Here is a 121896-nt window from a genome sequence, read left to right on the forward strand (position 1 = left end):
TTATAGACACCTTTTTCTTCTTTTTTTTTCAAGAGGTATGTATTATTAAAGATATACAAGATCATAATGTTAATGATACCTATAATATGGTAATGTATAGTATATACTTTGCACTGGTTAATTTTATTTATTAAAAGTACTAAGTACTTTACTATTATAATACAATATGTATTTGATCCAATAGTCCATCTAAACAGGTTATTTCTATACTGCCTCATGCCTGTGTGACAATATAATGTTGCTTTCTGATGTATGTTATTGGATAATTAATATGTATTGGAATAAGAATGATCAACATAATGTGCAGTTGACACTAGAGTGTTGTGTGCTGAGTGGTGCAGTGCTGTTCATATTTTGCGGTGTGTCAGCTCGCGGCTGCTTGCTGCTGGTGCCGGCGGTGGTCGCCGTGGTCTCTGCTGCTGTTCTGCTTCAACAGTACACTCTGGCACACAAACATGCTCAGGTAGTTTGAAAATTTTTCTTTCACATAAAAAACAAGGAATGCTTTTAGGCTACAATTTATAATATTTTAAAGCAGTAAGTATAGCGCTGAGCATTTTAATAATTTCAATAGTTTTTGAACAAAATAATTAATAACAGAATAATATGCTGTTCTTCTCATGTTATAGAATACACATAAATCATGGTACTGCATCACCTAAGTATGTTGTCTTGGTGGCAACGTATTGAAATAAGAATCTATAATTATTGGCTGGTTACAAAGATTATGTTTTTTGTGTCACTGTTATTTGCAGCTAGAACTTATTATTATTAAAATTATTATGTATCAAAAATAACTATATGGGTGCACCTCACTGAATCGTGCAAGTGAAAGTGTTTTAGCTACACATCATATAAAAACTTTCCGACATCATTCATCAGGGCCTCAATGGCCAGCCAGTCAAGTAGACTGGTTGATGATTCTCCCTTTTCGATGGAGGAATTCCACCTTCCTCCATAATCAAATATCAAAGAATTCATCTTTGCATTCATCAAAAAATGGAGTGTCCAGTATCTTGACCATGCAGTTGGTACAGCTGAACCTGGATGAAGGCACATTACAGTACTCCAAACCACCACCAATATTAATTAAAGACAACTGACGGATTTTTGAGTTTTTTGACTGACAAGCTACCGTCACCTACCGCCCGATTTGTTTTTGATTGTGTATGACTGTGAATTGACTTCTATTTCTTTTGAACAAGGTGTAAAATGCAAGTTCGTTGTTTAGGGCTCTTACGATTCAATGATTCGAGGGTCTTCGGAAAAACAACAAGCGAAGATTTGCATGTGCATTATTAATTTTGGATTACTGTACATCTACCTGTAATTATTAATATTCATGGGCTCTTGATATCTTTGGGTTTGTGTCTCTAAAACTCAATTGTTACTTTCACTATTAAAACATCAAAAATTTGTTAGACACAAAGACTCACAAGTCAAGTAACTTCATTATGCTGGTTATAAATTTTTTTGTATTATATTGAATAAATGAAACACAGAGTATACATGGAGAAATGTTCGGCGTGGTGGTGGAAGCCCGCGGCGCGCTGCTGCCGCCGGCCGGCGCCGTGCCCATCCGCCTGCGCCTGAACGACGGCCGCCACGACGAGAGCCGAGGCTACATGTACACACATGTGCGTCTCAACTTTATTTATATTCTGCATTGTACATTGTTAGGTTAGGTTACATTCAAAAAAATACATAAAATAATTTAATATAGAACTTAGCATGTTGATTGTAGGTAGATACATATTATTATTGATTCCGTTCCAATAAATTGTTCCACAGATAGTGGGGACTGCGAGTGTGTCGGAATTTTGGGGGTCGATGCGGAGCGGATGGCTGCACTCGCTGGCCGTCGACGTTCAGTAAGAAAGTTCTCGCTGAAATATTTTATCGCTCGTTCGAGGCGACGCGACGCAAAGTCGTTCTGAAACGAAATCTGCGCGGTTGCAGGTGGCAGAGGCGCGGCGCGGGCGCGGCGCTCGTGAGCAGCGCGCGGCAGCTGGGCGCCGGCGCGGGCCTGCAGTCGCTCGAGTGCGTCGTGAGCCCGCTGCAGAGCGCCGCCAAGCGCCTGCTGCAGGCGGCCGGGTGGGTATTACGTAGTTCACTATAGAAACGAATCTTCAATGGCGGCCAAAGCGGACTTTGACAGATGGTAGGATCACCAAAAAAGAAAATAAAAATAACGTAAATTGATAATTATTTTATTTATTATTTTGTTAATTATTTTAATTTGTTTGTTGACAAACTGTTTTGTTATGATATTTGTGTATTTATATGAACTATCAAATGACATATACAGAACGCAACAAAATCCCCATTAATACTCGTAGTCTCGTAATTAGCCCATAAACTGAACAACATTCCCCAAAGAATATATATATTAAAGAAAATATTATTTACTATAGCAAATACATAATTGTCATTCTAAATCTATGATCGGGTTGCGCATAGGGGTCGACAGGTAGTCAAATTTGAAAATTATAATTTTGAGCAATACATTTCTTTAAATATTTCTTTATTTCTTTGTTTGAGATTCATCGTCATCATCAGCCCATATAAGTACCCACTGCTGGGACTATACAAGTGGGAATGGACACATGTCGTCAAATTTTTGATTCTTCGACATGTCGGTTTCCTCACGATGTTTTACTATTTTTTACGGGTTACCAATTACCATCTGAAAAATGGCGAAAATGTTACAAACTAAAAAAAAAATTAGGCTCGCCGGTACAATAATAATTACCCACGATTTGAAACTTGGTGGTATTTCTGTGAAAAGTTCATATTATTTCTTGTCCATATTTTTTTTTGCAATTTCAAGGCAATTCTCAAAACTTTAAACTCCAATATCTCAGAAACTGACTCCTCACCCCCCCACTTTGGAGGAGGGATTCGCACCACTCCCCCCACCCCTCCCCCCCACAAAAACCTTAAATTCGAGGGTTATATTTGTACACTTCCAAAAATTTTAACAGGGAAAATTAAATACATTTTACTTTACCCTATTTTTTTTGCATACCGTACGGCCGTGTGTGAGCGAGAGGGAATGATAAGCGCCGCCATTGAAGATTCGTTTCTTTAAAGAACTGACTAATACGCGCGCGTGTGTGTGTGTGTGTGTGTGCGCAGAGCGGCGCTGACGTGCGTGTGTGTGCAGGTGGGAGTGTCGCGGCTCGTACGAGCGCGCGGTGGTGGGCGCAGCGCTGACGCTGCCGCTGCTGCGGCTGGGCACCGACCTGCCGCTCGCCTGACCGACGCGCCCCGCGATCCACATTCGAAAACTTGACCGGAGTAAAATGTTCGAATATTTAAATTTTGGAAATTAATGACTAAAGCGGATTTGAAGCGGGCTGTGTTTAGCTATATTTGAAACTTGAAATCGAATACAATTGATCGCTTAATTATATCAAAGTAAAATATTAAACTAATTTGAAATTTTTTAGGAATATAAATAAATCGATTACGAGGATAATAATATGAACTTTCGCCTTGCCGGGTCGACGCCTGACCAAATTTCCAAGACGAGTACGAGTTGGTACATTCTATTCAAACAAAAACATAGCATGTCCGCGACTCGCGAGTTTTGCACGCGGTACAGTACATTACAGTACGGTACAGTACATTTAGAAACTACGTTTAGATACCCATATCACTATTCACTAACACATTCATCACATCACACATCTACTTAGTACATTTCATAAATTATTGCTTTTGTAAACATTATAACTAACATGTTGTCAAGCGTAATCATCATCCTTGCGGTAAGCGCCAGCCATATTACTCGTGATCGTGCGGGGTGACGTAAGTGTTTACATTTGGCGGGAGGCGGAGAGTGTCAGTTCTGTAGCGTTAGCTACTATTATTGGCCGATTAAGAAGAGCTGGAACGTAAACACATTCCACGTATTGTGTAGTGTCTATGAAGTCGCGCGCGGCGTGACGTCATACTGCATACGCATCATGAAGTCTGCCAGTTTCTCTCGCGCGCAGACTAGCTTATATGAGAGTTAAGGGGACAATTATTGTTTTTATTTTGCAATTGCTTATAAATACAGGGTGATGTAATTTAAACAAAGACGTTAGGTACACTACTAACTATATTCGACGAGATAACTACTTCGCGGCACGCGGATTAGAATATTTTTTTACTTTACCTAGGTTAAATTATGGAATAATTTTGATATGTGTTAAGTTGCGTGAATAAAGGAGACAAGTGAAACGCTCGGACGCTAGATATCAACTGGTTTATTGTATGAAATAAAATTGTAACACAACGCACGCTCGCAAGTCGCATCTTGCGCTGTCATCATTTTCACATATTTAGGTATAACTATAAGTACGTGTCGCCACAACATTCCCCCCCTTTTTTAAAAAAAATGTGTAACAATAGTTAAAATTATACAATACAATATATAAAAACCTAAAACAAAAACATTACCATTTAGTTTATCTAGTTACAAACATTTTAAATAAGCTAGGAACATAATATAACATATTTTATGTTTATAAATTACATACCTATTTAAACTTGCTGCATTCGTTTCTGAATAACATTATCCATCTCCTTTCTAAAACATTTCTTTACTCTCCCAGTACATTTACCGCAACACAAATAACATAAAATAATTATAATTAACAATAGAACTGTAACAGATAAGTAATAATGATTCTTCATGTGTCTTTCGATATTATTAAAGTCCAATTGATTAGCTCCATTTTGAGCTATAATTATTTCTTCGTTCTTACTGTAACTTTTACCCATTTTGAAAATAATTTTACTTTATATTAATAAAATAAGATAAGCTCTATTTATGTCTATCCGCGAAAATATCTTTTTATTTGCTAACAGGTAAGTAAAATCCCTTAGTCTCGGAATAGGGTATCTATCAGGAATAGTAACAGCGTTTAGCCTCCTATAATCACCTACTGGTCTTATCTCGCCTCCTTTTTTAGGTACTATGTGCAACGGACTAGCCCAAGGACTTTTCGATGGCCTGCATATGCCCATCTCTTGCATTACCTGGAACTCCTCTTTAACCCTTCTATACCTATCTGGCGGCAATGGCCGCGCCCGCGCGTAAACTGGTGGACCAGTGGTTTCAATATGATGATAAATGGCATGAGTAGGTGTTTCCTTAAACGAAACTGGTTTTGTTATATTAGGAAATTCTTTCAACAAATTATAAAGCGGGTGTGTATCCATAATCGTACATATTGGTGCCTGCGACGAATTAGTTATAGAACAAACAACATTCAAGTTAGTTACCCTGTCAACAAGTTTCTTATTTCTTAAATCTACTAATAAATTATGAAACTCTAAAAAATCCGCTCCTAATATAGGTTGGCTTACGTCTGCAATTACAAATGTCCATCGATAAGACCTTCTTAAATTTAAATTTAAATGTATTGTTTTTACACCATAAGTTTTAATTTCGCTATTATTCGCGGCAAAAAGTTTATAATTAGAACACTCACCGGACAGCTTCTGCTTACGTGTTACTGGTACCACCGAAATATTTGCACCTGTGTCCACTAAAAATGTCATTCCGGTCTCCTTATCGAATACACTAAGACGGTGATTCTTGTTAGGTACGTGATCCACCGCCGATATCCGTACCGCACTTAGTTTTCCGGTGAAGATGACCGAGATGGCGCTTTCCAGGCACACGGCTTTTCACAGGCTCGAGCTCGCTCACGAAAACGAAAGTGGTATCTGCACAACCAGTTTGGATGTTCTGGAGTCATGCGTGGTCTTGACGATGATCTGGAACGCGCTCTTCCTCGAAATCCTCCTCGTCCACGGCCATACCCTCGAAAACGGCTGCGGTGGTATTGTTGTCGCCTGTCCTTCACCTCCTCGCGCAGTGATGCAATTTCCAAATTCATTTTGTGCATCTGAGTAACCAAATCGCTGACTGGAAACTGGTGTTGACTACTGGAACTATGGACTTCAGCAATCTGTTCTCCCTTCATATTTTCCAATATTTTATCCGCCATGTTCGCGAGATTGTCTAGCGTCTGATCTTGACTCACGGTTAAGACAGCTCGTACTGAAGATGGTAACCTTGAGAGCCATAAACTATGGATGGTTTTATCAGAAACTTGGGTATTTCGGCCAAGTTCCTTCATGCGCCGTAGTAAATGTGACGGTTTTTGTGAGCCCAAATCCATTTCACTTACTAGTTTCTGGAACTGTCTGTCTGCACTTTCTTCATACACTTGCAAGAGCCGCTCCTTTATAGCATCGTACTTGTTGTTTTCAGGTGGTGAAAAACAGATATCACTGATTTGCTGCAGTGTTTCGCATCCTAATTTGGTGATAACAAGGTCGTATTTCGCTGCGTCTCCTAACTTTTGCGGGCGTACTATGGTTTCTAGTTGGAAAAACCACAGTCTCGGCATTGCAGTCCAAAACTCTGGTATGCGAGAACCGACGCTGATTGCGGCTAATTCTCCTTGTCCTTCCTCCATCTTATATGTAGCGTCTCTATCTGAATCTCGTTTTTCTGGTGTTGGCGTCGGTTCCGTAGCTGGTGCTGCGACTTGTTTTCCTGACATGGGAAACATAGCGAGTTGATATCACTTCTCACGCCACGTCACTTCACGTATCGTATCGGGCTGAGATCACGTCGGGGTCACCAATGTTAAGTTGCGTGAATAAAGGAGACAAGTGAAACGCTCGGACGCTAGATATCAACTGGTTTATTGTATGAAATAAAATTGTAACACAACGCACGCTCGCAAGTCGCATCTTGCGCTGTCATCATTTTCACATATTTAGGTATAACTATAAGCCACATATGTTTTGTAAACAAAATTTAAACGCCGGTAGTTAAAATTTTCACACATAGCTGAACAATACAGCTTTTATTGTAATGTAACCTTATCTCTTACGTGCTAGGGTTTCGATTGTATTGTATTGGGAGTGAGCGCATGTGTTATTTGTATTGTTTATATCGTTATTTTGAATATGATATTAAATTTAATTACACTGGTCTGCAAAGAAATCCTCCTTTGAATAAAAATATGATAAACATGGAGATCTTAACATGCTGAATCTAGATCTGCTTTCAGTTTTTTTGTATCACGTCTAAATTTTTTTTTATTGTCGTTTTTAAATACCTCAAAATTCTGTATTGTTTAGTAGTCTCTCTTGCAATAATGCTATTTTATTCGGTCTTTATGATATTTTTCATCACAAAAATGACTTGAATTTATAAAACTAGAACTATATCTACTGAAGACATTATTTTTACACTAATTTGAAGGGAATTTATGGGCTTCCGTAGTTCTCATCATGACTCCGCTGCGCTCAGTTCAAAGTAAAGTTTTAAGGTGACGGTTGATGATTTTATCCTAATAATTTGGTAAAATTTTTATATTGTACTGATATATTGATGAAAATTTGTAAATAATTTCAACCATAAAGCAAAATTGTATCACGTGTTATGAATTTTTAAACGACGCAACATCGAAAGCGCGAGTCTTTAGTGTGGTCTCTAGGGAATGCAAATGCGGGAGCCTAGATAAGAATTAAATTATGAAATTAAGCAGACTAAAGCTGTAAAAAGAGTATCCGGTGACCACTATGAAACATTTCACCAGAAGTTTGAGAGGAGATACGGAAAAGCTAACTGAAAATATAGTAAAATATAGATAATAAGTTGGCAGCAAAGATTGATGATTTTACTTGATCGATTCGTCGCGAAACTCCTTATAAAATATTAAAAGAAAAGAAAACTACTAATTGAAACAATGTATATAATGTGTAATTATATTATCTTATAGTCTATACATATAATAAATCTGTAGAAGGGTCAATTCTGTACATTGAAAATATTGAAAAAATAAATACCAGGGGGTGTTACTGGATCGATACCAAACCCAAATATGTGATTAAAAAAATTTTTGTCTGTCTGTCTGTCTGTCTGTCTGTCTGTCTGTATGTGAAGGCATCACGTGAAAACTAACGGTTCGATTTCGATGAAACTTGGTATAATTATACCTTATTATCCTGGGCGTAAAATAGGATACTTTTTATCCTGGAAAAATACGTAGAAAAAATTTATCTTAATTTTTCAGTTTTATCCATAGACGTTGTTCTGTAGAACCGCGAACACATGTTGCGTATTATTATAAGCCTAGCCGTATTTGGGTCCAATAGATATTTATAAGATGTCATTGTCAGAGTTAGGTACTCAAAATGGAGAAATTAACCATCCACGCGAAGACCGACATCCGCGCGGACGGAGTCGCGGGCGGAAGCTAGTTTTTAATAGTTTTCTTGACATTATTTGTAATATTCAAACCTAATTATTAAAATAACGATGTATTCTTAGAACAAAAAATGGGTTTCTTTCTAATTAAACTACAAAAAATCTAGACGTGATACAAATTTTTTAAAACTTAATTTCTGTTCAGAAGTATCACTTCTATAATAATCTTGTGCAAAAATAAGAAGGAGCGCGAAAAAAAATTTTTTTGCAGACCAGTGTTATTATTTGATAATTGAATGATTATCAATACTATTTTACAATTGATTATGAGAATAAATAATTAAGTTCATCGATTGAGCTACTTTTAAATTGTAATTTTACATATAAATTATGAGAGCTTTGATATTATTATCTACAACGCACCCATTTTACAATTCAAGTCTACTCTTAAACTAGAATCGTATTTATTTTTGAATATACTGTATAGTAAAATTGCATAAGTGTGAGTACTGTGAAGATGCCAGCTTTCCTTAATCGGCCAGTATGCATTCTGTGCTTTCGGTTATAATTGCAGATTGATATAGTACGATTCAAACTTAATGGCGGCTCGGAACATCGTACGATCCGATGCGCAGAAAACAATTTTAGATATAAGTTAAGTTAAGTTAAGGGACCCGTGCGCACCCGCACTCTCACCTACACCTAACTTCCAAACCGCCCGCGCCATTAATTTTGAATCAAACTGTACCCAAAGATCGATTTTTTTTTATTCTTTAAAAAATTTCCTTGAATAACGCATTTGAATGCTATATTTATAAAAATATTCAAATTGGTTATTCATTGATAGAATCTTAATCCAGCCATAATGACAATTTGTACACATAATTTTTTCTTGAGGGGATTTTAAAATGTGATCTTTATCATGTAATTTTTATTTTTTTAATAATATATTACATAATACTATTTATATAATATAGTATTATACATCAAGTATTCTGGAACTAACTTTAGATGTGTTAAATTGACAAGCATTAAAGAATCTCCCATTTTTTATAATGTTTGAGCGACAATAATTATAATTTTAGTCTGTTACGTAATGATATTGCCAATTAACTTACGCCTTACGATTACATTATTTGTATATAAGTAAAACAAATGGTAAGTTTTGATATTCCATGTATATTTATAAATAAATATTCTTTTTTTACATTTATGGAGCTCTTTTCATTCATCATTCCTTTTCCACATTTGGTTCTCTTTGTGTCATGAGTTGGTCCGGAACAGAATTTGCAGCTTCGATGCTCCCACAACTACCTATAAACAATAAACAATTATCAATTTATTTATTTAACACTTTATCGTGCAATAAATCAGGTACATGAAATAACAATTTCCAATAAACAAAAGCACAAAGGGCGGCCTTATCACCATGCAGTGATTTCTGCCAGGCAACCACGGGGAGAAGGCAAAGAAGCGAGATAATAAATTGAGAAACAGAAGAAAAAAAAACAATTATTAGATTAAGTAGAAGTAATTATATAATACAATAAAATGCATATACAAGATACACACAACATACTATACATTATAATAAACTAATCATATTAATACAACTAAAGACATACACACTAGGATCCCCTGTGTTGTGGGAGACTAGTCTCTTCCTATGTAACAGAAGTATTTTTTTTAATTTCTAAAAATTAAGTATTATTAATTGCAGTGTAAGAAATATAATAATAAAAAACGAAAAATAAAATATTGACAAAATATTAACAAACTCCAGTGTATGTGTGAGTGAGTGTGCGTGAGTGAGTGTGTGTATGTGTGTGTGTGTGTGCGTGCGTGTGTGTATATATGTATGTGTGTTTTATTTTTCACTGACAAGCAATGCTTCAGTTTCACTATAATTTAAGTTAAGTAAAAGTTGTTCTAATCTCTTTTTAAAAATATATATTGATGCATTTACTATATTTACATTTAATCTTTTAATAAACTTATTGTAGAGGAATGGGCCCCTATAGCTATAAAAGCGTTTGACAAAATAGGTATTACATTTGAAGCGTGAAATTAAATCGTCTTGGGGCTCCTGATGTTGGTGCAAAGGTTTGCTTAGACATTTTGTGGAACTTTTGTGCGGTAGTCAGAATGTAAAGTTGACGGACTGACAGAACTTTTGCGTCGGCGTAGAGTGTAGAAGTAGCGTACCGAAAAGGTTTCTTGTAAGCAACTTTGAGTATTGCCCGTTGAGCACGCTCAATTTTAAGCATAAGGGTGGAACCACCGCCTCCCCAGACTGAAATGCAATAAGAAATAATGGATTCGCAGAGTGCTTTGTAAACTAATTTTATTGTATGAGCATCGGCAACTGAACGTAATTTTTTAAATATGTGTATAAGCTTTCTAATCCTGGTGCACAGTGTATTTATCTGAGGTTCCCAGGAAAGTTTGGAATCAATGATGACTCCCAAATATTTTATTTCGTTAACTTCTACAATTGATGGACATAAACAAGAAGAAGAGGTTGTACACGAATGGAGTTGAAGATTTAGCGACGTGGGTGGGGCAGAGCGACTCGTTATACTGAAACTAATGAATTTAGTTTTGTCAATGTTCAAGGTTAAAAGGTTGTCCTGTAACCAAGAAGCGACAGTAAGAAGACCATTTTGAGCTACAGCTTTTACTTCATTCCAAGAGTTAGAATAAAATACGAGAGCTGTGTCATCTGCAAAAGAGAACAAATTGGTGTATAGAAGAGAAAGGGAGCAGAGATCGTTCATGTACAGTAAAAACAATGTAGGAGCGAGCACACTGCCTTGAGGCAAGCCATATGGGATGTTCATTAGAGTGCTATGTTGATTATTAATGCATAGTAACTATATAACTTAAAAATATATATAAATATACTTATACTACATATATATATATACTAATCCGAATTAAAGGCAGTTGAGAGATAATGGTTACGAACTTGGTATTTAAAAGAAGATAGGGAAGGAGCAAATCTAATTTTTAATGGTAAAGAGTTCCATAACTTGACTGCAGAGACAGCGAACGAACCCGCGTAGAAATGAGTGCGTTGAGAGGGGATACACAGAATACGTCTATCCACTGATCGAAGAGAGTAGTTTTCGCAGTGTTGAAAAATGAAGTAGTTTTTAAGGTAGGAAGGAGAGTGTGCCGTCAGCACATTACAGCTTACTTATTAGGTCATGCATCATATAACATTAATATGTATTGTGTCACTAATTGTACTTCAGTCTTAAATTGGCTCAAATATAAAGAGGTTGTCAATCCGGTGTTTAATTTCCGCTATCCTAAATATATAAAGCCGCTACAATTTGGTGACCCCGACAACAACACCCGACAACAACACCCGACAACAACACCTGACAAACAACAACGCCTGACAACACGACAACCTGACAACGTATTTCGTGACCCCGGACTTTACACGAAGCCATAAGAAAAAATAAAAATGACAACTGAAAATAGAGCTCCGTCAGCAAGCACAGCATCCGAGAGAACAGCTACATCATCAGAATTTTGGTGCGAACAAGCCCATATTCGCAAACTACAAGAGCAAGTAGCTCAGTTATCAAGACAAATAATTGAATTGCAGAATATGGAAACAACTCGTCACAGAAAACGAAATAATAATATTCATAATCGCTATCGTCCTATATCCCGTGGACGTAACATGATACGGCGTGAGCCGCGGAGCGCCGACAGTCTTTGTTATTACCACGCGCGATTTTATCATAAAGCTAACAAATGTATAGAGCCGTGTGCTTGGAATAAAAAAACTAAACAGCAGGAAAACTAGAAAGAGTGCAATCGCAGGCGGAGATTTGCACTATTAAGCCATCGCACCGCCTTAACATTACCGATAGAACATCGGGACTAAATTTTTTAATTGACACGGGAGCAAATATATCAGTGATACCTGTGACTAAAACTCTGCATAAGCGACCGAAGTGCGATAATTACGAGTTATACGCTGCTAACGGAAGCGTTATAAAGACTTATGGTGTAAAGACACTTACATTAGATTTAAAATTACGTAGACCTTACCGGTGGACTTTTATTATAGCCGAAGTGAAACAAGCAATATTAGGTGCTGATTTTTTAGGACATTACAAACTTTTAGTGGACATTCATCGTCAAAAATTAATTGATACAGTTACAAACTTATGTGTAATCGGTTTAGTAACTTTGAGTAAACATATACCAGTGAACACAATCGACTTTAATCATAAATATAGTGATCTGTTATCGCAATTTCCGAACATAACTAAGCCAATGCGTTTCATAGAGACTCCACGACATTCTATAGTCCATCACATCGAAACAAGTCCGCCAAGTGCCGTCAGCACATTACAGCTTACTTATTAGGTCATGCATCATATAACATTAATATGTATTGTGTCACTAATTGTACTTCAGTCTTAAATTGGCTCAAATATAAAGAGGTTGTCAATCCGGTGTTTAATTTCCGCTATCCTAAATATATAAAGCCGCTACAGAGAGGAAGGATCAAAGAGGATACGGTAGAGTAATTGAAGGCAGTGGAGGTTACGTCGGAGGCGAATAGGGAGCCACTTGAGCCGTTTGCGGTAGTCAGAGACGTGGTCGAATTTTCGAAGGCCATATACAAAACGAATTAAAAGATTTTGTAGACGCTCAAGTTTCTCCATATTCTCAACCGTAAGGTCAGGAGAACACACATCCGCATAGTCGAGGATAGGGAAAAGAAGGGATTTAGCTAACATAATTTTTGTTGGGACAGGCAAAAAGTTACGTAGTCGCCGGAGAGTGCCAGAAGCCGCATACACCTTTCGACTGATATCTTGCAGGTGATGAGACCATGATAGCGATTGGCCGAGAGAAATACCTAAATTTTTAATTATAACAATATTTATCAGCCCAAAGTTTCAATTGGTAATATCTTATATATTTCTCTATAATGAAAAGCAAATAGCATACTTTGCACGTTGCATAATTTCAGACATAACACTCAAATAAACAGATATCCCTATTTATTAGCACACATTTAATGGAGGACTGTGGAGTTCACCTTGAGATATTCGGGTGAGTGTCGGTGTTGAGCTGGCGGCGGCTGCGCCACGAGCGCGAGCAGGTCGCGCACGGCGGCGCGCGAGGCGCTGTCCCCCCCGGGCCCGGCCCCGTCCGCGCCGTGCGCGCCGCCCGGCCACCGCGCGCGCCCCGCCAGCTGCAGCGCGGCCAGGCGCTCGCCCGCCGCCAGCCCGCGCCACGCGCCGCCCAGCCGCGCGCACACGTGCTGCACCGCCTCGTCCGCGTCGGCGGCGGGCGGCGCGCACGGGGCCAGCAGGCGCAGCGCGGCGGCGCGCGCGCGGGCGGCGAGCGCGTGCGGCGCGGCCGCGTCCGCCGCCCGCACCAGAGCGCCCGCGCACCGCAGCGCCGCGCCCGCCGCGCACACCGCGCCCGACACCTGCTCCACCTGATGAATATGATTTCATTTCAGCATAATTAAATATAGTAGTAGACCTGGAGGGAAAGTACCTATAATACTGGACTTAAAGAGAGAGCATATTTTGCTGAAAGGAAGCTGCATTACAAATTCACTTGCCTTGATTTGATTTATGAATTAAATATAGAATGAACCTGATGTGGTGTGGCAAGAGCGAGCATTGCCTGCAGCAACCTCCTCAAGCCCGGCACCCGGGGAGCTCTCCACATGCTGGCCGCCCAAAGCCAGCTCGTCACTACCACAATCTCACCATCGCTCCGTTGTTTACTACACTCGAGTGTGTCCATCAGTATACACTCTATGCTTTCTGCTATCTGTAATGCCCATGAATTCATTAATTTGATAAATATTATGTGTATCCCAAGTACCAATATATCCATATTAATAATATAAACAACTTATAACCTTTTATATTTATTGAAAAGTTTTATTAAAAGACTAAATATGCTCACTTCATCTGTAGCCATTTTGATCAAGTCTTCGTTGTTAGTCTGTAAAATCTCAAGATAGGACGGCAGAAATTCTGTATTATATTTGGCGAGGTTGGTAGCCAGTAAACAGACTAAATCGGCAGCGGTGGGTGGCAGGTCGGCGGGCGGGCAGACGACACTGAGAGCGCCCACCGCCGCCGCTAGCGAGCCCTCGCTCTCCGAGCTGCTCGAGTCGGTGCTGGTGAGTCGGACCACTTGCTTTTCATACTGCGTACGCAGCTGGCGGAGCTCCTCCTCGCATTCTTCTTCACGGGCGCGCTGCGATGCCAACACGTCTGCTGTTGGCATGCTGAAATCGTCCTGCAATTTGTTTGGATATTATTATGGGTGTATCAAACTTAACAAACAAAAATTTATAAGTGCATACCGAATCACGGCACGAACTATTGACTAAGATTTGGGGTAGTTCATCGTCATAATTATCATCAGACATTACTGTAGAGTCGATAAATATCATTAATCGCAACTTGAGTTAAATAACATTATGTATTAAATACAATAATAATTCAAAACACTAGTTTCGCGCAAAAACGTTAGTATCACTCAAAAGTCAACTGTCGCAGAAAGTCAAATGTCAATTGTCAATATTGGCCTATAGACTATACATAATTTTTAAACAATATTTTATTGATTTCTTTGTAGTAAATAATTAGATAACCTCAGTAGATTAGATAACAGTTACAGACTGCAGTGCAGCATATCTTCTTCTTCTTTAATATATATAAATCTCGTGTCACAATGTTTGTCCTCAATGGACTCCTAAACCACTTAACCGATTATAATAAAATTCGCACACCATGTGCAGTTCGATCCAACTTGAGAGATAGGATAGTTTTTATGAAAAAAAAAACGTAAACATATAGGTACCACGGGTGAAGCCGGGGCGAACCGCTAGTTATATTATATTATCCAATCCAGGACGTAGTATGTGCAAAATTAAGAGTGCACCCATTATACCCATTCTTTTCATAGACTCGTATCGTAATATGTATTCTGAAAAAGATAGTTTAGAACCATTTAGAAGGTTTGATGTCGGTGCACGGGCTTAATACTAAGTGCTTAGTGCTTGGCACCGACTTCAAACCCATTTTTAAATAGCACATCTAAATAATATTATGTAGTAATTAATAATATCAAATATTTTTTATTTTTTACTTTTCCGTTTTTGAAGTCGGTTGTTTTTAACGTACCTATAATTTAAATTTTATTTTGTATAATTTTGTATAAAAAATAGCTAAATTACCTAACTTTAACTTTAAGTTAATATTATGCTATAGTTTTGTTATTATTGTGTCATTAGGGAAGGTGGACCCCAAAATACAGGCTGTCCTAGTTTGGGGTCCAAATGTTACATGTTTGTACCTAACCCACAAATTGATCAATAAATGATTTTTATTTTATTTATTATTATTACTGTGATAAAGTGGTATATTGGTTGAAAACTATTTACGGTAATTTTAAGTAATTTGGATTTTGATTATTTCATTAACATTTTTTCAATGTTTGTACCATTTGTATACGTAGTATATTATTATTAGTCTGTGGTACCATATATTACTTTACTCTTTGGTTTGTACCTTCATCCATACTTATATTTATTTTTTTAACACAATTTGAATTAACTTTGATTATTTCGAGTAAAATTACAATGAAACGAAAGCTTTAAAATTTTTTCCAACAAATAATAATTACTACTGACGATAAATCGATTGCACGCATCAATTCGGGCGCAACTTTTATTTAATAGTGCTCGATTGTGCGAAGCAGCTGGGCATGTCAAAAGTCAAAACTCCTCTATGGTCAAAACTCAAAATAATTCAAAAATGTCAATGTCGTTGTCGGATTGATGCGAGTACCAGTAGTGAGTAGGTACTATAATTTTGCAGAATAAGATCAAATCAAAGATGAATAAGATGAATAACCGCCTAAAATCGAAAACGCAACGCAATTAAAAACTAATGCGCATTTAAAATATCGTAAATAGATTAGTTGATGCTTTTTGTACGATGCTGTATTTGTGCATATTTAAATATTGATGTGTTGTGTAGGTAGCGCATGAGCGCAAACATTCGTAACCGATCTCGTAGATTGAAATCCTGTTTTCTTTGTTTTTTAGTTACGGTTTTGTTAAATAAGGTGTGTACGAAAAACAGTGTGTAAAAGCGAATGTGCGGCGACAAGATGTGGGAAGACGAAAACGGTGAGAAGAGCGGGCTCGACTCGCCTCAGTACGACCTGGTGTTCAACGAGCTCATGCAGGAGTGCAAGCACAGCGCGCCGGGAGCGCGCCTCTCTGCCAAAGTGCGGACCACGCTCGAGAGGTGGGCACTTTTACCTTCTATAGAGATCTATGTACAGTGACTAGGTACGGCTGCATTAATGAATGGGTAACTATTCATTACCTACATATGTTTTGTTTTTGAAGTGAAACTTCTTTAGGCACGTTGAGGGTTAAAAAAATTCAAGATCGCGTCATGTCAATACCGTCACGACATGAAGCAAGTAGGGCAATGATTCTGATTTTTGATATCTTTGAATCTTACCAAAGAAATTTCACTTCTAATATGTGTCCTTGGCACACACACTTTTTTTATTTTTGAGGATGCGGTAACGGTTGAGGAACCCAAAATATTGCGGAACTTCCGCATTATGAGGAAGCGGAAGAGGAATCCTCAACAACCCTAATATGGAGACAACACCGCCTACATCACTTATGTTCCGCTCACCATAAGCCATATGGCTTAACTGCACTCAGTCGCTTGCTTTTTTTGTTTTAAAGTGAAACGCATTATATGCGTTTATTTGTTTTAAAGTGAAACGCATTATATGCGTTTATTTGTTTTAAAGTGAAACGCATCAACTATGCCTTCGTGTGTGTTACGATAATGCACAAATAATACGGCAAAGTGCATAGGAATAACTTTTCATCGGTAAGTACCTAACTAGATAATAATTTTTAAAACTTAGAGTAGTAGTAATATTATCTCAATGATAATCATTACATAGTATAAAACAAAGTCGCTTTCTCTGTCCTTATTTCCCTTTGTATGCTTAAATCTTTAAAACTACGCAACAGATTTTTATGCGCTTTTTTTAATAGATAGAGTGATTCAAGAGAAAGGTTTTAGTAGTTATATTAGGTTTTAGACAAAGCGGGCGAAGCCGCGGGCGGTAAGCTAATTATATATAATTTATATTCTTGCTTTATTTTTAAATAGATTTTATTGCTAGTTATAGTTTCTGTACATTTCAAGCATTTAATAAAAAGGGTATTCTCCTTTAGCACCCCAAGGGATAATTTTAGTAAACTGATTATAAAAAAAATATGCTGATTTTTTTTATGTTTAAATATATAATTAATATATTAACTTTATTGTAATAAAAAATGTCTGTTGGTATTGTAGAAAAGCAATATAAACATTATAATATTATTATTATGCTGTTTTCGGAGTCTTTTTGTTGAATTTTGTAGGTATTTAGTTTTATTAAGCATTCAAATCAAATGATTTATAAATTAAATACATACAGGGTGTCCCGTAAGTAGTGGACCAACGGGTTATGGGGAGTAGAGGGACTTATTATCTAACAAAAATACTAAAATTTATTGTCCTAAACCATAAAGTTTTTGATTTATGCTTTATTTTCAAAATTTGATAAAAATATCATCCACGTACTTACGTGGATGATATTTTTATCAAATTTTGCGGGGTTTTTGCTTTAGTTAACTGCCGCACGTATTATAGGTTTTTTGTGGGAGGGGAGGGGGGAGGAGGGGGGGGACCCTCCCCCCAAAAGGGGAAAGTTAGGAAACCAATAGTTTTGGAGAAAAATCAATTTTCCTATTCTAACCTCAAAATGTATGGAATTGGTGTTAAATCATTTTAACTAAGCATTAGACGATAATAACAAAAAATTTACGATACATAAATAAAATACAAACAAGTTGTGTAAGCCTACGTAGTTTTTTTATTTGAGTGGGAATCGCCCTAAAGTCGCTTCTGGCGGCAGTTCAAGAGTTAACCACAGAGTACTTTTATAGGTATGGAGTTAACCTAACACGCTCGTCGCTTCGCTCCTCGCTACCTATTTGGATATTAAAAATAAAAGTTTAATAGTTTTTTAACCTACGTAGATTTATTTTTTGTTTGAGTGGGAATCGCCCTAAAGTCGCTTTTGGCACTCGCCGGCCGCTGAGTAAAGTCACAGTACAGTGAAATAGAACGTCTTGGTCCGCTTTTTTTTTGCACAACAAAACGGATAAATGCGCTTTTTTCGCACAAAAAATTATTAACTTTAAAAATTAATAACTAAAAAACTACAAGTTTCCTAACGATAATATTTTGGAATTACAATCTTACATTACCTAGCTAACTAACAATATAAATATTTCCAACAAATTCGTGCGGCAGTTAACTAAAGCCAACCCAATTTTGCCTTCCTTCCTCCACACCTTCAATAAACCAAAGTCGAACAACATCCAAATCACAAGCATTATTAACTTTAATATGAACTTTTACCATTTCTGTTTTTATTTTATTCTTATTTTTTTGTTTAAGGTTGTTAAGGACGCGTTTACGAATCTGACAAAAATAAGCAGTTTTTCGGTGCATGTTGCGGCGAAATAGTACAAAACCAAATTTAACTAATAATGAGTAATTACCATAAATAGATTTTTTTTAACTCAATATTTTTTTTTTACATTTCTGCATATTCACGTGGAGTGTATGTATTAGGCATTTTCCTTCTGTAGCGACACCTCGCTCTGAATCGCGCAAGCGAAATGTTTTCGCTACAGAGCTATATATACAACTTTCCGACATCATCCATCGAGGCCTTCACGGCCGGCCAGTCGAGTTGACTGGTCGAGGATCCTCCCTTTTTCGATGGAGGAATTCCACCTTCCTTCCTCCACACCTTCAATAAACCAAAGTCGAACAACATCCAAATCACAAGCAAAATCAGTGTCCAATTCAAGCGCACTTCAACAAAGAATAATATCGTAATGACGGATTCAAGCTAAACACGCGTGTAGTTCCGAGCTATAAGCAAGTCACTGAAATAGTTGAAAGTCAAAGAAAATAATAGTGGGTTCAATTATCGTCTATGATTGGCCAGAAACAATACAAAAGAATTCCAGCGCGCGCCCATAAAGGCAATAATTCTCGGAATATAACCTTAACACAGAGGCTATGCCTAGCAAGAGAGCCAGAGCCTCATAATCAATATTGTATATCCTAAAGGTGAAATAAAGATTTATTTTATTTTATAACTTAATGAGTTGACTACCTGATAATTTCTAATTTGAATGTTGTACGCCAATTTAACATTTTTATAAATACTTTATACCACACAATTATACCTTTTTGTAATTTGTATGAGATGTAGAAGTTTTTAAAAGAAAGTTTAACAGGGTCACCATATATTTTTTTGCTTGCTATTTGCCAGCTTTGTTCAAACTTCAGTCCGTAAATTTTTAAAACGTAAAATTTTACCTATTTTTTGGTCTAATTTTGTTGTTGTCGTTAATTATGCTTGAGTATCAGTTTAATTAGGAAGACTTATGTATTCTTAACAACCTTAAACAAAAAAATAAGAATTAAATAAAAACAGAAATGGTAAAAGTTCATATTAAGCTTACGTGGATGATATTTTTATCAAATTTTGAAAATAAAGCATAAATCAAAAACTTTATGGTTTAGGACAATAAATTTTAGTATTTTTGTTAGATAATAAGTCCCTCTACTCCCTATAACCCGTTGGTCCACTACTTACGGGACACCCTGTATACTTAATCTAAACTTTTTAAAGAATTTCGCCAAAATCTGGCGAAAGATGGGGGTTCGAATCCCGCCTCGCGATCGAATTTTTACTATTTGTTGGTATTAGTTTCTATATTAGTGAATTACAATATAAGGTTTTTTTCAAACTCAAAAATTCATTTATTCAATTAGACTAATATTTAGTAGCACTTTCGAATCGTTATTACCTACATAAGTATTTTTAACATTGACCACCGATTCGGAAAGCAGTATCTATGGAGAAGAATCGGCAAGAAACTCCATAGTTGCTCTTTTAGAATAACACTCTAGTCTCTAATAAGTGGTCTTAAATCTTAAGAAAAAAAAAATGTGTGTGTGTACTAGTGTATACACGTAAGAAGTGAAACTTCTTTATGACCTAATTTTTCAAAAAAATAATTTACTATATGCAACTTTACAGAAATACGTCGAATCACGCGTGGTAGGGATAAGAAAAAGATGGCGCGCGTATCGAAAAAATGTTACACTAAATTTTTTTCTAACCCCGATAAAGAAGTTTCACTTCAAAAATCTTGTGTGTGTGTGTGTGTGTGTGTGTGTGTGTACTTTTTGTATGTATACATATTTGCAATTCATAAACAAGAATTTATTCGCGAACAATAACACGCACATAAACTATCAGAAAATAATAACAGAACATTACAAAGAAAGCAACAAGATAACAATAGAGACAGATACGATAATGATGGTAACAAATAAATGAGCGTGACTCGTGATGTGTACGTTGTCGGTGGGCGCGCAGGCTGCGGCCGGAGGAGCGGCGCGCGCTGGTGAGCCGCACGCGCGACGGCTGCGCGCCGCTGTTCGTGGCGTGCCGGCGCGGCAACGCCGAGCTGGTGGAGTACCTGGTGCACGTGTGCGCCGCCGACCTGGAGCAGCGCGGCGTGTACGAGGTGCCCGACGACCGCTCCACGCACTCCGTCACGCCGCTGTGGTGCGCCGCCGTCGCCGGCCGCCTCGAGGTGCGCGACACTTCCTTCTCGTAATTATTTATAAGTCGACACAATCAAAAGATACAGCCGTAAATGCTTAACATTTTCGCAAATTGAACTGTACTTTATGGGGCGTCGAGTTGAGAGTCGTAATTTTTTTTAACCGACTTCAAAAAAAAGGAGGAGGTTATCAATTCGGCCGGTATATTTTTTTTATGTATGTACACCGATTACTCCGAGGTTTCTGAACCGATTTACGTGATTCTTTTTTTGTTCGATGCGGGATGGTGTCGAATTGGTCCCATAAAAATTTTATTCGGATAGGCCCAGTAGTTTTTATTTTATGAGCATTTTTGTCTGTAGGTATTTGTAAATTTTGCAAGTGCAAGTTTGAAGTCGGTTGTTTTTAACGCAGTTACCACTTGTTGTGGTTAACTATTGTCTTAAGGAACCTAAATCTGAAATTTAATTGTACGGAAACTTATATTTTTAGAGTTACGAATTTTTGAAAATCGGAAAATTAATATAGAAAGTTACGCCATTTTTATTTTTAACCGACTTCAAAAAAAAGGGAGGAGGCTATCAATTCGGCCGGTATGTTTTTTTTTATGTATGTACACCGATTACTCCGAGGATTCTGAACCGATTTACGTGATTCTTTTTTTGTTCGATGCGGGATGGTGTCGAATTGGTCCCATAACAATTTTATTCGGATAGGCCCAGTAGTTTTTATTTTATGAGCATTTTTGTCTGTATTTGTAAATGTTGCAAACGTGCAAGTTTGAAGTCGGTTGTTTTTAACGCAGTTAAAAGTTAACTCCACTTGTGTTACGCATAGTTATTGTTTTATTGTTTTATTGTTTTTTCAAAGGCGATTTATTTTCGTAAAACAATTCGAGACGCTCCGCTCGATTGTTAAAAAATCTCTAACATAACCTAACCTATTGTGTTTCGAGTTTGGAGCGTTTTCTTTTTCATAAAAAGTTAAACAAAATACTCTACTTAAGAGTGTTACTCACGCTCAACGCGTACCGGCCACAGACATGCCCACAGAGCAAGAAATATAGGTAGTACCGGTTACTGAGCGTGGGCACAATATTACTATCACTATAATGTATATTGTACTACTGTGGCGCGAGTTCATTTCAAGCCGTATTTCGAGCAATTTTAAATAATTCTTTGTAAAAAAAATACACATTTGTTCCCTAAAATTTTATTATTATATTATTAAATATTAAACACTTATTAATGTAGACACAAACAAAATAAAAAATACAACGCATTTTAAAACAAAAATCACGCGCAACTATTTAGAAAATCTACAAAAATATGCGTGTTTGAGTGGATTGTTTTTTAATGAAAATTAAACAGGTATATTGGAGTATTTTTTTCAGCCAGGCCAGATGCCCATGCAGAGGCCAATGTAGAATGTTTTGCAGCCTAGAAACAAATTATAAAGTGGCAAATAATAATATATAAATATAATTACTAAAAACTATATTATGTTATATTTTTTCGTACTTCTGAAATCAGCATTTCCGGCTATAATCAGATCTAGGGCATGCACGCTGAACGCTCGTAATGGTTAGAAATGTTGTACGTGAATCACGCTGAGCAGGTACTGTGTGTCAATTTGACATTGTCAATGTCAAAATAATAAAATACAGTGGTGGTCATATAATTAAGAATGCTGATACAAAGGGAAGATTTTTTCAGACTAAAATGCATAACTAATTTCATGTAATTATTTTTATTTTTCTCGATATAGAAATACTATTCCAACAAATCACTGTATTCATTAATGCATGTGTATGCCTAAAAATTAATAGACAAACTTTTTACACTACTTCTAAACATAGTATTCCTATTTACTGGCTGGTCACGTAATTAAGAACGCTAAATAGTTTATACTTTTATTCACATTTGAATAGAGTAATTGTAGGTTACTGTTTGTATAATTTTGGCGCCATTGTGTGCCAAAGGTTAAAAGTGATTGCTTCTTATTAAAAAAAATGGAAAAAAATAAAAGTTGTCATAAATCTACTAGGGAAGTTATTAAAAAACTTCGCGGGAAGAATTGGTCTTATAAAAAGATAGCCGACCATCTGCAATGTTCAAAAACTATGGTTTTCCAAGCCATAAGGCATTTTGATACGTATCAAACAACTTCGGATGTCCCACGTATGCCAAGACAGAGAAAAATAACTCATCGGGATGACCGAAACATCGTCCGTATGGCGAAACAAAATACTTTTAAAGGATCCAATGAGCTGAGAAAAGAATATTTCGGGGAAAATAACCCTTCAGCAATCTCAGCACGCACTATTCGAAGACGTTTGGTAGAAGAAATATTGTATGGTCGGATAGCAAGAAAAGTACCCATGTTGAAACTTTGCCACAGGCAAGCCCGGCCTAGGTTTGCAAGAAAATATGAAAACTGGACTGTGTGACAGTGGAAAAATGTACTTTTCTCTGACGAAACGAAAATAAACAGAGTATTTTCCGATGGAAACCGTTATGTTCGACGTCCTCCGAATACAGATTTCGACCATAAGTACACGAAAGTTACATTAAAGCATGGTGGTGGAAATGTGAAAATTTAGGGGTGCTTTCCTGGACATGGTGTTGGACCTGTAAAATTGATAAAAGGTAACATGGATCAATTTCAATACAAAAATATACTGGTAGAAACAATGTTACCTTATGCTGAAGAAGTTCTAACGGTTATTTGAACATTCCAGCATGACAATGATCCAAAGCACACTGCACACACTGTAAAGGAAATTCTAACAGCGCAGTAATTTTCTGTTTTGGACTGGTCAGCTAACAGCCCTGACCTAAGCCCAGTAGACAATTTGTGGTTTGAAGTAAAGAAAAAGGTTTCAAATACACAGTGTCGAAATTTAAGGGAACTGTACGACGTTTTCTTAGAAGAATGGCACTCTATTTCTCTAGCAAAATGTCAAAAATTAATAGAGTCAATGCCTTGCCGGTTTTAAGTAGAAATTAAAAGACGTGGACATTCTATTAAATATTAATTTTAGTTAAAAATGTATTTACTTGCTTTATAAATTTTTCGCCCAACGTATTATTGTAATTTTTTAAATTAAACTGTCATACAAAACAATTCCCGAGCAGATAAATAAATCGTTCTTAATTATTTGTCCAGCTTCACTGTTATTTGAATTTGCTGCTTTAGTAAAATAAATTAGTTTTGAAAAAAAAAAGAAATTGTTGGCGATTTTATTATTTATTCATTAACTTACTTAGTTGCTCTATTAAAGTGGCTATTATTTTATGACATAACTAGTTGCTTCTCAGAAGGTGCACATCTCTGTGTATGACATTATTTAAATAAAAATTTCTAGTACTTCAAATCGTTCTTAATTATATGACCACAACTATATATACGTAAAAAAAAAACAAGATGGAGTAACTTTCTATAGTAATTTCTGATTTTCAAAAAAATCGTAACACAAAAACTAAAAGTTTCCGTCAAATGATATTTCAGATTAGGTTAGGATCAGGACAATAGCTAACCACAAAAAAAAATTACGACTCTCAACTCGACGCCCTATAAAGTACAGTTTAGCCGAATCAAAAATTAAAACCTAGTGAATAAAACTCCCTCTTTCTACATCGCTGATGGCTTTCATCTACGTTTTCTTTGTTAACACCAATTTCAATGATACAACTGCGTATACATAATACATATGAACTTTCTGTTTATTTCCTTAAACTTGAATATTAACAATGAGCAATCTTATATCTATCAATATTGAATTCCAAAGTAGAAGTAGTTCCGCAATATGAGCGTCTCGCGGTGTGAGGGCAGGTGCTGCGCGTGCTGGCGGACGCGGGCGCCGACCTGAACGCCGGCTCGGACTCGGGCTCGACGCCCGTGCGCTCGGCCTGCTTCATGACGCACATCGACGTGGTGGAGTTCCTCGTGGCGCGCGGCGCCGACATCCACCGGCCCAACCACAACGGCGGCACGTGCCTCATCAACTCGGTGCAGTCGGCGCGGCTGTGCGCGCTGCTGCTGGCGCGCGGCGCCGCCGTGGACGCGCGCGACATGCAGCACAAGACGGCGCTGCACTACGCCATCCAGGAGCACCGGCTGGAGACGGCGGCGCTGCTGCTGCGGCACGGCGCGTCGCCGCACGTGGCGTCGCGCGCGGGCGACGACGCGCTGCGCACGGCCTGCCTCAAGGGCGCCGAGCCCATCGTGGCGCTGCTGCTGGGCGCCGCCGGCTACAGCGCCTCGCGCCGCGCCGACGCCCTAGAGCTGCTCGGCGCCACGCAGCTCGACGAGTTCAACGACGTGGCCGCCGCGCTGCACTCCTGGCGCAAGGCCACCGGTAACCACCGCAACCTTGTCACGTTAAGGATTTCATTGACAATTTATTTATTTATTTATTGGTTTACCAACGTTTGTTTACATTTTTACAAGAAAAGTTTACATACACAAAATAAACAAACATGGTTAATGTAACAAACACTTACTGGCAAACACAGCATGCAAAACGTTAAACGAGTTAATTTTTAAGTACATATAAAAAGAAAATTAACAAGAACAGGAAAAAAAAATACAGTTAATATTATCCATTAAAAGAAAAATCTTGAAAAATTTTGCGGAGTTTGCTGGGGGAGTCCGAAAAAATGTCGAAAAGCTCACAGTGTTTATTAATAGTATTGCAAAATCAAAATCAAATAAAAATACCCAACTCTTTTAAAGGTCTGCCTATCTATATCTTAGAGCATTAAACCGATCGGAGACGACCCGAAAAATTCATCGACTATGAAGTATGGCTGTACTTAATGGCCATAGAATAGTTAATAGTACAGGTACAGAATAATTCCTCGGCAAAAAGGTAAAAATAAATGCGAGCGCTACTACGCGTTACAGTGGTATTGAGCTTGCACAAAATTATGTGCCTATAATTACCCGACTACGGCAAAGCAAAAGGAGGTTATGATTTTTGACAGGCTATGTATGTACTATGTATGTATGTTCATCTGTTCCCTCGTAACTTCTAAACTACTTATCAGAATTCAACAAATGACATATCATTAGAAGCGTCTTATTTGTCCGCTGGTAATAGGCTATATGGGGTTTCACAATATCTAATGTGGCGCCCTCTGGCGGACAAAACATACAGAGTAAAAAATAAAGTTAAGATAAATATGCCGTGTTTGGTAAATATTTGAGAACCATCAAATCAAAACATTTTATCCTTGTTATCTCTGTTAGCTACCACAATCGAGAGTTTCGTACAGGAAATTATTGGGCGTCTCATCAAAATAAAGCTACTCACGGAAAATTAGCTTGATAGTAATCAAGTGCAAAAATGGGAGATGGATCCTGAACTAATTTTACTTATTACATTTTTTCATCCATATCGTCCAAAAATATTTGCACGCGAGCGTCTCGACAAGCGCGCGCGTGACAACCGACTGATTCGAGTACCGCAGGCCGGACCCTGCGTCGTAGGTAAATAACGGACGTACCTCGCGGAGTGAGACAGGCCTTATATGGCTCGGCACCCGACTTAAAAAAAAAATCACATTTTTGTGTTTATTTTAAAGATTTCGATATATCGTTTTATTCGATTATCCGCATTCAATCAATTTCTGGCTGACTATATACGAATATTTTTCCACTACAAACCTCTAGGACCATTTATAACATTTGAAGAAATCGTAAAATCTTTAAATCGGATTAAGTACCTACCTAATTGAGATAAAATATGTCTAAAATAGTTTTTTTAGTTTATCCGTATTATTATTTTTCTGGCCTTTGCTCAGCATTGGGAGTTGGTACACAACAGGCTAATACAATACAATACAATTCGTATTAAATCAAATTCTGTGTAACCACAAATTACATAATATTTTTCCACTGCTAACCTCTAGGGTTATATTTATCAGTCAGATCGTTTGTAGTAATCGTATCTTCTTCGGAATTAATTTTATGTAGAAAATGAAATTGCTTAAAATTGAATATAAAATTTATTCATATTTTTTCTACTTAACTCCAAACGAAAAAAATTGCTGTACGATCAACTAAAAACGTTTAGAACAGAAAGAAATAACCGGAAAAATATTTTTTGCAATTTTAAAGGAGGACTTTTTCTATTTTGCAAATTAGTTGCATTATTTCTCAATATTTTTGTGTACTTACAGTGAAACTAGGATGAAAAGTAACGTTATCCTTTTGGACACTAGACGTTTCTGACCTCTTCTTACATGATAATATGTCGCAATTTAAAAAATATTTAGCTCCCGTCGTACCTCATACCTTCGGCAAAGGGGAACGCTCGGCTACGTCCACTCCGCGTCCAGTCGGTCTAAAGCTTTGGTCTGGTGATCATGACGCACAACGCTGCGGTATGCGCCCCAACGCAGCGTCACGACGCAGCATTTACCGTCCCTGCGGAGAGGTGGTCAGTTGATTTTGCCGCAGCTACCAAGGTAGACGTGAACATGAACAATTTTTCTGTAATTTGTGCTTTGCTTGAAGAGGAGGAGGAAGAAGAATTTTTACTGCTTCTGAATAGATAAAGAAACTCTCCGAGGAACATTTATTTATTTATTTATTCACACAACATGTTTTACATTGTCTTCGAAAAAATGCATACTGTCAACCCGTGACGCACACCCGCACACCGCAGCGTTGAATCGAGAATGACGCCGCGCTGTGCGGGAGTACACCTCCCCACTTCACCGCGCTTGCCCTTCGCCGCTGACGCATACTGCAACGGAACAAGAGAACATTCTCGACGTTTTTCATATGATTGAGTGTCCGGCATCGCATACCGCATACCGCAGCGTTGTGCGTCATGATCACCAGACCAAAGCTTAACGCTCCAAGCGTGCAATCGATCGGAATAGCTAATGAAGGTCGGGGCGGGTGCGTGTGCAGCGATCCGGCACGCGGCGGACGGGTACATCGAGAAGGAGTGCGGCGGCGACGGCGAGGCGGACGCGGAGCTGCTGGCGGCGGGCCGCGCGGCGCTGGGCGGGGCCACCGAGTGGCGCTCGCCCGCAGACCTCGACCTGCTCGCCACCGACATGGACGCGCTGCGCACGCAGGTCGGTTTGCCAACTCTATCTCGAGGCAGCACGGTGATGGATTATCTTGTGTTCTCCAGATATTGATAGCTTTCTTTAAGGTAGCGATTCTATATATTTAAATCATTTCCAATAATATTTAACAAATAAATAAACAGAACATACGATGACACTTCGACAATAAATTCGAGGGAAGTCAATCGAGCGTCAAAATGACAGCACCTAGGCTTATCCATAGACAAATTCAATGTTTTCCGTAACTTGCAAAGTTAATGAATCGCTACGTTGCCGCTTCGCGCCTATTGTAATTCCAAGTTTATTAGTAAAAAATTATGAATTTCTTATTCTTTTTCTAATCATAACTATTTCTATCAATAAGCAAGTTTTTATTTGTACGGCTGTTTGTTTTAAGCATAAAACGATCTCGACGTCTATTAGCATTTTGCTAATAGATGTCAAGCGCGTATTCAATAAATAAATAGATGTGTTAGCGATTCGTAATCGCGATGATAACTCGGCAGGCGCTGCTGGTGGCGGCGCGCGTGCTGGGCCCGGCGCACAAGGACACGGTGTTCCGGCTGATGTCGCGCGGCGCCTCGTACGCCGACGCGTTCCGCTACCAGCGCTGCGTGGAGCTGTGGACGTGGGCGCTGCGCATCCGCGTGGCGCGCGACTCGCTGCTGCACGCCGACACGTGCCACACGGCGGCCGCGCTCACGCGCCTGCTGCTGGACGCGGCGGCCGGCCGCCTGGAGCGCGCCCCGCAGCCGCCGCTGCTGCCGCGCTTCGCCGACCTGCTGCGCGTGCTCGAGCTGCTCGCCGCCCCGCTGCCCGGTACGCCCACACACACACGCTGCTGCCGCGCTTTGAATAGGCTATGTGAACTTGGAACTCGATTAAAAAAAAAAACATTTTTGTGTTCATTTGAAAGATTTCTACATGTAAATACTAAATAGTCAAACTTATTTTGTTTGTAGTTGCACCCAAAAAAGTCGTAACCCGAAATTGCAAACAAAAATTTTCGGTTGTTTCTTATAGATTAACGTTTGTAGTTTATTTTTTTTTTGGCACAGTTACAAATAAAAAAATGTTTCTCTATTAATATAATTTTAAATATCGAAAACTTTAAAATGAACACAAAATCACATGTGTTTATCACATAAATCAACAGAGTACAGAGACAGTGACCAGCCCCCCTAGACAAGTGGCTTTCTATTAGCGTAACGTTAAGCGTTAACGTTAGCGTTACCTAGATAAATGTATCTACAGCTTACGTCAATCTCATACATTCATAATCTATTCTATCAAACGTTACGCTAAACGAAAGCCACTTGTCTAACCCCTCAGATTAGTTAAGGTAGACATCCCGCCACGAAAACCATGTTCTTCAGGTATTAAGTCGGCCTTTTTGTGGTATGTGAAATGTGGGTTCATTTGTCTGATTTATGAGCATTTTTGTCTGATCTGGATGACTTGAGTCAGAGTCACTTTAGTGTAGCAAGTAACTTTGATTCACTTCCCGGTAGCGTATTGCCAAACTGTATACTGACCCAGACGCCCATAGTCTGTACTGAACTACGTCGCGCTCATTGAAAATTGGAGCAAAGTATATACGAGCTCAGACCAATCTGAGTAGGTATGCACTTTGCTCGCTTGTATGTAAAGCAAACTGTGACATGCGAATATCTGTAACTACCTATACAATGTGTTTAATAATTTCCTGTATATTTTTGTTATGTTGTTGTGTGTGGTTGCTAAAACCTATCCGTGAAACTGAACAACTTTCCCTAAAACATACCTATTGTGAATTATTTTGGGTTATAACGAAAGAAAACCCGTTGTGAGAGTATTTTGTAAAATTACTAACCTTACCTAACCAAACCAAACCTAACCTAACCTAACCACACCTCTGGACTATATTCCAGAGAAAAGCACACAACACCCTGAGATGGAGGGTGCTTTAAAAAAAAAAAAAACCTAACCTAACCTAACCTAGTATGGACGTCTGTACTCGTATGTATTTTGCTCAAGTATTTTAAAGCAAAATGTATTTCGATTCAGACACGCGCTGAATAGGTATACAGTTTGCTCTTCAACTATAAAGGCAAACTGCGATCGAACTCAGAGCAACCCCGGTCTGGGTCAGTATACAGTTTGGCAATACGCTTCCCGGTAACCGATTGAGCTGAAATTTTGTATACGTATGTAAATTGGATAGTGATGAAACATTATCATGACATAGAGCTGATTTGATGATGGAATCGGAAGGTGGCCATAGGAACTCAGTAATATCAATGTATTACTGAGTCAATACTCAACTTTATCGAGTTTGGGCTCGTTTGATTCGTGTTGAAAAATACACTAAAAAGTATTAAATAAAAATAACTACGTTAAAAACCACCGACTTCAAAAACGGAAAAGTAAAAAATAAGAAAGATTTGATATTGTTAATTACTACATATTATTTAGTTGTGCTATTTATTAAATAGGTTTGAAGTCAGTGCCAAGCACTAAGCACTTAGTATTAAGCCCGTGAACCGACATCAAACCTTTTTAGTAAATAGCACATCTATAGTCGAGCCAATTTAATAGGCAACATTTGACGTCTATCAATTTTATCTTCGAAGAGAGGTAACCTGCTTAAAAACATCGATTAAAGTGAATTAATCGATACGGATTTGAAACATTTGTCAATCGAATTTATTAATTTATGATGATTTTTATTCACAAGTAATCAATGCATTCGATTCTAGATGTCAGATTTCGATTTTTAGAGTAACGTCTCTGCTATTTAAAAAGAAAAAAGGTTTATTGACACAAAATTGTAGCGACGTCAGTTCTTCAATTCAGAAATTGTTTATTATGTTTAGTATGGTTTATCAGTAGAATGAAATCTTAAAATTACTTGTATCGGTCATTATTATTATAAATATGTAATCATAATTGAAAAAAGTTAAGCAAATGTGCAGTTCTAACAAAACGAAATATCATGTTATTCTATGTCGTCGTTACTAGGTTACGTTGTTGAATTTTGTTGAACTGTCAAATGTTGCCTATTAAAATGGCTCTACTATAATGTCGTGTGCCAAGTTCACACAGCCATTTGATTGTGGTGTATTTTGAGTTGAATTGGATTGAAGTCTTGATTAGAAAATTAGACATATACTTTGAGATTAAAGGTATTTTAAAATGACACAATGTTGCCAAAGGTAAATTTTATTTTATTTGTTATTCTTGTTACAATTACATGCACTAGTTTATAATTGAGTTTATCGAGAAAAAGTGAATTCGAGTCAATTAATAATTTTCTTTAGATGATGAGCCAAATATCTACACAGCTTACCTACGTGAAACGAAACGACATGGACGTTTATGTATTTCTTGATACAATATGCGGGTAGTTTGTCACTATTTAAGTTAAATTTCACTACTTCACGGGCATTCCTAACCTTGCGCTGACGCCCCGCTCGCCCGCAGAGTGCCGCGAGGCGCTGTCGGCGCGGCCCGTGCACAAGAAGCAGGCGGAGACGTTCGACCGCGCGCTGCGCTGCGTCACGCACCTGCTGCACCTGCTGCTCGGCGCCGCGCGCTCCGAGTTGGAGCGCGACGCGCTGGAGGCGGCCGCGCGGCGCCTGGTGGCGGCCGACGTGCGCAGCGCGCACACGGGCGACACGCTGCTGCACCTGGCCGTGTCGCGCCTCAACGTGGTGCGCTCCACGTACTTCGCGGACGAGCCCGCCGCGCCCGTGTTCCCCAGCGTGCCCGTGGCCGCGCTGCTGCTGCGCGCCGGCGCCGCGCCGCGCGTGCGCAACCGCGCGCGCTCCACGCCGCTGCACGTGGCCGCCATCCCGTACAACTTCTCCACCGAGCTGGCGGAGTGCCTGCTGGCGGGCGGCGCGCACCTCGACCAGCCCAACAAGTTCGGCGACTCGGCGCTCGAGCTGGTGGCGCTGAACCGCGGCTCGCGCGTGCGCCCGCTGCGCCACACCACGCTGGCGTGCCTGGCCGCGCGCGCGCTGCTGGCCAGCTGCCCGCCCGCGCGCCTGGCCCACGTGCGCGCCGCGCTGCCGCGCACGCTGCACGACTTCCTCGACCTGCACCGGCCCTAGGCCCCGCACCGCAGCGCAGCGGCACCGCACCGCAGCGCAGCGGCACCGCACCGCAGCGCAGCGGCACCGCACCGCAGCGCAGCGGCACCGCACCGCAGCGCAGCGGCACCGCACCGCAGCGCAGTGGCACCGCAGCGCAGCGGCACCGCACCGCAGCGGCACCGCTCCGACCCGACCCGGCCCGCGCCATACGTTGCAACACTACCATTGTATTCCGCCTAATAATTCCAAAATTTAAATCGCGTGCTCGAAGACGTCGTCGGTTGGAGAGTTTGAACGGAGGAGTTCATCGTTATTGGTCTCAGTATTTTAATTTTTAACTATCGTTTAGGAACTTGATGTTTATGTTGAATCGTTGTTGATTGTAAAAGATTTCTTCTATGTTGATGTAATTTTCATACCATATTATCTTAAACTATTTATGTGTTATTTGTATTTCGTTAGTTTCTTAAAATTGTGGGAAACCGTATCCTTAATCTCTCTACAAATATACTAGTTTTAATCACTTTACAATGTATTCTGTACCTGGTAAGACATTTAAAGCATGTTTGTAAGGCATCAGAATTATGTTTCTATTTATTTTAAGTAAAAAGTTGTTATAATTGCATGGTTATTCATATGTATGTACTATTTTTATTAGACCTTAGTAAAATTGTAAATTATTAGTTAGATTGACTCATTGTAGTACAATGCTACATTAGTTGTATATGTATAGATAAAACCCCTGTATTGTAATATTTACGTCCAAAAGTTGGCGATTAATATAATAAAATGATATTTCTTAATATTATGTAAATCGTTTTATTTTTCAAAAAAAAAGAAACTATCATTGACAAAGATTGAATTTCTTATTGTCTAAATTCCCATAAAGTCACCTTCACATACTATTGACTGAGTAAAATAGATAAAAAGCTACAGACAAAAAGTCTCTAAATATTTGTATTATAGTATAAATAGAGCCTAGATGAATATCTTCATAAACAGTACACGACTGAAACTCGCTGTTGCCTGAATGCCAGACTGAATTAAAGAACTACCTATAATTCATTTGTCATTGCACATGCCACACTACACTGTACTACACTGTACTTGTCGAAGAAATGGGAATTCAATCAGATTTTACTAAGAAAGCCTATCATGCCGATTGCACATGCAATAATAATTGGCAATATTGAAAGTACATCTATAGCTTGATCAAAGAGTTTTATATGGGGATTAAAAAATCTGTCTCATTGCTACTACTAATTAATAATTATTTATCTAGTAGCGATGGGACCGATTTTGATGGGTGCTAATTAAACAGAATTCTCTTAGACATTTTCGCTTTTAAAAATTAAAAATCAATGCAATGTACCTATTGCATTGTAAATTACTGATAGTCACAATCAACGCGGGCAACGCGACAAGGGCCACGCTAGGGCAGAACAGTGAGATAATTCATCTGAGTTTATCTAAAGCAGTCGAGGTTGACTGATGTTGAACTTCTGCATTTGCCATATTAGTATTACAAACATTTTTATTAAAGCTTGAATTATAAATTATTTTGAAGATCTTGTACGATCTTTTTGAGCTGCAAAAGCTAAAATCCTTGGCTGGCAATGGTGGCAATGTATAATTATTGATCAAAAGAACAAATTAAATTCTTTAATAATTTTTGATTTTTACTTGATGAATATGTTTAAATTATTTAGTTGGTGTGGTAAAAAAGACGAATTTTTCATGAGGAGCTATCTTATTTACCGTTGCTTAATTATAAAAGGGTAGTAAGTATATAAGAATAATAAATTGGGGTTTTAGAATTACTAAGTAAAGGACTGACTGCGACCGATGAAAAGAACATCGACTAACAAACATTAATTTGGGTTTCATACAAAATGAGCAGCTTACTGAGCGGCTTATTAAATGAAGTGTTTCGAATAGAAAAAATCACTTTGAAAAATACTATAACACATACGGACAGAGTAGTTACATGAGCAAAGTGAGGCTATTTTTTTTAATTTTATCTAATAACTAGGAACACTATACTTAAGCTAATAAAATTTTAGGGTAATGCAATGAAACAATGTTTTCTGGTAGGTATTTTTCAAGTGGCTCAGTTAAAATTTAAATATCTAAAATATATTAATCACAACCCACTTTTGGTACGCTCAATCTGTATTTTATTATTAAGCGATATTCGGGTCTTATTTATTTATTTGTTGCTTACTCAAATGCATACCGCTTAAGTTATTAAAACAGTATCTCATCGTCAGTTGTTAAGTTGATTTTAGTATCAAGCATACCTAGTACCTTTATAAATAAACTAGCTTACCGCCCGCGGCTTCGCCCGCTTTCTCTAAAACGATTTGAGATTTAAACTATCCTATCTCTCAAGTTGGATCGAACTGCACATGGTGTGCGAATTTTATTATAATCGGTTAAGTGGTTTAGGAGTCCATTGAGGACAAACATTGTGACACGAGATTTATATATATTAGAGAACTAGCTTACCGCCCGCGGCTTCGCCCGCTTTAAACGATTTGAGATTTAAACTATCCTATCTCTCAAGTTGGATCAAACTGCACATGGTGTGCGAATTTTATTATAATCGGTTAAGTGGTTTAGGAGTCCATTGAGGACAAACATTATGACACAAGATTTATATATATTAAGATATGTAAGCAAACTTCGGATTTATAATATTTGTAGGGTTTACTGTGGGGAAGTGACAAAATAAAATAAATATTTAATGTTATATATATCGTTTTATTTTTAATAAATATAAAAATACAAAATATAAAAACGTTAGAGGGAGATCTCATCTTTCTCACAGAAATGTATCAAATTACAAGCACACAATTTTTCGCAATAATAAAGTTACATGATTGGCAGTGATGTTGAAGTAGACAATATAACTAGACCAAATATAAAAATAAATCTATGCACAGACCAACAAGGGGTAGCACGCGTTTATAAGGCACATTTTTTACAAATTGATCGATAACATTATATTATAATAACCTATCAAATATTAAAATAAATCTACAATGTAATACAATCGTCAAAAATGGTAAGCATAAAATCGAGCATCGGCTGACTTTCCCTGCGAGTCACAATATAGCGTAAGAGTGGAGTTTTTTTTATTGGGTTTCAATATCAATCGTTATTCTTATTTTTGTCAGTCAGTCCGCAGCCGACCCCCGTACTAGAGTGTTCACAATTGATATGTATATGTATTCACTGAGCTGAGCGCACGCACACAAGCGCGAGCGCCAACGAGAGCGCGAGTGTGTGCGTGCGTGCGTGCGCGTGCGTGTGTGCGTGCGAGCGCGCGATGTTGCGGCGGTGCCGGTCCACTACGAAGATGCGCCCGCCCATGTCTGCAACGTACAAAATATTCACTTATGAAATCATGTATATTATAACTAGTTAAGATATTAGGTAGTATGGGATAGTGATATACGAGGATGATTCCTTAGGATAGCTCCTAACGTTCCCTGACCTAGTGGTCAGGGAATGGTCAGAGTCGACAAAAACTGCATTCACACATTACAAAGAAAACTTGTCTCAGTGCGGGAGTCGAACCCGAGCGACGTATTAAAAATAGAAATCTATATCAAATAATATTATTTGATATAGATTAATTCTATTATATATTTCTATTATATTATATAGATATGTATATACATATCTTTGTTATCTCTATACTTTAATATTATAAAGCTGAAGAGTTTGTTTGTTTGAACGCGCTAATATCGGGAACTACTGGTCCGATTTGTCTTTCAGTAATAGATGATAGCCCATTTATCGAGGAAGGCTATAAGCTATAACATCATATCGCCGAGACCAATGGGAGCGGAGCACTGCGGCTAAAACCGCGGAGCATAGCTAGTATTTAATAATCCAGTTAATCTAGCTCGAAAACAGTCTTAAACAGCGTAGGCTACCGAAGTGCATGAAGGAGTGGTAGTAGACGAGGTCGGGCCAGGTGGAGTTGGGCGTGACGGTGAGCTCGGCCGGCGCCCCGCGCGCGCAGCCCCAGCGCAGCGAGCGGTTGAACGCGCGGAACGACTCCCACGCGTCGCGCCGCCGGTCCGCGCCTGCGAGGGGCACATGCGTACACATTACACGTGTCAATGCCAATGACGTTTTTAAGAAAGCATTATGAATGATTCGACTCTTTTAAAATTATTTTATTAGATCGAGTTAATATATTATTTGGCATGCGGCTTATCATCGGTTAGGTTGTTTTTTATAACAGAATAATTTGCCAATCTTTTTTACTTATTTATTTAACGTGAATATATCCATGTCTTTCAGCACTCAGCAGAGCGCCGCTCGCTCACCGAGGTCGTGCTCCCCGCGGCACAGCGGGCCGGCGGCGGCGGGCGCCAGGCGGCCGCGGCGCGTGTGCCGCACGCCGGCCAGCACGCGCGCCGGCCGCTGCTCGCCGTCCGCCAGCCGCTCCAGCCCGCCGTGCGGCTCGCTCGTCAGCAGCAGCGGGTGGTACAGCGTGGCCGAGTGCGGGTCGGCGCCCGCGCGCACGCGGAACGTGTACGTGAGCCCGCGCCGCAGCTGCAGGTCGGGCGCCAGCTGCCCGTTCACGTACAGCGCGTCGGCGGGCGCGGCGGGCCGGCGGGCCGCCAGGCCGCGCGCGCCGCCCGCCGGCCCGAGCCGCACGTCGAACACGCGCAGCGCCGGGTCGAACAGCGCCGCGCGCTCCCAGCCCGCCGCCGGCTTCTCGCTCGACCTGCGACAAAAATATGAGTGATGGTAGTGGCACAGTGGTACACATTATTTTATATTAGGGATGCATCGATACGCCTTTTCGCCGATACGATACCAATACGCTTATTGTGAATTAAAAAATGAAGGTATGATAAATAAATCAAAAGTCAGATTTTCCTTTTATTAATATAAAAAGTAGAGACATAGGTTAATAATAAGGCAATTAAAAATTTTAGTAATTAAAATTAAAATTGATTAGATTTTTGTTTAAAAAACAAAGTAATCTTAAGTTTTGCGGAGAAAGGCGATATCGCAAGTCTGTTTGAATATCTTGAAAATAGTCTCTCAGATGCAACAGAACTCATTTGGAAACTAAAGTACTTTTGCGCAATTTCTTTCAAGTTTGGGTATAAAACAACACACTCACAACTCGTCACTTTACCTCCCGCCACATTAATTCCCGTCATTTTACCTCCCGTCACTTTTGTCATTCGTTATTTTAAACTATATTTAAAGTTTCCCTTTATTTTTTTTTAATATGTAAAGTCTACTAGTATGTAAGTTAACTAAACAATACTGGCTAAGTCTGGAGAGGAAGGCGTCTATCGTCTCTAGCACAGGAATGTTCCTAGTTGAGGCGATCGTCGTGTCTAATTTGTTTTGTATTTATGTATTGTTTCCAAATAAATGATTTTTTTTTTTTATTATCTATATGTTTCTATTCCCTAAATCGAAATAATTTTGAAACTTTCACTTTAACTTTAACTCCCGTCACTTAAACTTGCGTCACTTTAACTCCCGCCACTTTAACTCGCGTCACTTTAACTGGCGTCACTTTACCTCCCGCCACATTAAGTCCCGTCACTTTACCTCCCGTCACTTTTGTCATTCGTTATTTTAAACTACATTTAAAGTTTACCTTTATTACCTATACGTATTATTCCCTAAATCGAAATAATTTTGACTTTAACTTTACCTCCCGTCACTTTACCTCCCGCCACTTTAATTCCCGTCGCTTTAACTTCCGTCACTACCACCCGTCACTTTTGTCATGCGTTATTTTAAACTACATTTAAAGTTTTCCTTAGTATCTATTCCCTATATCGAAATAATTTTAACTAACTTTCACTTTAACTCCCGCCACTTTCACTCGCGTCACTTTAACTCTCGTCACTTTAACTTACGTCACTTTACCTCCCGCCACATTATCTCCCGTCAAAACTTGAAATTAACATCATTTGCCAACGCGATCCGACCTGGGCTGATAGCAAGTACTGAGTTTATAGGCTTAGGTGTGAAAAATTTATAAATAAAATGCTCTATGCATTTTGTAGCCATCTATAATTCTAAATGTGAATAAAGCGAATAGGGGATAGGACTTAGGAGAACCAAGAAATATGGCAACTAAACACAATAATAACTTTTGTTTCATATAATTTACTAGCTTTCCGCCCGCAGCTTTGCCCGCAAAGAAAAACCCGCATAGTTCCTGTTCTCTTGGGATTTCCGGGATAAAACATATAATATCATTGGATAAAACCAATCCTATGTGTTAATCCAAGTTACCTTCTGTGTGCTAAATTTCATTGTAATCGGTTCAGTAGTATTTGTGTGATAGAGTAAAACACACACATACACATCCTCACAAACTTTCGCATTTATAATATTAGTAGGATAGAATACTTTGTATACCTTTTCTTACATTTTAAAGTTTAAATTATGAACAAACCTATTTTTTTTATAATGTTGTAACTTAAAAATTTATGTTTCTAGCATTTTTTCCTTTATCTGTGTTATAAGACGTTACTTTTACCAAATTTCAAGGCTCTGTGTTCATGAGAAGTACCCTGTAGGTTTTGAGTTCCATGTAAATGTTGATATTTGCGAAAATTTTCAGCATTTACGGCTGTATCTTTTGATGCGTTGGCTTGTGAGTTTGACTTTTTCACAGCATCAAGGGACCGTAGACTTGAGTATTCGATATAAATTTCAGCTTGATACCAAAAACAAAAACATGACTGGATCATTATGTGAAACAGCTTTTCAAATTCACGACAAATCTAATAAAAATATTTCTGTAGCCTAATTTTTGTCATTTTCGAAGCCAATTTTTTTTTTTTTTGGTAATACAACTAACTAGGAAACCTATAGCATCTAAGGTTAGATAACCAATCAGAGCCACGCTTGAGGCGTGGCACGAAAATTCACGATGCACGTGAGTATGACGTTGCCAGATAGAATAAATTTGTTAAAATAATGCAGCAAAATATAAATAATATTTTAATATTTTGGTCGTAACCGGGAGAACCGGGTTTCATATTATTCAGACCCGGTTCTCAAGATCATCAAAAAACCCCAGTTTACCCGGGTTTTACGAAACCGGGTAAACCCGGGTACATGGGTGCCGGGTGCCGGGTGCAAAAATATCGTCGATACCGATATATCGGCTAACCCGAAGTATCGCCGATATATCGGTATCGGTATCGGATGCACCCCTATTTTATATACTATATTAGTATATTGTATAATTATATCAATTGTCGTTATTAGTATTTATTGATAACGTGTACGAGATCTCTTCATTATCAGTATGAATATAAGCAATATTTGAATATGAGGTCGGCGCGGCTCACATGGAGAAGGGCACGCAGTCGGAGTGGGCGGCGGAGGCGAGCACGAGCTGCACGTCGGCGCGCGGCCACAGGCGGTGGAAGGCGGGCTCGCGCACGTGGTCCAGCGGCCCCACCGCCCACACCACGAACATCGCGCGGTCCGTGCGCCACTCGCGGTCCATCTCCTCCGCTGCACACAAATACGCACTTTGTACACACATTGTTTTAATACTTCTATCTAAAATATATTTTAAATTTGTAAAATCATAATATATTTACTTGAAAATTGTCAAACGTTATTTTTTGTAGCTATGTGTTATTTTTTATGTTCATAACCGTTTTTTTAATGGCGTGTGCTTAGCCTATAATTAATTGTTGCACTGGATATTCTCTTTGTATGTTTATATTTAGTGTTAACAATTGTTGGCTATCCTATGTAACAAATATATGTAAAGAATACATTTGTTTTTTCTGTGCTATTTATTATCTGTTGTGTGTTGTGACGTGTGTGTTTGACATTTAAAGTGACATTGAGGCTCTGTATTCTCTGTATTTTCTGATTTCTCTGATTGTCAACTTTTTTTTTATGGATTAAAGGCTTTAAATGTTGTTTTTTTTAATACAACGAAAAAAAACGCAACTGTCTTTAATTCATTTCCCAATATTATTATCATTATAAAACAACATTTTCTGCAAATATTTCACGAAGTATGGAGAAGTTAAGATTTGATTTTTGTGTGAAAACAGCACCAGATGGAAAATCGAACGTGATTTGCATAACCTCAATAGGAACACCTGATGGTAAAACTTTTGCCATACCGGCCGACTATCAAAATGCAAGTTTACATAAAGTTATAACAAATACATCAAACTATGCCAAGATAAGAAAAACATTGAATAAAAGACATCAGACAAGGAAAATATGGATAACTTTAACTGAGGAAATATCAAAGACTTATTTAGATGAAGAACAAAATATACAGTTTAATGATTTTTATCTTGAAGAGATTAAGGAAAACATAAATGATCAAGAATCTTTCACTAGAAGCTCAAATGAAACATTAGAGAAATTATTAGAGAAATTACTTGAAGAAAAGCAAAAAAAATCTGAAACTCAAAACTTGGGGAAAATTGCAAAGGATTTTGTGATTGAAAAATTCACTGGTAGAAATACAAATGCTTACCAATGGATTAAGGATTTCAACAAAGAATGTGAACGCTTTCATATTAATGAAGACAGAAAAAAAATTGAAATTTTAAAACAGTTTTTAGAATATCCTAGTGTGAATTGGTACAGTTGTATGTTAATAAAATTAACAATAGAATCAGAGTGGATTAAATGGGAAAAAAACTTTTGTGAAACATTTGGAAACAAAGGTTGGTCGCCAATCAGATATGCTCTTGGATTTAAATACCAAACAGGTTCATTGCTTGAGTACGCATTAAAAAAAGAAAAATTGTTATTAGAGGTGAGGAAGACGATTGATACTGGTACTCTTATAGACCTTATAGCCGCAGGCCTGCCTAATAGCCTTAGTGATAAAATTGACCGAGAGACATTACAAGAAACCGAAGACCTCTACAACGAGATAGGGAAATTAGAACATCTTGTTGCGAGGAACAAATATGAAAAAAAATACCACACATACTCTGACATAAAAACAAAAAAATATGAAGAAAAGAAACCCTGCCAAATTTGTGCTACTGAGAAAAAAGTGAAACGTTTTCACCCCGAGGAAACCTGCTGGTTCAATGTTAAAAACCAAAAGGCAATGGTGAAAAGTGTAAATAACTCGGAATTAGAAATTGAACTTAATAAGGAGAATCCAAAAAACTAGAAATACCACCATTAATAAAAGTAAAGTTGTTATTAAATGATACTTTAAAAGTTACCGCAATTTATGATTCTGGTTCAAATGTATCTTTAATTAATGCAAAATTATTGAAAATACATGAAAAAGAAGAAGACATACTTTATAAGCAAACTGCAAACTTGAAAACTATTAATGGTGAGAAGAAAACAAAAGGTATGGTAACACTAAAAATAAAAATATATAATATTGAAAGTAAAATGAATGTTTTTGTTATAGATAATGAAAATTTTCACTATGATTTTCTCATTGGTTTGGATTGTATAAAAAAATTTAGATTACTCCAAGATGAAAAATTGAATATCATACAACGTAATTTTGAAAAAAAAAACGAGAATAATGTTCAAAATAAAGAGAATAACAAAAATGAAGGCTCCCTAATGGATATTTTCAATTCAATGAATGACGAAATTCCTGATGTACTAGGTGACAAAAACCAACAAGATATTTCTCTATGCTCTGAGGTACCAAAAAAAAACATGAACCATAAAAACAGATGCGAAATTAATTTCAATGAACATATAAACTTCAGTGAATTTGAAATTTCAGTAAACCACCTCGACTTATGTAAACAAACTGAAATTGATAAACTTATAGAGAAATACAAATCAGTCTTTGCCAAGGACAAATACGACGTTGGTACTGTACGAGATTATGAAGCTCAGATTGACTTGACAGTAGATAAATATTGCTACAAGCGCCCATACAGATGCTCAATGGAAGATAGAAAAGAAATTGAAAATCAAATATCAAAACTATTGAAAAACAATTTAATCGAGGAATCATATAGCCCTTTTGCTGCTCCGGTGACCCTGGCATATAAAAAAGAAGATGGGAAAAGATCGAGACTGTGTATAGATTTCCGGGAATTGAATAAAATTGTTATCCCTCAATCACAGCCTTTTCCTTTGATTGAAGACTTGATGGTGAAGACTGTAAACTGTGAGTTTTATTCTACTTTTGATATAAATTCAGCGTTTTGGTCCATTCCTTTGAAGGTTCAAGACAGATATAAGACGGCATTTGTCACGCAAGAAGGCCATTTCCAGTGGACATGTCTCCCATTTGGTTTAAAGACAGCTCCGGCGATTTTCCAAAGAATATTGACAAACATAATAAGAAAATACAAACTATCAGATTTTGCAGTAAATTTTATCGATGATATTTTAATTTTTTCAAAAAATTTCAGTGACCACATAACACATATATCAAAACTGCTGGAGGCAATACAAACGGAAGGATTTAGACTGAAATTCTCGAAATGCACTTTTGCAAACAATCATGCCAAATATTTGGGACACATAATAGAAAAGAATTCAGTTAGACCTCTCAAAGATTATTTAACAGCTGTCAGAAACTTCCCCATTCCAGAAACAAGAAAAAATATACGCCAGTTCCTTGGAAAAGTAAACTTTTATCATAAATTTGTGCCACATAATGCAATTATTCTGGATCCATTACACAATTTACTACGGAAAGATGTAAAATTTCTATGGACCAAAGATTGCCAGGAATCATTTGATAAAATAAAAGAATTACTATGCTCAAAACCAATTCTAAAAATATTTGACCCAGAACAACCAATAAAAATTTACACTGATGCTAGTATTAAAGGAGTGGGAGCTGTGTTAAAACAGGAAGATGAAAACGGAATAAATAAACCTGTAGCTTACTTTTCAAAAAAATTGACAGAGACGCAAAAGAAAAAGAAGGCTATATTTTTGGAATGCTTAGCAATAAAGGAAGCTGTAAAATACTGGCAGCACTGGCTTATGAATAAAGAATTTGTAGTATATTCAGATCATAAACCATTAGAAAATATGAACATCAAGTCTAGGACTGATGAGGAGCTGGGTGATTTGACATATTATTTATCCCAATACAATTTTAAGATAAAATATAACCCGGGACTGTCAAATCAAGAAGCTGACTGTTTAAGCAGAAATCCAGTCTTAGAAACTAATGACAATACAGAAGATTTTTTAAAAGTTGTTAACTTAATAAACATAAAAGATATAAAACAGGACCAAGACACAAATCTAAATCTACAAGATGAAAAATCAAAATTTATACTAGAGAATAACATTTATTACAAAAAGAATAAAAACAGGAAAAAAATTATACTATCAGAAGCATTTAGCAAAACATTAATTAGAGATGTCCACAATACTTACTGCCACATTGGGATAACCCAAATGATAAATAAAATAACCCCTTTCTATACAGCAAAGAATATCATCGCAAACATTAAGAAAATTTGTGAACAATGTGACATTTGTATAAAAAACAAATCAAGAAGGAAGACAAAATTTGGGTTAATGTCCCACTTAGGCCCAGCAACACACCCATTTGAAATTATGTCAATCGATACCATTGGAGGTTTCGGAGGATCAAGGTCCACAAAAAAATACCTACATCTCCTGGTTGATCATTTTACACGATATGCTTATATTTTGACATCAAGAAATCAAAACTCCAATGATTTCATCAAGTTGATAAAAAATGTGACACAAAGCAATCAAATTGGTATGGTATTAACAGACCAATATCCTGGCATAAATTCCAAAGAATTTAAAGACTTCCTGAAAAAGAAAAACATAACAATGGTATTCACTGCTGTGGACGCACCATTTTCAAATGGACTTAATGAAAGGTTAAACCAAACTTTAATAAATAGGATAAGGTGTAAAATAAACGAAGGGGACAAGAAGACTGCATGGACGACTATTGCACAAAAATGTGTAGAAAAATATAATGAAACAGAGCATACAGTTACTAAGTTCACACCAAAATATCTTTTGGAAGGAGAGAAAATGGATATTTTACCACCAGAATTGAAATCAAGAGGAACAGTAGAAGATCTCAAAAGAGACAGGAAAATAGCATTTGAAAATTCAATAAAATCTCACAACTATAATAAAAAAATATATGATCTACATAGAGAAGAATATAAATTTGAAGTGGGTGATAGTGTATATGTAGAAAACGGAAACCGGCTGAATAGGAAAAAAATGGATGAATTAAGGATTGGACCATACAAAATCCTAAGAAAAATTTCAAATTCAATCTATGAAGTTGATGTTGGACATAAGAAGACGGAGTCAAACTTCTACCATGTTACAAAATTATCTCCAGTAATGGCTAGCTCCTAATCGAACAATCATTTTGATTGTTCTCTCCAAAGGGGGGAGATGTAAAGAATACATTTGTTTTTTCTGTGCTATTTATTATCTGTTGTGTGTTGTGACGTGTGTGTTTGACATTTAAAGTGACATTGAGGCTCTGTATTCTCTGTATTTTCTGATTTCTCTGATTGTCAACTTTTTTTTTATGGATTAAAGGCTTTAAATGTTGTTTTTTTTAATACAACGAAAAAAAACGCAACTGTCTTTAATTCATTTCCCAATATTATTATCATTATATATATATAAAAAATTGGTACACAAAACACAATTCTAGACGCAAAAAAAATATTAACTGTTATTCTGCTATTGTTTTTTACGATGATATATTTTTTTTTCACTGACAGGGCTGCAGCTGCCGGCGGAAGGACACGACGGTGAGCCCGTCGTCGCGCGCGGCGCTGAACACCTGGTTGGCGTCGCTGCCGCCGAGCCGCGCGTCCCGGCACACGCCGCGCCACCGCCCCAGCACCTGCACGCACTGCGCACACACACACATTACACCGGACCGACACAATTGCACATAATAATCATATCTAATGATGGTAATTCGTTACCATAAGAAAGTTCGAAGTAAAGATGCCAAACATTTAATACAATTTAACATTACTGTGATTTGAAGTTTGTAAAATTGCCGTAAAAAGCGTAAAAAGTTAATAGATTTAAAAGTTCGTGAAAATGCTGAAGCAGCCAGAAAAGAAATCGTAACCGATATCTACAATAATAAGTTAGAATTATTAAAGAGTAGGCTCGGCAATGCAGAGCGACATACGGGCGCGAGGTCGGTGATGTTGTAGTCGGGCGCGTCGCCGCGCTGCAGCGCCGCGTCGAAGCTGGCCACCGCCACGTCCGCGCCCTCCATCTGCGAGCGGCTGTCCGACCCCGAGATGCCGAACGCCATGTACTCGTTGGCGCCGATCTGTTCGAGTGTTCGGTTACAGGGTGGGGTGCCGCAAGGGGCTAGCTCGGGACCCTTGCTTTATCTTGGTTATTTTAATGAAAATGAGACTAATAGTACGCTTAAAGATAATAATTCACGTAGTCGTATTTTACCTCGGGATTTGCTAACTGTTGGGTGAGTCATAATTGAAATATTTAAGGTTGTAGGTGAGAGACTGTTATGTCACTTTTTGTAATACAAGTAGTAAAAAATATAACAAGGAGTTGTTTAAATACTATTAAGTAAAGATAAAACATTTAATAGGGAAATATCGGAAATTGAATTGCAATATTTTAATAAGTAAATTAGTATTTTACCATGCCGGCGAGCTGGATAGTGATCTGGTTACCGAACACCTCCCATGACACCTGTAAGTCTCGATGCAGCTGCTTGCAGTGTGGCAATTGGGACCTGCAATTCATAATAATTTATATTATAGCTATGCAAAATAAAAATAATAATATACTTATCTGTATAACTCTATGTAGATATGTATAAAATTTGTTTCATGGAGTTATCTTTTTCCACGTGTCTCGGCGACCGACCGGTGCGGGTGCAGGCGCTGCGCGGCGGGCGGCACGCTGAGCGCTGGGGGCAGCAGCACGGCCGCCAGCGCGGCGCCGGCGCGCGGCTCCCACAGCGCCACCCAGTCGATGTCGAACACCGTGCGCCCGCCCGCCAGCCGCAGCCGCACGTCCGCGCCCACGTACGTGCGCAGCGGCTCCAGGCTGCAACCACACGCACCTTGCTTACTACGCGCACACTATCCAAACACGATAGATAAAACTAGTTCATTGTTAATCATACACGTGAGGTAAAACAGTGCAATACCCAGTGTTACAGGATGGCGTACAGTTAAGAAAATTGTATATGTTAGGAGTGGAAAAAAATGAAGTAGCTGTGATTGGATTTTTAAAGTAATAAAAAATGCAAAGTTTCAAAAGATTTTTTTTTTACAATACTTATTTCAATACTCACTATCCATCCTCGTCAGGCATGATGGTGCCGCGCGCGGAGGGCTGCGGCCCGACGCCCATCCAGAAGTACACTTCGTCCGTCCCCGCTTGGAAATGGAACTCTGGGATGCTGGGATATAAAAATGCAGTTGTATAAATAAATAAATAAAATAATAATAATAAATATTATAGGACATTATTACACAAATCGACCTAGTCCCACAGTAAGCTCAATTAAGGCTTGTGTTGTGGGTACTAGGCGACGATAAATATAATATTTAATAAATACATATATAGATAATAACACCCAGACCCAAGAACAAATAATTGAGTTCATCACACAAATATTTGCCCTGACCGGGGATCGAACCCGGGACCGTCGGCTCAGTAGGCAGTTACTTTACCACTGCACCAACCGCGTCGTCATAAATATAAATAATGTAATAAAATTTATGTCTTTTTCTTAGAAGAATATAAATAATGAAATAAAATTTATGTCTTTTTCTTCTTCTTTATTATTTTATTTGTATATTATTTTACATACAAATAAAATAATAAATGTAAGCTAGGGTTAGAAAGACATAAACATACAGGATGGTGGAGGCGTCCTCGACGACTACGGGCTTGCTGGAGACGCGGCTCTGCGCGTTGGGGCTCGGCGTGAGCGGCGTGAGCGCGCGCGGCGCGGGCGCGGCGAACTCCTCGGGCACGTACACGTCGCCGAACGCGCTCTGCGACGCCAGGTCGTACACCGCGAACCACGTGATGCGCGACACGCGCTTGCCGTCCGGCAGCTTCAGCCGGATCTCCTCGTTGTTGTACCGCTCCAGGATGTTCGTCCTGCAAATATACCACACACACTTGTTGATACTGCTGTAGTTTGTGCTTATTTTACCTATATACATTTATAAAACACAGTCGGGTGCATACATTTCAAAATATTTAAAATAAGAGATGTGAATTTGATTTAACATGGAATGTCAGTACAAATAATTACTCAATAAAATAATGTAGAGAAACCAAAAATATCAATAAACATAATATTGTATAAAAATATAATGTTCTTTTATTCTACTGTGACAGGCAAATGTTATGAATTCATAAAACAATTAAATAAACTGGAAATACACTCACTTGCCATGCTGATCAGGCACAATGAAGCCGAGTGGCCCCGGTCGACCTGAATCCCCAGCCCAGAAGAAAGTGTCATCTCCCGTTCCATCATAGTTGAAGTCTACCAGCAGCAGCGTCCAGTCGTCCACTGCATACACGTCACCTGACACCTGCAAGGAACATTCTATGAATATCAATATACCTATTGCAATTTAATTTGAATTTTGAAAATCATAAACCAAGAGGATTGCAAAATAATTTATTTTATTTTATTGTTGGAATGTGATATAAATCCCAACTAAGAACTATGTGTTATTGCAGCTACATTGAACAAAAAAGTTAGAATTCGCAAATAAATTCTTAATCTTAGTTCTCATTATTATGCTAAAAAGTTGAAAATTGTTCTTAATAATTAATTAGCTAATTTCTTCATTTAATATTTCTTGGAATCACAAATGACATTGCTGCAGTTTTATTAATCTCTTAATTAATTGTAATTTTAAATAATAAGAAACACAAAGCATTTAATTATTGTATAATATATTGAATATATTTTTAAAATAATGTAATGACATCACAATATTTAATAAATAAAAATAATAGAATTGATGCAACCTATGTGGACATAAATGAACTCTGAGTCATAACAAAGTGAAGTTGCTATTTACACTACTTATAATATAATAATTTTAAGAAATATCTGAAGTATTCAACGATATAATTGTTAATATTATTGAGATATTATATCTTTGTGTTTCCTTAAAACTGAGGAAACCAGTTTCTCTTTTTAAGGTCATTTATTGTAAGTTGGCATAATTTAATAAATTCCTAAAATTTGTCTGTGGTTGTGTTTTCTAATAATGCAGAGCATAGCGCGTTGAAATCTTTTGAGAGCGGCGGTTAAACTTTTTATGTTTTTAAATACATGCAGACCTTGGTCAAAATAAGAATCTAATAAGATGTTATTTACCTGGTGGTGATAAGAATTAAGTTTTCCTATGTGTTTGCCTTTATACGGACCTTCATCTTCATCTTGGGATGAACAATCTGAAATTTTATATTATAAAAAGTATTATTTAGTTCACGTTGTAACAATATAATAAAAGAGAAAGTAACATACACTTTTTAAATAACTTATTTACCTTGCGCAATGAACACGAGAAAAATAAAACATATTCTATACATAATAATGCGACACTAATGTACAAAAATATTTTTTATTAAACATTAAAAATCACTTATCATTTGTAAAAGTTTATTGTTTAGAAACGCGTTTACTTCCGGTTACTTCACAACTTGACATGTCATTTCGAACGAGCAGATTCTCAGTTATGAATTGGCCGCAGTGAAGGCTTTGCTCGCTATTGGCTACTTAAGATATAAAGTGTAAAACAGCCAATCACAGCTAATGTACTTTCACTTTTACTCAAATGTGTCATTGAAAACCATTTGATTTGAAGGCTGTATTTTAGGTTGCCAGCATAACAAGCACTTATTATAGTAGTAAATAGTAGATAAAATTATCGAATACTGATTCTGATAAAAAGATTTTAATTACTTTTTTCATTAATAACAACTTAAGGCGACTACACCACCGAAACTAGCGCCCCCCAACATTTTATTTTTTTACTCCTAAACCAGACCAAATTTAAAAAATCTAGCTCGGTACTTTGCTAGTATATTACGTGTAGTATTTTTGGTATTACTTTTCATTATTTTGCATTCGGTCAATTAGGAGAACTTTTGATTACCGCCAAAAGTGGCCACTTTTGGCGGTAATCAAAAGTTCTCTAGAATAATGAACAGTTAGAATAGTGAAAAGTAATACCAAAAATACTACAAGTAATATACTAGCAAAGTACCGAGCTAGATTTTTTAAATTTGATCTGGTTAAGGAGTAAAAAAATAAAATGTTCGGTGGCGCTAGTTTCGGTGGTGTAGGCCACTTAATCAAGTTTTCGAATTTTATTTGTATCATTGTATGTTGCAAAATTTAAGAAATATGTATACAATTCTTTGAAATTGTACGAAAACAAAAGGAATAATTATTTATCGAGTTGGTGTTGATATAACAATATATTTTACTAATATTTGAATTTCATAATTATATATTTATTAAATAGGTCCTAATCTATTTTATTTACTCAATACCGATTATTATTAATGAGGGACGCGGTTTTTGAATAAGTATTAAGTCATTAACTAGTATTATATCGAATGCATAATGTTGTTCACAAACATTGGTTATAAATAAATATACATATTTTACATATTTCGTTTTTCATTATGTGAGATTTTAGGAATATTAAATTATTGTATTTGCGAACTAGTTAATTTATAAAACATAATATTATAAACCATTATTAATGATTATTCAGCAGTAACAATGTAAGTTATATAGATAATACAAAATATATAATGTTTCGAAGTACGCAAACAAGTTTTTACTGGAATCTTGTAGGTGAAAATTCATTAAATTAAATTAATTTACAAGTTTGTGTAGTTCTTCGCAAGCAGTGGTAATGCTATTTGGCTATGTTTAAAACGTAAGGCGATAAAATATTCAATTCATTATTTTTTAAGAGGTGATAAAATTGCGTGGGTTTCCGGTTACCCAGTTAATCTTAACTTACTATTGATATAAACGTGAAAGTTTATGACAATGTATGTATGTCTGTATGTTTTCCGTACCTATGTATATTTGTTAATCTTTTGCGGGAAAACCACATAAATACGGATTTGAATTAATAGCCTAATAGGTAGAGAATTCGCAGAATATTACATGAAAATATATAGCAATACTTGCTTTTGCCGGTGGGATTGATTGCGAGTGTAATCGCTAGTAATAAAATAAGATCATTTAACATTAAAAAAGTTTCTTATCTATGTACGCTTTGGTACTTATAAAAGTGTGTTTTTAAAATAAAAGAAGTAGTGGTAAATAGAAAGACAAGTGAATCAAGACATCATACACACTACACAGGATACTGAGGAGCGATAACATAAAAGCTAATGGTAAGTAGAGTCACAAAGTTCGGGTTTACGTCGGTAAGTGCGCCGCTAGGTGTCGTCTCCGCTTGCGCGTGAAGCCGTGAACATACGGGCCGTGACACGCGCTCTGCGGTAATCAAGCTATTACTGGGAATTTATTATACATCTACAAACATTTTATTTTAATAAAATATCTAAAAACTATCCTTTTATTAAAACTTCTAAAAACTCTATAAAGACAAGCGATAGTAAGCAAGCACATAATTTTCATTATTTGGAAATCGATTTATTGAGTATATCTCGCTCTTATTATTTTTTTTAAATTTTGTGAATATAAAGGGATTATTATAATTTTATAAGACTTAACAAAAAAAAAACATTTGATTTTTTAAGCAGCTTGGAATTGGTCACTCAATTCATACCTCTATAAGTAAGTTACGGGATAGCCAGTAAGCTTCAACTTTATTTCGAGAGCCTATTTGGACAGAATCTAAGAAGGCACACTATAATAGCATTTTTTGTTTTCGTTCACTAGCGATTTGATCTGTTTATCTTGTTTTCTAAGTGGGTACCTAATTGTGTCATATCATCATAATATGTAAATCAATTTTTTATCGATTAATTTTCTTGAATTTTGTACCTATGCTGAAAGGCAAAGCATTATTTTATATTGTATAGCGCCACTTACTACAAATAATTTTTGATCTGATTATAAAAACCGTGCTGTCGTAAAGTACATAATTTGTTTAGATTACGTTTAGATTGAGATTATTATATTCTCTCGAATCGGATATCAATATTTATCACCATTTTATAGACCATAATCATAAAATACATAGGGTATGATGTACAGCTGCTGCTATTGTTTCTACAGCGGAGGTGTTGTCGAGGCGAGTGTTGCGCGCCGGCGAGCCGCAGCGCAGAGCCAGTCGTCTCTCGGGTCCAAGCTTGCGCGCGCGCTCGACACGAAGCACGGGGAATTTCTTATTTTTATTTATTTAGTGATATAAGCTCGCTGTGATGATTCTTGCGGCGACGCTTACGCTGCTTTTAGCTATTGGTGAGTCTACTGAAAGGCCGTTTACATTTTATTTTAAGATAAATATTTAGGAACTGAATATTAGCTGAGTTTTCCCATTCTGAAAGAAGATATTTGGTCAAATGTTTTCATCAATTTCTGGTTGGCTTTTTCACGCTAAGCTGCCGGTAGATGCAACAAAAAATACCAATTATGTAGTACGACGAGTTTTTGTTTAAATTGCTCTTTGATTGGAACTCTATCTATTACATTAAAAAAATAGAATTTAACAATTGCAATTTTATTGGCAAATAATTTTTTATCGATGCTTACTGTACACATTATTAATCAGATATTGTACAGAGTAATATTTCGAGGATACAATACCGCTGCTAAACAGTAAATATACCGTAAATGTGTTGTTTTTCTCAAATGTGAACACACTCGGCACGTAAAACTTTCTTGCGAGTTAGACACGCGAGGCTCGCGATATTAACCTGGATCTACGCAATCCTCTGGTCCGTTTGAACAGTTACATCGAAAGTTGACCCGTTGCCCTCCAAATTGTGATCTTGTTCTCGATAGAACCATTCCATGCACGAAGGTCGGAGAGAATTGGAAAATATATAAAAGCTGTCTCTGATTGTGTTAGGGAAGATCGCACTGTGAAACAAATCTCTACAAAACAATATATTTGGGAACAAATGGCAGACACGAGTCCTATAATGCGAATAGCAAAGTTAGATCGCATCTCAAAAATTATAGTACGTAATATGATTTTCTTAGTTCTATAATCACTAAATTGACGCACTCAGCTCTACGCAATCTCAGCGGTTTCATTTTGATATAAAACTTCTACAAAATTTTCCGAAACTCCTATTTCCTTATCTTTACTGAAGTTGGTGTGAGTATAAAATATACTCTCTCCTTTTTTCCCACAGCGACTCTCTATGGTATCGGTAATCATAGTAGAGCACTACCTATCTTTAACAAAATTACGGCAATTTTCGCTATATTAATTTTATTCATTTATCCTATTTTGAACATTAAAATATTAAGTACCAAAAAAAGTTGGATTCATAATAATGAATTGAAGTGTAGAAACTATCGCCCGACGTAGCTATAATATATCCTTCTCATATGCAAATAAGGTAAAAACAAAACAGTAGGTACTGCACTAGTTCCTCTAGCTTACCCCCGCGGCTTTGTCCGCATTACATGATATTCACTTTCTAAATTTTAATGTATCTTAATAGTTAATCATATGTTCAATCTGTCAGTGAAATTCCAGTCAAAATCGATCCAACCGTTTTGGAGAGTAAACTCTATAGATGACTCTATATTATAGAAAAATATTATAATATTCTTAATTAGATAATCGTTTCATTACGTTTGTAGAAAAGGAACGAACTTTAGAGCACTAATAGCAAATAATAACTAACAATTAGGTACCTTCGTTGAACTCCCGATATAGCTATAAAAATATTATTCAAGCACATTAAAATAAACATTAATTATTTATTTAACTTTTTTATCCAATTATGAATTATTTCATAAAAACCTAACATTCGACTTCCGATTTTCCCTAGCAGTAATTATTTCTTTTTGTATTAATGATTTATGCTGATTATATTATATCGGTGAATATTGGTTTCGTGTTTATTAAATTTACATCCGAATTTGTGGGAGTATAACTACCTATTGTTTACGATTTCCATAAATTTTCCTATTTAGTGTATGATAATATTTAGAATATTAATATTTATTGTGGGTTTGTATGATGTACTAAAATTAATTATGTTATGTTAACTAAATTTAATTAACGTGATTGCGCTCGTTAACTGTTGTGTGTGAACTGAGATAGGTAATAATATTATGACGTATGAAATGAGAAATGATAATGAAAGAAATGATTAATTGTTATTTTACTATTCGTAAGATATAATAATATTATGTCGACTGTCAAGTTTTGTTGGGTAGGCTTTAGAGGTCAATAAACAGTTATAAACGTAAATAGATTTGACCTACAAAATAAATACACCGAAATAATCGCAATTTAATCAGAATAATAAGACATGAGTATGCGTATTCAATTTAAATAAACGTTAATGATGGCTCGTCCGGCTCGTGGCTCTCAGCAGAAGCAGTAGATAAGTGACGCTGGTGGAGTGAAAGTTAATCAACGAAAAAGTTTTAATAACAGCCATAGGTTACTTTCACTGTTCAATCGGTATTTACGTAATATTATGTACAAACAGACATGTCACTAGAAAATGATCAAAAACTACGACTATTGCTATACTAATTTACGATACAAATTTTTAAATCTATGTTCTGTTAGAGTGAATTTTATGATTGAATCAAATCGTGTTGAAGTTGCCCACTAAATAAAATAAGTATTTAATAATAAATCAAGTAAAGATATTAATATCAATGTTAACCATATTATACAACAAACATGAAAGCTAGGCGACCTCCAGTCGGAAACCATAACATAAATTACTGTAATGCACAATGTATATAAGTAATATAACATTTTATTTATTATCTTCTATCCTGCACTTGTGTCTTGCTCGGAGATCACATTTAATAGGAAGGTCATGTGCCAGCAAGTTTCAAGAGAGTATTATAATATTTTGTCAGAGTGCTTATACTATTTAAGTTTTGTCTGTTCGTACAGGGCATAGAGGAATATTTTCCTTTAAAAATGGGGCTATTTATTCGCTTATTTTATTCTAAAATATTTTAGTGCCAATAAAATATAGGAATAACAAGCATGTTCGATAATGTGCACATTCTGAATGTCATTAGTAATGCATATAGGTATATTAAGATAGAGCCTTTAAACACCTGAAATGTAACAACATAGTAAAGTAAGCAGTTATATAATCCGACGCCGGCCGTGGCAGCCCTAGAGCCCCTAGACTGCACTTTGACACTAAGCGATTGGAAGTCGTTGCCACGAGTTGCCTAACTGCTCGGTTACGTTTTCGACTCTCATGGAAGTCACTTGCAATTATTGGTACAGACCCTTCTGCTGATTAATACCCGCGTTATATACCCAATGGAAAGCAGCAAAAATTAATTATAAGTAGACATAAATTCCTTCCAGTAAACTGAAATCTATATCTAATACATATTATAGTTATTATTTAGTGTGTTTTAAGTATAGTATCTATAATAATAATTGAGTTCCTATAGCTCCATAAATTCCAATCGTATACTGAATGTTGACAGGTCACTATAGTAGCTATAAAACAAGCAATCATTGTATTATTTACGTAGCAATGTTTATTAAACGATTCTTAGCAAGTGTTTAGATATCTCGGCTGTTTATTCACAAACAGCATTGTGTGAGCTGCAACATTAAAAATAAAGACAATACGAATAGAATTAGATGCGACTGAGCATATTTCACATTTTATGTTTTGTGTAAATGTCAGCGTATGCTAATCATAACCATATCAGGGTCTATGTCATAAGCTTATTGAAATATTTTCATTTAATTGAGAATACTAGTGTACTTGTCAATGTATACAGTCTACTTACAAGTTGTTCTTATGTTATTCTGTAAAATCCCAAAAATGAAAAGTTATTCTTTTGTAGAGGCAGTCAGCGTTTGTTTATATAATAGCTTTTATTTCTTTAAGAGATTTTGATTTTAGTTAAAATAAGTAGCACATATTCCTTTTTTTCAGGCATACGAAATTATATAAATTATACAATTCCGTAATAACCGTTTATTTTTTATTGTGCTTGACTCTATTATCAAAATAATTTAAACATAAACCTTATACATTATGGACATTTCACAAATATGACGTTTCAATATGGTACATATATAATACATATTAGGTTTTCAATTCTTAGCGTTTTTTGTACATCTCTGTGTTTTTTCGACTTTATATAATTTTTTTGAACTTGATAAGGAATTATAACACGATGGTCCCCACGGTGGTCCCCACGGTGGTCCCCACGATGGTCGTAACTTACCTAAGGTTAGCACTAAAATAGGGATGAAAAATAAATCGCAACCCATAATGTACGTAGATTATGTTCTTTGCTTGTTAGTGATATGTAGAGTTATGTTAGAGTCAAAACATAGTGAAACGCTATGTTGAAGAGGTTTTACTTTTAACATAAAACGTCATTTTTAATCAAAGAAGTACTTATAATATTGCCTACACAATCCGCTACATCCTATAGCGTGGGCCGCGACGCCGGCGCCAACATTACTCGCTGGGCACTTTTTGTTCGTCTCTTGTTCGAACCAGTCTCGGCGGGCACATTTCACAAGCGAGCGCTTTTGGCAACACCTCCCCCCCACATTGCTATATCGAGGTTAATCGCGTTTGCGAGATTCAACCATTAACCCTATTTTGTGCATTTTAATGATAAACCAATAATTTTACAGCGACTGTTGGTATTTGGCGCCGCAGTTTACCGGATCAATGGGATTGTTTTAATGGTTCGGTGGGGAGCTGTAATAGTGTCGTTTAGCGGCCGTGTGATAGTTCGGGCTCTATCAGATATGATTGATGTGTGATGTATAATGATGGATGAGCTGAAAAGTAGCTTAAGGTTTTCCTCTCCTTTCCAAGAATATCATGTTTATATTATAAAAATTAATTGATCTAAATTCAGAACTCTTAAAACAGAAATAGAATGCCATTGATATGACATGCATACTCTAATGTGGAAATAAAAAACCCAAATCACCAAACAATTGAACTAAAAATAGAAATAGAAATCTTGCAACGCTTTGATGCCTTCCGCACTCAGCAGTTCAGCACAACGGTTGTTTCTAACAACTTTATTCATAATTTGATAAACGTTACATCTAAACCTAAAACTTGTGTTACTATTCTATTCTCCATACTCTATTTGAGACAACTGCCAGTGTAGCAATTCCGAGATACGCCCGATAGAGATAAGAAACTTGGTGAAACTTTTAACTGTACAACGAGTTATATTCGAGTGTAGTAATATTAAATAGCCGCAGAGAATGTCGTGACACCACTCGACGACATAACGACGTAGCGAGATGATATCACAGTCGAATTATCAGATAGTTCAAGTTAACGGTTACACGCGTCGTGCGAGCCGCGTCGCCGTCCGACCGAGACGATCGCGATTCACACTGTGTCGGAACGATATTTTATCGTGTTGCATAACCCAAAAAAGCAGTGTGTCGTGTACACTTAATGCTCCTCAACTATGACAAATGATTGTAATTTTGCATGACAGCTTCGCGGGTTAAGCTCTGCTTAGCTCGGGTTAAACGGTGTGAAATGTCAGAAAATCAATTTAAAGTTTCTAAAATTAACTGTAATGATAAAAATATGAGAGTTCAAGATTAAATCTGTTACTTAGTGTATAGATTAGTGTTGCTTGCATCCAGAAATTATAATACTTCTTCTCAAATCATTATATCAAATAATAAGGTCAAATACTACTAGTTAGTGAATTAAATTATACCTACAAAGTTATCGTTCCGTTAATCTTTTAACGATACGTGATAAGATGCATCGAGAGCGTTATTCGGTCGCATTCTATCGGTGAATAAGATCGTTATCCATTGCTAGCCATCATTCGTAGGCTCTACACCTGTCTGTTTCCGAGCAAGCAATGTATTGGGTCAGTTCTGTTTAGTAGGTCACAAGGCAACGGTACCCGGACCGGTCCTCTCAATATTCAAAGTATGCAATTTTCTGCAAACTATTGAAGCGGAACGATATTATATCACTGAAACTATTCGATACAATATTTGATTTATTTGGACCATACCGATGTGGATGGTATTTTAGATTTTTATTGTTTAATAAATACATGCTTTGTATTTTTAAATGAAATTAACTCGTTCTTTTATAAATTGCAAAATATAGTGAATGAATTATTATTTCTGTAGAAACTGCCTTTCGAACATGTTTGACGATTATAAAGTGATTTTGAAAGAAACAGCCTTGAATAAATAAATGTTTGTGTTTTAGATTGAGCTTTAATAGATTACTGATTAAATTAAGTGAATGCATTATGCACGCTATACGAATACAATAAAATGGGTATAGAGTTGCTCAAATAATTACTCGATAAACTATAAGTTACTTCGTTTCCTAACTCTCTCCTACGCGCTGCGCCACCAATCACTAATATCAATTAATTAATTATTATCAATGTTAATTATTTGCCAGTGAAATTAGGCTTTTCACTACTTAGTGGATATTATAATAAATACATTATTTATCAAATTAGTTACAGGCATACAATTTTTGTATTGGTTAATATAAATATTCAGTTGTAATGTTATTTATTAATTAATAATTGTTGTATTAATAGGAAATGTACACAATATGCACATATGATTTATCGTGATTAAATATAATATATACTTTTTATTAAAATTATGAAGGCTTATAATTATTTTGATATTCAATTACATTCGGCATTTGATATCTATTTATTGGTTTACTGCATTCCATATAATATATTATGTGCATATTTACACACATACATAAGTATATAGGCCATTGAGTTAAAAGTAGGTAAGCGTTCTAATAATCTCATCTTCCATACTGAAAAAATAGATATTAAGTTATGTATTATCATTTTTTTCACATGTAGTCAATTCAATTTAAATCTTATACGAATACTTACGATTAGAAATACTACAAATACAAATCCGTAAAATTAACAGACAATTCAAAATGGAAATAGAGCCGTGTTAAATTGTTAAATTGTATTGACTTGAACAATACTTGTTGTATGGTTGTAAGTACGTGTAGTATTGTATTATGTGTGGTTGTACTTTATAGATACGAGTTACAATGCTCGTCTATTATCAGTGGTGACGGAAGGTCGAAGGTTGGCGAATCATTGTTTTGTTTGCAAACAATTCCGTAAGGTTAACTAGTTTTTTGAAGCTCACATATCGTGGACCAATAATGTGTGTCCAGTAATTCGGCCCTTGGGCAAAATTTGAATTGTAAACGTTTACGTTTTTAAAGCTGGCGTGAACTGACTGAAGTGTAATGATTCAAAAATTAAATTCTTCCGTGCATCGAATGAAGAAGCTGATTATTTGGAACTTTTTTTAAATCGAAAATATAGAGTCGTCTTAGCAGTAGGTAGTGAATAAACAGTTCCACTCCCTGCACTGTTGAAATTTATATTTTTTTTCTTGTATTTGCTATATTATTAATGAATGAAAAATAACAAAATACATATCTTTTAATACGAGAACATGACAAGTGAGCCATAGCGCCTCGTGTTGTAAGTTTAACGTAACTTTTCAATCGCATTTTTCAATTCTGAGCGACTCGTCCCCTTTAATGTCTTTTAAACGACATCGACTTTATTGTAAGTTAGTGTCGACAATGAAATATTACGTGGAGCTCGTCTCGCTATCATTTTCATTTATTTTATTTTTGCATTAAGAAACGAAAATCTGAGATAATTGCTTTTTCATAAAACCCACGTTTGACACACGTTTGATCGCGTAGCTATGGCGTAGCTGATGTATTGCAATCGTCTGCTACCGATAAAAATAAAAATAGATAATTGTTTCCGAATGTATAATATTTTGTACCTCAGCTATGTAACTACATTCAGCAAATAAAGACAATTTGAATTTGAATTTGTACCAAGCCATCAGAATAATATTCGAAATTCGAATTGCGCCATATAGTATGTAGGATACAACACAGTTATACAATAAAACTTTTAGCGATTAGTATAAACTTGTCCTTCATCGCATCTTTTTGCATTCAGTTACTTCATGTTTTTATTTATGTTGCATAAAGTTTACAGTTCACAGTTTAATGTATTCTATTTTAAGATCGAGCAAAAACTGGGTCAAGAAAAACTTTAAAACATTTAAAGCGGTAATCATAAAATCGTTTAGCGCTATTAGCGATTTATAATTATAACAATTTATGAATATTTTGGCCACGTAGAACTAATATTACTTCTTCTGATTACTTTGCTAATTATATTTTTTCAGAATTTATAAAACGTAATAAAACTGCTCTATTTTAAGATAATCTCATTATTAATTTTTTTATTGCCTAAATTACCTTACGCATTCATTATCTTTTCATATCAACATAATATTCAAAAGAGTTTGCTACTAAACACGCTTTTAGTTAATTTTGTTGATTATACCATATATCTGCCATCTTACCTCTCGAACAAAACAATAAAATGAACAATTAATGATGCAATATATTTTAGGGATAGTGATATTTATACCTGTATGTATGTGAGGATAGAGGAATGAGTGACAGTTGTAGATCGGGCGCGGTGGAGGCACGGAGGGCCGCGACAGGTATGCCCTTTGTCCCAATGAATGTCTTTGTGTGACCCTCGCGACCTCTGCGTTACTGAAATACTTTCTCTTTAATTATTCGCGACGATAAAGCTAAACTGTTGCTGCAACTTCTGTATGTTGTTACTTTTTACGTAAGAGATTCGTAAGAGATGATAATCTTGTTGTTATTCAGCTTTACTTTAAGATGAAACAACGTCTTTGTTAATCTCTTGTCTGTATATAAAGATGTGGGTTTTATATTTTCCCTAACGGGCTAGCTTAGACCAATATCACATAGTATTTTTTGTAAACATTAACGCCTTTCTCATGATCGTAATAATTATGGTTCATTTAGCAAATATGTTGATGAAACTTTGAAGAAAGTACACACTTTCTTCTTTTATAATGGCTACGATATTTTACAAATGAAAAGCGCGTATTCCCACAGTGTACTGGTATGGTATGAAGTGGAACAATGGTGGGCATCCACCAGCGTTGGCCAACACATGGCCAACACCGTGGGAGCTGCAGCCTGACGCAATACCACTTACATGCAATGCTCAAATTGCGATATTCCGAGACCTCACTCAGTTGAACTTTTTATTATCACATTTGATGACTTGAACATGCATTTGAAGTGCTGTGTTATTGGCAGTTCCAATAAACGATGGTAATCGATTGCTTCATACGCTGTACGACTTTCAAGTTTTAAACTTAGAGGAAATTATTAAAAACAAACATTACAGATTACGACGATAACACTTTATTTACTTCACACATTTCGTAATATTTATTTTAATATATCAATATCAATTGAAAATTATTTACTAACCACGTAAAATTTATCATGTTTGTATCCAGAGACTGGCAAAGTATCCAAAGGCCGTTATACTGTAATATAGAAGGGAACGGGATACCGGATAACATATTCCCATTATGTTTTCACGTTTCTCAGGAGGTGTGAGGGGTGGAAACACATTTAACTAATCATTCTCTTCCTATCTTACACATAAGGTTGACATCACAATTTATATTAGTTGCTTTGTTAATCCTTTGATGGTATGGAATACGTGTTATATTTGCGATTTTGTAAAAATTTATAACACAAACATACGAGACACTCTGAAAGGATACTTTTAAAAATTCGTATTATAGAAAAGAATGTGAATCTCTACACTGAAAATCTTATTTATATTCATATTGAAAGTTTTTCCTGAAAGCTGCTCGGATAGTAAATACTAAATAGAAGAAGTTGACTACAGAGCATTGGCAGTGCAGAGACCAACTTACCCATTTAAAAGTTGTGTGGACGCGGCGTGAGCATGTCACTTACGTAACTCCAATGTGGATGAATTCACGTTATTCATCGACTTTATCATATAATATTTATCTTTCATCTATCTTTATATCTTTCATAGACATATTATATTTTGAAGATGACTTTGTTTGAGACATGCGAGAAGTGTAGTTAAATATTAAGGAATAAAGTACTACCTACGTAATATATAATATGATGATGATCGTTGAGGTCTTAGCATAGAAGATAAATTTATCAATATTATCCATTATGAGAGGGTACATTAAACATTTACATATATTGTGCTAATCATGGATAAATCACATGACATAAAAAGGAAACCTATTGTCATAATTTGTACAATTCCATTCTATTTCTATTGACAAGTTTCTTACGTGATTGTGATGTCTTCAATTACGAGACCATTAATAAACTACTTCTACATTTTGCTTTTATTCAAATATAAAATTATGCTTGCTAAAAATAAGGATCGTGTAGAATGTCGCACTTATATTTTTTACTTAGCTAGCAAAACATTGCTCCAACGGTTAAACGCTGAAAAAAAAAATACATGAACGTGCTTTTTACCTTTTTGTTGATACTGTTAAAGTGCCTTATTTCAGTATTTATAATATTCCACGTGAGAATATGGTACTTTATATAATAAAAGCTTGTTTACCGCCGCGGTCGGTCAGAGCCAGAGGCTGTCCCGCGGCGCGGCTCAAATTACTAATTATATGATTATTGATATTTTATTATCATCGATCCCATTTCACTTGCACACCTGACCCGTGATCTCATACTTCATCATCTCTAAATTTAACATTTCCGTGGACCACAGGTGTTGTTTTTATTAAAGCAGTTAAAAATAGGCAGTATCTATTTCTAATGGAATAAATATTAATTAAACACGTAATAGCTTTTCATTCATTCCATCATTTACATTATTTTTTAATACTTACATATTATGTGGAAGAGTATTGTTAATGTCTTTTTAATTTTTATGTGATTATGAATTAATTTTTTATATGTCTCCAATATCTAGTTGTAAATTTTATGTTATGAATCATTGCGCCAGCGATAAATTTGAATAACTGCAAGCATAACAAAGGCCAATGTGAATGTAGGCAGGTAATCAGTATGTAAACACATTGTACCGTTTGCATCGCATTACACTGAGGCGGGAAATGAACGAATTAAAATAATTTAAACATGAAACTTTACGAGCGTTACATCTCAGCTGCCGTACCGCCCGGGCCCGTACTGCGCCATACACTCGCTTCTGTAGTAATGCTACGTTTTACTTTTATTATCATTATAAACTGTTTGCTATCTCTTCTTAATGAGAGTTACTATCTTGTAAAACATTATGTTCTGTAGGAAAACTATTCATAGAAATGGAATTACTTGGTTCTAGTATGATGTCGATGTGTTCTTATTTTCGCTTAAATTTCTAGCTCTACATACTTGAATTCAACATAATACATATTATGTATAATGTATATCTTGTACTATGTTTGGTCTATGAGGCTGTGGCGGTAAGCGTATAGTCAGCAAAGCGTGTAATTAAACGTATTTTTTAGTTATTTCATGACATAGAGCTAAATTCATTATATTATGTTGGTTTTTATTTGTCAAATTATAACTAAAGCCTTCGTCTTTTCTTTTTAATTCGAAAAATAGCTTTCACTGAGTTTTTAGTTACTGCTATTAGGTAAAAAAAGAGAACTGTAATTATAGAGAAAATGTAATATACACTTTCTTTGTGCAAGTAATGTATCGATCTTATAATAAAAAAAAATAAAAATCATTTATTGAACAAGCTTCCTTACATCAGAATATAGACCCCAGACTCCCAATATAGCTTTCGCTGTGTTTCAGGAGTCTGTGCCTTCCCGATACATTACATCAGAATAGTTCAATATTAATTAGTTACAAAAGAAAATTTTTACTTAATGTTGACAGATGAAAAAAAAATAATAAATTATAATAATATTTAAAACAATTCAGTTCCATAATATTTAGCAAATAGAATAATTAAGACAATTAAAATAATTAATACAATTAAAACAATTAATACAATCAAAATAATTATTTGACTAGTTAGTATTTTATAGAATTAAAGATTAAAGAAAAAAATGTATTTTAAAGACGTAGTGTAGGTAGGGTGTGGGTGTGTGTGTGTGTGTGTGTGTGTGTTTGTATGTGCGTAACTATGTATGTGTGAATAATGAGAGAGTTCATTATGAGGCTTATTATATTTTCAATACATTCCAATGTCGTTTTTAACAAATAAAATAAAGTTTATAGAGACAGTAAAAAAAAAAAATCACATATTAAATTAATTATTAAAAGTCAATAAAATTAAAGAAAATTATTTTTTTTTCTTTATATATTTGGTGTTTGTTTTGTATATGTGGGCATTAACAGGTGCTCCATTTCAGAATAATCGAGTGGTAAAAGCCATTCTTTTAGCTTTTGTATCATTTTATAATTAGTGAGAGCAAAAGCATTTTTAATATATAAACTGAAACGATTATAGAGGATGGGTGCTAGGTAAGGTAAACGCAGCTATCAACGACCCATCGAAAATCTGAAGGTATTACCGACCTATAAAAGTAATTCGAAATTTAAACGTTTCCAGAACTATTCTAGCTATAGGTAGGCAAAGTTATACACGAATGTATTACTTGAGCATCGTATACTTTTACGTTAGTGTGAGTAACTGTGCAAAAAAGAGTTAAAATACGTAAGTTGCTGCGGGGTAGCGTGGACGCAGGACGTTTCGTACTTTTCCGTTGTTCCTTCGGGTAAGTACTGTGATTTATCTTTTTAAGACATTTACAAACAAATGACATCTATACTTTATTTTATATTACTAAATGTCAATGCATTTAAGTGTCAACTTTTCATTTCTCACAACATTTTATTAATAGAAAGTAATTTGAAACGATAAAACTTTAAATTAAAATGGGACGGTGTTAGCTTCACCAGTTTAAGTCGTGGCAGGTATCAACGACCCATAAGTCGGCAATGGCAGCAACGTAACTTTTTGTTTTAATTTTCTTTTATGTTATTGTATCACACTAACACAAGTGGTTTTATAGACCAGTTTAAATCTAAGCTATGAGTCTTCATAAAAATCTTTTAGCGACCTAAACTTTTTTGTCTAGTTTTTACCTTTTAGCGTTGTCAATTTATACAAAGTTATGATATTTTTCGAGGATCGATACCGAATAGTTACAGTAGTAAATCATTGTTTTTTTGTTCAAACAATATGCATTTGTTCATATTTTGTGTGACATTAATCAATTATAATCTATTTTATAGTCTGATGGTCAAATGAATTAAAATAACCATTTTTTTATGGGTCGGTAATACAATTTAGGTTTATACTTACATACTTTATTACCGACACATGTGGGTCGGCAATAGCAACTATAGGAAGCTATTACCGATCGAATATAGATTGTTTAGTTTCTCATCTACAAATTCAAATTCAAATTGCTTTATTTGCAGAATGTAGAATAAAGATGTTTGTAGATACAGATAATATTGATCCTTAAACATTCTGCTCGTAGTTGAGCGTGCAAATATATTTTTATTACTTTTATGAAATAATAGGTGCCTATTAAAAATTATATTTTTTTAGGTTAAATTAACATAAAACATATAATTATATTTTTTTCCAGAAATATGGAGCCACGAAAGCGGCGAAAAGTATACAGTCAAACAACACTCGCTGAAGCAATCAATCAAATAGCATAAGGAAATATCCTAGAGTTTGAAATCCTTAATTTAATATATGTACACTAGCGGTTCGCCCCGGCTTCGCCCGTGGTACCTACATGTTTACGTTTTTTTTTCATAAAAACTATCCTATCTCTCAAGTTGGATCGAATTGTACATGGTGTGCGAATTTTATTATGATCGGTTAACTGGTTTAGGAGTCCATTGAGGACAAACATTGTGACACGAGATTTATATATATTAAGATTTAATATATTAATAGTATTATGTTGATTAATTTAAAAGTTTATAATTATTTTAGTTCATTACTAAGAAGTACTCATTTGTTTTATTAAAAATAACTATACTAAAAAAAATACGAATATATTTGCATTTTTATTTCATTTTATTAAGATCGGTTATCATCATCATCACTAGCTTCTATACATTCCATTGCTGGAAAAGGCCTCCTCTCACATACGATCGGGAATAGCTGCATAAAAATCGTTAATAGCTTCACAGCCGTTTTTATGGGTCGGTAATAGCAACAATCGACTAAGTCACATTGTAAATTATTTTTTACAAGATAATCCTTTATTAGAATGTATTTTCTTCAATAAAAACATTTTTTAGACATAGCACTAGCATATAAAATGAAACTATAAATCTTTAGAAGAACCAGTATACTTAAAAAATATGGTTGATTTTGAAATTGCCTTAGAGGGGTCGTTAATACCTGCGTTTACCCTAATAAGACTGCCTTTGTGCAAAGCGAGTCTTAGTGTAAGGTACAGGTACACGATAGTTTCTTTTAGTATTCAAGGGATTATTAGTTTTCGGTACCTCTAGGCGGTGAAACCGTTTAATTAATTGAAGTACAAAAATCTTACGAACACTTAAGAGATTAGCCCTCTTGAATAGCATCGAGGTTGGAAATTGGAACGGTAATTTGAGCGAGACTTTGAGTAGAGCTCTAAGCGCGCGTTCTACATGTATCATGTAAGTTTTAGCAGCTCCACCCCAGTTAACAATACAGTATGAGATCACACATTCACCCAGTGCTTTGTATGTTCGAATAATTAACTCTTGGTTTGCAATGTCTCTTAGTGATGTATGTTTAATTTATATTATGTTTTCTTTATAACTAACTAGTTTAAAGCCCGCGGCTTGGCCCGCTTTGTCTGAAACCTAATAAATTATATAATTAAAATTATATAAAACCTTCCTCTTGAATCATCTATTAAAAAAACCGCATCAAAATCAGTTGCGTAGTTTTAAAGATTTAAGCGTAACTACAAAGGGACATAGGGACGTAGGGACAGAAAAAGCGACTTTGTTTTATACTATGTAGTGATATGCTTATATTGTTGAAATGTTTTACAAATTTAAAGACACACAATATGAGGAAATTTCGACAATAACAATAATTCAGTCTTCACTATGCCTTATTATAGCCATATTACAACAGCCTCATTATCTTTGTAAGCGTCTAAGACGATTATAGAAGGTAAAAATTAAGTAACAGTACTCAAACTAAACAGTTGACATATTTTATTAAAATTGCACATGCATTGCGTTGCGAATGATGACGTAACAACAATTATGTGAGCGCAGAGATACATAGCGGGGGGTGGTAGCGGGGCACAGGAGGAAGGGGGAGGGGACAAAAATGCGTAGAAAGTGAGAGCAAGTGGAAAGTGATGCGACATAAAGACGTGCTGCATGTAGTGCATTATGTCAATGCAGGCGCTAAGCGGTGTGGCGGTGCCGTGAGGCGGGCGACGATATTATGTGGCCCAATAAAAAAAAATAAAAAAAAAAATATCTTTATTGAGTACAAAAATTAATACAGTCCAATTACAGTGTGGCTCTGTCTTCCTAGCTAGGAAAATCCTGTGTTAAGGAAGACAGTATATGATGCAATAGCAAATAATATGATGTAAACTTCACACTACTCAATTGTAAACATCGGATTTAAATCAAACAATATTTACAAATTTGAATTTTATAAATAAGCATACCAAATATTGGGACATTTAAAATATTTACATAATGCGTTGATTGTTGAAAACAGTTTTCATGAGATTTAACAGCTATCTGTTTTATTATTATCTATGTCGGATTGTTATGTATTGTATAATAATATACGTAATAAATTCATCAATTGAAAAATCAATCGCAAGAAAAATTGTTAGCGTTATTCATTCATCGGAAAAATGTACTTGTATCTCGCATGCTAACATATTTTACGTAGCTACATACTTCAGCAAGAGTGCAGCGTGAGTATTGAAAAAAAAACATTTTTTGATTACTGTGTAATTTTAAAATCAATATACCTAATACTTTTTTAATTGTAGATATTTAATAAAATTTTATCCTTTAATTTGTTTGTATTGTCCGGATGAAAGACGAGAGAAAAGGAAGGTTCTTTTGCAGTCCAATGCGGTTAGTAAAGTGAGTTTTAGTCTCAAAAGCAAACCTTAGTGACCTATAAAACTGTACCAATTTTATATCTTTACATTGTGTAAAGTTGTCTCATACAGCACTGGTATAAACACAGACGTATCATATAAAAGTATACAAGACAAAGATTACAATGAGCAGCGAGTGCGCCAGCTGACGGCGCACAGAATATTCTCACGAACAACTTATCGATCAATCAGAGACGAGTGAAAGTGTACTTGATCATCGGAGAGTAAATCGACTGTCACTAGTTTCATCTGATTTAATTGCTTTCCAACATTCGGTCATGGACAATGCGTAATTTTTATTTGGAACTTAATTTTAGGCAATTCGTTCCATAGAGGTCTATAATTATTGTAGCGATGATTGATTTAAGGAATATTGGTGAGAAACTGAAGTAACGAAATTTTTCATCCGAAACGAGTACTGCAATTAAATTATTAAACCTATTTACTTGACAGACCTTATTTTTCTACTTGCACTTATATCATCGTTAAACATTTAAATAACTAACACCTTAGTTCATAGATCCTTCTAATAGTTTGTCGACACAAATCCCGTCACTCAAAAGAGCATTTAACATGGAAGCTTCTGGAAGCCACGTGTGCTCCGGTTCGTTAGCCGCCATTCAGGGGTCGCTCGCTTCAGACGGGATTTGATGCACATTTGCATTTTTACAAGTCTCCAATTATGCCTGAAGTTTTGCCTTTTAAATTTCAATTATTGACGTATTGAATGATATAGTGGCTTTTATTTGCGGAAAAGTTATTAATAAAAATTGGTATTGTTTTCATGAGTATAGTTATAAAACTTGTGATGGCTACATTACTAGTATAAAATGTTTAAATCAATTGTGAGGATTACAACTTGGGTAATAAGTTAGAAGTTGCTCTTGCTCAATTTATCCGCAATAAAATTAAAAGTCAATAGATTGTTCTCCAGTTTGGCGCAATGTTAATTCAATCTATTATTGGAGGAGAACCTATTTTTCTTATATTGTACATTACATAGTTATTAAATATATCGCATATATACATTATTTCCAAGTCCCGTATGATGAGCTCTTAAAAGAGTAGAGTAGCAAATTCGCTCAGCGTTCACAAATCAATAATAATCGGTAACAATTGATTACATCTCCGAGAGCTCGGCGAGGTCACTAATTGCTAGACGGTGTTACAATTTTCCCGCCAATTCCTACTCACTTCGCGCTTTATCAATTTTCAGCTTTTGCTTTGAACAATCAGCGCTGAATATTCTAAAGTAATAATTTCTTATTACAAATCAAGAGCTGCAGAACTTACTCGCTTGTCTTTCTGATTACTATTAATGATCAATTATTTCAACAATTATTACCGTAATGCTTTAATTTCTTATGTTCTTGTTATGTTAGTTTTTCTTTGCTTTACTATATTAAAATATATTGCAAACCCAATAGTCACATTGTCAGCACCAGCAGAAAGTTAATTTGACTATAATATTACTTTAACCCTAGAAGCCTAATCTATATAGAACGTACACAAAGCCTAAATATACGTCTCAGAGGCGTACACATATAAAAGCCCTTATTTTAGGTATATTGTTTAATTATTATTGTTTTAATAAAGCGGAAATTTGAATTTGGGAAATAAACTAAAAATAAAACCACACTGTTATCAATTATAACTATAATTACAGTTGCTTGTTACAACATAAAAATCAATATGCATAAATTGGAACAAAAATATTAACTTCCTCAAAATCAACTAAAACGTACATTTTTTTTATATAGTATCAATTTTTTTACGCTAATTATATATTTTTAGATCAAACATTACAACTAACCAGTCTTTAGAGGACTAGATTAACTTTAGGAATAGACTACACATAAATACACCTTGTGCCCGCCATACACAGATTTTTTACATTTATATGCACTCTAATTTTGACATTCATGGTTGGATTAGTTTCTTTAGAGGGCTCAGATTCTTAAAATGACGCAACGAATTCAGACACCTCATAATTTTCGTCTTCACTTTGAACGTCGTCGATAATCTGGTCATCCTCAACTTTGGAATCTGAATCCTCGTGAGGACTGTCTTCTCCGTTGAAAATTGTGATAATGTCGTCTTTATTGAATATATTTGACCGTAACATATTTATAACTGAAACAATGTCGAAAAAAGATATAAAATACACGAAAAACAATCAAAAGTAAAATCACTTAATCTTTATCATCATTTAGTTGAAAGTTACACAAAGCCTAAACAATTAAACATACGTCTCGCAGGCGTGCAACACTTCGATAAATCAAAAATGGCGGGACTTACCTTAACGATACAGGCACCGTCCTCTAGCTCCCGTTGACCACTGAGATAACTAAAGAGGACGACGCACTAGCTTTAACCGTTAAAAAGAGACATCCGATATTCGAAATCGTATACGCCTCGCAGGCGTAGATTAGGCTTCTAGGGTTAAAATGCAATCAGTTATATTGTATCTAACACAATTAGGTGCCTACCGACATATTGATCACATTGCCCTGTTCTAAAAAATATACATCTGCACTCCCTTCGATAAAATCCGCTGTACATAGAAACTCAGCTAGGACTAGGTGGTAGTGGTCTATAAAGTTAAACAAGATCTCCGGAGTTAGAATGACCAGCGAAGTAATATCACGGTCGGGGTATAAAAGTTACCCGTCAGCCATTAGCGAGGACATGCGGCGCTAACAACACGGCTTATGACGGATAATAGTTCAAACAGCTCATATGTGGCCTTTCATATTTATTTATTTGAGACTTCTATCCAGTAATATCGGAAAGTTAGGGATGGGAAATCGAAAGTTTGTTGCTCTTTTATTTAAATACATGTCATTGATTTGGTTGAAATTCAATATGTTAGGCTTAGAGTAAGAGGTATATTATAATGTTAAATTATAATCGTATACAGCAACGAACTCAATAGCTGTTGATAGAAATAAATACAGAACCGGAAAGATACTAGTAATTCGTTTTGCGTAAAAACTTTCTTTTATAAATCTTTTATTTAGGTTGCATTTCACATGAACAGGAAAACCAAACGTTTTACCAATTGTGATTTATCGGACTAAATGACCCAAAATGCTTGCAAAAAATAATTCTATTATAATAAGAGTATTAAGGATTTTTATTTTTAAGTGATTACGTATGAAGCAGACATGATTTTATGTCATATGCTTGAGGCAAGAAGTCATTTAGAGTTGTGCAATTCTTTGTTCATTTCTCTTTTACGAAGACAATGGTGATTATTTTGACGAGTGCATTTATAAATTGAGGAAGTATTTATGTAGCTCTCATTTGGATTTTGTTATTTAGTTAAGATTATTTATGAGTTTCGAAATTAATAATATTTAAATCTTAAAGTGGTTGTTACTGTAGTACATAAATCAATCGCTCTCGACTCGGTCGATATCCTTTTATTCTTACATAATACTTCGTTACTGATTAGCTAACACTTTATTAATCTGTCTTTTAAACAAACAGAGGTCATATTCTTTTACCTTATTACTAACTTACCTAGATTTACCAGAATTGGCATTTTACGTTTAATTGTAGCATACATAATATGTTAAAAATTCAGCATTAGGTAATCAGTTTTAATATGCCCATCCACTATTACATGGTACTTAATTGTAACAGCCAAAAATGTGGTTGCAAAGTTCATAATATCCAACAGACTAAAATGCAATTCACATAACACTGCTGTATGTACAAACTGTTTTGCGTTTAATTAATTCCATATTTCCCGAAGATCATGATCAGCCGCACACAATCGCCGGAGGCTCTCAATAGATACATTAGCTGTCTTCAATTAGTTCTCAGCACAAAACAATATAATGGGATCAGTCACAATAGCGGCGTATGGCTCGGCGTCTACATGATTTATTGTTAACCTTTAGAAAGGTTAGCCTTGATACACTTAACTAGAGCACGCGATAGTAGGCTGTAGCGCAACTATATAGAGGTTAGAGTCGTCGGAAGGCGGGTGAGAAGCGACAGTATTTTTCTGTGACCATTTAAGGCACGTCACTTTCTTGAGAGCACTTTCGTTCCACGTAACAGCGGGCCTCAAGAGTGCAGGAACGTTATATGTACGTAATGATCGCTATGTACTGCCAGTTGCCACTGCCTATTCATACTTTAAGCTATTTACATGGGAGTAATGGAGTAATAGTATGTTGTAGTGCGTTTTCTGGAACGAAAGAACATGGTTTTGTTTTACAGGAAGCGGTAAAGATCGCTCTATAGAGCTTTTTTTCATGTATATGCAAAGTTTTCATCTAAAAAATTAATAAGTTTATGGCGCCAAACTTGATTTAGGAAACCAATAATTACATAAAAACATTAATGATTATAGTATTGAATATATATATTCTTAGTTTATCCTCGTTATTTGATATTGTCAAAAATAATACTTGGAGTATCGTATGAGGAAACATTTTTATAATACCTATTAGCTATAAATACCATTTAAAAATATGAAATACTTTCTACAAAGGAATAAATAATTTAAACAGCAGCAAATTATTAAAATGTGATAATTCCAATACGTAAGTTTTGCTCAATTTATTTCCATGTTGTAATTTAAAAGATTTAATTTTCTATTTTTTAGATTATGACCCGAGGTTTCGATAGTTGCGATCTTTACTTACTAGAATCGATTCAATTAGATCAAGGAAATTGATCGGTGAAAAATTAATTACTTTGACGATAAGTTCGTATAGAAAATTGATCAGTAAAGAACGATACATCTGCCCTGTTACGCAATACCATAAAATGAATCGCGTTCAAAGTATAGTACGTATAACAAAAGCAGAAGCGTTGACAGCCAAAGTTTTCCCTTTGAGGCAGCGGCGCGGGCGGCGCGGGGTGTAGTGTAGCGGCTGATGAATTGCTTCGCGACAAGTGGCGCAATCTGATAAATACTTCTTTATTCCGCTCACACTTACCAAAATCTCTTTGTGCTAGTTTCAGCTTCCTTTAGATTATGTTTGGCTTGATATATCATGCTTTGAAATCTGGTTGTAATTATATTAGTCCTGCCTCTTGGTCTAATCAAATATAATATATTCTCCTATTTCAAGTTGCAGTAAAATGTTTAATTTATTACAATAGACAGGTATTATTTATTTAATTCCGAGTAATACGTACTTAGTTGCGAGTGTTAAATTAAATTATTTATGACACAAGCTGACTGAAGCTGAGCATGTTATAACGAAACAGAAACATTAAAGATTTTGAATTATAGTCCATAAATCTTTAATTTGTTCAAACTCACTGAATTCTCTTAATAAAATTCATCGCCGCTTTGAGCCCGAACTTCGTTGCAGACAGCACATATTGACTAGACTTGAACTAAGATTTCCAATACTTCAAATAATACATATTATTTAGTGCCAAACAATGAAATAGTAATGTTTCATTCTGTTTAATTCTATGTTAGTTATTCTTCATCGACTTTCTTTTTAAACTCTGCATTTATTCACGAGTTTAATCCATTCATATCTTAATAATTATATAATCGAAATTCATACTTCGCTATCTTATAATCAGTCTGGATCACCATGCCCTTTAGCGAGTGGTGCACCGTGCAGTTCGACAGCTCACCTTGTTCCACTTATTTAGCACGTAGTGTCGCCAGCCGCGACTCGCGACACCACGTGTGATCTGACCTACACTAAGGTCCCTATTATTGAACTAGAATATCTGTATCGAAGACTAAAGAAGACTAAAGTAGTATTATTTTCACAGATTAGTTCAATTTCAGATAGCATTATTGATTGAAGTCAAAGTTATTTTCATAGACCCTACGCTTGATAATTTTAATACCTACTAATGTTTAATTTCATTCATATGACTACGTAATTGGAAAGTGAAATCATAAATTGAAGCATTATTTCGAAATGGGTCATATATTCTATAATAAACCCTTACGTATTCTGATCGTCACACCAAACGATACAAAATAAATAACACGCAATCCATAACCTAATGTAACGTTGATCGAATTCCCACGAGTGAATAAAAGCAATTCATCATAACCCATCCATTTGCGTCGTAAAAAGTGCAATAAATAAGCCCGTGGGTTTTGTTGGCGGAAGTGAGAGTCGTCCTTGACAACTTTCACCTGTTTCTGAACTTATTTCTGCTTCCTCGGCCGCGGCCGTTGAACTGAACGAAGAAAACAGGCTCTATCGCCGGGAACGCCTTACATGTAATTACTCAAATGATTATACACTGATTACCAACCGGTTTCAATTGCCCAGGAAACATGTCATGTTTACATCGGAATCATGCGATCCGGAAAATTGATTTGCGACAAATGTGAAGTGTAATTATAAAGTTAAATATAACTTAAACTAGTCGTCGTATGTGCTTTTTATCGCTTAAGATACATAAGTAAACAATTTTATAAACATTGGGTTAACAAACATTGAAATAGATATCGGTATCAATTCAGATCTCACCAGAAATTTGTAGGTACATTTTCGTGTTGAAAATCTAACGGGAAGTTTTATTTACCCGGCCGAGGCGAACAAAAGTTTTACTATATCGTATATTTGTTAGAACGGTGTGGTGTGAACGGAGATTATAATATTGTCCCAAATATCCACTTTCACAATAACATAATTCATACTGAATATAAAAATGCGATAAAAATTCAGACTTAGCTATTTTCATAAAACTTGAAGAATCACTTTACTTTAGGGCAACTCCCACGCGATTTCACAAATATTTAAGCTTTTGCGGGTAAAAATAAAAAGGTTTATTTATTGTATAGTATCGCATTATAAAAATGTTCGCATCCTTATGTCGATATTCGACCTCTATTTAGGCCAAGGATTTGTAAATTAATTAAACCATAAGGATGCGAACATTTTTATAATGCGATACTATACATAGTATATTAATACTATGTAGCAATATTTACTACGGAGCGCGGAGTGAGAAATGCGAAACAATCGTCGGAATATGATAGATTTCAAACTTTAATCGCAATAATATGTACGATTGTTCATATATGAAATATTATAAGCAAACATAACTACAAAATGAGCAGAATACATTATGTTCAGTGAAAAGATATAGGTAGAAATAGAAAACATTTATTTTTGTTAATAAAAAATTTAATTTGTGCAAAAAATATCTGCTTACACACATTCCATATCATTAATGTAATATATTATATTTTATTTGTCTCGCAGGCAGCTGCCAGGGCCGGCACTACGGCAAGGAGATCGGGGCGCTGTCGTCGCTGCAGCACGGCGTGCGCGGGCGCCTGTACGCCGTCGACTCGCGGACGCTCTTCCTGCAAGACTTCCACTATGACGGCGTTGGACCTGGTGAGAGGACAATTTGTTTATAAATATTTATTCTTCAATGTGCAATCGGTCAAATCTTATTTCATACATATATTATTAAAGTGAAATGTGCAAATGGCGGCCTTATGGCTCGAAGCTACCTTCAGGCATAGGAAAAAACACATACCGCATTTTTTTCTAATTATTGCTACAAAATTCACTGATTTTAGTTCAAGTAAAGTAATTTCATATCATTTTACTCAATAAATATTTTAAAATTGGAAACTGTATGTAGCTAAAAATTCGTACCTAGCTAAAAGATAATATTGACTTTGTGTGGAATTTGGACTAAATACTACAAAATCTAAAAATATGTACCAAACAAATCATATTTTATTGGGAATAAGGTTCGAATTAATGCATTCCATTAGCCATAGTTCAAGTAGAAATTAACTGGATCTCGCTATAGTTCTGAAATAAATTTTACCGGATGTTCCCAATTATATAACTTTATCGTGTAAACTTGTATTAAAAAGTTTAAACGTTTTATAACCGTATTTAGCTTTTGCTATTTTCAATTGTCCCGTGGTCTAAATAAATAACATGTAGTTGAAATAAAACTTAAGATAACCTATTTTTTTTTGTTCTTGACTTTATCTTGTGTGATATATAGAAAATAGAAATAGGGAACGTTTCTCAATATATTTTTATACACAGGATCAAAATCTTTAATTTCAGAATTATAATTCTTCTAAACTGGTGATTCACAACAAATTTAATAATTAAATTTAATTACTCAAACATAATTGTAAAAAATTTACATTTAAATTAAAGAAAAATAACTCCATTCATACCGCATCAAATCATATAGCTATCAAATATAATACACTTTTCCCTGAAAACCTTCAGAAGTCAGTTAAAAAGCAATTCAGTGTTCCGAGTTGAGGTGTAATTAGGAGCGTTACTGGTGAATAATATTCGAGAGGTGAAGATAAACGAGCTCGTTAAGCCCACTGCGCCTTCTCAGCAAATGCTGAACACACAGGGCCGTACTGGCGTGTACCACGTAACAAAGGGCGCGTGAGAACTATTTGATGACGTCACAAAGTTCGAAGCACAACTAATTTCATTCTAATTTTTTCATAGATAACCATGTTTCCTAAAAGGACATCTAATATTAATATTTCAGGCTTAAAACTAAACTAAACTTAAAAAGTTAGGATGTTACAATATTTTTGATAATAAAAACTTACGTAATGGTGCCGCAATTAAGTTTCAATATCTGAAAAGAAATTCTATATAAACAAGTTTTTTTTTGTATTCCAATAGCAATTTAAAAGCATGCATTCTGTTGACCAGAATAAAAACGTTTTAAATTGAGCTTATTCGACACGAGCGTTTCTGTTTTAATAGATTTTATTACTTTAAATGTTGCGCAATTGAAAGCTATTTCGAGTGTTTAATATTGAATTCAAAAGCATACATTTTTCACGCCGAACTACGGAATAAACGTTTTTAAATTAAAACGCTTTTGAGCCTAAAATAGGTTTTTTATAGGGAATTGAATCAATTGAGATTTGAAAAGAATAAGTTAAATGAATAGTAATATACATGTTTAATAAAAAAACACTGATAAAGCCACAAGCTCAGAAAATGTTCATGAAGTATTAGATTAGATATGAAAATTGGTGTAATTTGTAAGGTGACGCTCGGCGCGCCGGCTCTGGTTATGTCCTCTGGGTAAACGCAATTTACGTGTTGCCAGCCGCGTATTGCCACCACATTGCTAGTACCTAGTTATAGGTTAATTCTGTAACTCGCAACTCCATACAAACTGATTTATATAGTTTTAGTTATACACTGCTTGTTATCAAGCGATAGGTGAACGGAATTATTTATAATTGCATCTTTTCTTAAACTTCAACATTTTATCATCAAGAAATATTTCCTTTCTTATCAAAACATCATCAAAATATTTTCTGATTTGTTACAAATTACAATATGTAAATTAAAAATTGATAATAGTAATGAACAGATGCTATGTTTTAGCAAAGTCATCAGCACTCACGTATTTTTAAACATTTAAGATACTAGATTATTGGAATTGCTTTCCAAACCCATCGATCTTGTGCTTTCAGTATCGAAGAAAATTTAAGCAATTTCCAATCCACTTTTCCGCCCGACTGTATACCTACATATAGCAGATGGACGCGAGTACAGTCGCGCGGAGACTGCTCCCGTGCACTAGATTTCCCCGCAGACTGCCATCTTGCCAAAGGTTACTCTATTACATTGCTGAATAAGGGAATACTTTTAAAATATAAAATATTAGACGTCAAAAGCATACGATAACGATGCAAAACTGATATAATAATGTATAATTATTTCAATAAGACTATTCAAAAGTGCTTCTAGAAGAAGCTTAATTTAATATAATATAAGGCCGAAATGAATACGTAAAATGAGGATATACATATTTCAATTAAATTCTGTCTGTCAGGCACACTATGTAATGAGGTTGTTATCTTGAAGAAAACAATTTGCAAAAAAAAATCGTTCACAGAATATTATCAAAAATTAATGAACACAAACATTGAGTTTAATTAAACAGTAATGTGAATTGTGAAACACAGGTAACTGCAAATTGTAGCGAAGTCGTATTCGTCGGAATTTCATTTCGATTTCAAAGACCACGTTTGAGCGCTTGTTCACTTTCCTAGCTCTTCTGGATGCTCATAGTTTTCGTACAGCCTTTGATTTTACTTTTTTTGGTACCTTTTTCGGTATTAAAGGTGAAAATTTTTACGGTGACAGATAATTAAAACTTTAAGACTCTCACAGATTTAGTTTTTACTGGCTAAGTAATTTGTGGTAGATAATTAATTAATGTACATACATTTGAAGAGAATGAGAATTAAAACTAAAAAAAAAGTACAGTTAAAATCTAATAGTACGGCCAAAATTTCTGTATTATAGCTTATTGCGTTTTGAGTAGCTCCCACACTGTAAACCTGGTTCGTGGGGGCTGGTACGATTACAAAAAAATCTTGTCCAGGAACCGTCATTCAAAGTGTAATTTTAAATTTGAGTTCAATGTAGCATTACATCACAGAAACGTAAAGTTGAAGTTCGATTACCAGCGAGCAGCACAGGCGTCAAGCGCTTATCTTGTCCGTCTGATAAGTGGCTCTGCAGACGTGACAGCCCGACAAGCGGGACTGCCGCCAAATCTATTTCTGTTCATGTTTTTTCCCAATCAAACTGTAAGGCTCGACTCGTTCGATATTTTTTCTAGCAAATTTTTCCTGAAAATAGATCGCAAAAAGCAACTATCCAATTTTTATCTAGATCGCCTAAAACTTCTTTTAAAAGTCGTGTGTTTGCGTTATTTTCTGTATCCAAATTTTAATTCGTAACTTTAAAATTAGCATTCGTATTATCTAGTTTAATTGTATAATGAATACAGTGTATGGCATTCATTATTCATTGGGTATATATACTATATTTTCATTTTAAAATGGGCACATTAGTTGAGCCTAGCTGTGACGTCATTGCTAGAGCTGCCATTTGACCTTTAACGTGAGTAGCTCTTATACTAATTGGAGCAACGACATTTTATATTTTGTTGAATTAACTGTAAAAATATAGCTATTATAATTTATTGCTATTAAATGCAACATGAATTTTATGTAATTGAACAAATAATTGCCACTTTAAAATATTATATCAATGATTCTACAAATAGCCATTTAATAATCCAAAACAACACGGCAAATATAGAAACTTATTTGTGTAAACATTAAACAATGCGATCAAATTAAAAAAGTTCCGGTAGTTTTTAAAGAATTTTTTAATGAATTCACTCCACATTCCACAAGGATATTACAAAAGAGTTTGGATTGTAATACTTACAAATTACAAACCTTTATTATCTGGCCAGTTATCGCCGGCGTCTCCAGCAAACCGATCATAATTTAAAGTAAATTAAACTTTATTGCTAATATTCGTTTATATTTGAGTTGTTAAAAACTTTTTTTTGCTTTATGTTGATGTATGAAATTCTTTAAAATGTATTATATTAAATGTTTATAAAATTCGATGTTTAAAATCGTTAACATAATAAAAAAAAATGTACTACATAATTCTATCTAGTTACGTTACGTACGTTTTTAAATAAAGATTAATTAGTATACATCAATAATTGTTATTATAACCACACTTTATTTTAAATATGTATATATTCGTATAAAAAAAATAATATAAAATAATATAAATTAAAACTAAAATTAATATTCGATAAACCTTGCGATAAACTCATAAAGTGAGTTGATTCGGTAAGAGTATCCGAACTTGCGACGCAGCGGGCGGCCGGCGGGCGCCTGTGCTCGCGAGGGATTTTGTCAATTGAGAACTTGACTGAAAGTGACACTTATCTGCTTCCCGCGCTTTTTAGCTAAATTGCAATCTTGCGTTTTACAGTTTTCCGTGCTTACGCTTGTCGGTGTATGAGTAATGATATATATAACTTATAGTACCTATAGGAATATTAAAATTAATCGAGATTTGTTAATAATTGAAAAAAAGAAAAGAAACTAATTTGAAATTTAAAGGATAAAACGCGGGAAATTTACGAGGTTTGCTTATTTCTTGAAAATTGTATTGATAATAAAGTTAATATTTTTTCTATTATAGACGAATAAAAGTTCTTTAGTTTTTATATATTTCAGTAGTTACCTATTTGTAATAAAAGTAGATAATTTGTTAGAATGTTTTCTCATATTAATTATAAAAAAAAATCCCTAAACAGCTTTAATAAAGATGTAAGTAGATAGGTAATGAGTTTTATGACAGTGTAGTTAATCAAATTAACAGAAAGCAGTAAAATGTTTTAATTGCGGCCTTTATCGTAAATAGTGGTCGTACATGATAGATAAGAGAGCAATAACCAAACTTGTTAACATTGTAAAACAACCGTTTATTGAACAGCAAAGGAAAATATTCGCTATTATCAATTCTTTCAGATAAACACCCGAAAGAAGAATTAGTTATTATAATAAGTGCAATTACTTAATTCAAAGGGGCTTAAAGTGTTAAATAAATACGAGTTCCTGGGTCTCGGAGATCGATTTATTTACCGTTTCACTCGATTCATCTGCTCGGTAAAGAACGAGCCTTTTGATTCTCCAAGTGGTTATAAACTGAAGAACCTCAATAAAAGGTTAGAAAAAATCCAATGGCCTCTTGGCTTTTGTGCAAAAAGGCCTGCAATTTCCCATTTTTTCCCTTTTTACAGTGAGAAAGGGCTTAACGATTGAAATCAAAGAGTTTGCTTGAGCGTCCGGCGCGCGGGCGGCGGGTCTGGGAGCTTATGGAGCCGTTTATTTGTATTTACATAATTATTGCTTTTTGAGGATAAGGTAATTGGTTTAACGGCTCGTCGACATTTTCCTTAACGAGGGCGATGCTATCTATGAGGAAGTAAGTATTTTATAAGAAAGGGAAAATTCTTAATGCTTTTAAATATGGTTAATAAAGAGTAGTGGTGGCATCTAAAGAATAGAGAGATATATATTATGTATAGATACATTAATTATGTGAATTTTGTCAAGTTAAAGTAAATTTTGTTAAATTATAAATTACTTAATGTAAATACAAATACGATTTTGCATTTAAATAAATTCACTAATCTTCGTAATTTTAGCATAGGTATGTACAGAGAGATAAATTAAGAATTTGTATGGAGCACGATTGCCGCGCGATAACGCTCGCAAGCAAAATCCTAGGTGGATAGATAGTTATGTACTCGTAAGTTAGGTAGTTAAAGTAGGTAATAACTAAAATATTCCCGTTGTATATTTTTTTGATAATATCACTACTATGAAAAGTTAGAAAACCGTAAAGTTAAAACAAACATACTTTTTCGTATTTAGAGATGACACAACCCGCATTAGCCGTTTCTAACGTTGTGACTGATTGCCGATACAACCTGGCTGGCTTTGTTTTCCAGCAAAGCCGCGGAGCCGAATGGCACGTGGAGCGAAACTCATCTGTTCCCTGCTTTACATCTCACAGAATAGAGGCCACGCTCGACAATTTGCCTTTTAAATCTGGTTTTCATGACGCGAATCACAATGAGTCGCCGTCCAAAATAAAAGCTCGCTGATATTGGTTTTTCGTTGGCCCGGAATTTGTACGAAATAATAATTGAAATGCGTGAACAATGCGCTGTTTCGTTTCTATACAGATCCGCGATAATGTTATTTCGGATCGTATTTACGTAATCTGTTATTTAATGAACAAAGGGATGCTTGATTTATATTCGCTAGAATGCTGGATGTTTGTGTATCAACGATGAGTGCTTTATTATTGAAATTGGACTGGTTTACATTTTCGTATTTCTACCCTTTCCTTTAAAGTATAAGTAGTAACTTCATTAGTAGTCGATTCTATGGCTTTTAATTTTTTTTATTAAGTTTTTAATCCCTATATATTACCATAACAGCAACACACATAAGTACCGGACAGAATTTGTTTGATCAATAGGTAGGAAGTAAATTAAATTCCTTATAGAGAGTTGTAGGCAGTAATATCCAACCACTGAATAAAATTAAACTTTTAATAAAAATGATATTTCATCACAACAGGTGCGGAATCCTTTAATTAATTGTTCTTAAACCTAAAGCGGTTGGAAATCCTCTTAGTGATCGAAACCCATGGGATCTGAATATAGTTCACTGCGGAAGAGCTTTTTAATTATCAAGGTATTAAAGAAAATTGAAAATTGTAACCGGATATCATCTGATGTTTTGATAGGATCCTACAGTTTATGATACAGGGAAGTGACGTGAGGTTATTGACAAATGATAATCTCTCACGGTGTTATTTTAGGATTTTCAAATTAGATACATTGACGATAGGTTAGTCCTAATCTTTAAATACCGCCACGTAATTAATTTACTATCTTATAAAAGAAAGATGAAAATAATGAAATTGCAAACTTTTTTAATTCGAACATATAAAAACAATTTTAAAAAAGACAGTCTTGAACTGGTATATAAACCTTTATTTTAGATATAGTTTTATATTTCACATGACACGGTTACTGCATTGCTTGGAGTATCGGCCTAGTTTCCGGATATTTCAAATTTACTGCAAATATTCTGTTGTACGTTTTTTTTCTGGAGTGGATATCGTTTAAATTGTACATTTTTGTAGGATTTAAGTAAATCCCATACCATAATATATTAAATGCTTTGCAGATTTGTTTCACTGATATTTCTGTTTCTGCTCCATAGATTATGAAAGAAGCAAACGAATATTTTTTTAAGTGTAACTTGATTCTCCGTCAAGTTATAATTATAATAACTACATCCATACTTTTCATTTTTAAACAGCTATTGTTCATTGGATAAATAAATAAACAATATCCACACTTTATAATACGGTTACTACTTACATGTTCATAATAGAGTTCCGAAGACTTTATAATCGTACTTCTATGAACTGCTACTATTCTCCCAATAAAGTTTAATGAACACAAGTATTTCCCCCCAGCTGCGTACTTCTACATGGGCACGACGAAGTCGGCCAGCGCGGGCGCCACGCGGCTGCGCGACGAGCGCGGCGGCGCGGGCCCGCTGCGCAAGTACCGCGGCGAGGGCATCACGCTCTCCCTGCCCGAGGGGAAGACGCTCAAGGACTTCACCTGGTTCTCCGTCTGGTGTGACGACTATTCGGTGAGTTACCCAAACACAAAAAAGTCCCTTTCCAATTCCTCCATCGAGAAAGGGAGGATCTCATACCAGTTTATTCGACTGGCCGACCGTCAAGGCCCCGATGAATGATATCGGGAAGTTGTATATAATATGCTCTATAGCGAAAAACATTTCACTTGCGCGATTCAGCGCGAGGTGGCACTACAGATTTGATGATAACGACAAAGATGATGAGGACATTCACAGTAATTAACAAAATAAAATAAAAAATAAATAAAATAATATTTATTTGCTTAAAACATGGTACAGAGAGATGTCAAAATATTTCGATTGTTCATCATGTTTTGCTTAGTCTAAAGCATGCAAATACTGTCTCAATTTATATTAAATACAATATTGAAATTAATCACTTTGCAATTGACAAATATCATTCCACAATAATTACATTTAAAGGCTATAAATACAATTATAATAATTAACATTTATGGTCAAAAAATTTTTTTAAGCTATAAAAACAATTTAAGATCAACCATTTCTTTAGTTTATTTTTATATACATTAAATGTTTGGTTTCGTATACATTTAGGAATACGGTTAAATATTTTTATGAGCATGATAGGCCCACTTTTAGAGTAAAGCGCAGTTTTACAACGTGGCATACTAAGTTTATCAGGGTCTCTAGAGGGAATAATGCTCACGTTAGCCGCCCTTGTGAAATATTGGGGGTGTTTTTTTACGAAGATACAGCTCTCCAGTATGTACATGGAAGTCAGAGTCAGGACGTTTAATTTTCGAAATAGTGGCCGACAGCTTTCTAACGGTCCAACCCCGCAAATGGCTCTAATACATTTTTTTTGAGCTAGGAATGCTCTGTTAACACTTGTCGAATTGCCCCATAATCTTATATTATGATGTAAGAAGTAGAAATGTAAGTATGTCGAAATCAAGTTTAATGTGATGAGAAAACTGAACAATATTAGCTTTAAGACTGATTGAGTAGTTTTTTCTATTGAGTATTGATACATGTTTTTAAAATTCTATTAATAAATTAAATAACAACTTCTGTTTCACATTGAGTTTCCTATGCTACCGTCTTGGTTTGAACTGAAATTCGCTGACAATACGAATATCACACCTCAAACTTGGCAAGATAGAGGCAACCGTAATGCTGAAAGTTTGCCTACAACAGACATTGTGCAAAGCAAACACAAGGAAAGTACTTAACAAACGGGTCCCGCGGGACGCTGCATTGTCTCGAGATAACTCCGTGATAAACAGACGCATCTGCTGACTAAATGTAAATGTGGCCTGTAATAATATTGCAAGTGGCTCACTCGCTCCTGAGTTTTAGGTCTTAGTTAATCGAACAGTATCATATTTAATGTAGCTTTAAATGTGGGCGGGATAATGTTGCTACATCGTGTCTCTATCATGTGTGTAATTGTTCATATTGAATACTGAAATGCTCATGTTTATTTTATATTATAAAAATTGTTCAGTGACTGCTTCATAATCGTAACAGAAAAAAAATATTTAATAAAAAGTGGCGATTTTTCAAGTCACATGATTTTGATACATTTTTTACGTTGTATTTTTTGATATCGAATGGTTCACCGTTCAATGCGTTACAATAAATATGGAATAAATCCTAATCCGGAATCTGTCAAAACTTTTTTTATTTCTAAAAGAAGACACTATTTTCGCTGTTCAAATTTTATACAGGTACTAATAACATACAGCAAATCAACACAAACATTCCTCCAGGTTAACTTCGGCTCAGTGGACATCCCCGTTGGGCTGGAGTACCCGAAGCCGGTGAAGGTGGGCGCGCTGCGCGGCGTGCACGGCGTCTCCTCCGACCCCATCGTCGTGGTCGACGCGCAGACCCTGCTCATACCCAACTTCTCCTATGATGGAGAGGCTCCGGGTAAGTGCAACTAAAATATATAGAACTGGTGATGTCAGGGTAACAATGTATATTGCAGAATTTAGAAGTGTCGGTATTAACTGGGAGTTCTAGATAGGTTTGCAAAATATACATAACTGGTGCTGGTGTGTAAATCGTTAACTTTAAAAGAAGGGGTAGAGGAATTAAGATTGCTAATTATTGTAACTTAGCAATCGCATCGCTACAACGCGACGTGTAAGATTAGAGTCTAATGGCAACTTTTTTTATTCTGTTTGAATCGAATTTATGAATTGAATTTCTGTCTGATGATGTTGAATAAATAATTCAATCAGGGGTAAAAGTTTATAGAAACGTTTATTAGCTAACAAAAGCATTTGTGTGAACAAAAGATGTTAACTCATGAAAGGTGCCCTAGACTAGACCTAAGTAATACCGATGATGTAGCATTTATAATCTAATCTACCTTTTTCAGCGTCAGAAAAAGTGCTCCCAAATATAATCCCCAAAATAATTGGACCTGTATAATCTAAACCTTAATCTAAATTTTGGAGCTTAACGTTTTAAAGCCATTTTTCCAGAAATTATTCGAGTCACAAACCAGAATATCATTGAACATCAAAAATTATTTTTAATAAAAAACTAAGCCACTTTCAAATTGTCAGAATTGGACAAAATTTAAATAAGCCCAAACGGGAAGACATTTACACTCAAATAAAAAAATAATCAACAAAATCGGTTCACACAGTCGAAATATCTGAGGTAACACACCCAAGAAAAACAGTCGAATTGAGAACCTCTTGCTTTTTTTGAAGTCGGTTGAAAATACGTATATTTAGAGTTGTTGTACGCATAGCTTCTATGATAATGACAAGAATGACAAGCGTCGCAAACAGAGCGGAGCGAGCTCGGAAGCAATCACGGTAGTGTTACGAGCGCGCCTAGCACTGAATTTATTTTATTGGAACAATGTGCCCCGTCTTGTAGCGCTTTGAAAAGGTCATTAGAGATTTTCAGTTTTCAAATCAAATTAAATTTTGACGAAATAATGTCGAATCAAACGCTACGGGGCCGTCTTAGGAAGTGGCTAGAATGGATTTTTAACAATTTAGGGCTGATTTTTCAATCCTTGGTTAAAACTTATTCATCGAATAACGTATATTAAACTACCTACCATTTCAAAAATGTATTCTAATTGTCCGTATTTGACAGTTTACAGGTGACATTTTAAAATGTTCGTGTAATACTTTACTGGACGGATAAATTTTAATCAAGGATTGAAAAATCGGCCCTTAATAGAATAAGTCCTTTATATTTTATTATTTCTTATTTCTGATCAATATGTAATGTGTGTGTCATTTTAATCTGACTATGGGCCAGATATAAGCTGCAATCAAAGCAATGATTCGATCAAAACGTTTGCCTCATCTTTTATTTTTAAAATAGATCCATCTTATAAAATTAAAAATGCCATCACGCTGACAAAGGAGCCCTACATTGCCGACAGTAGCGACAATGTTTCAATTGTGTAGCTGTTAATATGTACTTTACAGCCGCAGGCGCCCAGCTCTGCTGCGACAGAATTATTCATAATTCCTCGTGTTGGAAATTTATAGAACAGAATTTATTAATTTCTTCAATTTATAAAATATTCCAAACTTCCGAAAACTATTAAAATAAATTGTTTCGTAGAAAAATGTAAGTTCGACAATTTTATATGTTCTTTTTGGGACAGGACTGACAAAGAATCATCTAAAATTAACATATCAGCATACGTATTTAGGGAGTAGCTTAGTATCCTATCTCTGAGTTTAGAATCAAAAGCAAATAAACAATAGCTTTAACAGAAGCAAAAACAATCGAGATATCACAGATAAATACCGGCTCATGACTGAGCTGGAGCTGATATTTGTCCATCGCAAAGCTCTGCGAAACTGTAAACATTCACAAAATAAATACAAACGCCGGCCGATCATCGTAACGAAAGGGAATTGATAATTTATTTCACTCGTGTTGCATTTATCACTTCAACACTATCATTAATTCCGTTTATGAAGTTGGCACGATATGTTTATTGATTATTTAAAGGTAAATTTTTCATTTGATCACCATCACGTTTGTGTATGTGTGTACGAATGTGTGGAGTTTCACAAAATATCTGATTGCTTTTTACATTTTCAAAACAATACAGTCTTTTTTTGCATTACTTTCAGAATAATAACAATCAATTAATCTCTTTTAAACAGGAACGTGATTGCCATCTCTGTCAATTTTATTTTATTTTCCAAATAGATACGAATTTCGATTTATTCCATTATGTTTACATTTAACTTTTTGTTTATAAACATTCATACATTTTTCAATATCGAAGCAATATTTCAACAATAATTATCATATACTAATTTTTGAATACCCCCATACCCATACCTTAATTAATTTTAGACATAAATTAATTTCATTGTGTAGAAATGATTTTAATTCTAACATCACTAGCTTGTTAGCAGACAGACGAGTGACACCAATTGTCGCCAAGTGCCAATATTCTGTGCCTTAAGCTTCTTAACTTACGCGCCTTCAATAATTAACATGATGAATTTATGACACACATGAGAAAATAATTCACAGACAATCATAAATATTTTGCAATAAATAAATCAAATATCTATAAATAATCTCTCAATGAAATAAGCGTTAATTTATATCAGTTGCAATGGTCGTGACTACATTAATAACATGTGTATTATGTTAAGATATTTTTGACGTGATAATTTATAATAATTTATACAGCGTTGAATTCCTCTATGTAAAATATGTTAAACTTTGCATAAATTATGTTCTACTCGAGTACCTACGACGTACCGTAAATTCAACTTACACATGAACTAAGAGGTAACCTAGTTTATAATCTTCTATAAAACTAATCATTTCTTTTATTTCTTATACTTACATTTCTGTAGTAATAGTCGTCGATAAGGTTTTTTATCAATTGTCATTGTTAGGCTTTATTAGAAAAAAAAAAACCATAGAAGCGAAATTTTCAAACAAAAGGTTTTCGCGATCGACTATTCTAGAGATCGTCTTGCAATGATTTCATAGTAACTCAATAAAAGGGAATGTACCGCCGTTGACCGAGTTATGTACATGATCCAGCAATAGTCGGGATACCGGGGAGCGGCAGGGGAGCGGGCCGGGAGCGGGAGGGGAGGTGTTATCGCGGCTTCATATTGAATTTCGTTTGGATCCGCTCTTGATAGCGGTGGGATTGAAACAATTCCAATACCGGCATTTGTTTAATGAATATAGCGTGGATTGCACCCGCCATCCGGGGCCTACAGATAACCTTATAGCTTCGAACAATCATCCAGATTTAATATAGACATCATTTATTTTTACAAAACACGAATAAGGTTAAATAATTTTATAGATTTTGTTTAGGTAAAATGTAGTTTTACAAGATGATACGATTGATAATCTATTCTGTGGGTTTGAGCAAAATCTGACCTTTTTCTAAAGTTAATCTTACCTGTTTCATAATCTCTAATACAAAATTCTGTATCTAGAAAGAATTATAAATTAAATTGCTGTTTTTTACACAGACGCCAAATTCTGGGTGGGCCGTGGAGAGAAACCGTCACCTGAAGGCATTCGCATCCCCGATGAGAACGGTAAAGAAACGCCCTTGAGGAAATACGATAAGAAGACCATAGTGCTGACTTTGCCTGGGGTAAGAAACTTCATGTTTAAGAAGATGCTCCTAATCTGTTTGTTGTTTTTCCAAGAACTTCTAATTCGAAACGTGTCATATTCCAAAATAAATTTCAGAATATGAAGAAATTTTTGTTAAATAGTGGAACATATTCTTTAATCTTCAGCAAAGATCAGAATACAAGAATTTTCAAGTTTATATGATTAATTCTTAGTTTATAGTTAGACAACTGTCTGAGCACATTTTTCTAAACTTCCCAAAACTTCATAGAATATTAAAAGAGTTACTTGGTTAATACACAAAAGTAAATTAAAACTTTCTACTTCTACTTGCAGCATAATAAAAGATACGTATTTTCCCGTACTAATTCGTATTCCGTTACAGGAGCTGACAGTGTTCGACATCGGCCACTTCGGCGTGTGGTGCGAGGCGTTCACGGTGGACTTCGGGCACGTGTTGTTGCCGCGCGCCGCGCTCGCCGCCGCGCCGCCCAGCCTGAGGATGCTCGGCGTGTCGCCGCAGGTGGGTGTGGGGTGTGACGTCACGAGTGATGTGTATAGTAGTGTGCGTGCGTGTGTGTGTGACGTCACGGGCGCTGCGGTCACGTGCTACTGTGTATAGTAGTGTGCGTGCAGCGTGCGTGTGTGACGTCACGGGCGCCGCGTGGTGCCGTATACAGGGTGTTACGAATAGTGTACTATGTTCAATAGAACTTGTAGTTTTGCGGTGCGCGTTCGGATGGCAGAGATCGGCGCGTAATCAGTAAGGGATGTAGAAATATAATTTATTAAATAGATAAAAATGAGTAACATTTTATTTGATGATATTTTTTTTACTCTTCTTAGGACACTAAATCTGTGACATCCTGCATACAGTTTATATGGGATTTTGGTAGATTTTTTTTCCTAGGTGAACTATTTCAGGATATCTTTTTGTATATATACAGTATATTATTTACCAATTTCAGTCAATTTCGCTACTTTATATTCATATAACATGACAGGATTTGATTTAATAAAGTTTTAGACTAGTCGTAACTCGTAGTCAAGACAGAAAAAGTTTTACCTACATCAGTAATAGGACTAGACTTCGCCATTTGAACTGAAATATTACGATTCTAAAATCGTTATACTACGTTTAGTTGTATTTCTTTATTTTTTCAAGCGAGGAATTGTGCAATATAATGAAAGTTTATTAAAATTTGTCTGTAAAATTCAATGCACAATTACCGCGAGTTAAGTAAATTCGTAATTCATCGTCGCAAACGCAGATCATTATAAACTTTGAATAGAACAAATTGCGAAGCTCGGTTATTTGCGACTTAAATATATTCTTTCACGACATTTGCACAAATAAATCGTTATTCATTTGAATGCAATAATTACAATCGGGCCAAGGGTATATTATATTATCTGTACGAGACACACAGCCGGTGTTCAATCAATTAATTCACAATAATCATACGTTATAAGCTCTATTCTATATGTCGAGTGTTGTTTATGTTTAATTAAGATTTGTGCAGAATTCGTGTTCGAGGATGCTTTGTGTTTAATTCTTAAATAAGGCCTCTTTTAATTAAAATGCGTTTGAATAATTCAATCGTTATTTCGTAATGTTACGAATAAAACTGCTTAAAGCTTTCGTAATCATTTATTTTATTCCAAAGTGGTCCACACAAAGCTTTAGAAAATATGATCAAAATATAAATGAAATACCTACTTTTGAATATATGGACCAGTTTTATAAGGGACTCTGATATGTAGATTTTAATTACGAATTATGTATGCACATACATATAAATTTTTTTTGTTTATCTCTACAATGCATTCAATTTAGTTTGACGTCCTTTAAATTCCTTAACTTTTAGATGAAGAATAAATACAAGTTTTGCAATTATATAATGTGTTGTCTCCGCTGTTACAAAACCCATAGAAAGCGCCGCGTTAGCGTGTCGTACGGTGCAGTCTGCAATTTGCTAATCTATACTAAAAGTGCAAAGATGATTTAACAACAGATTTTATATAATTACTTTCAAACCGATTTTTTTTTAATTCTTAACAGTAGACAACTATTCAAGAGTGACATAGCAAATTTTTTTCGTTCTGATTTCGAGCGAAGTCGGGCAAGCAACCGCATCGTTTAATACTTATACATTATTGTAAATAGCAACTGTGGAATATTAAATATTAATATGTCTTAAATGTGACAAAATTGTCACATTTGTTGTCAGAAAGTCCCCAGTTATTTAAATTAATATTTATTTAAAAAATTAATTAAACGCGAGAATGTTGACAATGTTCGGGTACGCTCCCTTGCGGCAGCTATGCCGTACCTTTTGTACATTTTATCTAAATATTGTATTTGTAACTAATCATTGTAGACATGAAATTCGAAATAAATAAAGCAAAGATTTACATCACTTAGGGCCGATTTTTCAATCCTTGGTTAAAATTTATCAGTCCAATAAAGTACACGAAATTTTTAAAATGTCACCTGTAAACTGTCAAACGGACAATTAGAATACATTTTTGAAATGGTAGTTTAATACGTTATTTGATGAATAAGTTTTAACCAACGATTGAAAAATCAGCCGTAAAATTTCAGAAAAACTTAGTAAGTAAACAATGTCCATGATATTATATTATTGTGTCGAAGAATGAACAAAAATCTAAGACATAAAAAAACGGTAGTAATAATAATAACAAAATAAAATGCATTTAACAATAGACGCTTCGTAATCCCAACGACAATCCATCTCGAAATTGGTGGCGCACTTTATCAAAAAATGGACAATTTCCAAAATGATTTAACTAAAGGAGTACTTAGGCTGGCGTTGAGAAGTGAACATGAAATTAATAGAGGCGCATTCACCCCGAACCATTTGGATCGCCTCCAAACGTCACGGGCTTAGGACGTGCTTCACGAGGCAGGAAAACGTAGCGATAGTTTAGAATGAAAAGAGCCTTTTGATTGAAAGAGACGAAATTTTACTTTTAAACATCGATAGGGATGATATTAGATATATTATGTGATTTTATTTGTGGTATGTTGTTTGAATATGCAGTTATGCTCTTGCAATAAAAATAATACGACGTTTAGGGCTTTTTCTTTTTTCTCTTCGTCGTTCATATTCTTCATATTTCAAAATCGTTATGCTCAATATCCAAATTAGAATAATCTACTGTTGGGAAATCAGTAAATCATCGAGTCAAAATCACCCACGGCTCTAACTGAATCATCTACCCATCCTTTACCTTCATAGACAATACAAGAAAAACGCGACATCTAACACATTCGTATGTAAACAGCCTTAGTATAGCGAGTGCGCGGAGGCCAAATGTTCCTCACACAAAAACTTCAGTGCCCGCGGCAAATTGCTTTTGTGCGATTGTCTTCATACAATATTAAACGAATTGCAGTTATGTAACACAAACAAAGCTGCTTGCTTATCTCTCATAACTTTTATTCAAGCTTCATCCCGTCCTTATAATTTGAAGTATACCTACACCATTTGTTTTCTGAAAAACATGATTTCACAAAATTAATAAACTTTTAGTTTTTCAAACCAAAGTCTTTGTTAAATCAAAGGTTTTGTATTGTTGTTTATGAATTACTAATATTTTTTTTATAATTCATAGAGGTTGGTAATGTTGTTAAAATTATTTGACCTAGTAGGTATCTGATAAGCGTATTAGAGAAAATTCGGTAGATATGGTCTTTATAATACTAAGTAAAACGAATTTGTACATTTCGTTACAGGATTGTTTGTCAGTCAAGTTAAACTACTTAACGTAACTTACTCAAAACAAGATAAGAATATCAGGTAAAATCGTCAAAGTTGTAACAATGTTAAGTTGTTTGTTTCGCTACTCCTGAAAATTAAAATTGTTAGAATTATGCACTCTTTTTAAGAAACAATCTTTATTAGTGACGCAAATAATATAATATGCAATGGATATGCGTTCGGGATGATATCATTTAATACTTTTTATTTACTTGTTTTTACAAATCAAAATTTATTGGAGTCTATTGTAAGATATGCCTGAAAATTTGTGGAGGAACAATAATTGATTAACTCATTTAGAGCCATTAGCCATTTATGTAAATTTTTTTAAAAAATTATCCATGCATAGACGATAGGTTATCTGCAAAGTTGTCGTGTTTCTCTAGTATAGTAAAGCTCGTTCTGCAGAAAAGCAGCGCTGGCTCTGCAAAGCGCAGTTTTCAGCGAGTTCGATATTTTACGATGTTTTTACTGCGCTCGTAAATATTGTGATACAACGAATATTGTTTATAACATTTTCCTCGTAACTCGTTTTGAAATTATCATATCTTTTACTGTGAATGAGAAATATACGTCTGTATTCTGATAATCGAATGGTTTATATTTTTATGACGATGTGTTGTTACAAGCGGAGGTAAATATGTTACCAAATATTGTTTGTGCACTCATGTTCCCAGAAAATAAAAACAAATATTAGTTACGTCTAGATTACACAATTTTAAAATATTTTTGATTATAATATAAAATACAAACTACAAAAACGAGTACCAATAACATAAAAAGCTAACGTGGCGTGTCTGCTCTCGCTTTAAAATAAAAACTGCCAACAAAATACACTTTAAAAAATGTTTTGGCTCTTTTTAGCATGAGTCTGAAATGTTATTGGTTATTGAAAAAAAAAATAAAGTCTACTTTATATTTCAATCTGCAATCAGTCTATTTATATGCAATAGTTTTAAAAAACAATAACAGTGAATGAGATAACTATCTATTTTGAATAATAGAAATAGATTCAAAAGTAATTATTATGGCACATTCGAATTCGCAATCCTTTATATTATGTCAAAGATTGCATAAATAATAATTAGCATCATCATCATACATAATCGCTATTCACACATTTGCGAAATCGAATAAAATGCTTTAAAGCGTTTCGGAACTCGGTCGTGAGTCGTGAGCTCATCGAGTCACCAATTTGTTACGAGACGCAATCTGCACTCTTCGACGGAACGCCTTGAGATTTAACAGCTTACTCGCCTTTGAATTAATGTCTTCATACTGTATTATGTTGAGATGAAAACACGTATCGTCGTTTATGAAGTAATATCAATAATGAACACGAAAGAGAAAATCTATCCATAATTAGATTAGGGGAAAAAATTAATAAGGCTCGCCAGAATAATTTAAACGTCGATGCCTTACTAATAAACGAAGAAACGCTATTAATCCTACGCCTAATCAGTGTTTGACAATCATCTGAAAATATAACCTAACGCTAAGACTGATTAGCAACAAATTTTATTAGTAGGGGGTAAGTGCATCATCACACAATCACGCATCCTTCCCATCCCCATGCCATCTTTGCCCTGTCCTGAGTGGAGGTTCTTGTTGCAGAGCCGCAACAAAGCGCTGTCGGCGGCGTCCCCCCGCGCGCCCCCCGCCCCGCGCGCCCGCAAGCCCCTCGCGCGCCTCGACGCCACCACGTACCGCCCCCCGCGCCTCGGCGCCGGCCCCCCCGCCTCCCTCGCCCACGCGCCGGCCCCCTCGCACCTGCGCCGCCGGGCTGACCAACCCGTCCACAGTGACCAACCGGCCCACAATGACCAACCACAGGAACAACAGAATGAACAATCACAACAAAATGAACAATTAGAACAAAATGAACAATTGGAACAAAATGAACAATTGGAACAAAATGAACAATTGGAACAAAATGAACAATTGGAACAAAATGAACAACAGAAAGCTCAATATGAACAACAAAAAGCTGAATATGAACAACAAAAAGCTCAATATGAGCAACAAAAAGCTCAATATGAACAACAAAACGCTCAATATGAACAACAATCAAACCAAAATGAGAAAGAACGCGCAAGCATCGCAAACGAAGCAGAGAAGCAGAGCGATGAAAAATATGAAATCGAAATAATACCGCAGACGTTCACGCTGCTGGACCCGGCGACGCAGGACCTGCTAACCGTGCAGCACTTGAACGAGGAGCGGCGCCGAGCGCTTGAGCTGCAGAGCTTCCTGTACGACGACCTGATCCGGCAGCAGGGGGAGAGGGAGCGTGTGGAGGCGCTGCGCGACCGGCACGTGCAGCTGGAGCGCGCGCGCCTGTCGAGGCGGTACCCCGGCGTGCCGCTCGACCACGGCCGGGACTACCGGTTTGACCTTGACCCATTTGGGAGGTCGCGGCTCTGATGCAACGCTCGCGCAACACATCCTCTCGTCTCATCCGCGGTCAATCGATTGCGCCACGGTTTCCCAATCGTTCGTTGCCCTTCTAAACGCTCCTCTCACTAGGCCTTGGCGATTAGATTCTGAGCTGTGATCGTTCATTGTCCCTTCCCGTCATATGATAATTAACCGTTCCGTTCACCGTGCGTCGGAACCTACCGATTCCGCGGTATATTGTGTTTCGATGATGCCAGTAAAAGTGATATATTATAGTGTAGACTGTAGATAGATCGTAAACTTCTCGACCGCCTTCATAAAAAGGCCATTCTAAGTTTAGTGTAGAGTAAGTGGCGGGAATATATTATAACTTTACAGCGAACCGAAGGAATCTTATACGTTCGGAAATTTTGAACACATTGTAAAATATATTTTGTAACTTACCTTGGAAATATTTTCTCAGCTTTTGCGGCGATGTGAAAAATATATTACATAAACGATAAAATATACTATGCACATTTTGATGAATTGATAGTAACAATTCGCTTGTATCCCAAAATGAGTGAGCAAGCAGAATATCTATGCGCTGCATATTCTCACGGTAAAGTCTATCTGGAGGTCAGATCACAAGGGTTACTATAATTACACGATGCCATAATCTCTATACATAAGTTCCTTCGGTGCCTGCCGTTCGTGATAAATTGTGAAATATTAAGTTGTTATTTTTTACTTTTATACATTAAAGCGATATATAATACTCATAGCAATAAAGCTTGCCAAGCACTTTGCGTTTCATTTCTATCCATTACTCCGAACGTCTCATGAAAATATGATAAATTGTTTCAGCGTTATTGCAAATGGTTGTTGCAATGGTGAGTTTTTTAGACCATTGTTTGATCGTTGAAGTTGTCACTTCGTTCATAAACTTCTTGTTTCTATAACTATAAAAAATAAGTATGATAACTTAAACATGGGTCCTATTCCGTTGGCCTATTCTATTGGTTGGTCCTAAAGGGATCTTCATACAGATAAATATCATTGAAAAACTACAGCTTCTGTGATAAATGCTCAGTCAAACGTGATGTATCTGTTTTGCATACGATTAATTGAATCTAGGACACAGATAAAGCAGTCGACAGCTCCTAATTTATAATCTTAAAAGACATAATATTATGATAAGTACTGCAATTACGCAATTTAAAAGGTCAAATAACAAACCTAAATTTATTATGTTCCAACATAATATGTATAACGTAACATAACAAATGCCTAAATTTTATACAAAAATATTCTCCAAAGAGACAGGGCGTTGGTGGAATATAAAAGAAAAGGCATTCGTATATAGAACACGCAACACAATAGAGTTTTATAACATAGATGATAACTCAGCAAAGAATGCCTCCATTCTTCATCACGACAAAGCGAATTGGCAACGACTATACTTTTATTATTACCGGCTTTCATTGCTCAAATACTATGCTATATAAAAGTAAATCTTACCATTTTATATTTTAAGTCGCAATTTCGCCTTTGCAATTCAGTTATATAGTGTTTTTATTGCATTCGGGTCAGGCTTAGGTTATAGCTCTGAGCTTGTGCGTTAGTGCGTAATCTGCGGTCTATTATTCAGCTAATTAACTATTAAACTGTATGAATTGTTGTTTACAAGACATATTCATCTATTAATATTATACTCTCCTATTGAAATATCTTTAAAAATATTATCTACTAGCTTCCGCCCGCGACTCCGTCCGCGCGGATGTCGGTCTTCGCGTGGATGGTTTGTTTCTCCATTTTGAGTAACTCTGACAATGACATCTTATAAATATCTATCTGATCCAAATACGGCTAGGCCTATAATAAATTAATAATACGCAACGTGTCTTCGCGGTTCTACAGAACAACGTCTATGGATAACTGAAAAAGTAAGATTATTTTTTTTCTACGTATTTTTCCAGGATAAAAAGTATCCTATTTTACGCCCAGGATAATAAGGTATAATTATACCAAGTTTCATCGAAATCGAACCGCTAGTTTTCACGTGATGGCTTCACATACAGACAGACAGACAGACAGACAGACAAAAATTTTTTTAATTACATATTTGGGTTTGGTATCGATCCAGTAACGCCCCCTGCTATTTATTTTTTCAATATTTTCAATGTACAGAATTGACCCTTCTACAGATTTATTATATGTATAGATTTAACATATTTTGATATGGTTTTACTGCCTAATAGCTGTGGATATTGAGCAAACAATTTCACTTAACGTTTTACAAAAATAATAGAATGTGAAACATTCTGGCCTTCACTTACCGATTGTAGAATCTTTGACATATTAAAAATTACCTCATCTCACGCAACGTGTTTGCTATCTCCATTCTATGAGTCAAGCTAATAAACGTGATACAAATTATTAAGAAACATGTTATGGACAATTTTCTGCTGTAATAAGCCACGAATGCATTACCGATTGCTGTTATATACAACTGGGGCTTAGGGAATTGAATGTGAATGATGAAAATATTTAAAGTATATGAAATAATAATGATAATCGACCTCATGTGTAAAACATATTATTAATATAAGCGTCTAAAACGAGTGTCGTTAAGATACAAGTTTTCCGTTGTTACTAAACATGCATGAAACATAACTAATAAAAAAGTTTTTATACATAAGGAAAAGGGGTGAGAAAATTGTACATCTGTGACAAAATTTATAAGGCACATGTAAATACAATGTTTAACATTTTTTATTCTAAATTTTGTGTAAGTAAACATTTAAATACCATTCAATTGTTCATCGACGAAGGTTGAGCAAAATGAAAATTATTTTGAGTTTGAGTTTGAAGCATCGTGTCATTTGCGTAGGTGACTCTAGTATCCAAGCTAGAAGAGATAAAAGTGACAAAAACATCGATTTAAAGCGGCCATAGCCCATCGATTGCACTTTACCGAGCGTTGATCTATTCATAGTTCATACCGTTGCAGTTGCGTTATTCGTTTTCCATCGTAAAAACTGATTGCAGCCGCGTGCATCGATTGAAACCCGGATTGATAAAGTTTATGTCTATCTGTGTGATTATTGGAAGTACATAAATATTAATTTTATTGCTTTATATTTGATATTTCGTTTAAAGCTTGTATAGAAATGAACTATGATTTTTGTAGAGTCTATGAATAATTATGTATTGGGAATTATAGTTGAGGTACCTACCTATGGCATTGCTGTTTTTGGAGGATAATACTCGTATCGTGTAATCTCGATTAAGTATAATGTTTTGAATAAAGCAAGAAGTAAAACAGATCAAAGTTATGTTCACGTATACGTATTGCATAAACCTATAATAAGACATAATGTGTCTTGTTATTTAGATTTCTATGGACATAATATATTGCTCTTTCAATTTGTTAATACAAATTGAAATAGCAGAAGATTTAGTGAAATTGCAAAATACAGATTCCACGTTACCTAAAATATATATTCAAACAATATGAAACAAATCTTTTTGAAGTTTTAGGTGAATCAGTTGAAACAAACAAAAGGAATCTAAGCACTAACATAATAAATAACAAAAAACACATTACCTAGAGTCACATACAGCAAGCAAAATGTGAAATATTTAAGATATGCCCAAAATATTCGAGTCACAGAAGTCCTGTATACGCATTGCAGGCCCTTGGTGACCCACTGGTGACCCACGACCCTCATGAATAACTCTATTTGCCATAAAACGACTTACCTAACCGTTTATTATAAAACTTTCTTTAATACGAAAGGCTTTTTGTTGAAACGTTCCATTTGAATTTCTTTAAATAGCACATTTTATGGATTCAGTTGAATTGTGTCCAGTAAAATACGGTATTTTTATGTTTTTAAGTTTTTATTTATGTTTCTAAAATATAATCTTTCTTGTTCAACCATGAGTACAAATATATAATTCTAAAGTGATGTTGTTGCATATCAAATATCATAATATTATGTTGATATCACAATATGAATTAGTTTAGTCGCGAGAAGTCATAAAATATAAGCTGTCCCAGATATGCAGTATAGATAACTTAACTGCATCTTTTAAGGATTAATTCATAAAAGATTTGTGGTTATTTTTTTATAGAGTCAAATAAGAATGGCATTTAAAGGTTGTTTAGAGGCTATTCAATCGTAATACCCAAGGTAATACGTGGTAATACCACGTAATAACAACAGGTTCAAAAGGCAAGTAATCAGCTAGTTGCCATAGCAACGATGGAGTGAGCTAGAAAAGCTGTCGCCATATTATGATTAGGGCAAATTGACGCTTCGGCCAGAGTGGAGGCAAATTGGCACGCCTTTGTAATATATAACTCGGTTACGTGTGCCGAATATGCCTTGCGAACAGCTACATGCTCTGTTTTATTTCCCTGAAGGTGTTAAAACACCATTTTATGTGAACTGCTTAAGATTTTGTTTATTTCTTACTGTATACGAAGGTACGTTTTGATGTGAAGATGTTTGTTGCTCTTGCATACAAAATAGGTTTAATTATACTCGACGATATATTTTTTCATTTCTAAGAATGAGGTTTCCTTGTAAATAAAATACATATATCTCATACTAAGTACATTTTTCATTAAAGTGTTTGGGAATTTGTTTCCGAATTGCAAAAAGGGTGAATGGACTTGTATAAAATTTGGTAGGTACATACATAGTTAATAATCTGTATAGTTAATAATCTGTAAAGAATACATTCTATCCCGGTTCAAATCCAGCTTTAATATTTTACAGAAAGATTGTAAATTTATTCAAAGTTATCCCAGTTCTTTTCATTGTACTTAGAAAATTCTCCCACAAATATTTTATCTACCTTACTATATTTTTTGTTTTAGTTATAGTAACGTTATTAACCGACTTCAAAAAAAAGGAGGAGGTTATCAATTCGGCCGGTATATTTTTTTTTTTTTTTTTTTTATGTATGTACACCGATTACTCCGAGGTTTCTGAACCGATTTACGTGATTCTTTTTTTGTTCGATGCGGGATGGTGTCGAATTGGTCCCATAAAAATTTTATTCGGATAGGCCCAGTAGTTTTTATTTTATGAGCATTTTTGTCTGTAGGTATTTGTAAATTTTGTAAATTTTGCAAGTGCAAGTTTGAAGTCGGTTGTTTTTAACGCAGTTATCACTTGTTTATGTAAGTAAGAACTACGGTAAAGGGCCTGTAAATTTTGTAAATAAAATGCAGAAGTGGTAAAGCAAATAAAAAAAAAAAAAGTAATTTAATACCAGTAACATGGTTTGTGAATACTTGTAACATATTTAAAATATACAACGTAGATGAAATAAATCTAGTGCAGTTAAACCTAACGAAAAGGTAGCTTTAGAAACAAGTTCTGCGAAACTTTTATAATGGTCCAGATTCTAGACTCAAGTATGACTGAAAATATCAAACTATTTTGTACGTGAGTGCAGAGCTCGGAAAATGCAGAATATTTTGTAGAACTCAGAGTAGCTATTAAATGAGTGGAGATAAGATGTTATAAAAACTTTGATAAAATATACAGAGTTCGACATGAGTTCGCATATTCCCTAAGCGGGTTGTCTTTTCAAGATAGCTTTGTGTCTCATATACTTGTATAGAAAGATTTGATTTTATTAGATATAATAATATGCTAAATTGAAGAACTACTTTCAGTTAAATGTTAGAATATTGATTTCTGATTGTCGTTAGCAATTTTTTTATATCAGTCGCAATGTATATTATGAAGTGATTTATATTTATGGTTGACCATTTTCTTCAAATTGCCAGTCGATAGGGTAGTCAAGTTCTTTTCCTTGAAACATAATCTACGCGTTAAAATTAATTAAAGGCGTTAATGATTAGATTTATAATATCAGTAGAGTTGAATGAGTAGCGTATTCCAACATTAAACTATTTGAGAGGCCACGTTCTTGTTAAAATAAATCAACGTTCTTAAATAAAAGCAGAATGTGGTTCCCATATTCACGTGGAACGCAAAGTTTTGCATTGAAGAACAAACTATGGGACAAAGTTTGGCGTCGAACAGAATCGATAGCGACGTGGCGGTAATTTGCTTCGTTCCTACTTTCATTTCAACACTACATGCAAATAAGTTTGCTCTTTTATTATTTCCTGATACGAAACATGAAAGAGATGTATCTGTTATTTGTTTTGTAATCCCGAAGATGCACGATGCCTTTCCAATAATTAGATGTTGTTAGAATGGACTGATTTCCTAAGATTTTGTCTTGGGTAAGGTTAGGATGAAGACATTAACTTGAATTCAATGTACTGTGTACTATTAATTTACTCTGTCACTATTCTCAGAGAAATGATAAGTTAACAGATTCTATAAAGCTTCCGAAATTGCCCTGTCTGAGAATAAACAAAACTTTACTTAAGTGTACCGAGTCATTTCGATAGATTAAAATGAAACACCAATTCTCGTATCAACTATTTTATTTACCAATATGAAAAAAATAAAACAACATGTTTTTATGTTTTATAATAATGAATCATCGTGTTTTTAGTCGAAGCTGAACTGCGAGGTGCTGCACGACGACCTGGCCTTCGAGGTGCGCTGGGCCATCGCCGGCGACAGCATTGTCTTGCAACTCGTCGCTAAATTGGGTAAGCTTTACTTTTATTTGCATTGACTAGAAGATTAAAACTAGAAAAAGGTGATTATGAAACCATATATACGTGAAAAATATCAAATTTTAGAGATCATAGAATTTCTAAAATTATACTTAATGTTATTAAACTAATTACAATTACAGTAAACAATGCTCTACATCTTCTATCTAATAAATCAATCACATGTGTGCACAGTAAATTCATCTCGATTTTAAACCATTCTCTAATGTATAACTTTTCTATTACTCCAATGGTCCGTGACCGTCACTTTCAGGTTAGTGATTAATTTTATAGAAGCTTTTGCTTTACTGATCGAGAGGAACAAATCAGTTGAATTTATAGTTGTCGCCGCGCTCGGTGCAGCGGCTTTGTAAGAAATACTACAATTGAGATTAGTTTGTGCTTTTACTTGTTATAAGTGAACATTGTATTTGTGGTGTCTGTTTAGTTTTACTCTTTGAAACACGATTTTAAACGCGATTAGTTTGCTAATATTATAAATATATTCATTTTTTTATATTAAGTTTAGTTTATAGCTGTATAGTTCATTCAAATCTGCAAATATTTACTTGTTTTACATATTTTGATTTAAAGCAAGCATTACTTGAGAATAAGCGAATTAAATATCATAACAATCAATGAGTCGCAATAAGACAATTGTTGTGTCGCAATAACTTGTAGCCAGTGAAAGTTTAAGTATTAATAAACTTGGAAAAAAAAGACTCAGATCAGACTGAAAGCCTTAGAAATATATATATTTACTTTTTGACCACAATTTTCATTTTTTATTTTCATATCCATAAGACAAAATTGTCTTACAGAAATTTAAACAGATCTTAATACGTATTAATCTCCTGATATATCAGCTTTAATTATTACACTGTGTATTTATCACACCATGTACCAGAGGAGGGCGAGTACATGTCGTTCGGTGTGTCGGGCGACGCGTCCCGCACGCAGATGGTGGGCGGCGACGTGGCGGTGGCGTGGCTCGACCACAGCTCGCTCAAGGGGCACGCTGTCGACTACTACCTCGACGCCAAGAGCCAGTGCGCGGGCTCACACGGGTCTTGTCCTGATGACAACATTGCGGTGAGTTCTGCGTAGATCTCTTTTGGGGGCATGTTGTTTGATGTTTTGTGATGTGTTCATGTCTTGTATGGTCCTCTTTTGTGGGGATGTAGTTTGATGTTTTGTTTTGTGTCTATGAATGTTGTGTGGTTTGATTTGTATCTGTAATGTTCTTATAAATATGGTTTATTGTTGTGTGTTGATTCTCTCTTTTGCTTATTTATGTGTGTATTGAGATACCTTACTTACATACTATGCTCTACGTATTATGCGTCTTTTTGAAATACCCTCCTTTGCTTTATTTCTACTAATATATTATTATCATCCTTACCAAATATCGCTACTCCATCCTTATATTTCATCTTTAGTAGTGCAATCTCTTTTAACAATCTTTATCTTTAAAAGAACATTTTCAAAATCTTATATTTATGTGAAAATGCCTACAAATTGCATCATAGTTGAAATTATCTATTTATGAAATCCAACTTGGATATCGTTAGTATACTGATGCTCAAAGTCTCAAAACACACCATTTCAAACTTCGTTGTAATTAGCTGAGTTGAAATTCATTTCATGTATCTCGCACGAAACTTCGTGTAACGATATAGTTATTTAAATTATCAGTTTATTCAAAGATATAAACTAATTTAAACCTCAAAATACGACGGAGTTCTCAGTTTAGTTGGTCAGTTTGAATTTCTCATAAATAGTTCTGTCTCAGTTTCTAGGACTTTTGATCTAACATTTGACATCGTATTTCTGAGAAAGCATTTGAAATATTACTGGTTATTTTATCTCGGTACACGTCTGATATCCGAGATGGTTCAGTAATGAGGAAAAGTTTAGACACGCGTACAAAGTTTACTTTACACATATTTTGAATTGTGCATAGTTTTTAGATAATATTCCTCTTCGGTATGCTTCTCATTTATTTATTTATCGATAAATTTGGGAAATTATAGGCTACTACTATAGGCTTATCGTAAACTTGGGATTTGCAATAACTTACATAATCAGAAGTGCCATAACATTATACGACAATGGAAACTGTCACACAGAGTCCCATAATTTAGCTCATCAAATAAATCACGGCGTATAACTTGAGGCCATTAAGAACACGAGATCCAGAAGCCATACATAATCCAATATCAATATAATATTATGGTCTAATTCAATTCAGCCGAGATCCGAGATTGTTATCGAATTCGAGCGTGTAATATTTAGCTGTACCACATACGTGCCCCTAGCTACAAGTAACTCGATACGACAGGCCTCAAACTAGATTATTGCTTGATTACCGTCACGCTACTATCCTGTTTATATCTATGGGGTTACAGCGCAAGTTGGCGTGCGAGTGTTTTGGTATAATAAGTATAATTGTGTTTATTGTTGTGTTCGCACACGGGGTGTAAGTTTGCATGATCGTAAGGAGGTGTAGTTTATAATTTAGTGGTAATACGCTGCTGAATTGCGTTCGGTAAGGAACTGAGCTATTGAGATATTGTTTTAGATTTATTTATTAAAATAATTTGTGTGCTTTGGTTTTAGGTTTAATTAACCAAGTTTAAAAAAGTGGATAATAGTCGAGTAATTGTATTTTAATTATTGATGTTAAAACTTATCGATACACAAATAAACAAAAATAATGAGTTAAAGTACAATGGTATACTTTCTATTGTTTTATTTCAATAATGTGTTAAGGAAGAGTGGAACCTTTTGATACAAGTAATAATTTATTTGCTTACTAGGAGTATTCCAATCACAAACTATTTAACATATATAATTAAATGAAAAAAATAATATTTTGAAATTTGCATTTTTCTAAAAATTTTTGATATGAAATAGCCGTGTAATGTGATGATATCGCGTGTGATGTTTGATGTCGCGTGTGGTGTCGCGTGTGATGTCGTGTGTGATGTTGCTTTTGATGTCGTGTGTGATGTGTGATCTTACGCATGATCTTGTATGTCTTATAGTATACTAATATTGGACTTTTATATACTGATTTTACACACTATGTAAAAAACTTAGAAGTCAAAACTGGAACTGTATTTTTATAGCTATTATTCCCACCATTAATAATAATTAGTGCAGCAACTACACGTATCCCCCATGTCCAGGCGAACACGAGCTCAGTGCGGCTGCTGAACGCGGCGCTGGTGAACGGGTACTCGATAGTGACGTACCAGCGGCCGCTGCGTGCGGCCGACCGCCTCGACCGGCCCGTGCGGACCGACCGGCCGCAGCCCGTGCTGTGGGCCGTCGGGCCAAGGAACGAGCGGGGGGAGGTGTCCTACCACACGCACTTCACGCAGGTCAGTTAGTGCTAGTGCAACTGAATGAGGTGAGGTGTCATACGCACTTCACGCAGGTCAGTGAGCTAGAGGACGAGGTAGACTTAGGGACCTTCAAGCCTTAATGCCAGTGACTCCCTGATAATGATAATTGATGTTAAAACTTATCGATACTCAAATAAACAAATAAATAAAAAGAGTGCGTTATAGTACAATGGTATTGTATTTTATTATTTCTGTAATAGTGTTAAGGAAGAGTGGAGCCTCTTGACACAAGCAATTTATTTGCCTTCTAGGAGTATTCCAATCACGAACTATTTTAATTTTTATTTCCCCGGCATTGCTGGTGCGTAAGCTAATTGTGGTAAGGTGTCCTACCACACGCACTTCACGCAGGTCAGTTAGTGCTGTAGAAACAGGTACGCGAAGTGCGTATGACACCTAACTTTCTTCAGCTGGGGTGAGCGAGTGCTATAGGAGGTGAAGCTGAACGAGATGTGTGTCATATGCAAATGGTCAGTGTTATGAGTTAAACTGCGTACAAATTACCCGCGGCAATCTATCGAACATTGGACTCTAGCATTTTCGCGCTCGACCGTGCCGCGCCATGCTGGAGCGAACCAGAGCTATCGGTTTTTGAGACCGCATCAAATAAGCTATTTTACTAAAACTGTTTGTGTTTTAGTCAAACATCAACTCAGTGCGACTAGTAAAAGCATAATCGTTTTGTAAAGAAAAAAATGTTAACTGTAATATTGTCATTCTTATTTTAATTATTTATATGTGTACAGGGTGACCGTTTCATCGAATTTGGTCGAGCACCGCTATGGAACTGCCCCATGCCAGAAGGTGAAGACGGAATGCAACCCACTGCCCCTAGCGCTGATAGTGCCCCAAGTGTTCCAACCGCATTGGAAGAAGAGGTATTTATACAACTGTTGATATTCTTATCAATTGAATATTTTCTTTATAAAAAAATCAATCTAAATGAGATGTTGTCTGTGTGTATGTTTTTCTTTTTAAATTAATTAATGGATATAATATTATCACATACAAAATACAGCAATTTTATAAATTTATTCCTTTACAATTTCATACATTTCCTAAATTACAACAGGCGTTTTTGCGTGCAATAGAGCGCTAAACTGTCGTTACGTGATGTTGCTAAAATTATTGTGTTACGGTTACGGGGTACGTACTGTCATACACAGTGCTAATGTCTAGCGGTACGCAATTCCGGCGTTCTGCGTGACTCTATGTAACGACGTAGTATAATACATTTGGACGTAGCGCGGCGTCAGCTCAGCGTTCTGACGCACCTTGCCTGCTTATTTAACGTGATAAATTTTTCTACCTTTATTTTTTTCTGTATCTATATATTATTATATTGTATAATACTTTTTTACTGTATTGTATGGTAGCAGCCATCCCCAATAAAGCCGAACCCGGTCCCAACCCCCCGGCCGGTAACAACCCGCGCAGTCCCGTGGGAGATCCCGGGCATCTCGTGCTACGAGCCGGCGGACGGCGTGCTGTACGCGCAGATGGGGCCCACCGGGGGCAGCCAGGGGTACTCCGCTATCACCGGTAATGTAGCTGTGTAGATAATTCATTTTATTTTTTTAATTGTTTTTTTTTATATGAAATAGTCAGGCATTTGACTGCATCACTTTAAAATGAAAAAATACAGGGTTTCTTGTTGGGACCTTTTAGACAGAATCTATTTCCGAATTGATGATTGAGTTGCCAGAGTTTGTATTTAAAACAAATAGAGGTAGGTATTAGTCTATATGACGACTGTATAATATTGTCTCTATATCGAATTAGTTATTTTCCATACAACATTGCTTGCTACTATGCACTACGTGCAGTAACAACCTTAATTCTTAACATTTGAGAAAAATGTGTGTTAATCTATCTACGTGACAATACAAGACAGTAGTCGCTACAATTGATAATCTATGTACCTTGATAATTCAAAACCTAAAATTGTAAATTGAATTGTTGAAATTAATCGAAATTTCATTTTTATTTCCTTCCACTGACCATTTTCTTTTACCTACAATCAACTTATTTTACCAATTTCCCCAACGCAGGTCACGTGGGTTGGGGTATATCGTGGTACATCAACGGGTTGTTAATCCCCGAGATCACGGTAGTGCGCGGGAAGAAGTACACGTTCGTGGTGGAGGGCGGGTCGGACCCGGCGCAACCCGCGCGGTTCCATCCCTTCTACATCACTGACGACCCCGTGGGGGGGTACCAACACAAGAGCGATGCTGAGAAACAGGTAATTTGGTGATTTATTAACAAATTATATAATTGATAGAAAAATAATTCGTGTAGGGTGAATACATTTTTTTTTGTAAGTGAAGAATAAAATATATACAATAGAAATTCGATTGTCTGATATTATTTTGTAAGTTTTTCAATTAGTATTTTAATTTTCAATCAGAATGTTAAGCTATTTTGAATCACTTTGTTATGTTTTGTACCAAGAATAGAGTTCCATAATACTTAATTATTTTATAAATAATAAATAATTCTATCCTTATTACGTATTCGACACTATACAATCCTACTTTCTAAAACTGTTTTTTCCACACTTTTATTAACTAGGCATATTTTAGAATTACATAAATCCGCACAGTTCGAAAAAATTAATATCTTTACTCAGTCCTTTTGATTCATATATTATTATTATCGTTCTACCAGAACGTGCGCATATTCGCGGGCGTGCGTCGCACCCGCAGCGGGGAACTCATCCCCTCCGGTGTGGGGCGGCTCTGCAACTGGACCCCCGACCCCGAGGGCCCCAGTGCCGACGAGTACCCCAGCTTCGGGGCCTACCAGCGGTCCCTCACGCTCGTGTGCGAGGAGGGCAACCCGGGAGTTGTCACTTGGATCCCGGATAAGAACACTCCTGATACGGTCTACTATCAGGTAATCATGTTCACGTTTTGTTGTTGTAATGAAAAATTTGCTAGTCTTATTTCATTTGTTCTTCTGGTTCTGTCTGTATATATTACAAATGTTTAATTTCTGTTCCCATAATAATCTTCATGTTGTGCTTGTTATAATATGTTATTTTTTACGTCACTATAGTTCCATTAATTATTTCATACTTATTATTTACCTTATACCTATATTTTATGTTTTATTTTATTCTTTGCATGTTCTCGTTCCGACTTCGATTCCACCATCATCGTCTTCCTTTCGAACCAATCTGAGTGTGACGATTGAATTGGTTTCTTTTGTAAATAATGCATCCACTTTTTTCTGTTTCAGCCCTTCAAATCTTCTTTCGCATGAGGTTTACTTACAATGTTCGACGGTGTGATAATTATAATATGATTATTGTCCGTCGAATGTGAATATTTATGTTGTTTTGTGTTTCCAGTGTTTCACTCACCGACATCTCGGTTGGAAGATCCACGTAGTAGACTCGTGTGACGAGTCGGAGGCTGAGGAGAGCCGCGTTGTGGAGAGCGTTGCTCTGCCGAGTGATCTCCTCCCACAAGAGTCTATACAGGTACAGAGCCGCGTCAGACCCGACTCTAACTTTTTAGATCAGCGCAAGAAATTCGAGAAAATAATCAATACGAAACAAAATTATAACGATTTCAGTAGCGATAACGGCGACGACGGCCTCTCGGGCGAAGTGTACCCGGAGCCTGACAGGTACAACGGTAACGAGTATGAATTGCCAATTAGCACCGGACAGATACAGGACGTCATACAGGCGGTCGAGAGCTTGGAGGAGACCATGAAGGAGGAAATCAAACGCAACTCCACTAAGCCCCAACCGCAGCAGTACCAAGTATACGAGGATGTCAAGGAGAGTTTCGTGCCCGAACATCCGATACGAGGCGACGAGTACATCATAGATTCGGGCAAAGTGCCCAATAGCTTCATGTTGCCGCCGAGCCAGAAGCCACAGACGCTACATGCAGTGATGCGCCCCAATTCTCCCAATAAACCGTCGGGAAACATGCGACCGCCGTTCAAAAGACCGACTCCTCCTGAAATTAAATTGAGGAGACCGTATCCTGCTTATCAAAAGAGCAACACGGGCTACCCTTTGTCCATGCCTCACCCGCATATGAATCACATGTCTAAAAAACCGAATAAGTACTCCAACAATCAATATCGTCCACATATGAACGGAAACAGACCCGCCCAGCTCCCACCTAATATTCCGCCCATGAAAGCGATGCCATCGTTGCACGGACCGCCTAAAAATATGTACCATCAACAATCAAAGAACGTACCTAAAGCCCCTAACAATCTTGGACAACCAATTATTATAGGAAAACCGGCTGCCGCAGGTGCAGTTTTTCCGACTCAAAGCCAAACGTTAAGTTTAGGCCAAACTGATTTAATTGCTAATCAAGTGGTTAAAAGCCAAATAACGCTACCGGGTCCGAATGATGCAGTTGCACAGCAAAGTGCACCGCAACAGTATTTCAGTAAACCCGGACAAATAATACTTGGAAAGCCTATGGATAATCCATTACCTCTGGACCAACATATTCTGTCTCAAATAAATCCACACATCGCACAACCATCCAATGACGTTCCAGACTATCATTCGCTTCCAACAACACAAGTCAAAATTGTTGAACAACCTCAAACACAAAATGAAATTAAATCTTCAGACTTTATGGGTCAATCGGCGGATCCTGCAAATTTCCCGCCTGCCGTTAATACAGGCTTCAAACCAGATTCTATTGTAATTGAAAGCGGTTTTAAGCCCATTATCAGAGAACCTCTAATGGCAAGCGAAGATAAAATAGCAGAATACGAAGGTAACACCGCTAACAGAAGAGAGGATACAGACGTAGAAGAAGACTATGAAGAATCCCCACAATACATAAACACAAACCATGCATATCCTAGTGATAAAATGACGGAATCTTTTGAACCTATGTTTATTCCTTCTCCACCTGATCATTTATTATCAAATAAAGACAAAACGAAAGAAATATTTCCCAGCAATCACGCTAAAGAAGATAGACCTCACCCAGTTTATATAAAAACAGAATCTGAACTGAATGCTTTATTTAGCAAGAAAAATATGGAAAGAGACGTTCCATCTGATTTAGAAATGGAATCAAATAGACCAAGACCAAGCTATTTACCACCAGATCCAAAACTACCTAAAGAACATTCTCAAAAGCTATCCTCTAGCGATCAAACGTTCACCACCTATGACGGGAAAACCGTTTCTGCCGCAACATTAACAAGCTTACCAGAAATAACAAAAATGAATACAAAACTATTTTCTGCCAAGTTGCCTGCAAATAGCGAGCTCATATTAAAAACACCACAATTCGGACCATTCAAGGGTGAAATTCCACCTCAGGTTATGGAACAATTAAATAAAGATGGCAACGGCGCTCTTCCCCCATCTTTTAAGGATTCAAGAACTACGCATCTCAAATTAGTAAATCCTTTACACAAATACGATGAACTCGAAACCGATTTAAAAGCTGAGGGAAGCGAAATACAAGAAACAGTGGACAAAGAAACAGTAGATAGTGACCACGATAAAAATGAAGACGATGACTTGGAAGAATATGAAGATTTAGATGAGGCTGAACAACAACAGAGAAGGAAACGAGACACAAAAGCGGCGCAATTCGAACGAGGCGAAGTCGAAGAACAAAAACCAATAACCGAGTACGGGGGTAATAATAACAAAATACATCAAATGGATTACGAAGACCAGCTCGTAAAAGCCTCTGCAACGAAAGCGATAGAAAGCTGGGCCGTGCAAATTATATTATTAATACTCTGGTTTAGAATCTGTTAAGGATGTAATGTGTAATATTTATTTATTTATTGGATTAAATTATTGGCTTGCCATCAAATGCATTTCGTCGATGTAAGGCTGTGGTGTGCGACAAGTGACTTGCGCCGAGAGCAGCTCCTTGACATTTCCCACTTCTGTTACCATTCTTCGCATTTGCAATTCAATACTCTGTTAGGTTAGGTGTTGTAAATATTTTCTACTTAATTATTTTTAATAATAAATTAGATTTTAATTATTAAATTCGTTTTATTTCCCTTATTTTATTAACATTGATTACATTTACATGCAAAATGATTTTACTGGTAAACTTACAACACTACATACACATGAAAATAATAAAGAAACGATGATACATATAGTTTTCATTCTATTGAATATTCACTTAAAATGAAGTAAGGTCTGTACACTAGAGATTTTCTTAGTAAGTCGTGTGAAGTTGGCGAGCGCCTTTTCATGTTGAAACTGAATATCAACTAACTTCAGCACTGATTCTCTTCGACGGCCGCTGTAATTGAAACATAATATTTTCTTGAAATCATAAATAAAAGTAAAAATGCACACATGTTATACATCCTAGACCTACATAAGATATCATTAGTTGTAAGTATTATTTGGGAATCTAAAAATTCCAATTAAATGCAAACGAATTATTTTGAACAGCATTTCACGAACCTTGATTTATACAAACGACTACTATTAGTGTAATTATTTAAAACTTACTGTCTGTCTTTCAAAACCCGCGCTGCAGCAATAAGAGTGAGGCCAGCGCGGTCAGTCACCTCCACACTGCTTCCTTGCTTTACCAATTCTTCTATTAGCTCTGTCTTTGAACCTTGGCAGACTGTAAAAGAATATAAAAAATAACACTTTATTATAATTCAGTTTGGAAATTCGTTTCAATTTCAACCAATAAGGAAATTGTTGAAATCAATCTATCAGGAATGAATTCCACAAAAAAAAAGTTTGCTCGACTAATTAGATGATGTAAGTCCCATAAAATTATTCGATTGAAAACGTGACTGAAAAGATATTAAAATGTTGTCGAAACAAGTCACAATCACATTCGAAGAATTTTGTTCGAAATATATTTTTTTGGACATTCTTATAAAAAAGCTTTTTATAATATTAGAATTTCTATAATTATATTATGATGAAACAATAACATAAACTTCACAAAGAGCATTGTTCAAATACCAGCTCTAAACAGCGGCGTCCAGCCATTATTATCTCGAACCGTGACATCTCCGTGGCTCAAAACAAACTTCAAGACGTCCAAGTTGGCCGAGTCTACGGCGTAGTGCTCCATGCGTAGCTCGTTGATATCTCGTAGCTGTTAACAAAGTATATGATAAAGTTTATTTATATAAACAATGCTAAACCGAGTGACTTTATTTGATTCTGCTAAGGATTCTGAATTAAATAATGCAATACTGCTTTTTATGAGATAATGATTATCGTAAAGGTTTTCCTAGTAGTAACATCGTATTAAAAATAACTTGAAAGGTAGAGTCAAACTTTTTGTTTTTTTTCTTTTTGTTCTTACAGATATTAGTATGAATATTTAAAAGCACTTGGAATAAAAATATATAACAATTCAGTTGAAAATTGTTATTAATTATTATTAATGATGATATTTCAGGGCATAGAGATATTTTGAGTATTTTGTAGAGAGAAACATATAATAATATTAATCAGAATACATAAATGTGGATTAACTTATTAGGTTTTTATTAAGCACACTCTTCATTATTTTAGCACAAATCGTTCATAATTTCAAATGCTCACATTACAAATACACACACACACATACCTCCTTATCTGCCCCTCTCTCGAGAAGCAGTTCAACAACGGGCACATTTGCCCCGAGCACGGCCAGGTGGAGTGGTGTCTGCGATGAGGTGGACCGCTGGTTGATGTCTGCTCCGAACGATAGCAGTAGCTTCACTGTGTTTATGTCACCTTCAATATATGGAATGTTTAATGAAATTTGCAATATTTTTTTTTAATGTGAATCAGGGCTAAAGTCTAGGAAATTCAGGATTAATATTATTTTGAGGGAATTTTACTGCAATCCCGCTTTGAAGTTAATATTCATTAAAAAAAGCAAAATGCGTAAATTATATCCATACTTAACATTATAAATGCGAAAGTAACTCTTTCTGTCTGTCTGTTACTCAATCACGCCTTAACTACTGATCCAATTTGCATGAAATTTGGTATAGAGATACTTTGATACTCGAGAAAGGACATAGGCTACTTTTTACCACGGGAAATAGGATAGGTTTTATCCCGAAAATCCCACGGGAACGGGAACTATGCGGGTTTTTCTTTGACTGTGCGGGCGAAGCTGCGGGTGGAAAGCTAGTTCAGAATAAAGTTATTACGAATATAATTTATCAAACATTATTTTATAACTTAAAGTTGTAGTAATTATGAGGATATTATAATTATTTTGAACTTAGCAGAAAATGGACAGTTGCGTGCCTTGAAATGCATTGATGCATTGCTTGGTAGTTTATTTTACGTAGTAGTTTTTACCGTACCTTTTCTCACAGCAGTAGCGAGCGGGGTGAATCCATTACTTGAGTTGATCGCGGAGATCAGGATCGGCCGCTCTTCCAGCATTTGTTGCACCTGAATAAATCGTTAAACAGATAATTTATAAAAAAATATACAATATACTATTTAATATACACGTTTCTCACATTTAAAATTTAAATTATCAACATTAATTATTAGCTATATTAAACAATTTCTGCCTTTCCATAAATTTCCAAATCAAATTTTTATTGCGTCGAATTTATTGTATATCTTTAAAACCAGAAAAAATATTCTAATAATAAACACTTTACAATACAATCTCAACTTGAACTCTCGTATTATTATTTATCTCGTATATTTTAATTGCGTGTGGCATGAAAGGCATAATCTTTTATGAACGAGAAACCTTTTATAAAGGAAGGAAAAGATCATAAACCCTTCGACCGCCCATATTTCACAGTATTTTGATAAATGAGACTATCAGCTCATTTCACTTTATCGGGAACGGCGCAATCACAAATTGATCACACAAATGTTACCTGAGATTATTGTAATATTTCAAGGAATATGATAGATCGTAGAATTCATAGTAAATTAAGTTTTATAGAATAGTAGAGTATTAGTAGATAGCAATAGAGAATAGGTAGTCGACTTGAATTAATTTTACATTTTATCCAAAAGGCATTTGTATGATGAATTTTATTTAAAATGAAGTAAGTACCTACATAAGTGAACACTACAAATATTTTGGGCAAAACCACCTTAAGATGTACATTGATGTAATGACTGCAGGCGTGCCAAACAGGCGATGCTTATTTGCAATAAGTTGCCAATTTTTAGGCAGCGCACTAGTTAGTTACTACATGAAGCATAGTCAGAAGCATAATATTATTATACAAATACTTATACGAGTTTTATAAGAACTAAGTATAAACAGTTATTTTAACTTTATTAAAAATGTTCAACACTAGTTATGTTTACTATGGACTTGGTAGACGACGACGAGGTTTTAAATGTATGAAAAATGTAAATTTATTTTTCAATTATTTTATGATACATAGAAAATGCTTGGACACGGGGCTTAAAAAGCTTTTAATACAATTACTCAATATAAAATTGACACTTTCACGTTCAGCATTAAAAAAATACAGAAAATGTACAAGATAAAACATTAAATTTAAGTAAAAAATTGATTATACATTAAAATTTTTATTTTTCAACCAATACGTTGTCTCTACTTTTTTACACCTCTATTTCTTCTGAATTATCTATCTATCATATAAAACGTGTTTCACATATCATCAAACCAATTTTACTTTTATTTCCTAAATCGTGACTATTAACGCAACGCTTAAACGGAAGCTGTCACCATCTGCTGCCAACAAACGAGTCCTCAAATCCCTTTGTAGCAAATCCAATTGGAATCCCATCGGGGTTCAATTACTAAATAATTGACAAAGTGCGCCTCATTAACGGACCAGCTGCCGCGTTACTCTTCACTTGATAATATTAATAAGGTTTTGATAAAGTGCAATTAACAAAAAATAAGAATAGTTTTAGAGATTTATTTTATCTAAAAATAGAGCAAGATTGTATTTATTTGCCGAACGTTATGAAAATAATTGTGTTGTGAGTTATGTAGATGTAGATTACATGCATTGATCACATGTAATGTGTGTCTTTTGTCAACTAAAATTTAAAATATTATAATATTTAACATTCAATTCAGCGAAAGTTAGTAATACAAATACATATACGAGTTTGAACAATGTAGTTGTACAATGTAATTCGTATGAAAAATTTTCTTATTTCAGGAGTTTTAGTGTATAAAAAATTAAATGGAAACGATTCCTTATGTATCTATTGTCCAGACCAATTCAGAATACGTGCGCAAAATGTTATCCGTGTTAGGGCTTGTGAACGAAATACTTAACGGATTAGGTTGAGTACTAACTCTAACTCTGTTAGTACCCAATTTGAGGCGTATCTTAGTAAATAAAAATGTATCAAGTAGCGCCATTTAGGTTATATACTTTATCAGTATTAGTTTGATTAAACCTCTTTTTCATGGATAATAACAATCATTAGGCAAAAGACGCAGGTTCAAGTATCGTGATCGATATTTTTCTATTCTTAACAATATAAATTCTCAATGACAATCATTCAAGAAATTGTGAAGAAGGTTGAGCTAGTATTTTTGTTTTAAACGTTGGCTAAAACGAATGTTTTACAACTTAAATTATGCACTTAACATTTACGATTAAACCTTTTACCTACCAGTAAAAAATGTTTGCAAATTTGGAAAAAATGTAAACGATTCGATGATGAATATATTGAAGTATTTAACAGTGAGCAATTTTCAATTAAAATGGAAACAAGTACAAATAGCAAATAAAATCCCGTTTCAATTGAGTGCAGACGCGTCTCGGTTGTCGTTGACAAGTTAATTAATGTCTGCTAATTAATTCATTTACTCATTCACTTCGTTCAGGAACATCGTGTTGTTTTGCTTTCATTGGTGCCTAGAAGCACAGCCTGAGTAGAAGAAGTATAAGATATTTAGTTCAATCTCTTGCAATCATATAGCATAATTTATTGAGTTCTGTATATAATTCTGCATATAGAGCAATGTGGTATACATCTTAAGTTATTAAAAAGTATTGAGGTAACTATTATGTTACAGTTAGGTTTCTGTAAAACTGATTTTTCTATAAATGTTAGGTTTCTGCTAAAGTTAGGTTTCTTAAATATTTGGTTTTCTGTGAGAGTTAGGTTTATGTAAAAGTTAGGTTCATGTAAAAGTTGGGTTAGGTTTTTAATACTCTAAATAAAAAGTTCAACACATTCACAAAAGAACACGTAAGTTAGGACTGCGTTCAATAATTGTAATGTTTTGTTATTTTATCTAGCATGGCGTTTCTCACTATTATAATGAAATAATTTTATTTTAATGTAACATTTGAAATTGGGTAATAATTCAAAGGTTTCGTTACAAACGTACATTATAAAGACGTTATTATAACTTGTATTATATTACGATACAATTTATTACATTAAAACGTTCAGCAAAATTGTTTGAGTATATTTTATGTGACAGTACAACACATATCTTCACAATTTGGACAATAAATACGTTCAGATGTATCCTTATACTGACTTATGTGTAAAGTAAGATATGTTTATAATATTTTAAGTAATAAATGTTGTACAAAATGTCCTAATTCCAGAGATAGAGCGCCGTGCCAGACATATAGATAACCAAATCTCTCTCTTTTCTTTCTTTAAAATAAATAGGCAGGTTCTATTTTAAACTGTGTAATACAAATAGCCAAAATAAGCAGTCTGTGAGTACTATTTTTTCGATTAATTATGGTTGAAGAAATTGATTATCATTGCGCTTTTTGAGCATGATTTTAACAACACAGTAGGCACAAAATACATACAATTTTGAAGGGTTTTTGTGCATTGTGAATTTGACTAAATACTCTATGAAGTTTCTCCATGTCATACTTGTATTTATGAATACCTGTTTAACATATCCACATCTAACCGCCATACAGAAGCAAGTCGCGCTGGTGCCGGCGGAGTCTGTGCTGGTCCACGTTTCCTCTGACCATAGAGATGAGATAGGACCTGCTTGCTTTGGTACTTTAGAGCTGTAAGATATTAGTGGTAGACGTATGAGAAAACGTAAGGTAAGAAATACTAGATTAAAGCTTAAAATATAAAACAAAACTTCGAAATAAATAGCTTTTCTGCGTCCTTGAGTTTAGAGGAATATATAATATCATTTACAAGGAACGTTTATGAAAGGACGGTGTAGATTGAGTACATTGAAAATAAGAATAAAATATTACCTAGAATTTTATGTAAGTAGAACAAATTGAAAGTATTATATTAAAAAAAATATAAAATGTAAATTACAGGTGCGTTTCCATTAGTATGAAAACTACAGTAGCATCGAGCGTAATTCTGAAGTAGAACTATTTAGAATTATATTATAATATTTGCATAAATATGTAGTTAGAGTGAAAATTCCCGTGAAACTGTGAAACTGTATATTATAAATGATGTTTAATGTTGCTTAGTTGCTTACAGTATCTAAGTGCAAATATTATATGGTTATGATAGCGTTTGTTACTTATTTATAGTTAGTTTCTAGATGATAAGCTTTACCTCTTTTAATGAATCCTAGCATTGATGGGATTGCAAGGGATCTTTTTTGCCGAAACTCAGATTATTATAATATGATATGAATTACTCGTTTAATGTTATTAAATGTTTTCCCGTCCAAAAAATAATAAATTAAAAAAAATATTTCGCAATGTATATATAATCTTGTAATAATTAATTACGATATTCGTAATAGTTTTTATTATATGTGTATGTAATGAATTTGATATGTTTGCAGCAAAAGCTTTATCGAACGAAAACAATCCATATTATATCTACTCAACCTATTTTTTCCAAACCGAAGCAAAAGCAAGCTGTAATAATATAAACTATCCTATTCGGAAACTAGCGGAATAACCATTTCCCATTTTCCGAATCCTTTGTTCTAATCCCGTTTACTTCGTTACAGGCGATCGGCCAATCGCCTTTGACGGGAAGCGACTCGATGTTTTGTAAAACGTTTTCGTCAACATGTTTGTGTGTCGGCTTGAGGGATACTTTTAGTCGGAACTTGTGAGGATGGCTCGGCGCTAGATTGTCTATTGTTTTCACGGTTTTGCCCCCGCTGGAAAAAATCATTTAAGTACTTACATTAGATTAGAACGACCATTTACATTAGATTATACATATAATATTAGAACGACCTTTTGCGCTAGTTTAGCTGTTTTAAGATTTAATTTTAAGGATCTGTTTTTGGAATACCAGTAGAGTAAAGAGTAAATAAATACATTAAGAACGAGTGCTTAATATTTATATAGTAAATTTATAGCATAACTTATTACACACATATTTTTCTTTTTTTTAATTCAAATACTTACAAATCCCAAAAAAGGCAGGATTGTTATTAACCTGTTATATTATAAACGCATGAAGTTACGTTATAAATGAACTATATACAAAAACAAAGCCAGTCGATGAAACCAAACTTGGAGCTTTACGTTCTCAGTTATTTGAAAGGCGCGCCCCAAAAAATAGATTTATTCATACAATAAAACACGGCTGTACCGAAAGCGAGTACGGGGCCATAAATAACGCTGATAGAAGTCGTTCGAGAAACTTTTAAAGCAGCAATTTTTGAAAACATCTGATGACAATTTTTCCGACGAAATTGAACAAAGTTACGTCGCGGTTCTGTTGTTTGTGGTATCGACAATTTTGTGTAAAATGGAACGTATATCGAGGTACATGCGGGTTGGGAATTTGTTGATCCTAGATTCTAGCTTGTGACTTACATTTTAATCCATATAGAGATGTGTATGTAGTACGTATAATCTTGTAATAATAAACACCTAGTCTCATGATCATTCATTGTAAATACTGTTTATAATACACAGAATATCTTTGGAAGAAAACTTGCGTTCAAAGTAAACTTAAATAAATAACGGGCAATAATAATAATTATCGTCCAGTAAACAAAACAATAATAGTTTTGTACCCAATTACAACAGCGTGATCAATAAAAAAAATAAAGGAAAACAATAAATTTATCATTATAATATTGATAAAGAATGAGACCACAAATGTTAGATTCATTTGTGTTATCAGCGTCTTTTCATAGTTATATTATTTGCTAGACGTTTTTTATCAATTGCATAAAGAAAAAGTTTTAAATAATGTTAAATAATAATTAACTTCTCCCATATGTTTTTTTTTTTAATTTCTTAACTACTGAATATTACATACCAGCCGCTCGTACCAGTCCCGCTCATAATTATAGACTATAGAATTTTAGCAATTATTACACTAATGCAGACGGAGCCAATTCCGACAAACTACTAAACTTAATTTCTACATAAATTCATAATGCTACATTGCTTGCTACAAAAATGAAGTTCACGTAACAAACATCTTCAGAAAGATTTAGTGCATTACCTAGAACATTTCATAGTTCCCTCAGAATGTATTTCCTAGTTTACAAGAAAACAAGTGTTCTTGGTAAAGCAGTGGAGCTGAACAGAAATTAAATCCACATTATACTGAGAGGAGCCGTGTGAGCTGAAATTCGTGTTATTTCGTTGTAAGAATGTTAATGTGTTAGCTTTATGTACAATGAGGAACATTCATTTTGTTTTAGTAATGTCTTTGGATGAATCTGTAAGAACTCACACAGTGTAACAAATGGATTTAGTTTAGAATATAAGTAGATATACATAAATATATAATTTATAATATTTTGAATCAGAATATTTATTAGCTTTATAAAAATGTCTAAGTGTATGAGGTTAAAAGAAGTCAATGCAGCCGTCGAACGTGTAAGGAAAGTATATTGGGGCGTAAATAAACAAAATAATACTTTATTAATTTGATCTTAAAAGTTTTCATAACTAGCTGATTCTACAAATGTTGTCCTGTCTTCAACCTCACAACAAGAAGTTGCTAAAATAGTCACTAAATTTTATTTTAGTTACCTTCATAAGATTTTTGTCAATCACAACAAATAATAAAAATATTATGATTTATTGAAATAATTCCAGTCATGTTCACACGATGCCAGAACTAAGGAAAATATGCGTTTATTTTCATATATTATACACATAGAGATAAATAAACAATACAAAGATAAACGCATTACAGAACTAACATCCGCTCATTGCTCGATAATCTCATTATTGCGATAGCGAATCTGTAATTAACTTGTTAGCGCCAATAATAATATGATTATAATTCAGTCTGTTTGTTGATTTAATTAATTTTGGCTGGTGGGTAATTGTGTTTATAGATTAGCTACTGCAAACTCGGCGACTATCGAATTATCGACGTTATTAAAATACCACAAACTAATAGTAATTGTAATTTGATAATATTATCTGTATAATACTTGCTTTAATCTGTAGCTTTGTAGAGTTAACTTGTATAGAATACACTGTAATTCTTATCATAATAATTATTAATACCTTTCTATAGAGAAGGTTTTCTTGAATAAACATCTACAAATGTTATACATAGGTTACAAGCTTGTATTAGAATTTGGGCAAGATTCAGCATCGCCTACGGTTTGTTTGTATTTATAGCAACTATGTCGACTACTATATTTATACATGAAACTAGTAACTTTTAACCAATGCCTAGGTAGGTAGCTTAGCTTAATTTATATTTATTAAGAAACCCATTAAAAAAAATCATATTTTGAAACAGGTTTCTTAAAGAGTACCATTCGCAAAAAATAAACAGACGAAATAAATACATATAAAATGACTGTATTGTCTCTGCAATAATCACGGATAAAGGCAGGAAAATGGAATATATAATTTTGAATACAAGTGCTATTCTCAGTACAGGCATAATAAGAGCTCGGAGTGGGCTCAGTTACACGGCAAACGACAAAATGGTTAAATGGAATTACGGTGTTCGTAACCTAATAACAATATTATTTGTGCTATTATCCACACGTAGTATATCTTCTTCCAAATAGATGTAGGTTTGTTGAAGAGTGGCGCTATGTAAACATAATTTTAATAAATTACATTGAATTTAATACGATTGCTATACTAAAAAAAGAACGACATTAAAAGTTGTAAAGAGCTTTGGTTAGTAGGTTTTATTGGAAAGTCCTGAAAACCATTTTATTTCAGTTCTAAGCATTAGATAAAGTATTATATATAATAATAACACATTACATTGTGTGTTACATAATCAGATCAAACATAATAAATGAAAAGATTTAATTATAACGGTTGCTCTACATTGCATTTTTCTGGATTTTTAAGGACGTAAACTTATATCTTAGAATTTAAAATTTTATAACACATAACATCGGTGACGCGGATTCATCAGATTTTCCTCAAGCAATAAGCTCAACGCGGCTAAAGAAGCATTCTATAATAATGAACTTATCTATGAATTTATTTTTGTGTCGCTTTAAAATTCGCAGCCACAAGCTTTCGAGATTAATCATTTTTACGGTTTTTATGTAATGAAAACAAATTCTCCCCGAGATAATCTCCGCAAATTTATCATCTTCCAAAATTGATGTGTACAAATTACTTTGAAACCGAGGTATAAATAAGAAATATTGACATTGAATAATAATTTATTCTCGTGTTGTTTTGGAATACTTAATAATTCTGTTCGAGGTACGAAATAATGTTTTTTCCAGTGATTGTAATATTATCTGTGGAGAAATCAATCTTCTTCCTCTCAATCTTCAGGTAAATTTATTAGATGAGACTTGAACTTTTAGAGCCGATTTTTCAATCCTTGGATCCGTCGAATATAGTATTACACGAACATATTAAAATGTCACCTGTAAACTGTCAAATACGGACAATTACAATACATTTTTGAAATGGTAGTTTAATACGTTATTCGATGAATAAGTTTCAACCAAGGATTGAAAAATCAGCCCTTAAATGAATATACCTACGAGTGAATTTAAAAAATAGAGACATTACTCATTTCCTTGTTCCACTTTCAGCACTTAAATTGAAGTTGAAAATATAATAAAGAAAACTTTTTTTTTAATCTCAGAGATATCAGCGACAACCAACAAATTTCAAGTAAATTATGGAAAATGATTGTTAATAAGTTATGTAATATGTACCTGTAAACGTTGACCCATGCTGGTACCTTTTCTCTCCTCTGCACGGTGTACACCAGCTGTTCCTGTATGAAGCCGAAGGGGCCTGGAGACCAGCTCAGAGTGACACTACACTTGGTTCGATCTTTCACTTCTGGTGGTGATGGTGACCAAGTTTGGATAGCTTGGGTTAGTAATTGTAGAGCCATTTAGGGTTTGTTGTTATTTTTGTTCGTATTTGTAGAGATATTAAGAATTCAATTTTATGAATTTTTATTTTATTTAAGTAAGTATGTATTGATACTTGATATTATTGTATTGATATTGTGTTAAAGCTATTGTTGCATAAGTATATGTAATTTGTAATAAAGCTGATCGCTGTGAATATCTCTTTTATACACATTGAGTTAATATTTACGACGTGACGTTAGTATACTTGAAGGTATCGTATAATAGTTTACGTTGTTGAAGCAATATAAAAAAAGTTCATACACTTATGTACTTGATGAAAAAGTTGTAATCAGAATATATGTTTTGTATTAGAGCAAAAGCATAATATTTTCCATGAGTGATCTAGATCTCTCTCTGTGTGTGAAACCTTACTAGAGATTTATATCATTTCGTTTAATTTGTTGTTGGAAAAAAGGGAAACACTTTTACATTGTTTTAAGCTATT

The 121896-nt window shown here is 35.2% G+C and overlaps 6 protein-coding genes and 1 long non-coding RNA gene across 11 annotated transcripts in view; 3 read left to right on the forward strand and 4 right to left on the reverse strand.

Annotated features, from left to right (window-relative positions):
- The window catches only part of LOC123702737, a 4530-nt gene extending 339 nt beyond the window's left edge, over window positions 1–4191 (forward strand). The window contains exons 1-6 of the mRNA XM_045650525.1: window positions 1–35; window positions 308–463; window positions 1503–1637; window positions 1792–1871; window positions 1960–2094; window positions 3167–4191. The exon at window positions 1–35 is cut by the window's left edge and continues 339 nt beyond it. Coding sequence (XP_045506481.1) covers window positions 1–35; window positions 308–463; window positions 1503–1637; window positions 1792–1871; window positions 1960–2094; window positions 3167–3260 — 635 coding nt within the window. The 3' untranslated portion in view covers window positions 3261–4191. The remainder of the gene's footprint in view (window positions 36–307; window positions 464–1502; window positions 1638–1791; window positions 1872–1959; window positions 2095–3166) is intronic.
- Window positions 4192–5633: 1442 nt separating this feature from the next.
- Window positions 5634–6578, reverse strand: LOC123702605. Its single transcript, XM_045650364.1, has one exon. It carries the CDS (start codon window positions 6576–6578, stop codon window positions 5634–5636), a length of 945 nt encoding a protein of 314 aa, XP_045506320.1.
- Window positions 6579–9386: 2808 nt separating this feature from the next.
- Window positions 9387–13384, reverse strand: LOC123702863. The gene is made up of 2 exons (XR_006752925.1): window positions 13302–13384; window positions 9387–9541 (listed from the first exon to the last, which is right to left on the reverse strand). It is a non-coding gene; the product is annotated as an uncharacterized LOC123702863 (long non-coding RNA).
- A 2653-nt stretch (window positions 13385–16037) lies between these two features.
- Window positions 16038–32434, forward strand: LOC123702704 (protein fem-1 homolog A). Of its 4 annotated transcripts, none has more exons than XM_045650486.1 (7): window positions 16038–16088; window positions 16344–16548; window positions 20789–21008; window positions 24814–25339; window positions 27904–28073; window positions 28574–28886; window positions 31530–32210. In XM_045650486.1, exons 2-7 carry the CDS (start codon window positions 16394–16396, stop codon window positions 32159–32161), a joined length of 2016 nt encoding a protein of 671 aa, XP_045506442.1. In that variant the 5' UTR covers window positions 16038–16088; window positions 16344–16393; the 3' UTR covers window positions 32162–32210. The 4 variants fall into 4 exon arrangements, with proteins under 4 accessions (XP_045506442.1, XP_045506441.1, XP_045506443.1 ...); XM_045650485.1 differs by having other exon boundaries at window positions 16057–16096; XM_045650487.1 differs by having other exon boundaries at window positions 16076–16092.
- A 2451-nt stretch (window positions 32435–34885) lies between these two features.
- Window positions 34886–48880, reverse strand: LOC123702750 (protein Skeletor, isoforms B/C). The gene is made up of 13 exons (XM_045650535.1): window positions 48685–48880; window positions 48513–48589; window positions 47564–47712; window positions 47021–47269; window positions 46452–46559; window positions 46019–46201; window positions 45791–45884; window positions 45306–45452; window positions 44879–45014; window positions 39502–39670; window positions 36487–36890; window positions 36088–36240; window positions 34886–35520 (listed from the first exon to the last, which is right to left on the reverse strand). The coding sequence occupies exons 1-13, from the start codon at window positions 48725–48727 to the stop codon at window positions 35378–35380; spliced, it is 2055 nt and encodes a 684-aa protein (XP_045506491.1). The 5' UTR covers window positions 48728–48880; the 3' UTR covers window positions 34886–35377.
- A 2569-nt stretch (window positions 48881–51449) lies between these two features.
- Window positions 51450–110226, forward strand: LOC123702706 (protein Skeletor, isoforms B/C). Of its 2 annotated transcripts, XM_045650493.1 has the most exons (15): window positions 51450–51593; window positions 74568–74705; window positions 82218–82399; window positions 84142–84304; window positions 87880–88007; window positions 88374–88511; window positions 100705–100804; window positions 101718–101902; window positions 104002–104196; window positions 104967–105098; window positions 105600–105762; window positions 106272–106465; window positions 106891–107118; window positions 107576–107707; window positions 107803–107942. In XM_045650493.1, exons 1-15 carry the CDS (start codon window positions 51554–51556, stop codon window positions 107803–107805), a joined length of 2121 nt encoding a protein of 706 aa, XP_045506449.1. In that variant the 5' UTR covers window positions 51450–51553; the 3' UTR covers window positions 107806–107942. The 2 variants fall into 2 exon arrangements, with proteins under 2 accessions (XP_045506449.1, XP_045506447.1); XM_045650491.1 differs by having other exon boundaries at window positions 51453–51593; window positions 107576–110226.
- Window positions 110227–110363: 137 nt separating this feature from the next.
- On the reverse strand, window positions 110364–121429 carry LOC123702606 (ankyrin-2). Its single transcript, XM_045650365.1, has 8 exons — window positions 121245–121429; window positions 117063–117269; window positions 116058–116187; window positions 112534–112624; window positions 111801–111949; window positions 111185–111320; window positions 110711–110831; window positions 110364–110495 (listed from the first exon to the last, which is right to left on the reverse strand). Exons 1-8 carry the CDS (start codon window positions 121427–121429, stop codon window positions 110369–110371), a joined length of 1146 nt encoding a protein of 381 aa, XP_045506321.1. The 3' UTR covers window positions 110364–110368.
- Between the last annotated feature and the right edge of the window lie 467 nt (window positions 121430–121896).

Source organism: Colias croceus, chromosome 24, assembly GCF_905220415.1.
Source record: "Colias croceus chromosome 24, ilColCroc2.1".
In the NCBI taxonomy this organism is placed as follows: Eukaryota; Metazoa; Arthropoda; class Insecta; order Lepidoptera; family Pieridae; genus Colias; species Colias croceus.

Excerpts from the sequence above, each read along its gene's own strand:
- LOC123702605 (XM_045650364.1), bottom strand. The coding sequence starts at position 6,578 with ATGTTTCCCATGTCAGGAAAACAAGTCGCAGCACCAGCTACGGAACCG.
- LOC123702706 (XM_045650491.1), top strand. The coding sequence starts at position 51,554 with ATGATTCTTGCGGCGACGCTTACGCTGCTTTTAGCTATTG. Across the intron at positions 82,400-84,141 it reads TCTGGTGTGACGACTATTCG|GTTAACTTCGGCTCAGTGGA; the intron begins GTGAGTTACCCA and ends ACATTCCTCCAG. Across the intron at positions 105,099-105,599 it reads CAACCGCATTGGAAGAAGAG|CCATCCCCAATAAAGCCGAA; the intron begins GTATTTATACAA and ends GTATGGTAGCAG.
- LOC123702750 (XM_045650535.1), bottom strand. The coding sequence starts at position 48,727 with ATGTATAGAATATGTTTTATTTTTCTCGTGTTCATTGCGCAAG. Across the intron at positions 48,590-48,684 it reads TCTCGTGTTCATTGCGCAAG|ATTGTTCATCCCAAGATGAA; the intron begins GTAAATAAGTTA and ends ATAAAATTTCAG. Across the intron at positions 36,241-36,486 it reads CCGCGGGGAGCACGACCTCG|GCGCGGACCGGCGGCGCGAC; the intron begins GTGAGCGAGCGG and ends TGCCCCTCGCAG.
- LOC123702704 (XM_045650486.1), top strand. The coding sequence starts at position 16,394 with ATGTGCGGCGACAAGATGTGGGAAGACGAAAACGGTGAGAAGAGCGGG. Across the intron at positions 16,549-20,788 it reads GTGCGGACCACGCTCGAGAG|GCTGCGGCCGGAGGAGCGGC; the intron begins GTGGGCACTTTT and ends GTGGGCGCGCAG. Across the intron at positions 28,887-31,529 it reads GCTCGCCGCCCCGCTGCCCG|AGTGCCGCGAGGCGCTGTCG; the intron begins GTACGCCCACAC and ends GCTCGCCCGCAG.
- LOC123702606 (XM_045650365.1), bottom strand. The coding sequence starts at position 121,429 with ATGGCTCTACAATTACTAACCCAAGCTATCCAAACTTGGTCACCATCA. Across the intron at positions 110,832-111,184 it reads GACGCCGCTGTTTAGAGCTG|TCTGCCAAGGTTCAAAGACA; the intron begins GTATTTGAACAA and ends ATTCTTTTACAG. Across the intron at positions 110,496-110,710 it reads CGGGTTTTGAAAGACAGACA|CGGCCGTCGAAGAGAATCAG; the intron begins GTAAGTTTTAAA and ends TTTCAATTACAG.